Source organism: Amblyraja radiata, chromosome 30 (assembly GCF_010909765.2).
Source record: "Amblyraja radiata isolate CabotCenter1 chromosome 30, sAmbRad1.1.pri, whole genome shotgun sequence".
Classification (NCBI taxonomy): Eukaryota; Metazoa; Chordata; class Chondrichthyes; order Rajiformes; family Rajidae; genus Amblyraja; species Amblyraja radiata.
Genome location: NC_045985.1, coordinates 27,847,166 through 27,970,984, shown reverse-complemented (window position 1 = coordinate 27,970,984; position 123,819 = coordinate 27,847,166). Strand labels below are relative to the sequence as shown.

The window sequence follows — 123,819 nt, the reverse complement described above, 5'->3', positions numbered from 1 at the left end:
ATTTATTGTCATTTGGACCCCTTGAGGTCCAAACGAAATACCGTTTCTGCAGCCATACATTACAAACAAATAGACCCAAGACACAACATAATTTACATAAACATCCATCACATTGCTGTGATGGAAGGCCAAAAAAACTTATCTCTCCACTGCACTCTCCCCCCCCCCCCCCCCCCCCATGTCAGAGTCAAAGTCAAAGCCCCCGGCGGGCGATGGCGAATTGTCCCGTGGCCATTAAAGCCACGCCGGGTGATGCAAGGTCGCACACCGGGTCTTGGTGTTAGAGCCCCCGGCGTGCGCTCGCAAACTCCCGCGGCCATTCCAAGCCGCGCGGGGCGATGATGTAGGCCCCGCTCCAGGAGCTCTTCAACCCCGCAACTCGGGCGGGAGAAGTCGCCGTTGCGGGAGCCCTGAAAAGCGGTCTCCCTCCAGGGACCCGCGGGCTCCCGGTGTCGCCGTCCGCCAAACCCGCAGTTGCAGCCACCGAAACTCCGGAGGTCGGGCCGCACCGCTCCATCCGCTCTGGACTCGGCCAGCTCCGCGACGGTGAGGTGAGTAGTCGGTACCAGAGCCCCCGGTCTTCCTGTTGGAGGCCGCTCCTCGTTGCAGCCCCAACGACAACGGAGACCCGACAAAGAAAAGGTCGGGTCTCCCGTGCAGGGAGAGATTTAAAAGTTACCCCAACCCCCCCCCCCCAACACCACCCCCCCCCCCCACCCCCCCCCCCCCCACCCCCACCACCACCCCCCCCCCCCCACACACACATACCCCAACAAAAAATAACAAAAACTACATAAAAACATAGACATAAAATAATAAAAAACGCAGACGGACTGCAGAGGCCGCTGCTGACGAGAGTCGCGCCGCCCACCGGGGGATACGGGGGATACCCAAGGGGATACGCTAGAGCTCCGCAGAATCAGGCTAAGACTTATTGCAAATTACAATGAGATTCACAAAATCATGCCATCAAATCTCCCGTCATCCCAGAGCACCAACTGCCATGAAACAAGATAAAATAACGGTCCCTACAACATCAACTCCCTAAATTTCAATAAACTTTGCTACCAATATTCCCTTTACCCAAGGACGATAAGGGAATGGAATATGTTACCACCCAACACATGCACTGCTCCCGATGTACAACTGATACTTTTACGTGTATTTTTAACCACTAGATGTAGTCCGAGCCCGTGTATTTTTTCTTTGTTATTGGAAAACGTCAGGGCAACATACCCATTAGACGAACCGTTGCATGAAAGTCGATTGAATTGTCATTTGCACAAGTACAGTGAGGTACAGCTACAACAATAATATTCCTTGCAGCGACATCACAGGCATATGGACTCGAATGACATGCAAAAACATAAATATAACAAAATTAGATATGTTCTACAAGACAAGAAAGCCTGCAAAAACAAGACATGAGGGAAAAATACAATTATAAAATAAAGTCCACGGCAATGCAGTACTGTGCCGTTACTGAGTAGGATTAGGACTGTGCAAGTCTGACTCGAAACGTCACCCATTCCTTCTCTCCAGAGATGCTGCTTGTCCCATTGAGTTATTCCAGCTTTTTGTGACCATCTTCAGTTAAAGGCCTGATGGTTGCAGGAAAACAGCTGTTCCTGAACCTGGTGATGTGGGACTTTAGGCTTCTGTACCTCCTGCCTGACGGTAGCAGCAATAGGAGTTCAGACAGAGACGATGGAGATTGCTGAGAATTCTGTAAATACTCCATCTCCGTGATTTAAGTTACAAAGGACAAATGATCCCATGAATGGGGAGAAGGTGAAGCACATGTTCTAATGTTGAATCAAGGCATTTTCTGTGACTCTCACATGGAATTAGAGCAATGGCTCCACCTGGATAGCATTTGGACATTTCCACCGGATCTCTTCCAACCCGGCTCCTGTGTTCCTCATCCTGTCAGGAAGCTCAGGAAAGAAGACTCCATACCACTAGATCCCGACCCAGATCTGTCAAGGACCGTGGGGTGGCTGTCTGTGCACCAGTCTCCCCACGTTCAACAAAGTCACGCACAGGCATCCTCCATAAAGTGAATAGCACCCTGGAGACACTCATGGAGGTCAGCCATGACCGAAGGGGGCCTAAGAACCCTAGACTGATGAGGGGAGCAGAGTGATTGCAGGTGTAAATCATGATTATATCATGGGAAGAATGTAGAGCGTCTCAATTGTCTGGAGGCACGGCAGGTGTGAAATCCTTTCAAGAGTTAAGATATTTAATTATCAAATGTACCAAAACGGATCAATTAAATTCTACTCGTAGCAGCACAATGGGTTTGCAAGCACAGTACTCAATAGATAATAGAAACAAACAAATAAAATAAGTTAATTCAATTAAAAAAACAATACAGTGCAAAATAAAACAAAACCTCCTTAGCGCTGCAACCAAGACAATTCATAGTTCAGAGCAAAGATCTTAGAGCAGAGATCTTTGGTTCAGAGTTTAGTTGTAGTATGTAATGTTAAATAGCCTTATGGTTGTTGGGAAGAAGCTGTTCCTAAATCTGGATGTTACGTTTTTCAGACTCCGATATCACCTTCCCAATTGCAGGAGTGAAATGAGAGCGTGCCCAGGGTGGTGTTGGGTCTTTGATGTTGTTGGCTGCCTTCATCAGGCAGCGCCTCCTGTAAACCCCTAAGATCAGTAGTACCTGTGATGGACCAGGCAGTTACACCGCTTTGTGTAATCGCCTTTGTTTCTGCACGTTCAAGTTGTCGAACCCGGTCATGATACAACCTGTCATCTCCAGGAAACCAAAGCAATTGGGAGTTGAGTTAAGCTTCGTGCAAAATCCCCTGTGGAAATCAATAAGGACAGTGATGAACCCAGTCATGTCTGGTGAATGTCCCAAGTTGTCTGGTGGATTGAAAGAGCATCTCCTTCACATGAGACACCATGATTTCCCTGCTGATGATGCAACTGACAAATGCAGCAATGCTCGCCACAAAGATGCACATGGATAAGCAGCAAATGGAGGATATGGATCACCTGCAGGCAATGGAGATTACTCTAACCTGGCATCATGTTCAACACACATTGTGGACTGAAGGCTTTCGCCTCTGCTGCACTGTTCATGGCTCTATGTTCTTAAGGGTCTTGTTGCAGCAAGGACAAGTGGAATATTTCCCCACATACCACACATCTGTGAAGTTGGCACTTGCTCCCGAACCCTGAGTCACTGAGTAGGAGCACACAACACATTCCAGACTGCAGGAATACCTGCTGAGAGAGGCACTGAAGTTTGGTGCAGCTGACACCAAGGTTCTGTGGGGGGAGGACCACAGTCTAGGGTCCTTCCAATGCTGCACATTGAGGGGGGAGAGTACAACGTGAACACCCCTCAAACAAGGGAAGGAATAGCAATAAAGGGGGCTATTACTGGTTTGCTGCCAGTGACCAGTGGAGTTACGCAGGGGTCGGTGCTGGGGCCGTTGTATATTAATGATTTGTACGAGGGGATTGAAGGCTTTGTGGCCAAGTCTGTGGATGATATAAAAATAGGTGGAGGGTCAGGAAGTGCAGAGAAAGCAACGACTCTGCAGAAGGATTTAGAACAGTTTGGGAGAGTGGGCAGAGAAGTGGCAGATGGAATAAGGTGTAGCAAAGTGTGGAGTTATTAATTTTGGTAGTAGGAATAAAGGCATTGACTATTATCTAAATGGGGAGAGAATCCAGAAATCGGAGACTTGGGACTTGGGAGTGCTAGTGCAGGATTCCCAAAAAGTTAATCTGCAAGTCTATTTGGTAGTAAAGAAAGCAAACTCAATGCTAGCATTTATTTCAAGAGGGCTTGTATACCAAAACAGGGAAATAATGCTGAGGATCTGTAGGGCGCTGGTCAGGTCGCATATGGAATATTGTGAGCAATTTTGGGCACCATATCTGAGGAAGGTCGTGCTGGCTCTGGAGAGGGTCCAGACGAGGTTTACAAGAATGATCCCAGGAATTAGTAGGTTAACCAATTATGACTTTTGTCAGAACTAGGCCTGTATATGTGGAGTTTAGAAGAATGAGGGGGGGAACCTCATTGAAACATACAGAATAGTGAATTGCTTGGATAGATTGGATGTGATGAGGATGTTTCCACTAGTGGGAGAGTCTAGGACTAGAGGTCACAGAATGCAAGGTCATATTTTTAGGATGATGAGGAGGAATTTCTTTAGTCAGAGAGTGGTGAATCTGTGGATTTCATTGCCTCAGAAGGCTGTGAAGGCCAAGTCAGTGGATATTTTTAAGGCAGAGATAGATAGATTCTTGATTAGTGAGGGAATCGGGGGTTATGGGGAGAAGGCAGGAGAAGGGTTAGGAGGGAGAGATAGATCAGCTATAATTAAATGACAGTACTTAATGAGCCGAAAGGCCTAATTCTGCTCTTATCACTTGAACCTATGATCACAGGGGGCCACATGAGTGGCAAGGTTGTGATGTGCAATGTGAGGTGTGAATACTACTGGATATAATACTAGGGCTGGGTGTATCAGTGCTTTGGTAGAGTAGCATTAATGTATGTGTGGGGTAGGCTGTTGTGTGTGGGGGGGGGGGGAGGGGGTGTGTCTGGGGGAGGGGGTGTGTCTGGGGAGGGGGTGAGTCTGGGGGAGGGTGTGTGTCTGGGGATGGGGTATGTGGAGAGAGTGTGTGTGGGGGGGGGTTTGTGGGGGGAGAGGGTGTATGCGGTCGGGGGGGAGGGGGTGTGCAGAGAGTTTTAGTAATAGGATAGATAGGTGGGTGGATGGATCTGGAATTAAATAATAAACAATGATGACTTGGTCAATGCTTCGTGCAGCGCAGTTTAGTTTAGAGATTTAGTGCAGAAACAGACCCTTTGGCCCACCGAGTCTGTACCAACCAGTGATCATCTCGTACATTAGCACGATCCTACACACTAGGGACAATGTACATGTTTTACCAAAGCCAAATTAACCTACAAACCTGTATGTCTTGGGAGCGTGGGATGAAACCGGAGCGCCAGCTATCCCACGCGGTCACAGGGAGAACAGACAAACACCGTACAGACAACACCCGTGGTCAGGATTGAACCCGGGTTTAAAAAATTCCCATTGATAACTGGCATGGACATCAGACATCAACCAGTTGGTCCTTTGGTCAGAGGGTCACACATCGCACAGCGGCACAGTTGGTAGAGCCGCGGCCACACAGCACCAGAGACCCAGGTTCCATCCTGAACTCTGGTGCTGTCTCTGAGGAGTTTGCACGTTCTCTCTGTGACCGCATGGGGTTCCTCAGGGTGCTCCAGGTTTCTCCCACATCCCAAAAGACATACAGATTTGTGGAGTAATTGACCCTCTATAAATTGCAGCTAGTGTGTAGGGAGTTGATGAGAAAGTGGATAACATAGAACTAGTGTGAACGGGTGATCAATGGTTGATATGGACTTGGTGGGCTGAAGGGTCTTTTTCCTTGCTGTGTCGTTCAATTCAATCAAAAACATGTAGAAAGCTAGCTCATGTGATCTGCACAGGGGCTTATTGCCGAACTTTCTCAGATTGGGTTGGGGGATGAGTGTTGGTCAGAATTCACCTCTTCCTTAAAAATGGGGGGGGGGGGGGGGGGGGGGGGGGGTGGGGATGGTTGAAGTGTTTAACCATTACAGGGATGGAAAGGGTAGGGCCTTGTTAACACATAGAAACATGTTAAATTATTAAGGGATTGGACAGGTTAGATGCAGGAAAAATGTTCTTGATGTTGGGGGAGTCCAGAACCAGAGATCACAGTTTAAGAACAAGGTTCGGCCATTTAGGACTGAGATGAGGAGAAACTATTTCACCCAGAGAGTTGTGAATCTGTGGAATTGATCTGTGGAATTTCGCAAGAGAGAGTTAAATATAGTTCTTGGGGCTAACAGAATCAAGGAATATGGGGAGAAAGCAGGAACGGGGTACTGATTCTAGATGATCAACCGTGAAGCTTGCGTCCTTTTCAGGACAGACGATGACAGCGATGTCAGCATTTGAAACATGGACATGAAAGAAGAAGAAGCCATGATCATATTGAATGACGGTGCTGGCTCGAAGGGCCGAAAGACCTACTCCTGCACCAATTTTTTTCTATGTTTAACACCTCTCACTGAAATGATTACTGTATTCACCCTCATGACTCATTTGCTGGTCTCACAGATACGGTAATTGTGATTCCATCCAGCCTGTCATTTGACCAGTGTTAGAACTTTTTGCCAGAACTGTGTGATCGGTGCTAAAATAGTAAGATTAAACGAGAACTTACCAGTTTGAAGTTTGATCTTTATTTTATGAGGAGGAACGTTGAGGGACTACGTGAAGAACCCCGCCTACGGCGCATGCGTGTCATTCTTCAAAGCAGCGGTGTGAGGTCACAGATAGAAAATAATGACCTAAGATAGTAAGATTATTAAAGAGATACCAGTTTAAGATATGACCATATAAGGGTGGGAGCGGAGGGCACGTAGTCCCTCAACGTTCCTCCTCATAAAATAAAGATCAAACTTCAAACTGGTAAGTTCTCGTTTAATCTTACTATTTTACTTCGGAGTCACGTGAGTGACTTCGTGAAGACTTCAAAGCTCTGTGACCTCATGCCGTGGAACGAGTCCAATTTTCACAACTGCCTTGGTAGTTTGGGAGAAATTGTTACTGGTATTTAAAAAAAAACACAATGATACCAACATTTTTAAGCAAAAATTGTAAATAATATTGATTAAATCAATTTATAAACCTTATAAGCTTCAGGTGTAAATTAAATAGAACTCAAAATTTTTCCCCGAAAACGTTTCTTCTTTCCTAACTGGTTTGTTGTAATATGTGCGAAACGTTTTCTCTGATGACCATCCTGCAGTTCTGAGGATATTGTCCATCGGTACCTCCAGGCGATTAGCTGCTGATGTAGATGCAGCCCTGGTGGAGTGAGATTTGAATACATTAGTGTCCACTCCTGCCTGAACTAAGCAATATCTCAGCCACCGTGAAATGGTCTGAGTCGAGACTTTATGGTATGGCTTCTTATGGCTAATTAAAAGAGCCTTTTCATTGCCTCTGATAGCCTTCGTTCTGTCCATATATAACATGATGTGTTTTACTACACAGAGACGTTCATCCTGTGGATAGGCTATGAACTCTATCACCTGACCCGCTGATCCTGGTCTATTGTGCTTAATAAGGCCCTGGATCATGAAAATCAGCCTTCCTGTCGCCTCCGTCAAGTTATCCAATCTTAACTTCTGTAATGACTGGACCCTTTGCGCTGTGACCAGCGCCATAAGCATAACCATTTTCATAGTTAGATAGTTTAGCGGTAATGCCGTAGCCGGTGACCAATTCCGTAACATTTTTTAGGACTACGCTTACATCCCAGATTTGGCTATATCTAGCCCTTGGTGGGTTAGTGTTAAAGATGCCTCGTAGCAGTTTTATTACTAGAGGATGTGAGCCGACACCCTGTCTTTCTGTGCCTTCCCATAAATAACTGGACAAGGCACTCTCTGTGCTGCTGTGATCATGTCCACAGTTCTATCAGATAAACCCATATGCCGAAATGGTTCCTTCAGAGTCTACAACCCAATAAATTTAGATAATTATGGCAAGGATGGCTGTCCCCAGTCACCGGATGCACCAGCAACTGAGGACTATGTTTTAAAGTAATATATGGTGTAAGCACCAAATCCTGCAGCACCGAGAACCATGGTTGGGTAGGCCAATCAGGTACTATGAGAATCCCAGATGCCGAGTCTAGCTGAATTTTCCGTAGTACCCGATTGATGAGGCAGAAAGGAGGAAATGCATAAATGAACCATTTCCCCCCCAGTGCAAAGAGAATGCATCTGTAGCTTCTGCCTCAGGATCTGGTTCCCATGATATATACCTAGGTAACTGATGATTTAACCTGGATGCAAAAAGATCAATATCCGGCCTTCCGTACTTTGCTGTGATATCAGCAAATATCTTTCTGTCTAACATCCATTCCGTATTTTCATTAAATTTTCGTGACCTGGCGTCTGCCACTGAATTAAGTATCCCTGGTAGATACGTAGCCGATAACCAAATATTCCTTTGGATACACCATTCCCAAATATGGTTTGCCAATTCATCACAGGATATTGATATATTTCCACCCATATGATTTATATATGCCACCACCGTGGTATTGTCTATCTGCAATCTAACATGCTGGTTAATCATTCCCGAGCAATAAGATTTTAAACCATAAAAAGCACTCAACATTTCTAAGTAATTTATACCCTTTGTGGTAAGTAGGTTAGTTTCCTGTATATTCCATCTCCCTCCAGAGCTCGAGATGGTATCCGTTGCTCCCCAACCCAGTGCACTGGCATCTGTTTGTAATACCACAGATGGGTTTGGAATAACTATTGGGTTGGAGCTATATATAACATTTTGTTCCCACCATTGTAGTTCTTTTATAGCTCTAATTGTTAGCTCCCCGTAAATTTTGGTAATGCAATCGTCCAAATTGAATGGTAGGAAACGTGGCTATAATTTTCCCAATAATCCTGGCTACCCGTCTAATGGATGGTTTAACGGTATTAATAAGCTCTGTGCAATCCTTTTGGAACTCAGTGGCTTTCCCTATAGGTAAAGTCACTAACATATCAAGTGTGTTAATAGTGAACCCCAAGTAATCAATATTAGTTGCAGGTGTTAATCTTGACTTAATTGGATGGATAATGAATCCCAGCTGTTCCATCAATTTTCTTGTGGCAACCACTGCTCTACTAGCCAATTCATAAGTTTTCCCCACAATCAAGATATCCATTTTAAAATGAGCATATTGTACAAACTTATTAAGTGTTGATAAATCAATAATTATCCGGCAACCCCCATCTTTCTTATGTCTAATGAATATATTTGAGACAAATTCCTGTTGTTCATGTTTGGTTTTTTCCAATTACTCCTTTCGTGAACAACCTTTGTATTTCAATTTTTGCTTTAGCTCTGTCTAATTTGGTAAGCATATAAGTTCTGTCCGGTGTATGTTGTACTGGAGGTTCTTGTATGTGTATAAACTCTATAAGATATCCCTTAATACTGCTAAGGATATACCTATCCACAGTTAACTTACACCATGCTTCCAAATGAAATTGCAACCTCCCTCCAAGTTCTGTGCTCCTTATTAATTTTTGAGGCACAGACCCACCTACCTCCATGGTTATCGGTGGTGTTACTTTCTTGGTCTTAACCGAGGTTGCGGAGGGCCTTGAGGTTGAAAGTGGGGTAAATGTTGAAGTGGAGGCTTCCGCATTTTCCATTGTGGGCGTCCCGGGCCAACCCCTAAAAAAGGACGCTGTTGCTGGTTTCCTCTGGCCTCTCTCCAATTTTTCGTACTATACATACTAGTACTTGCTTTTTTAGTCGTCCCATAAGGATGATACCGTTTTCCGACATATCCTTTGGTCGCTTTTATTAGGCCCAACGTTTTGGCCTCTTCCTCCAAATCTTTGACCTGTTTTGATAGGTCACCCCCAAACAACAAATTTTGAGGTTTTATGGCTTTCTGTTTGCACAGGATTGCAAATTTTGGGTCTAACGTTGGCTGAATAGCCCCTTTCCTGATGTTGTTCAGTTCAAATTGAACATTGCAAAACAGTGCTAAATCGTCTTTCATGTCATTGGACATATCCACATTTTCCAGCGTACGGGCCAAAGCTGTTATACCCGCCGAGAGTCCTTTACTAGCATTCTGTATTTTTATATCCAGACTCCGAATATCCTGCCCCACGTGTCTCCAAATGCTTCGGTTCACCTTGGGTACATTCAGAGCCGCACAATTTCGCGGAGGTAAATGTCTTGCCCATACCTCAGCTAAGGTATCAGTTTTGAGGTGATGGGTCGTCATATAATCAATGCTGGCCGCCATCCTGGCCTCTAGGTCTTTTCCAGTTTCTTCTTGCTGGAAATATGTGTGCACCATGTCCAGCAACTGTGTTCCCTCATCCTCCATATGGGAACGTGGCTCTGACTCTTGTTCAGAGTCCGAGTCAGGCAGCCCTTGAACACCCTCTTCAGATGAGGATGATATGTCCAGCAGCCTTTTCTGGCCATGCTCTGAGGGACTTACACCTGTATGTGTGCGGCTTTTATCCAATTTCTGGAGCCTGACACTATGGAGATGTTCCTCCCACAACCGCTCCAGCCGACTTTCGTGCTCTCCCGCACTAGTCGCTCGCGGGTGTTTCTTTTTAGCCCACCGCTCCTGCCGACTTTCGTGCCCTCGGGCACTAGTCGCACGCGGTTTAAATCGCAACTCGTCGCCATGCCTACCGGCTCTGGTTGCTCCCGGCCGCTGCAAACGCCGTTTTTCGCCGTCCCGGTACTCCTCGAAACAGATAGATGACGGCCCCACATGCTGCAGCCACTCGTACTGTTTTCCGAGCTCTGCAGATGCGATCGCTGCCGGCTGCTCTATGCCCTGCAGCTGGTCATCATCACTGCTATACAAGTAAGTATTTACCGGCGATTTTTCGGGCTCACTTTCCCAGCGGTTCGTTTTGCGGTTCGCCTTCCCGCCCGGTCTAGAATTAGTTTTTCCCGGCGCGGGGTTTGAATCTGGCACAGCTGGCTCAACGCAAACTGCCTGTGCCGTCGGCTGCTGCTGCGGGTCCCCGGCACCTTTACCGCCGACATCCTGCAGCTTCTTCACAGCCTTTCTGCGTCCTCTATCCATTCCTAAAAAACGGTGAAAATGCAGAATCACTTACCTGCCGTCGACCGGCTTGTTAACTCTCCCGTTCAAGGGGACGTTCTCCCCAGGTCCGACACGTTCAATGCGTGTATGCGATATGACACGCATGCGCCGTAGGCGGGGTTCTTCACGAAGTCACTCACGTGACTCCGAAGTAAAATCAATGGTGGTAATAACACCACTGGCGTTTACTGCGAACCACAGCGGTCGATGGCGGCACAGGGTGTAATGGTCCATCGAGCTGCTGCAGAGGAGCGGACACCCGGTCGATGGAACCATCATCCTGCTGCTTGACGAGCCACAGCTCGTCCGCCCATCCAGCGAGCTGCAGGGGGTAGCGAAGAGCCAAGCTGCGCGATCGCGGCGGCTGAGCCCGAAGGTGCATCGCCTTGAGACCTTCATACTCATTAACGGGGGGCGGATTCTGCAGGTAACGACGTAAATGGGTAGCAGTCTCCTGGCTGAGCCACCACGTAGAAATAGCGGGTAGCATCCGCAACAATCTGGCGGAGCTCGAACTGGACCTCGATGTGGGCGATCTACACCTGAGGCTGAACTGCCCAGACGACGGGCAGTTTAAGTGAAACCGCGTTGTGCTGGGCGGGGTTGGCGTCGAGGTCTTCGGCGGAGTTTGTGCTGAAAATCCGAAAAACGTTCAGATCATCGAGGTCACCACTGAAGGTAGGTTGAGTAAAAACGTTTTTATTAACAGTAAAAACGGGACTAAAACCCGTGAAAACCGCGTGCCTAGCTTCGCTAACAAAACACAGCTTTTGTCATTGGGAGGAGCGCTGAATAACTGGCTAAAAGCCCACGAACGAACCACCGCAGTCAAATGACCGTGCCGACAAATGACGAGGGTTCTGACTTCCCCACCCCATCCCTAGGTGCCGCTACCATAGTAGCATTTAAGAGGATTTTAGATATGTATATATATGCATGGAATGGAGGGATATGGATCACGTTCAGGCAAAGGAGATTAGATTAATATATCCAAAACACAAAATGCTAGATTAATTATTTGGGTCAGGCAGCATCCATGCTGGGAATGGACAGGCAACGTTTAGAGTGAGGACCCTTCTTCAAACTTATTCGAGTAGGGTAGGGAAAGCTTGAAAAAAGAGGTTGGGATGTAGGGCAAAGCCTGGCAAGTGGACACAGGTGAGTGGGGGCATTGATTGGCAGATGGGTGGAGTATGTGACAACAGCTATTGAGATGAAAAGGAGATCAAAGTTGTCAGATAAGGAGTGGAGGAGGAGTAAAAGGCAGAAGGAGGGATACAGGTAGAAGGGGATGAGGGATGATGGGAGGAGGAGGGGAGATGCAAGGAAAATATGAACAAATGACTGTTCAACGAAACCACAAAAAGGCTGGCATAAGTGGCCCATGCAAGGGCGCATGGCTACATATTTGCCTTGAAGAAAATGAGAGGAGTCAAAATAGAAGTCGTTGAGAGTGAGGATGTTGCGCCAGGCGGAGGAGAGTGTTAATTGTGGGAAATTGGTTAGGTCTCTGTTCATTGACATTCCTGGTGGGGGATGGAAGTGTAAAGGGATTGAACGTGCTTGGTGAAGATCAGTGACCGAGGGCCTGGGAATAGAAATTCATTGAAATGTTGAAGGGCATGTGAGATATCACAGATGAAGGTGGGAAGGGACTGGATAAGGGGGAAAGATAACATCAAGGTATTTGGAGAGGAGTTCAGTGGGGCATGGGCAGGTAGAAACAGTGGGTCTCCTGGGGCAGTCCTGGTTGTGGATTCTGGGGAGGAGGTAGAAGCGGGCAGTGCGGGGGCTGGGGAATTTGTTGGAGACTGCAGAGGGGAGATTGCCAGAGGCGATGATATCAGACACGGTCTGGGAGATGATGGCTTGGTGTTCATCTGTGGGGTCATGGTCAAGGGTAGGTATGAGGAGGTGTCCGTGAGCTGCTGCCTGGCCTCAGAACGGTAGAGGTCAACCCGCCAATCTACAATGACACCTCCCTTGACGGCGGGTTTAATAAAAACTAGACAAAGTGGGAACTGTTGGGTCACATGGGATGCCTGGTCCCCCAACGCAACCCATTGAATTCCCTAACGAAATATTCTACCACTCACCCGTTCCCCCAACGCAACCCATTCCCTAATGCAATATTCCACCACTCATCCATTCCCCCAACGCAACCCATTCCCCAACGTAATATTCCACCACTCACCCGTTAGCCCAACGCAACCCATTCCCTAACGCAATATTCCACCACTCACCCGTTCCCCCAACACAACCCGTTCCCCGACGCAATATTCCACCACTCACCCGTTCTCCCAACGCAACCCGTTCCCCAACGTAATATTCCACCACTCACCCGTTCTCCCAACGCAACCCATTCCCCAACGCAATATTCCACCACTCACATATAGCCCGTAACTGCGCAGGCACGGCTCATTTCCCCTCATCCCCGAGCACTCCCTCCCCCTTCTCTTCATGTGTGGAAGGGGAGGAAGGGAGGGGGCGAGGGAAGTGGGGTGTGTGGTGGGGTGGGGGGGGTGAGGGTGGGAGGGGAGGAGGGGGGGGGGACGGTGAGGTGTGTTTAGAGGGTGGTATGGGGGGAGTGGCTTTGGGGTATGGGGTTGTATGGCGGGCAGGGCCGGATTTAGATGAAGAGCTATTTCACTTGTGAGGCCCCCCCCTCCCAATGCCCCACCCCCACGACTAGAGGACCATGACTACCCAACAGTGACAGTGTGGCACTTTTAGATCCTACTGTATGTTGTCATTAAACAGTTGGTTTTAAAATACATATTGGATTCACCGTGGAGCGGGCGATGCCTTACCTGGATCACTGTTTGAAGCTCTGGAGTGTTGGACCAGCTGCTTCACCATCATGGAGCTGTGGTTTGCGGAGCTCCCAACCTCGGGCTGCGCTGACTTCAACATCGCGGAACCCTTTGCCGAGGGCCACCAGCGTGAATCTCCACCCAGCTCAGCCTGTGGACTTCGGGAGCCGCGGTCTCTGGTAGGAAGTGGCCGATTCGGAGGTCCAAGCCGCTGAGAATGTTCTCCCGTTCCGACGTCAGATGGTGACCCCCAAATTTCATTGTACCAATGGCCATGAGGGGGGGGGGTCCAAGAGGAGGGGGTCCGTTGGAGAATGGAAAAGGGATCATCAATGGGGGTGAGGACTCCTTCCCATGGAAGAACAGTGTGAGGCGGAGGCGACAGAAGAAGAGCTCCAAAAACTGGCGGGGGTATGTGGGATGGGGGGGGGGGGGAGTGTGTATGTGTAGGAGGGATGTGTGGGGGGGGGTGTGCAGGCAGAGCGGTTGTGGGGGGAGAGGGGTGTGGGTGGCGGGGTCTATGGGGGAAGGGTGGGGGGGGTGTGGGCAGTGGGGTGTGGAGGGGTGGCTGTGTTTGGGCGGGAGGGTGTGTGGGCAGAGAGGTGGGGGCAGTTGGGGGCGAGGAGTGTGTGGGCAGGGTGAGTTGTGAGTGGTGTGTGTGTGGGGTGGGGAGTTGTAGGGAGAGGGTGTGTGGGCGAGGGGGCATGTGGGGGGAGGAGTGTGTGGGCGGGGGAGTCGTGTGGAGGGTGAGGTGTGTGGGCGGGGGGGTTGTGTGGGGGATGAGGGGTATGTGGGCGGGGGGGTTGTGTGGGGGGGTGAGGTGTGTGTGGGGGGTGAGTTGTGTGGGGGTGAGGGGTGTGTGGGGGGTGAGTTGTGTGGGGGGAGGAGAGTGTGGGCGGGGGGGTTGTGTGGGGGATGAGGGGTATGTGGGCGGGGGGGTTGTGTGGGGTGTGAGGTGTGTGTGGGCGGGTGGGTTGTGTGGGGGATGAGGGGTGTGTGGGGGGGTGAGTTGTGGGGTGTGGGCGAGGGGGGAGTGAGCTCAAAGAAAAGATGGAAGAGCCATGAGGGAGAGGGGGGCATAACGGGTGAGGGGGAGGAGCCAACGAGGGGGACCAGAGGGGTAGTGGCTGGAATTGGCGGTGCCATGGGGACTCACAACGGGCGCTGGTCGTTCCCCTCCGCCGGGATCAGAGTCTCTGCTTTCCATTTGGTGAGATCGGTGACATCACCGACTCCAGGCCTGGCTGGGTCTCCGACTCTGGGCTGGGCTGGGCTGGGTCTCTAACGCTGGGCTGCTACTTGGGGCTGGGCTGCTGCTTGGGGCTGGGCTGCTGCTTGGGGCTGGGCAGCTTCTTTGGGCGGGGCTGCTGCTTGGGGCTGGGCTGGGTCCCTCCAAAAGTCCGGTTGGAAACCTCCGCCGGCATTCCTCAGCCCCAGTAAAGACGCGATGGCGCAGGAAGGGGGCAGATCGTCCCGGGGAGTGACGGGAAGAGAGTAATCCGTGCGGTGCTGACTGACAGGAGAAGCAATCAATCTGCGCACGAGCGGTTTTTAAGATTTTTAAACCTCGATAACTTTTACGACATTCAACCAATCGGAACAAAATTTGATGCACTCGCAGCTCAGGTGAACGGTGAGTGACCTGGAGGGAAATGGTAGCGCTATCGCAAACCGTTTTTGCGCAAATAGAAAGACCACCAAACCAGAAGATAACAAGATCAGTTGTAGTTATGTATAGAAAGATAGATAGATGGAAATAGGAATAGAATACGACAGACCGACAGACATTGAGAATGTTACTGAGTGAGTGGGAAATGTGAGTGGAGAAGTCAAGATGGTTGGTGTCACACCAACAGTGTGAAATAGAAAGGTCCAGAGAGGGTAGAAGGCTGGCATGGGGAGTCCATGGGAAGGGAAATGTTGGAGACGGGAGAAGGGGTCACCACTGGAAGTTGAGGATTGAATCCCAGAGCAATAAGCCTGGAAGCGGAGGCAATAGAAGTGTTAACCTACCATCATGTTTTGTACATACATTGTGGGCCAAAGGGCCTGTTCCTGTGCTGCATAGTTCTATGGGGAGAAGGCAGGAGAATGAGGTTAGGAGCAGGGCCAGCCTTAAGCCGATTGGACCGATTGCTCCCAATTGGGACCCGCGCCTAAGGGGGACCTCGCGCTGGAGTAATCCAAAGCTCCGCTCTAGGATCTTTGGAGCAATCTACTCTCGGCCTGAGTAGATCTACCCCGGGTGGAGGGGGGAGAGATGGGTGGTGAGTGAGTGGAGGGGGAAGAAAGGGGTAAACGGGGAGGAGGGTGCGATGGAGAAGGGGAAGAGGGATCTTCCCCCACGGTCCCGGGACAGCGCTCCCACCCCTCCAGTCGCTGTGCTTCACGCACACAGCCCCGGCTCCACCCCCTCTCCCCGGGGAGATGCGGTGAACAATACAGGGACGGCCGGGCCGGGGGTTGGAGCAACGTTTATAAACCTCGGCCTCAGCTCACACGCGTGTGCCAGGCTGCCAGCCCTCTCCCTCCCTCCTCTCCTTCTCTCCCTCCCTTCTCTCCTTCCCTCCCTACTTCCTCTATCTCTTTTCCCTTCTCTCCTTCCCTCCCTCCCTTCTTTCTCTCTTTCCTCTCTTTTCCCTTCTCTCCTTCCCTCCCCTCCTTCCCTCCCCTCCTTCCATTCCCTCCCTTCCCTTCTTCCCTCTCTCCCTTCCCTTCTTCCCTCTCTCCCTTCTCTCCTTCCCTCCCTTCTCTCCCTCCCTTCTCTCCTTCCCTTCCTCTTCCTCTCTTTTCTCTTCTCTCCTTCCCTCCCTCCCTTCTTCCCTCCTCTCCTTCCCTCCCTTCTCTCCTTCCCTCCCTCCTTCCTCTCTCTCTTTTCCCTTCTCTCCTTCCCTCCCTTCTTTCTCTCCTTCCTCTCTCTTTCTCTTCTCTCCCCTCCCTCCCTTCTTTCTCCTTCCCTCCCTCCCTTCTTTCTCTACATCCCTTCTCTCCTTCCTTCCCTCCCTTCTCTCATTCCCTCCCATGCACAGACAACTAACATACACACACGCACAGACAAATAACATACACACACACACACACAACTAACACACGCACATCACGCACAGACAACTAACATACACACACACACACACACAACTAAGTTAGGATGGGGTAGAAGTCCAAAGGGTAGGATGGGGCTGAAGCCCAAAATTAATGCCTGGACTGGTTTTCTATGATTCTAGAGACCTTGGCTGGGAACCTGGGGCTCACCGAAATTGTTCCCCAATTGGGCCCAGCACCTCCTAAGGCCGGCCCTGGTTAGCAGGGAGACATAGATCAGCCATGATTGAATGGTGGAGTAGACTTGATGGGTCAAATGGACTAATTCTCCGCCTATCACTTAGGACCTTATGATGTTCTATGCCAACATAAAAGCCCATGAGCTGAAGAGGCAGCTAAAAAGCAGGCTTGTGATATTGGTTTGTGAATGGCAGCCGACAGGTGCAGCACTCATCAGTTGACCTTCTCTCAGGGAGCTATCAGAGGAAGTAGATAAGGCACATTGCATGTCCTGCTCTATCTCCCCATCTGCATAACAAAGGTCAATGTCAGCATGAAGAGAAAAGCAGCTCTGCTAAACAGGAGTCAACAAACATCACTGGAGTTGTTTCCATGTGAGTCTCTGTCACTAGTTGCAATGCATCTGACAGCTGCATGGATTACTCAGAGAGCCCGGCCTGTTTCTAGGCAGCAGAAGACAAACTAAGAGTAAACATGAAAGGTTCAGAGCCCAGAGCACACAGCCCTTCAGATACAAGTCACTCACCCTTCTCTGACCTGAAACACCATCTCTGCTTATCTCACCACAGATGCTGCCTGACCTGTGGAGTATTTCCTACACCTGTAGGTTTTCACTTCAATGACTCAGAATGTGAAAAGAGAATACATTGAGTCATAGAGTCAAACAACACTGAAACAGGCCCTTTGTCCCACCATGCCCATGCCAACCTCTTTGCCCATCTACACTAAGCCTGGCTGCATACATTAGCTCTTTACCTTCCCTGTTTGTTTAAATGTAGACAGAATGCTGGAGAAACTCAGCGGGTGAAGCAGCATCTATGGAGTGAAGGAAATAGGCAACGTTTCGGGTCAAGACCCTTCTTCAGACTGAATTTAAGTTTAAAAGTCTCTTAAAAATAATAATTGTGATCCTTCTGGCAGCATGTTCCAGATATCAATCGCTCTCTGTAGAAAAACACTTGCTGCTAAGAATCCCATTACATTTCCTATATACCACCTAAAATGTATATCCACTTGTTCCCCTGCCATGGGAAATGTTTATAATAATCACTCTTGTCTGTACCTTTCATATTTAATGCCCCTCTATCAGTTCTCCCCTCAGCCTCCTCCGCTCCAAACTCTCCAATCTCTTTGTATAACTGAAACAGTCTGTCCCAGGTAACTTCCCGGTGCATCTTCTCTGCAATCTCTCCAGCACTCGCATCCTTTCTGTAGTGTAGTGATCACAACAGCATTCAATACTCCAAACTCCATGTACGTATTGTGGTCTCCAGCTACACACAGTGCATGTCAGAGGAATGGCAGTAGGAGAGCCATCAGCTGAAGTTCCTGGGTGTCCACAACTCTGTAGATCTGTCCTGGGCCCTGCACATTGACGTCATTACGAAGAAAGCCCACTAATGTTATAAGGTCATAAGTCATAAGAGTAGAATTTGGCCCATGAGGTCTACACTGCCATTCAATCATGGCCGATCTATCTTTCCACCCTAACCCCATTCTCCAGCCTTCTCCCCATAACCAGTGACACCCATAATCTATCTACCTTAAAAATATCCACTGACTTGGTCTCTACAGCCTTCTGTGGCAAAGAATTCCACAGATTCACCACCCTCTGACTAAAGACATTTCTCATCATCCTAAAAGAGTATCCTTGAATTCTAAGACTATGACCCTTGGTCCTAGACTTTCCCACGAGTGGAAACATCCTCTCCACATCCACTCTATCCAAGCCTTTCACTATTCTATGCATTTCAATAAGGTCCCTGTTATTCTTCTACAGGCCCAGCTCCATCAAACGCTCATCATATGTTAACCCACTAATTCCTGGGTCATTCTAGTAAACCTCATCTGGACCCTCTCCAGAGCCAGCACATCCTTCCTCAGATATGGTGCCAAAAATTGCTCAGAATATTCCAAATACGGCCTGACCAACGCCTTATAGAGCCTCAACATTACATCCCTGTCTTTGTATTCCAGACCTCTCGAAATAAATACTAGCATTGCATTTGCTTTCTTTACTACTGAATCGACTTGCAGATTAACATTTTGAGAATCCTGCACCAGCACCAAAATCCCTTTGAACCTCCGATTTCTGGATTCTCTACCCATTTAGAAAATATTCTATGCCTTTATTCCTTCCGAAATGTATGACTCCACACTTTGCTACACTATATTCCATCTGCCACTTCTCTGCCCATTCTCCCAACCTGTCAAAGTCCTTCTGCAGAGTCCCTGCTTTCTCTGCACTACCTGCCCCTCCACCTATTTTCGTATCAACTGCAAACATGGCCACAAAGCCTTTAATCCCCTCATCCAAATCATTAACATACAACGGGAAGAGTAACAGCTGCAGCATTGAGCCCTGCAGAACTCCACCTTTCACTGGCAGCCAACCAGAAAAAGCCCCCATTGTTGCCACTCTGCCTTCTGCCATCCAGCCAACCTGCTATCCATGCTAATATCAGCCCTTTGACACCATGGGTTCTCATCTTCCTTAGTGGCCTCACGTGTGGCATATTATCAAAGCCTTTCTGAAAATTTAGGTAAACAACATCTCCTGACTCACCTTTGTCTGTCCTGCTATTTACTTCTTCAAAGAATTCCAGCTGATTTGTCAGGCAAGATCGCCCCTTCACAAAACCATGCTGACCGACCTATTTTATCATGAACGTCTCCCTGCTCTTCTTCCGCTGAAGATTGAGGAGAGTAATTGTACGTTAACCATTACTCTGTTGTACATCTACAGATGTACGATAGAGAGTATACTGACTGGTTGCATCATGGCTTTGCTTGGTAACCCAAATGCCCAGCAGGGAAGCAGGCTGCAGAAAGTGGACAGCACTGCCCAGTCCATCACAGGTACTGGCCTCCCCACCATCAAAGGGATCTACAGGAAGAAAAATGCCTCAAAAAGATAGTCAATATCATCAAAGACCCACACCACCCTGACCGCGCTCTCATCTTGCTACTTCCCGTTGCCTCGGCAAAGCCACCAGCATAATCAAGGAGTCACTTCCTCTTCTCCCCTCTCCCAATGGGCAAGAGGTACAGAAGTTTGTAAACGCACACCTCCAGATTCAGGAGCAGTTTTCCCCTGCTGTTATTAAGCAACGGAACCTTCCTCACCAGCTAGAAAGCAGTCCTGACTTCCCATCTACTCATTGGAGACCTTTAATTTATCTTTAATTGGACATTATTGAACTTTATTTCACACTGAATATTGTACCTTTATACTTTATCTGTAAACTGTGGACAGATTGGTTGAAAGCAAGTAGAGTCTTTTCTTTGACTGGATAGCATGCAACAAAATGTTTTTCATGTTTTCAGGGCATGTCACGGGGCATAGAGGTCTTTAAAATTATGAGAGGGATAGACAAAGTTGACGTGGATAAGCTTTTCCCATTGAGAGTAGGGAAGATTCAAACAAGAGGACATGATTTGAGAATTAATGGACATAAGTTTAGGTGTAACATGAGGGGGAACTTCTTTACTCAGAGAGTGGTGGCTGTGTGGAATGAGCTTCCAGTGGAAGTGGTGGAGGCAGGTTCGATTTTATCATTTAAAAATAAATTGGATAGGTATATGGATGGGAAAGGAATGGAGGGTTATGGTCTGAGTGCAGGTAGATGGGACTAGGTGAGAGTAAGTGTTCGGCACGGACTAGAAGGGCCGAGATGGCCTGTTTCCGTGCTGTAATTGTTATTTGGTTATAAGTGTCAATAATAAACTACACTATACTCCCGTCCCATCCTGAAGAAGGGACTGGAGCCTTTGAACTGCGACCTCCAGGTTCAGGAACAGCTTCTTCCCAGCAAACACCAGGTTCTTAAACCACACTGCACAATCCTAACCACAACTCTACCTCCACACCAGAATAATATGGGCATTGTCTACACAAGGAACTGTACATGCTGGAATCTTATGCAAGGAAAACAAGATGCTGGTGTAACTCAATGGACCGGGCGGCATCTCTAAAGAACATGGTCAGGTGATGTTTCAGGTCAGGTCCCTGGATATTGGACTGGATATTGGACTTTATATAGCTTGTTCTCACAGTTACATTTGCATTAGTATAGTTAGGTTTCCTAGTTTTTTTGGTTTTGATTAATTATTGTCACCTGCAGCGGGTTGCAATGAAACTGTTTTGTTTTGCATGCTGTCCAAACAGATCAGTTATACCGTACATTAATACAATCAAGTCCAACTCAAATACGACAGATAAATGGGAAGATACAGAGTGCAGAATATAGTTCTCAGCATTGTAGTGCACCAGTTCCAGAGACAAAGTCCAATGTCTGCAATGGGGTAGAGGTGAAACGGACTGTACCCTGGCTTATGGAAGGGCCGTTTAGAAGCCTGATAACACAGGGGAAGAAGCTGTTCCTGAGTCTGGTGGTGTCATAGAAACATAGAAAATAGGTGCAGGAGTAGGCCATTCGGCCCTTCGAGCCCGCACCGCCATTCAATACGATCATGGCTGATCATCCAACTCAATATCCCGTACCTGCCTTCTCTCCATACACCCTGATCCATTTAGACTCCCTCTTAAATATAGCCAATGAACTGGCCTCAACTACCTTCCGTGGCAGAGAATTCCAGAGATTCACCACTCCGTGTGAAAAATGTTTTTCTCATCTCGGTCCTAACTGACTTCCCCCTTATCCTTAAACTGTGACCCCTTGTTCTGGACTTCCCCAACATCGGGAACAATCTTCCTGCATTTAGCCTGTCCAACCCCCTTCAAGCTTTCTGTACCTTCTGCCGGATGGGAGCGGGGAGAAGATGAAATGATCGGGTGGGACAGGGCAAGTTTTTGATAATATGATAGATACAAAAAAGCTGGAGTAACTCAGCGGGACAGACAGGCAGCATCTCTGGAGAGAAGGAATGGGCGACGTTTCGGGTCGAGACCCTTCTTCATGACATGTTGGCGGCATTGCCCATGCAGGTGAAGTGTAGATGGGGTCGATGGTGGGGAGTCTGGTGTAGCTGATATTATTATTTAGCTGCAGTAAGCAAGAATGTCATTGTTCTGTTCCCGGTGTGAATGATAATTCAAGACTCGACTGCTTGGAGCCCAGAGTGCCGGCGGCCACAGGTCGGGGACGTACAGAAAGGGGAGGGCAAGTCTGGCAGTCCCAGTGACATCTGAGGCAGCGGGAGAAGGGGAGAGGAGGGATCGAGTTACTGCAACAACGGCCCCCAGTTACCGGACGGGCCGGCTATAAGTGCCGGGCTGTTGCCAGAGCGGGGAGCGCACGATGCCGCGGGCAGCGGGCAGCGAGGAGCAGCCAGCCGGAGCTCAGTGCCCGGAGCACGGCCAGGAGGTAGAGCTGTACTGCACCCAGGACAAGAAGCCCCTGTGCCGACTGTGTGTGGAGGGCGACCGGCACAGGGGCCACTCGATCAGCCCCGTCAATGAGTCCATCCGCGTCTACCAGGTAGGAGGAGCGAGGCATCGCCTCCCGGGACATCCCTCGCCTGACATCCCTCTCCCGGGACATCCCTCTCCCCCGGGACATCCCTCGCCTGTCATCCCTCTCCCGGGACATCCCTCTCCCCCGGGACATCCCTCGCCTGACATCCCTCACCCGGACATCCCTCTCCCCCGGGACATCCCTCGCCTGACATCCCTCACCCGGGACATCCCTCTCCCGGGACATCCCTCACCTGACATCCCTCTCCCGAGACATCCCTCTCCCGGGACATCCTTCACCTGACATCCCTCTCCCGGGACATCCCTCTCACCCGGGACATCCCTCTCCCGGGACATCCCTCTCCCCCGGGACATCCCTCGCCTGACATCCCTCTCCCGAGACATCCCTCTCCCGGGACATCCTTCACCTGACATCCTTCACCTGACATCCCTCTCCCGAGACATCCCTCACCCGGGAGATCCCTCTCCCGGGACATCCCTCACCCGGGACATTCCTCACCCGGACATCCCTCACCCGGACATCTCTTTCCCGGGACATCTCTTTCCCGGGACATCCCTCTCCCGGGACATCCCTCTCCCGGGACATCCCTCACCCGGGACATCCCTCTCCCGGGTCACATACCTCATGGGATCCCCCTCTCCCCGGACATCCACAGGAGTACAGTGTGAAGTTGTCCTACCTTACCCCCTCCCTGATCCTGCCCTTGTGCAGTGCAAGACCTCCTCTCATTCTTCCATGGTCTGGACTAGAGATTACGGTCCCAGTCATACAGCGTGGAAACAGGCCTTTCAGCCCAACTTGCCCACACTGGCTTACAGGTCCCATCTACGCTAGTCCCACTTGCCTATGTTTGGTCCATGTCCCTCTAAACCTGTCCTATCCATGTACTTGTCTAAATGTTTTTTAAACGTTGGGATATTCCCTGCCGCGACTACTTCCTCCAGCAGCTTATTCCATACACCCACCACCCTTTGTGTGATAAAGTTACTCCTCACATTCCTATAAATCTTTCCCCCTTCACCCTGGGCAAGCGACTGTGTGCCTCTCATGATTTAAGACACTGCAGTCAACTCAATCTCTCCCCTTATGGAAAATCAGACGTGTCTGGAACCAGTCCGCTGAATCATTGCTGCAGCCCCTCAAGGGCAGGGGGGTAAGGCACGGTAGATAGAAACAAAACTCAGTAACTCAGCGGGACAGGCAGCATCTCTGGAGAGAAGGAATGGGTGATGTTTCTGGACGAGACCCTTCTTCAGACTCAGACTTTTTGCAACCGTACAGTAGAGGAATAGATCGGGTAGATGCACAGAATCTCTTGCCCAGAGTAGGGGAATCGAGGGCCATAGGTTCAAGGTGAAAGGGAAAAGATTTAATAGGAATTTGAGGGGTAACTTTTTCACACAAAGAGTGGTGGGTGTATGGAACAAGCTGCCAGACGAGGTCGTTGAGGCTGGGTCCATCCCAATGTTTAAGAAATAGTTAGACAGGAACATGGATAGAACAAGTTTGGAGGGATATGGGCCAAGCCCATGCAGATGGGACTAGTGTAGCTGGGACATGTTGGCCGATGTGGGCAAATTGGGGTGAAGAGCCTGTTCCACACTGTATCACTCTATGACAGTGTACACGGTACTCCAAGATGGGTCTCACCAAGGTCCTCCATAATTGCAGCAGCATGAGGTAAGGATAGCACAACTGGACACAGTACTACCTCTCTGTACAGTTGTGCCAGCCTAATCTTTCTGCTGCTGCAATTATGTTGGAGTGAGTCTCAGTGAGTCTCTGAACGAACAGCAAGTTTGGTCCAATCATCAGTCATGGTGACGATTATAAAACACCTTTGGCACAGTGTCGCAGCGGTAGAGTTGCTGCCTCACAGCGCCAGTGACCCAGGTTCGATCCCGACTGCTGTCTGCACGGGTTGTATGTTCCGCTGCGTGGGATTTCTCCAGGATCTCCGGTTTCCTCCCACACTCCAAACACGTACAGGTTTATAGATTAATTGGCTTCTGTAAAAATTATAAATTGTTCCTAGTGTGTAGGATAATGATTGTGTGCGGGGATCGCTGGTTGGCGCAGAATCGGTGGGCCAAAGGGCCTGTTTACGCTCCGTATCTCTAAACTAAACTAATCAAATTGGTTACAACATGTTTATGATCAGGAACTAGAGAACCACTTAAAAGTTACTTTGGAAAATGACAAGCAAAAACAAAGAGCAGTTTGGGAATAAATCCGTTTCCCTGTAACCATCCAGCAACAATCAGACACTGATATATCACAAGAACACAATCTATCAGTTTCACTGCTGGAGGCCATTGAAATTGACAAACGGTTGCTTCTATTGTCACATTGAGTCATAGTCATACTGCACGGAAACAGACCCTTCAGCCCAACTCATCCGTGTTTGGTCCATTTCCCTCTAAACCAGTGGTTCCCAACCTTTTTTTGGCCATGCCCCACCTAATCACCTCTAAAATCCTGATGCCCCCCCCCCCCCCCCATGTGGTGATATATAATTCTTATAATTTAAAAAGTGAACTCCGTTTCAGCTGAAGAAGCTTAAAACGCCAATACCTTGGTTTTTTAACAAGCTTCAAAAGAAATATGATAATAAAAGAGTATTCACAGGTAATAAAGAGAGAGAAAATTTCTATATTAGAATATTGAAATATTTGTGGATTGGCTCAATTGCCCCCCTTAAAAATCAAATTGCCCCCTGTGGGTCGTACGCCCCACGTTGGGAACCACTGCTCTAAACCTTTCCTATCCATGTACCTGCCCAAATGTCTTTTAAATGTTGTTATAGTACCTGCCTCAAATACTTCCTCTGGCAGTTCATTCCATATACCCATCACCTTCTGAGTAAAATAAAATTGCTCCCTGGGCTCTTATTAAATAATTCCCCCTCACTTTAAATCTACATCATCTGGTTCTTCATTCCCCTACCTTGGGAAAATACTCATGCATCTCCCCCCCCCCCCCCTCCTATCTATTCCCCTCATGATTTTTACAGATTACCCCTCAGCCTCCTGCGTTCCAAAAAATAAAGTCCGATGGGCCTGCCCAGGTTCTTTATATAGCTCAGGGCCTCAGTTCTGCAAACATCCTGGTAAAATCTTCTTTGCACTCTTTCCAGCTCAAGGACACCCTTCCCATTGTAGGGTGATCAAAACTGAACACAATACTCCATATGTGGCCTCACCAATATGTTGTCCAATTGTAACATGACATCCCAGTTCCTTTACTCAATACATTGACCATTGAAGACAAATACACCAAATGCCTTCTTGACCACCCTATCAACCATATAACCATATAACAATTACAGCACGGAAACAGGCCATCTCGACCCTTCTAGTCCGTGCCGAACACGTATTCTCCCCTAGTCCCATATACCTGCGCTCAGACCATAACCCTCCATTCCTTTCCCGTCCATATAACTATCCAATTTATTTTTAAATGATAAAAACAAACCTGCCTCCACCACCTTCCCCGGAAGCTCATTCCACACAGCCACCACTCTCTGAGTAAAGAAGTTCCCCCTCATGTTACCCCTAAACTTCTGTCCCTTAATTCTCAAGTCATGTCCCCTTGTTTGAATCTTCCCTACTCTCAGTGGGAAAAGCTTATCCACGTCAACTCTGTCTATCCCTCTCATCATTTTAAAGACCTCTATCAAGTCCCCCCTTAACCTTCTGCGCTCCAAGAATAAAGCCCTAACTTGTTCAACCTTTCTCTGTAACTTAGTTGCTGAAACCCAGGCAACATTCTAGTAAATCTCCTCTGTACTCTCTCTGTTTTGTTGACATCCTTCCTATAATTAGGCGACCAAAATTGTACCCCATACTCCAGAATTGGCCTCACCAAGGCCCTGAACAATTTTAACATTACATCCCAACTTCTATACTCAATGCTCTGATTTATAAAGGCCAGCACACCAAAACCTTTCTTTACCACTCTATCTACATGAGATTCCACTTTCAGGGAACTGTGCACAGTTATTCCCAGATCCCTCTGTTCACCTGCATTCTTCAATTCCCTACCATTTACCATGTACGTCCTATTTTGATTTGTCCTGCCAAGATGTAGCACCTCACACTTATCAGCAATAAACTCCATCTACCATCTTTCAGACCACTCTTCCAACTGGCATAAATCTCTCTGTAGACTTTGAAAATCTACTTCATTATCCACAACCCCACCTATCTTAGTATCATCTGCATACTTACTAATCCAATTTACCACACCATCATCCAGATCATTGATGTACATGACAAACAACAGTGGACCCAACACAGATCCCTGCGGCACCCCACTAGTCACTGGCCTCCAACCTGACAAACAACCATCCACCATTACTCTCTGGCATCTCCCATTCAGCCACTGTTGAATCCATCTTGCTACTCCACCATTAATACCCAACCATTGAACCTTCTTAACCAACCTTCCATGAGGAACCTTGTCAAAGGCCTTACTGAAGTCCATAGGGGTTCCACCAACCCTGGTTGTGTGGCAATAAATTATATCTATCTATCTATCTATATATACAACATCCACTGCTTTACCCTCATCAATTTCCCGAGTAACCTCTTCAAAAAATTCAAGAAGATTAGTCAAACATGACCTTCCAGGCACAAATCCATGTTGACTGTTCCTAATCAGACCCTGTTTATCCAGATGCTTATATATATTATCTCTAAGTATCCTTTCCATTAATTTGCCCGCCACTGACATCAAACTAACAGGTCTATAATTGCTAGGTTTACTCTTAGACCCCTTTTTAAACAATGGAACAACATGCGCAGTACGCCAATCCTCCGGCACTATTCCCGTTTCTAATGACATTTGAAATATTTCTGTCATAGCCCCTGCTATTTCTACACTAACTTCCCTCAATGTCCTAGGGAATATCCTGTCCGGACCTGGAGACTTATCCACTTTTATATTTCTCAAAAGTGTCAGAACTTCCTCTTCTTTGAATCTCATAGTTTCCATAGCTACTCTACTTGTTTCCCTTACCTCACATAATTCAATATCCTTCTCCTTGGTGAATACCGAAGAAAAGAAATTGTTCAATATCTCCCACATCTCTTTTGGCTCTGCAGATAGCTGTCCACTCTGACTCTCTAATGGACCAATTTTATCCCTCGTTATCCTTTTGCTATTAATATAGCTGTAGAAACCCTTTGGGTTTACTTTCACCTTACTTGCCAAATCAACCTCATATCTTCTTTTAGCTTTTCTAATTTATTTCTTAAGATTCTTTTTACATTCTTTATACTCCTCAAGCACCTCATTTACTCCATGCTGCCTATAATTATTGTAGACTTGTGACGCCACTTTCAGGGAACTATGTAACTGTACTCCTAGATCCCTCTGTTCTCCAACACTCCCCAGAGCCCGACCATTCGGGAAGCAAGAGGATTGGGTAGTGTTGAAAGAGCAACAGAAGGTAACTGAAAAGACAATACGGGGAGAAAAGATGAGGTACAAAGGTAAGCTAGCCAAGAAGATAAAGGAGGAGCAGCATCTTGTTTTCCTTGCATAAGCTTCTTTAGGTATGTGAAGAGGAAAAAATTAGTTAAGACCAAAGTTGGACCCTTAAAGACCGAAAAAGGTGAATTTATTATGGGGAACAAGGAAATGCCAGATGAGTTGAACAGGTACTTTGGATCCATCTTCACTAAGGAGGACACAAACAATCTTCCTGATATAGTAGTGGCCAGAGGATCTGAGGTGATGGAGGAACTGAAGGAAATACACATTTAGGCAGGAAATGGTGTTGAGTAGACTGATGGCTCAAGGCTGATAAATCCCCAGGGCCTGATGGTCTGTATCCCAGGGTACTTAAGGAAGTGGGTCTAGAAATCGTGGATGCTTTGGTGATAATTTTCCAATGTTCCCTAGACTCAGGATCAGTTCCTGTGGATTGGAGGGCAGCTAGTGTTATCCCACTTTTTAAGAAAGGCGAGAGAGAGAAAACAGGGAATTATAGACCAGTTAGCCTGACATCGGTGGTGGGAAGATGCTGGAGTCAATTATAAAAGATGAAATAGCAGCACATTTGGATAGCAGTAACAGGATCGGTTTGAGTCAGCATGGATTTATGAAGGGAAAATCATGCTTGACTAATCTTCTGGAATTTTTTGTGGCTGTAACTGGGAAAATGGACAAGGGAGCGTCAGTGGATGTAGTGTACCTGGACTTTCAGAAATCATTTGATAAGGTACCACATAAGAGATTAGTGGGCAAAATTAGGGCACACGGTATTGGGGGTAGAGTGCTGACATGGAGAGAAAATTGGTTGGCAGACAGGAAACAAAGAGTAGGGATTAACGGGTCCCTTTCAGAATGGCAGGCTCGTGCGGTACCAGTGGGGTACCGCAAGGCTCGGTGCTGGGACCGCAGCTATTTACAATATACATCAATGATTTGGATGAAGGGATTCAAAGTAACATTAGCAAATTTGCAGATGACACAAAGCTGGGTGGCAGAGTGAACTGTGAGGAGAATGCTATGAGAATGCAGGGTGACTTGGACAGGTTGTAATGTGGGTAATGTGGATAAATGTGAGGTTACCACTTTGGTATCAAAAACAGGAAGGCAGATTACTATCTAAATGGCATCAAGTTGGGAAAAGGGGAAGTACAACGGGATCTGGGGGTCCTTGTGCATCAGTCTATGAAAGTAAGCATACTGATGTTGAGACAGGTCTGAGGGGCCGAGTGGTCTTCTCTGGTTCCTACTTTAGTTTCAGATACAGAGTAAAAATAGGCCCCTTGGCTCACAAGTCCATGCCGACCATCACCCATTCACACTAGTTTCATGTTATTCCACTTTCCCATCCACATCAGGGGCAATTTACAGCGGGTCATTTAACCTACAAACCTGCACGCTCTGGGATGTGGGAGGAAACCAGAGCACCGAAGGGTCTCGACCCCAAACGTCAGCCATTCCTTCTCTCCAGAGATGCTGCCCGTTCTGCTGAGTTACTCCAGCGTTTTGAGTCTATCTTCGGAACCCAGAGGAAACCCATGCAGCCACAGGGAGAGCGTGCACTCTACACATTCAGACAAGGCCCAAGGTCTGAAAAAGGGTCTCGACTCGAAACGTCACCCATTCCTTCTCTGCAGAGATGTTGCCTGTCCCGCAGAGTCACTCCAGCTTTTTGTGTCTATCTTCGGTTTAAACCAGCATGTGCAGTTCCTTCCTACACAGAATCAAACCCGGGTCTCAGGTGCTGTGAGGCAGCAGCTCTACCCGCTGCACCACTGTGTGTACTTTAAAAAAAAAAAAATTATTTTACTTTTATTATTTTTATTTTTATGTAATATTTGATTTGATTTTCTCAAGCTTGCTTTTATGTAATAACTCCTATCCCTTGGCCCTGCGTTATTCACTGATCTCCCCCAGCCCATCTATTGCAACAACCTCAGCTGTCGTGTTCTTCCAGCCCAAGGCTGGTGCTCATCATTCACTTTCAGCTCACCAGCAGCAGCTGTACTGTCAGCTGCCACTGCCCTCTACTCCTTGAACCACTCTGCTTTCTGCTCTTTAAAGACCCTTCTTAAATCACATCTCGGTGACCTTGCCTTTCTCATTTGTCCCCAGAGCTTCTGTCCCTGTTTCTACTAGTTATCGTTTAGTTTAGTTTAAAACAGGGCCTTCACCCCACCGCGCCAATCCCCGCACACTAGCACTATCCTATACATATTTAGATTCACAGTCATACATCACGGAGACAGGCCCTTCAGCCCAACTTGTCCATACTGACCCAGTTGCTTAACCTGGCCCAGATCCTCTAAACCGTTCCTATCCATGTACCTGTCTAAATATCTTTTAAATGTGGTAGATGTACCCATCTCTACCACTTCCTCTGGCTGCTCGTTTCAGATATTCGGATGTGTGTAAAAGTTATTCCCCAGATTCCCCTTTTGACTTTTAAACCAGACATATGACACGATACGATAGAACTTTATTTATCCCAGGAGGGAAATCTATGTGCCAACAGTCATAAAAAACACAAACGACATGAAACATGATATTAATGTGACAAGTGGAAAGGCTTGGGGGATGTGCAAGGATTGGGGAGGGGAGTCGGTCTCAGTCTGCCCCATGACAGAAGGGGGAGGAGTTGTACAGTTTGATAGCCACAGGGAAGAAGGATCTCCTGTGGCGTTCTGTGCTGCATCTTGGTGGAACCAGTCTGTTGCTGAAGGTGCTCCTCAGGTTGACCAGTGTTTCATGGAGGGGGTGAGATGTATTGTCCAGGATGCTCCACAGTTTGAGGAGCATCCTCCCCTCCAACACCACCTCCCATGTCTCCAACTCCGCCCCCAGGATGGATCCAGCCTTCCTGATGAGTTTGATGAGATACAGTAACTCTTAGACCCTTCAGCCCAACTTGACAATGCCGTCCAAGATGTCCAATCCAAGCTGGTTCCATTTACCCATTTTAGATCCATATCTCTCTTCCCTTTCTCTTTACTTCACAAGTGTCTCGTAGAGGTTGTTTTTGTCCCTGTGTCAATTACTTCCACTGGCAGATCATATATTGACTTTCAGATGCAACTAAAGCTTTTCAATGTATCTTGGTACACGTGACAATAAATAAATTAAACTAACTGATCATTACCATTAGGAACAATGAAACAGGCCCTTCAGCCCACCTTGTCCATGCCTACCTAATTGGCATACTGGGCTAGTCCTTTGCCTGCATGTGGCCCATAGCCTTCCAAACCATTCCTATTCATAGAACTGTCCAAATGGCTTATTTTTCCCAACAGCTTAATGAAATGGTTTCATTGTAATTCCAGAATGAATTGAAGACCACTCTTGACAGCCTGAAGGAGAGGAAGGCAGTGTTTACTGCGATTATGGACAATCAGGAGCGCAAGATCTCGGCACTCAAGGTAAGATTAGTGAACCTGACTTTATTGGTCAGTGCTTAGTCGCATCATGGTGGTGCAGCGGTAGAGTTGCTGCCTTACAGCGCCAAGGAACCGAGTTCAATCCCGACTACGGGTGCTGTCTGTACGGAGTTTGTACGTTCTCCCGTGACTGCACCGGTTTTCTCCGAGATCTTCGGATTCCTCCCACATTCCAAAGACGCACAGTTTTGTAGGTTAATTGGATTGGTATGAATGTAAATTGTCCCTACAGTGTGCAGGATAGTGTTAATGTGCGGGGATCGCTGGTCGGTGCGGACTCGGTGGCCGAAGGGCCTGTTTTCGAGCTGTGTCTCTGAATGAGTGATCAATGGTCGGTGTGGACTCTATGAGCTGAAGGGCCTGTTTCAATGATGCATCTTTCATTCAATCAAAAACCATGAAAGTACAGCTGGTACGTCAAGCTCTTACCTTGCCGGAGATGCGATTGTTTTCCTGATCGTATCTCCGGTCGCTCTGCGGCCTAACATCATGGAGCTGGCGGCCTTGCTCAAGACTGAGGTTGAGCCCCACCGCGGGATGTGGACTTACCATTGGAGCCTGCCATCCCTTGCCTGGGCTCGACGCACCAACCGCAGCCTGTGGATTTCAGGTAGAGACTGATGTCGGGAAGCTCCAAGCCGCAGGAGGTTCGACTAGCCTGACCCGGGGTCCGATCGCCCGGTGCAGGCGAGCTGAGATCCCCCCAATGCGGGAGCTTGACCGACCCAACGCGGAGGCCTCAACCGCTGGCTGCGGGAGCCAAGATCGCCCCGATAACGGAAGGTTCGAGGCCCCCGACGGCAGAACGGAGGAAGATTGAACTTTTTTTGCCTTCCATCACAGTGAGGAATGTGGAGGAGTCGCTGTGGTGGATGTTCATGTTAACAATTTATTTGTCTGTCTCGTTGCTCTGTATTGGTATGACTGTATGGCAAATCAAATTCCTCATATGTTACTAAACTTACTTGGTTAATAAATTACTATTAACTCGGTGCTGGCTCGAAGGGCCGAATGGCCTACTCCTGCAACTATTGTCTATTATGATTATGATTATGGTAGATTTCCAAGGTGGGTGGTATGGGTGCGGAGGGAATCTCGGAGGCGGTGCTGCTCCATGCTGTTATTGGCCTGAGTGGTGGAGAATGCAAGGTTGGGACTTGTTGGTGAACAGGTCTGTGGTGAGTTGATGGGATTCCCAGAGTCGTACAGCACGGAAACAGGCCCTTCAGCCCAACTTGACTATACCAACCAAGATGCTCCATGCTGACCAAGATTTATCTGTGGATGCCACACTTTACAATGGGTTCTTCAATGAAGCAGGTTCAGATTTAAGCTGGTTAATGGTGTCCTGATGAAACAGACAGCATGTCCTTGTGTGACATTGGGCCCAATATTCCATCACATTCCCAGCATTTTGATTAATACGGGTGTTAGGAGTTATGGGGAGAAGGCAAGAGAATGGGGTTAGTAGGGAGAGATAGATCAGCCAGACTTGAATGGTTTAATTCTGCTCCTATCACTTATGAATGTATGAATCCCTTATAGAAACTTACAAAATTCTTAAGTGGTTGGACAGGCTAGATGCAGGAAGATTGTTCCTGATGTTGGGGAAGTCCAGAACAAGGGGTCACAGTTTAAGGATAAGGGGGAAGTCTTTTAGGACCGAGATAAGAAAAACATTTTTCACACAGAGAGTGGTGAATCTCTGGAATTCTCTGCCACAGAAGGTAGTTGAGGCCAGTTCATTGGCTATATTTAAGAGGGAGTTAGATGTGGCCCTTGTGGCTAAGGGGATCAGGGGGTATGGAGAGAAGGCAGGTACGGGGTATTGAGTTGGATGATCAGCCATGATCATATTGAATGGCGGTGCAGGGTCGAAGGGCCGAATGACCTACTCCTGCACCTATTTTCTATGTTTCTAGGTTTCTATGGTAGAGAGACATCCGGGGATGTGGAAAGTTTGTGAATTTCAGTCTCGCTCCTGGGTGAATGAGTTCTGCTGGGTCCATTCTGTTAGGACAGGATCAGCTATGTGTAGACATGAGATGCTATCATTGGGCCCCAGATCCCCAGACGCAGTGGGATGCAGGAACAGTATTGCACCTGTATCATAGTATTGCACCTGGGATACAGGTGTCATACTGCTGCTCTGTGCACCAGTATTTCACCCAGCTTGGTTTCCCTTCGGCCCACAATGTCTGTGCCAAGCATAATGCCAAAACCAACTCTCTCTGCCTGCACATGATCCATATCCCTGCCTTCTCTGCATATCCATGTGTCTATCCAAAAGTCTCTTAAACACCACTATCTTATCTGCCTCCACCGCCACCCCTGGCAGCACGTTCCAGGCACCCACTGTGTAAAGAAACTTGCACCACACATCTAAAAGATGCACAGGTTTGTAGGGTTGATATAAATGTAAAAATTGCCGCTCGTATAAGATAGTGTTAATGTGTGGGATCGCTGATCAGTGCAGACTCAATGGGCCGAAGGGCCTGTTTCCACGCTGAAGCTGTAAACTGAACTAAACATCTCCTTTAAACGTTGCCACTCTCACCTTAAAGCAATAAAGTGTTTAATGTATCTGTATTTGATGTCATTTGTACATTTTGTAATTATGTATTTGAACTTTATTTAATGTGTTTTATGTACCTTAAAGTACTGAATGTTTCCATCCTGGGAATATCGTTTCCATCGTGGGAATATCCATTTATAAAGGCACACCTCTATTTATACATCACATCTGTCAACAATGTCACAAAGTACTTCACTTGCAACAAATTGCTTTTTAAATCGGAGTACATGCTGTAATGTGGGGTAAGGCTGAGCCAAAGGACACGCATAGAAACATAGAAACGTGGAAAATTAGGTTCAGGAGTAGGCCATTCGGCCCTTCGAGCCAGCACCACCATTCAATATGATCATGGCACATCATCCAAAATCAGTACCCCGTTCCTGCTTTTTCCCCATATCCCCAGATCATCAAAGACCCCTCCCACCCCAACCATGGACTGTTTGCCCTCCTCCCATCAGGGAGGCGGTACAGGAGCCTCAGGTCTCGTACTAGTAGGATGAGGAACAGCTTCTACAATAACACCATCACATTGCTGAACTCGGAGTCCCGCCGATAGATTTCTCCAGTCTCTCAGTCTCTCCGTCCACATTGTTTGATTATTCTGTATTTTTATTTCTATATTGCACTATTACTACGGACTGACGCTAAACTGTATTTCGTTGTACCCATACTTGTATTTGTGCAATAACATTAAAGTTGAATTGAATTGAATTGAATTAATTCCTTTAGCCCTAAGAGCTAAATCTAACTCTCACTTGAAAACATCCAGTGAATTGGCCTCCACTGCCTTCTGTGGCAGAGAATTCCACAGATTCACAACTCTCTGGGTAAAGTTTTTCCTCATCTCCGTTCTAAATGGTCTACCCCTTGTTCTTAAACTGGTTCTGGCTTCCCCGAACATTGGGAACATTTTTCCTGCAGTTAGCCTGTCCAATCCTTTAAGAATTTTATGTTTCTATAAGACTTCCTCTCATCCTTCTATATTCCACTGAATACCAGCTCAGTCGACCCATACATTCATCATATGTCAGTCCCACCATCCAGGGAATTAACCTACGTTGCACTCCCTCAATAGCAATAATGTCCTTCCTCAAATTAGGAGACCAAAATTGCACACAATACTTCAGGTGCAGCCTCACCAGGGCCCTGTACAACTGCAGTAGGAAAATTTTCCTTCGCTCCATAGATGCTGCTGCACCCGCTGAGTTTCCCCAGCAATTTTGTGTACCATGCCATTAGCTTTCCTCACTGCCTGCTGGACCTGCATGCCTACTTTCAGTGACTGATGTACAAGCACACCCATGTCTCGTTGCACCTCCCCTTTTCCTAATCTGACACCATTCAGATAATACTCTGCCTTCCTGTTCTTGCCACCAAAGTGGATAACCTCACATTTATCCACATTATACTGCACATGCCATGCATCTGCCCACTCACCCAACCTATCCAAGTCACCCTGCAGCCTCATAGCATCCACATCGCAGCTCACACTGCCACCCAGCTTTGTGTCATTCACAAACTTGGAGATGTCACATTTCATTCCCTCGTCTAAATCGTTAATATATATATTAAATAATAACTGGGGTCCCGGCACCGAGCCTTGCGGCACCCCACTAGTTACTGCTTGCCATTCTGAAAAGGACCCATTAATTCCTACTCTTTGCTTCCTGCCTGCCAACCTGTTCTCTATCCATGTCAATACCCTACCCCCAATACCATGTGCTCTAATTTTGCCCACTAATCCATTGTGTGGGACCTTGTCAAAGGTTTGTTGAAAGTCCAGATACACGACATATACTGGCTTTCCCTTATCTATTTAAATATTCTAAATGTGGCCTCACCAACATCTTGTACAACTGCAACATGACCTCCCACTTGTTACATCCTCAAAAAATTCCAGAAGATTAGTCAAGCATGATTTCCCCTTCGTAAATCCATGCTGACTTTGACTGCTTTCCAAATGACATCTTTACTAATCGACTCCAGCAACTTCCCCACTACCGACGACAGGCTAACTGGTCTATAATTCCCTGTTTTCTCTCTCCCTCCTTTCTTAAAAAGTGGGTTTACATTGGTTACCCTCTAGTCCACAGGAATCAAGAGAACATTGGAAAATGATCACTAATGCAACCAGGATTTCTAAGGCCACCTCCTTGAAGGATCTTTGAAACAGCAATGGCAGGCTTGTGACCTTCCTTAATGACACAAGAGTGTTGTTCTCTTACCCATGAGTCAGAGTATGACATCAAATCCCTCTACAGAGACCTGAACACTCAAGCACTTAAACTGAGCACACATTCCTAGCACAGTACTAAGTGAGTGCTAAACTATTTGAAGTGCTGGTTTTTAGAGTCAGAGAGTCATTGAGTGATACAGCATGGAAACAGGCCCTTCGGCCCAACTTGCTCACACTGTCCCAGTTACACTAGTCCCACCTGCCCACGTTTCACCCATGTCCTATCCATGTACCTCTCTAAATGTTTCTTAAACTTTGGGATAGTCCCTGGCTCTCTGGCAGCGTGTTCCAGATTGCTATTAAATATTTTCCCCGTCATCTTATACCTATGTTCTTTTGTCCTCGATTCACCTACTCTGGGCAAGAGACTCTATGCATCTACCTGATCTATTCCGCTCATGATTTTATACTCCTTTATAAGATCACCCCAGCGCTCCAAGGAATAGAGTCCCAGCCTACTCAACCTCTCCCTATAGCTCAGACCCTCTAGCCCTGGCAACATCCTCGTAAATCTTCTCTGTACCCATTCCAGATTGACAACATCTTTTCTATCACATGGGGCCCAGAACTGAACACAATATTCTAAATGTGGCCTCACCAACATCTTGTACAACTGCAACATGACCTCCCAACTTCTATACTCAATACTCTAACTGATGAAGGCCAATGTGCCACAAGCCTTTTTGTCTACCAGCGACTCCACCATCAAGGAACCATGCACCTGCACTCGTGGATCCCTCTGCTCTACAACACTCCCCAGATGGATGAGAAGCAAAGTCAAGTTTCTCTCAGTTTCTTCAGAAGAGGCGCATGGATGGTATATGGATGGGAAAGGAATGGAGGGTTATGGTCTGAGTGCAGGTAGATGGGATTAGGGGAGATTATGTGTTCGGCACGGACTAGAAGGGCCGAGATGGCCTGTTTCCATGCTGTAATTGTTATATGGTCCTGTGGTCCCATTTTCAAGAATAATAGTGATTTTCACCTTGGAATTCTAAGGTCAGGGTTTACACTCCAAGAAATATTACTATCGCAATGACCAATGATGTTATACTTTTACCTCAGTGTTGTTTGTAGGAGATTGCTTTGCCCAAATTGGCTAAAAAAAAATCAAACTCAGCAGATCAGGCAATATCTGCAGAGGGAAATGGACAGATGACGTTTCGAGTTGAGACCCTTTAATTTAGCAATTCCAATTCAGAAGTTCATGTCATAGGAGCAGAATTAGGCCATTTGGCGCATTGAGTCCACTCCACCATTCAATCACAATCTTTCCTTCTTAATCCTATTCTCCTGCATTCTCCCCGTAACTTTTAACACCCTTACTAATCAAGAATCTGTCATTCTCCGCTTTCAAAGTGCCCAATGCCCTGGCCTCCACCGCCGTCTGTGGCAATGGATTCCACAGATTCACCACCCTCTGGCTAAAGAAATTTAGGAAATTCCTTCCTACTGCAGACCTCTGAAGTCTAGTAACTACCATAGGAAGAAAATTGTTCTAAGATATGCTAAGGCCACTACAGTTCTCGTCTCTTTGGGGAAATGCAATTGAACAAACCTTAAGCAAAACACAAAGTGCTGGAGGAACACAGTGGGTCAGGCAGCATTTTTGGAGGAAATGGACAGACAACGTTTTGGGTTAGTAAGTTTAGCAAGCGATGTAAGGCCAGGTGGCTGGCAGAACCCCCAGTCTTTTTGCCAGGGTAGTGGAGTTCAAAACTAGAGAATATTGGTTTGAAGTTTAGTTTAGTTTAGTTTAGAGATACAGCGTGGGAACAGGCCCTTTGGCCCACTGAGTCCATGTCAACCAGCGATCCCCACACATTTACATTTCTACCAAGCAAATTAACCTACAAATCTGTACAACTTTGGAGTGTGGGAAGAAACTGAAGATCTCGGAGAAAACCCAGAAGAACGTACAAACTCCGTACAGACAGCACTCGTAGTCGGGATCGAACCCAGGTCTCTGGCGTTGCAAGCTCTGCAAGTCAGCAACTGTCCAGCTGCACCACCTGTACGAAGTTGGTACGCTCTCCCCGTGGCCTGCGTGGGTTTTCTCCGAGATCTTCGGTTTCCTCCCACACTCCAAGGACGTACAGGTTTGCAGGTTAATTGGCTTGGTATACATGTAAATTGTCCCTAGTGTGTGTAGCATAGTGTTAATGTGCAGGGATTGCTGGTCGGCAGGGACTCAGTGGGCCGAAGGGCCTGTTTCTGCCCTGTATCTCCAAACTAAACAAAACCAATGAGGACTCTGCCACTTCCTGAGTCTCCCCCTTCACTGCGTAGTTCCACACTTTGTCACTGTGAGGTCTGGAGGTCAGAGTTGGTTCCCTCTGTGGAGTCCGCCTGTGCTGCTCTCAGACAGATGGGGGAAGGCTGTTGATGAAGCCACTCATAGAGTCATAGAGCACGGAAACAGCCCTCTTTGCCCCACTTGTCCAGGTCATCCAAGATGCCCCATCCAAGCTTGTCCTTTTTGGACAAGCTTATGCCTTTGTGCTCCGCTCGCAAGTACAGTACCTACAGTAAAGAATTAAGACATACAGTAAACAATTAAGAATAAAACAAAACATTAAAACATTAAGAATAAAACATTAGGGTTTAAACATGTGAATGAATTAAAATACCAGAGCAAAAGGAGGCTACAGACTTTTAGTAGCTCTACTCAATAATCAAAAGTCTTAATGTTTTAATGTTTCAATGTTTTGTGTGATAAAGGTGCTCCTCAGGTTCTTAGATCTTTCCCGTCTCACCTTAATCCAATGTCACTAGTTCTTGACCCCCAAGCCCAGGTAAAAATACTCTGTGCATTCACCCGATATATTCCCCTTATGATTTTATACGCCTCTATAAGATCACCCCACAACCTCCTGAGCTCCAAGGAATTGAGCCCTGGCATGCCCAACCTCTCCCTTTTGCTCAGATGCTCGAATCCCAGCAACAACCTCGTAAATCTTCTCTGCACTCTTTCCGCCTTAATGACATCCTTCCTATAGCAGGACGTCCAAAAAATGAACACAAACTCCTGCTCTGCTTGATTCCCTGACTGATGAAGGCCAGTTTGTCAAAAGCCACCTTCACTACCCTATCTACGGGCGATGCTAATGAAGGTCACCACAGCATAACCCAACACGAACAGCAGTGGAGGATCTTTGTGTACAAGTCAATGTGTGTCAGGCCACTTACTCCACTTCACCATTCACGAGTGTGTAGGCTGAGGGAGGGAGGAGGTCAGACCTCAATCTCTTGTTGTCCCTCTCAACTAGTGTGAACAGGTAGTCAGCGTGGACTAGGTGGGCCAAATTTCCATGCAATGTCTCTAAACTAAATTACACAAAACTAAGCTAAACACTGTCCCAGCACCTGTTCAGTTTAGTTTAGAGATACAGCATAGAAACAGGCCCTTTGGCCCAGCGAGTCCACGCTGACCATCAATTACCCATTCACACTGGTCTGATGTTATCCTACTTTCGAATCTTCTCTCTACAATAGACAATAGGTGCAGGAGTAGGCCATTTGGCCCTTCGAACCAGCACCGCCATTCAATGTGATCATGGCTGATCATCCCCAATCAGTACCCCATTCCTGCCTTCTCCCCATATCCCCTGACTCTGCTAATTTTAAGAGCCCAATCTAGCTCTCTCTTGAAAGCATCCAGAGAACCTGCCTCCACCGCCCTCTGAGGCAGAGAATTCCACACTCACCACTCTCTGTGAGAAAAAGTGTTTCCTCGTCTCCGTTCTAAATGGCTTACTCCTTATTCTTAAACTGTGGCCCCTGGTTCTGGACTCCCCCAACATCGGGAACATGTTTCCTGCCTCTAGTGTGTCCAAACCCTTAACAATCTTATATGTTTCAATGAGATACCCTCTCATCCTTCTAAACTCCAGAGTGTACAAGCCCAGCTGCTCCATTCTCTCAGCATATGACAGTCCCGCCATCCCGGGAACACACAGGGGGCAATTTACAGCAGGGCAATTAACCAACAAACCCGCACATCTCTGGGATGTGGGAGGAAACCAGAGCACCCAGAGGAAACCCACGTGGTCACAGGGAGAATGTGTGAACTCCGCACACAGACAGCACCCGAGGTCAGGATCGAACCTGGGTCTTTGGAGTTGTAAGGCAGCAACTCCACCGCTAGTCTCTCAGTGTTGGCAAGATTTCTAGCGCCACCTCCTTGGAGGATCTCCCATTTGCTCCATCTGATAGGAGGACCACAGGGTGGATGCAAGGATGGCAGGAAGCCACTTGGCCCATCGGGCCTGCTCCCCCATGCAACCAATGGGTGGTGTGACATTCCTTTGGCCATCATTCCAGCCCTTTCCCGTCATTCCCTGATCCCCGTTCCAGTGAGTCGTAACCTATCCCTGTCAGTCTCTCCTCCATCCAGGACTCAGTGATCGCGGGTACGAGTTCCAAAGAAAGCAGGAGCAGGAGTGGGCCACTCGGCTTACTAGCGTTCTTGAGGACCAGGAAAGAAAGATGTCTGTTTCTTCCCTTCACAGAGGTTACAGAGGGGGGGGGGGGGGGGAAGTAGGGGAGGGGGGTAGTGGAGTGTTCCCTTAACAAGGATGGTGATGTAGTTATTTGAAAATTTAGTGATTGGATAATATGTCGATTTTAGATTATGGTGGTGGATGTGTTACCACCGTTATGTAAATATTTTTTTTTATGACAATTGAATAAATGATTTTTGATTTTTTTAAAGTCTGAGAAAAGTCCCCGATCTGTCACCCTTCACAGACGCTGCCTGACCCACTGGGTTTCGCCAGCACTTGTGCCTTGCTCAGGATTCCAGCAACTGCAGTTCCTTGTGTGTACATTACTCGGGGGATGGAAGCCCCTCACCCGGCCTCACCCCTCACCAGTCCCTCTGCCAGCCCCCACCCCTCCCTACTCTTGCCCCCGATCACCCCTCGCCCACCCTCACCCCTCCCTAACTGTTGCCCCTCGCCCGCTATCACCCCTCACAGCTCTCACCGGCTATCACCCCTCTCCCATCACCCACTTTAACCGCTCGCCAACCCTCATCCTCTGCCCATTCTCACCCCTTACTAGTCTCGTTCCTCAATGTTCGCCCCTGTCCCCCTCTAGCCCCGCACAGCTCTCACCCCCTTTCACCCCCTCACCCAATCTCACCCCTTCTCACTCCCTCGCCCACTCTCATCCCTTCTCACCCACTCTCACCCCTCACCCCCTCTCACCCCCTCTCACCCCTCTCACCCCCTCCCACACCCTCTCACTCCCCCTCTCACCCCTCTCCCCCTCTCACCCCCTCTCACCCCTCACCCACTCTAGCCCCACACGGCTCTCACCCCTCACCTCCTCGCCCGCCCTCCCCCCACCCCCCCGAACTCTGGTGTCCAAGGTTCACTGCAGGGACCGGTTCCCACCTAGACCCGCTCTCACTCCTCACCCCCACTGCCCCTTCACAGGGGCTGGTTCTTTGCCTCGTCTCCCTCCACCCCCTCCCTCCCTCCCACCCTCGCTGACCTCTGCCTTGCCTCCGTAGGGCACGGTGGAGAGCCTGGGCCGCCAGGTGACGGAGGAGTTTGCAGCCATGAGGCGGTTCTTGGACGAGAGGGAGCGTGTGGTACGGAGGGAGCTGGCAGTGCACGCGGGCAGCCTATTGCAGCCGCTGGAGGGGAACCTGCGGGCCATCCAGCGGGCACTCATCACCCTGCAGAAGGACATCATCCAGTGCCAGGCCGTGGTCAACCAGTGGGACAGTCTGCGCTTCCTACAGGTACCTGTCTCTCTGCCTCTGTCACCCTCTGTAGCGCAGTGTGGCTTAGTGCAGAGTCACGGGGAGAACGTACAAACTCCACACAGACAGCACCCGCAGTCAGGATCAAATGCGGATCTCTGGTGCTGCAAGGCAGCAACTCTACTGCTATCCCACCGTGCCGCCCTAGGTTTGAGCTTGTTGACAATAGACAATAGACAATAGGTGCAGGAGTAGGCCATTTGGCCCTTCGAGCCAGCACCGCCATTCAATGTGATCATGGCTGATCATCCACAATCAGTACCCGTTCCTGCCTTCTCCCCATATCTCGGGACTCCGCTATTTTTAAGAGCCCTGTCTAGCTCTCTCTTGAAAGCATCCAGAGAACCTGCCTCCACCGCCCTCTGAGGCAGAGAATTCCACAGACTCATCACTCTCTGTGAGAAAGAGTGTTTCCTCGTCTCCGTTCTAAATGGCTTACTCCTTATTCTTAAACTGTGGCCCCTGGTTCTGGACTCCCCCAACATTGGGAACATGTTTCATGCCTCTAGCGTGTCCAAGCCCTTAACAATCTTATATGTTTCAATGTACGAGTTCATTCAAGAGCTCTCCCGAGTTTAAAAAAAAATCAAACTCGTGGTGAGCACATAGAATGTACGTAGCGCGTACGTCGGAGCTCGGGGACATCGCTTAGCCGCTCGTAACGCTAACGGCAGGTACTCGGGAAACGCAGTATACTCATGAAGACTCGTGAAGATTTTTCAACATGTTGAAAAATGTCCACGAGAGCCCCGAGTACCCAAAGATCCTATAGGTATCCTATACCACTCCTTCTAACTGCAATGGGCTGATGTGTAGTACGCAACGAAGCGGAACATAGGCCTTTTTTTTCATCCATTTCCGTAACCCGACCCGACCCGACTCGCAGTGTAATCAACGTTGCAGGGGAACAGCTTGTGTTAATAAATTTAAATTCTGAAAATGAGGAGAAGATTTTTACCAAATAACTTTTATTTTTATGAGGAAGTTTCCGTAACCGGCTTCCGTCTCCGCACTAGTATCTTTGCTCCGCTGTGGGATCTTTGGTGCGGAGACGGAAGCCGGTTACGGAAATGGGGCCGAAAATTACCCATGATTCTGCCCATGACTGTACTACGTCTTTTTCGTCGAGTGGACTAACTTGCTCCGCTACAGGATCTTTGCGAGTAACTACGAGCGGCCATTATTGTAAATCTCCGAGTTCTAATCAGGGCAAACTCGGGAGAACTCTTGAATTAACTCATACAGTGGGACAGGGGTTTTTTAACTCCTACTTTGAGGAGTGCTGCATGGGTGATCTTTCTGATATTACTAACCTCAGAGTCAGTAAAACTAAGTGAAAGTGTTGATCGTGAGTGAGTTTGATCTCACAGCCAGTCTTTACTGTGTGGAAACAGGCCCTTCGGCCCATCGAGTCCGCGCCCACTAGCGATTGCCCCGCATACTAACGCCATCATGCACACTAGGGACAATTTTATCAAAGCCAATGAACCTACAAACCTGGACATCTTTGGAGTGTGTGGGGAAACTGAAGATCCCGGAGAAAGCCCACGCGGTCACGGGGAGAATGTGCAAACTCCATACAGACAGCACCGTAGTCATGGTCGAAGCGGGATCTCTGGCGCTGTGCGGCAGCACTCACGGGGCGGGATGGGTGGGGGGGGGAGGAATTGAACAGGATAGGGACAGAACAGAGGACAATGAGCTTCCTGACACCCAGCTCTGTGCAACCACTCGGGTGCCCAATGGACAAGTGGTGCAAGAATCTGGATTTACAAGAACCTGCAGATGTTGGAATCTGGAGCTTTATCTGGTGTTTTATCATTAATGCCTTATTATTATTAATGTTTAGTGTTTTCTGAGTCATTCGTAACTGTCACTGTATGTCATGTTGTTACTTGTGGGTGGAGCACCAAGGCCAATTCCTTGTATGTGAATACTTGGCCAATAAACTTACTTACTTACTTAAAAAATTACAAACATAGAACATGGTCGTGGTCGTCTCGGTGATGCAGCGGTAGAGTTGCTGCCTCACAGCGCCAGAGACCCGGGTTCCAACCTGACTATGAGTGCTGTCTGTACGGAGTTTGTACGTTCTCCTCGTGACCTGCGTCAGTTTTCTCTGCGTGCTCCAACTTCCCCCCACACTCCAAAGACGTACAGGTTTGTAGGCTAATTGGCTTGGTAAAGTTGTAAATTCTGAACATGATGCCAAGACCAACTCTTATCTGCCTGCACGTGATACATATCCCTCCATTCCCTGCCTTTCCAAAGTCAGATGCCACGATAGTTTCTGCCTCCACCACCACCCCTGGCTGTGTGTTTAGGCAGTCAGCACTCTCTGTGTAAAAACATATCCCACATATCTGCCTCCTGCCCCTCTACCCTTCTCACCTTAAAAGCTATGCCCTCTACTATGTCATTATTCCACTCTGAGTAAAAGCTTCTGACTGTCTACCCTATCCATGCCACCCGTAGTTTTATATACTTCCATCAGTTCCCCCTCAAGCTCCGGCATTCCAGAGAAAACAATCCAAACCTGTCCAACCTCTTCTTGTTGCTCATTCGCCCCTAATCTAGGCAGCATTCTGGTAAACCCTGCACCCTTTCTAAAGCCTCCATATCCTTTTTGTAAAGGGTCAACCAGAACTGGTCGCGATACTCCAAATCCCAGACTGCGACATAATCACTTCCTGACTTTTATACTCCATGCCCCGACCTATGAAGGCAAACATACCATATGACCTTCGATTTTCCAGCATCTGCAGTTCCTTCTTAAACATATGACCTCTTTATCACTCTTATCCACTTCTTTATTTGACCATTTCTGTAGCTGTAGGAAATTGAGTCAAGCAGCGTATTTGGCTTGGGCAGCTTACACCTCAGTGGTATGAATATTGATTTCTCTAACTTGTAACCCTTGCTTTCCCCATCTCCATCCCCCACCCCCCTTTAGAATTAGTTTTCTATCTGTACGCTGGGTTGTCACCTTCTTCGAGTGAACAATGATCTATTCCACATTTTGACCACTTTGATGTCTCCTTTTCACACCTTACACTTCCTTATCTTTGTGTATCCCTCTCCTCTAACTCCTAGTCTGAAGAAGGGTTTCGACCACAAAAGTCATCCATTCCTTCTCTCCAGAGATGCTGCCCGTCCAGCTGAGTTACTCCAGCATTTTGTGTCTATCTTCGGTGTAAACCAGCATCTGCAGTTCCTTCCTACACTTGCAGCATCTGTGGTGGGAAAGGAATTGTTGATGTTCTGGGTCGAGATCTCTCCTCAGAACAAATATCTGTTTTACATCTCTGCCTTTTCACAAGTTATTGAATATAATTGTCAAATATTTTCTTCTGTTGTTTTTAGGAGTTCAATTGGCTGAGAGAAAGGTACGTGTGTCTGTCTCCTTCATATTCCATTGCCTGTGTTACCTGGAGGCTGTTGGCCACAGCTTCATAGAGGCAGACAGCACTGAAACAGGCCCTTCGGCCCAACTCAGCCATGCCGACCAAGGTACCCCACCTAGTCTAGTCCCATCAGCCTGTGTTTGGCACATATCCCTCGAAACCTTTCCTATCCATGTACCTGTCCAAATGTTTTTTAAATGTTGTTATAGTACCTGCCTCAACTTTAGTAGGTGGTGGGTACATGGAATGAGCTGCCGGAGGAGGTATTTGAACATTAGAAAAGACATTTGGACAGGGGCATGGATAGGAAAGATTTAGCCATTGGCCAAAAGTGGACAAATGTAGATGGGACATATTGGTCGGGATGGATGTTGGGCTGAAGAGCCTGTTTCTGTGCTGCATTACTAACCATATAACATATAACCATATAACAATTACAGCACGGAAACAGGCCATCTCGGCCCTACAAGTCCGCGCCGAACAATTTTTTTTCCCCTTAGTCCCACCTGCCTGCACTCATACCATAACCCTCCATTCCCTTCTCATCCATATGCCTATCCAATTTATTCTTAAATGATACCAACGAACCTGCCGCCACCACTTCCACTGGAAGCTCATTCCACACCGCTACCACTCTCTGAGTAAAGAAGTTCCCCCTCATGTTACCCCTAAACTTCTGTCCCTTAATTCTGAAGTCATGTCCTCTTGTTTGAATCTTCCCTATTCTCAAAGGGAAAAGCTTGTCCACATCAACTCTGTCTATCCCTCTCATCATTTTAAAGACCTCTATCAAGTCCCCCCTTAACCTTCTGCGCTCCAGAGAATAAAGACCTAACTTATTCAACCTTTCTCTGTAACTTAGTTGTTGAAACCCAGGCAACATTCTAGTAAATCTCCTCTGTACTCTCTCTATTTTGTTGACATCCTTCCTATAATTGGGCGACCAAAATTGTACACCATATTCCAGATTTGGTCTCACCAATGCCTTGTACAATTTTAACATTACATCCCAGCTTCTATACTCTATTAACTCCTCTGGCAGCTCGTTCAATACATACACCAACCACCCTCAGTTTGAAAAAAGTTGCTCGTCAGATTCCTGTGAAATCTTTCCAGACACTGCACAAAAGAAGAAACTGTGCACGTGTCCGTATCCCTGATGTAGCTGCCATCTCCATGCTCTGCCTGAGGGGAGGACAGCCTCTGCCACCGTCCCCCCCCACCCCACCACCCAATCCCCACTCCCTGTATTCACACCCCCTCAACACCCCACGCCCCCACCCCCCCCGCCCCCCACTCATTCCCATCCCCTTTCACCCCCCTCTGCTTGCTGCTTCTCAGCTCACCGCTCCTCCTCTGCCCATCGACAGGCCCCGGGAGGAGGTTCACTGCCCGGCTGCCATCTCTGCCCAGCCTTGCCTGGGCCTCTTCAGAGGGCCACTGCAGTACCGTGTGTGGAAGGAGATGAGGAGCTGCATCAGCCCAGGTAACGCACCTGCATGTCCGCATGCTTTAGCTCACGGAGAGGTACGACTGGGGACATGGGCAGGGCACTCACCCATCAGTAGCTCCGCCACCATGGGGTCTGTCATCATGCATCACCCATAGTGGAATCACACCAATGCCTCTACTTCCTTGGAAGGCTTCGGAAGTTTGGCAAGGCCCCTACAGCTCTCACCAACAACTACAGATGCCCCATACAAAGCATCTTACCAGGATGCATCACACCTTGGTTTGGGAACAGCTCCATCCAAGACCGCAAGAAATTGCAGCGAATTGTGGAAGCAGCCCAGACCATCACACAAACCAACCTTCCTTCTATTGACTCAATTTATACCTCACGTTGCTTCGGCAAGGCCAGCAGCATAATCAAGGACAAGTCGACACTAAATGTCATTCCCTGCATCAGTCTGAAGAAGGGTTTCGGCCCGAAACGGTGCCTATTTCCTTCGCTCCATAGATGCTGCCTCTCCCGCTGAGTTTCTCCAGCATTTTTGTCTACATTCCCTTATCATGTGTCTGTACTCTGGCCTTGCCTGGGCCTCTTCAGAGGGCCGCTTCTGTACCGCGTGTGGAAGGAGATGAGGAGTTGGCTCGATTGTAATCATTTACTGTTTTTTTGCTGACTGGTTAGCACGCAACAAAAGCTGTTCACTGTACCTCGGTACACGTGACAATAAACTCAACCATGGGCATGGAATCTAAGCACCAGGCATTGGAGACACAGGCCCCATGACCTACCCCTCCTCTGCCAGTCAAAGACACCAACATAGCACAGCACAGGTTTGTAGATGAATTGGCTTCTGTCAAAATTGTAAATGGTCCCTAGTGTGTGTAGGACAGTGTTGGTGTGCGGGGATCACTGCAGCATGGAATCGGTGGGCCAAAGGGTCTGTTCCCACTCTGTATCTCTAAAATCTGAAGTGGACCTTAATCCATTGAATCAAGGGATATTGAGAGAAGGAAGGAATGGCGATGCTGGCTCGATGGGCCGAATAGAAGAAAAAAAATTCATTCATCTTTCAGGGGAAAGATTAGGCCATTCTGCCTTTCCAGCCAGCACCACCATTCAATATGATCATGGCTTATCATCCAGAATCAGTTCCCCATTCCTGCTTTCTCCCCATATCCCTTGATTCCATTAGCCCTAAGATCTGTACTCTTTCTTGAAAACATCCAGTGAATTGGCCTCCACTGCCTTCAGTGGCAGAGAATTCCACAGATTCACAACTCTCTGGCTGAAAACGTTTTTCCTCATCCCAGTCCTAAATGGCCTGCCCCTTATTCTTAAACTGTGACCCCTGCATGGCCTCCTCCTGCACCTATTTCCTACGTTTCTGCGGACTAGTTGCCGGGTGAATTGTAGCACTCGCAGCCCGTCAGCGGGACCACATGCCCGGGGCAGCCGTGTGACATCTCCCCTTCTCCCCGCCCCAGTGCCCGCGTCGCTGAGCATGGACCCGGACACCGCCAACGCTTGGCTGGAGCTGCGGGCGGATCTGGCGGCCGCCGGACTGGGCGACAATTGCCGCCCTCTGGCCACCAACCCGCGGCGATTCGACCCTTCGCCCTGCGTGCTGGCCAGCGAGGGCATCGAGGGCGGTCGCCACTACTGGGAGGTGGAGGTCGGAGACAAGACGGAGTGGGCGCTGGGGGTGGCGAGGGAGACGGCCGAGAGGAAGGGTCACCTCACTCTCTCCCCCCAGGACGGCTACTGGGCCGTGTGGCTACGCCGGGGGGTGGATTACCGGGCGCTCACCTCGCCCCCAACCCGCCTGCTCGCCGCCCTCCGCCCTGCCCGGCTGGGGGTGTATGTGGACTACGAGGCCGGGCAAGTCTCCTTCTACAATGCCCACGACATGTCCCACCTCTACACCTTCTCCGCCGCCTTCACCGAGAAGATCTACCCCTTCTTCAGCCCGGGGCTCCGGGACGGGGGCGAGAACCGGGCCCCGCTCACCCTGTTCCAACTGCGGCTGTAGACTGTTTCTTCCACCCGGCCCGGGACACCGGTCTACAAGGAGGCCTCATCCCCGGGAGACGGGGGATGCATTGTGATAGCAGTTCTGCAGTTGTACAGAGCCCTAGTGAGACCACACCTGGAGTATTGTGTGCAGTTTTGGTCCCCTAATTTGAGGAAGGACATTCTTGCTATTGAGGGAGTGCACCGTAGGTTTACTAGGTTAATTCCCAGGATGGCGGGACAGTCATATGCTGAGAGAATGGAGCCGCTGGGCTTGTACACTCTGATGTTTAGAAGGATGAGAGGCAATCTCATTGAAACATATAAGATTGTTAAGGGCTTGGACACGCTAGAGGTAGGAAGCATGTTCCTGATGTTGCGGGAGTCCAGAACCAGGGACACAGTTTAAGAATAAGGAGTAAGCCATTTAAAACGGAGACGAGGAAACACTTTTTCTCACAGAGAGTGGTGAGTCTGTGGAATTCAGTCAGAGGGCGGTGGAGGCAGGTGCACTGGATGCTTTCAAGAGAGAGCTAGATACTCTGGCGTGGGGCCCCCTTACTTGCGGGCCCAATTGGGAGCAATCGGTCCAGTCGGCTTAAGGCCGGCCCTGCCGAGGTACAGGGGAAAGCTTTGTTTTGCGTGCTGTCCATACAGATTAAATAATACATGAATACAATTAGTTCAAACACAAGTACAATAGGTAGACCAAAGGGGAAGATACAGAGTGCAGAATATATGTGTATGAAGGAACTGCAGGTGCTGCGTTACACTGCAGATAGCCACAAAATGCTGCAGTAGCTCAGCGGGACAGGCAGCATCTCTGGAGAGAAGGAATGGGTGACATTTTGGATCGACACCCTCTCTCAGAGTCTGTAGTAGGGCCTCGACCCGAAACGTTACCCTGTCCTTCTCTCCAGCGATGCTGCCTGTCCCGCTGAATGCAGTACACAGTTCTCAGCATTGTAGAGCACCAGCTCCAGAGACAAAGTCCAATGTCCGCAGTGGGGTAGAGGTGAATCGGACAGTACCCTAGCTTATGGAAGGGCCGTTCAGAAGCCTGATAACACTGGGGAAGAAGCTGTTCCTGAGTCTGGTGGTGCGCGCTTTCAAGCTTCTGTACATTCTGCTGGACGGGAGCGGGGAGAAGAAGGAATGACCGGGGTGGGACAGGGACAAGTCTTTAATGATGTTGGCTGCTTTCCTGAAGCAGCATGAAGTGTAGATGGAGTCGATGGTGGGGAGTGTGGTCTGTGTGACAGACTGGGCTACATTTACAACTCTCTGCAGCTTCTTGCTGTCTTGGGCCGAGCTGTTCCCAAACCAAGCTGTGATGCATCCCGACAGTGTGTTTTCTGTGGTGGATCTGTAGACTTTTGCAAGATTTACTGGAGAAATGCTGAATTTCTCGGTCTCTCAGTCTCCTTTCTTCAGTTTCCCGACACCCTTTGCCCCCCCTGGTTCACTCTCCCGGGCACTCTAGGGGTTTGGTGCAGTCTGCGAGTGAGAGAGGAAGGCAAGGGTTACTGCTGTCTGATCGGGGGAACATAATCATGAAATAACGACATATCTTACAGTGAGACGTCTTACCGGTTTCCCCCACACGGACCTGAGCTCGACGGAGCAAATCTGCAAAGGACAAGAAAGACATTTTAGTTTAGAGATACAGCGCGGAAACAGGCCCTTCGGCCCACCGAGTCCGCACCGACCAGCGATCCCCGCACATTAACACTATCCAACACACACGGAACACACATCCAGTGCCATCCTCTTCACTGTCGTGTGCTGGAGCAGCAGAGTTGCATTCATGGGACGTGGCCTTGGAGGGGAGGATGCTCTTCAAACAGCGGAGTGCCCTGTACAATACAGCTCACACCCTCCTGAGAAACACCTTCAGCAATTGTGAAGAAGGGTCTCAAACCGAAACATCACCCATTGCTTCTCTCCAGGGATGCTGCCTGTCCTGCTGAGTTACTCCAGCATTTTGTGTTTACCTTCAGCAACAGACTAGTTCCAACAAGATGCAGGATTGAACACCACAGGAGATCCTTCTTCCTGTGGCGATCAAACTGTACATGACCTCCCCATTCTGTCATGGCGTAGACTGAGACTGACTCCTCTCCCCCACCCCACCCCCCCCCCCCCCCCCCCCCCCTCCACCCCAATCTTTGCACATCCCCCAAGCCTTTCCACTCGTCACTTTAATTTCATGTGTTGTGAATTCTGTGTTTTTATGACTATTAGCAGATGAATTTCCCTCCTGGTATAAATAAAGTTCTATCTATCATCATATCGTATTATACAAAGTCAATTAACCTACAAACCTGTATGTCTTTGGAGTGTGGGGGAAACCGGAGCTCCCGGAGAAAACCCACGCGGTTACGGGGAGAACATACAAACTCCGTACAGACAGCATCCGTGGTCAGGATACCACTCTTTGCCTTCTGCCAGCCAGCTCATTTACTATCCATGCTAGAACCTTGCCTCTGATAGATGTTAGATGTGGCCCTTGTAGCTAAAGGGATGAGAGGGTATGGAGAGAAGGCAGATATAGGATACTGAGTTGGATGATCAGCCATGATCATATTGAATGGCGGTGCAGGCTCGAAGGGCCGAATGGCCTACTCCTGCACCTATTTTCTATGTTTCTATGATAACATGGGCTCCTGACTTGTTTCGCAGCCTCACCTGCACCACCTTTTCAAAGGCCTTCTGGAAATCCAGGTTGACAACATCCACTGTTGACTGAATGATGGTCTCGGCGAGAAATGTCACCCATTCCTTCACTCCAGAGATTCTGCTTGTCCCGCTGAGTTACTCCAGCAGTTTGTGTTACTCCAGCATTGTACCTGAGTTGGAACTGCCCGAGAATGACTCTGGATGCCTGGATTGGGAACATTCTAGTTCCTGCTAGGAAGAAGCAGGACATGTGGGGACTGGAGCAGTAATCTAGACATTGGGACTGTTCATAGTTTCAAGGAGCAGAATTAGACCATTCGTCCCATCAACGGATATGAGGGATATGGACCAAATGCTGGCATGTGGGATTAGTGTAGCTGGGACATTATTGGCCGGTGTGGGCAACTTTGGCCGAAGGGCCAGTTTCTACACTGTATCACTCCATGACTGTAAGTCTACTCTGCCATTCAATCATGGATGATCTATTTTTCCCTCTCAACCCCATGCTCCTGCCTTCTCCCCATAACCCTTGACACCCGTGCTAATCAAGAATCTGTTAAACACCACCTTAAAAATATCCATTGACTTGGCCTCCATAGATTCACTGAATTCTATGGCAATGAATTCCACAGATTCACCACCCTCTGACTAAATACATTTCTCCTCATCCCCTTTCTAAAGGTAGATAGACACAAAAAACTGGACTAAATCAGCGGATCAGACATCATCTCTGAAGAAAAGATACAGGTGACGTTTCAGGTCGAGTCAATAGACAATAGACAATAGGTGCAGGAGTAGGCCATTCGGCCCTTCGAGCCAGCACCGCCATTCAATGTGATCATGGCTGATCATCCCCAATCAGTACCCCGTTCCTGCCTTCTCCCCATATCCCCTGACTCCGCTATTTTCAAGAGCCCTATCTAGCTCTCTCTTGAAAGCATCCAGAGAATCTGCCTCCACCGCCCACTGAGGCAGAGAATTCCACAGACTCACCACTCTCGGGGAGAAAAAGTGTTTCCTCGTCTCCATTCTAAATGGCTTACTCCTCATTCTTAAACTGTGGCCCCTGGTTCTGGACTCCCCCAACATCGGGAACATGTTTCCTGCCTCTAGCGTGTCCAAGCCCTTAACAATCTTATATGTTTCATTCAGATACCCTCTCATCCTTCTAACTCCAGAGTGTACAAGCCCAGCTGCCCCATTCTCTCAGCATATGGCAGTCCCGCCATCCCGGGAATTAACCTTGTAGCTGAGTTACTCCAGCTTTTTGTGTCTATCTCTGATCCACTCTATCCACATCTAGCCTTTCACTGTTGTTCACCTGAGGTGCGTGCGGCCGACACCATCTTGACGTTGGTCACCGTGTTGCGGGCGATGCAGATAACAGAGTCCGGCACGTCGTGGTGGGCCCAGTACTGGATCTCCAGGCCATACAGACCCCCCTCGCCCCTGGTCCTGCTCACGTTCGACCGCGGCAACAGGCTGGTCCCGTCACTGCTCTTCCACACCAGGGTGGGCTCAGGGAACCACCCGCCCGATCGACAGCTGTAGAGGAGGGTGGAGTCGCTGAGACACTCGACTGAGATGATGGGCTTCGTCCCAAGAGCTGCAATCCAAGGGGGACATAAGGTCATTAGATCATGAGTGATACGAACAGAATTAGGCCATTCGGCCCATCATGTCTACTCTGCCATTCAATCATGGCTGATCTATCTCACATGTCCCTTGGGCAGCTTACAGCCCAGTGGTATGAATATTGATTATCTCACTTCAGGTAGCCCCAGCATTCCCTCCCTCTCCCTCCACCCCCCCCCCCCCACCCCCACCCAAGTCGCACCAGCTTCTTGTTCTCATCCAACAAACAGCTAACAATGTCCGTTTTCCTTTATCATCATCACTTTTTTGCATAACTTTCATTCATTGTTCTTTATCTCCACATCATCATTGATATCTCACATTTCCCTTATCACTAACCAGTTTGAAGAAGGGTCTCGCCCCGAAACGTTACCCATTCCTTCTCTCCAGAGATGCTCGTTGAATTACTCCAGCTTTTAAGTGTCTATCTTCAGTTTAAACCAGTATCCGCAGTTTCTTCCTACACATGCATTTAGTTTAGTATATCTCTCCCTCCTAACCCCATTCTCCTGCCTTCTCCTCATAACCCCCGATACCCGTACTAATCAAGAATCTGCCAATCTGCAACTTAAAAATATCCATTGACTTGGCCTCCACAACTTTCTGTGGCAATGAATTCCACAGATTCACCACCCTCTGACAAAAGAAATCCCTCCTCATCTCCTTCCTAAAGTAACGTCCTTTATATCTGAGGCTATGAGGAGGGATCAGTGGGAAGGAGCTAGCATGAACTTAACGCTCTCTCCCGAACCTTTGCGACATCCTAAAGCAACTAAGCTCTGCCCAGGACCACATGACATCGCAGAGAGTTGTGGATGTTCCCCGGTCCATCACATCCACCAGACTCCCCACCATCAACCCTATCCACACTTCATGATGCCTCGGGAAAGCAGCCAACATTGGAGACCCTCGGACTATCCTGGGCGTGCATATTTCTGAAGATTTTTCCTGGTCCCAGCACACTGATGCAATTATAAAGAAAGCACATCAGTGCCTCTACTTCCTGAGAAGATTATGGAGAGTCGGTATATCAAGGAGGACTCTCTCTAACTTCTACAGGTGCACAGTAGAGAGCATGCTGACCGGTTGCATCATGGCTTGGTTCCACAACTCGAGCGTCCAGGAGCGGAAAAGTATGCAGAAAGTTGTGACCACTGCCCAGTCCATCATCGACTCTGACCTCCCCACCATCGAAGGGATCTATCGCAGTCGCTGCCTCAAAAAGGCTGCCACAATCATCAAGGACACACACCATCCTGGCCACACACTCATCTCTCCGCTACCATCAGGTAGAAGGTACAGGAGCCTGAAATCTGTTACATCCAGGTTCAGGAACAGCTGCTTCCCCACAGCCATCAGGCTATTAAACTCGCCATCAAACAGACTGTAACAGCCTATTGCACTTTATCTGTTTATTTATGTGTAACTGTACTGTTCTGTATTTATGCCAACAATATTCTGTTGTGCTGCAACAAGCAAGAATTTCATTGTCCTATCTGGGACACATGACAATAAACTCTCTTGACTCGTGACTATCTTTGATCAGACTTTACTGGCTTTACCTTGGGCTAAAGGTTATTCATGTTATTCCATTGATCACATATGTGTACACTGTGAATAGCTCGACGGTAATCATGTATTATCTTTCTGCTGACTGTTTTGTACGCAACAAAAGCTTTTCACTGTAACTCGGTACACCTGACAATAAACTAAACTAAGCTTAACATATTCAAGCTAAACATGTGCTACAATGCTGAGAACTATATTCTGCACTCTTCCCCTTTGATCTATCTGTCATACATGAGTTTGACGATTGTTGTTAGAAACATAGAAAATAGGTGTAGTCCTTCGAGCCAGCAGTCCTTCGAGCCATTCAGTCCTTCGAGCCAGCACCGCCATTCATTGTGATCATGGCTGATCATCCCCTATCAATAACCCGTGCCTGCCTTCTCCTCATATCCTTTGACTCCACTAGCCCCTAGAGCTCTATCTAACTCTCTTAAATCCATCCAGTGATTTGGCCTCCACTGCCCTCTGTGGCAGGGAATTCCACAAATTCACAACTCTCTGGTTGAAATTTTATTTTCTCACCTCAGTCTTAAATGGCCTCCTCTTTATTCTAAGACTGTGGCCCCTGGTTTTGGACTCGCCCGACATTGGGAAAAATTTTCCTGCATCTAGCTTGTCCAGTCCTTTTATAATTTTATAGGTTTCTATAAGATATCCTCTCACCCTTCTAAACTCCAGTGAATACAAGCCTAGCCTTTTCAACCTTTCCTCATATGACAGTCCCACCATCCCAGGGATCAATCTCATGAACCTACGCTGCACTGCCTCAATCACAAGGATGTCCTTCCTCAAATTAGGATACCAAAACTGTACACAATACTCCAGATGTGGTCTCACCAGAGCCCTATACAACTGCAGAAGAACCTCTTTACTCCTATACTGAAATCCTCTTGTTATGAAGGCCAACATTCCATGAGCTTTCTTCACTGCCTGCTGTACCTGCACGCCAACTTTCAGTGACCGGTGTACAAGGACACCCAGGTCTCGCTGCACCTCCCCCTTGCCTAACCTAACCCCATTGAGATAATATGTGCAGTATTATCTGATCTGCATGGATTGCATGCTAAACATGCTCAACTAAACAATATTCCCTTTACCCTGTACCTATACACTGTGGACGGTTTGATGTAATCATGTATTGTCTTTCCGCTGACTGGAGCAACAAAAGCTTTTCACTGTACCTTGGGACACGTGACAATAAAGTAAATTAAAATTCGCCCCCTCCCCCCTTCCTTCCCCCCTCCACGCCCCTGCCCAGGACCCTGCTCTCATGGTTTTCCCGAGTTTAGTTTAGTTTAGTTTAGAGATACAGCAGAGTAACAGGCCCTTCAGCCCACCGAGTAGGTGATAGGATGGTTCATTTGTCTGATAACAGCTGGGAACAGCTGACACCCGTACTAATCAAGTATCTATCTATCTCTGCCTTGCATATATCCATTGCCGTGCCCTTCCCTGCCTTTTGTGCCACGGTGGGAGCTGGTAAAACCGGGGATTGTTGGCGATTGCCTTACCGACCACGCTGAGATCCATCAGTGCGGCGCTGGAGTGCCTGCCGGTGAAGATGGTGCACTGGTACCTGCCAGCATCGGTCACTCTGACTCTGTCCAGCCGCAGGGACAGGTCTCTGGCCTCTCGCTGACTGTCCAGCAGCCAGGCCCCCTCCCGGTAGCCCCGGCACCCTCCCCCATCCTCTCCACACGCCAGGATCACATCTCTTGTCCGCAGGTTCCTCCACTCCAGCCCCAGGCTCCCGGCCTGTGTGTAGGTCACCGCCCGGCATCGCAGCACCACGCTGTCTCCCGGCACGGCCACGGTGGGTCCGTCTGTACCCACTGCCCGCAGCGGCTCTAGGCCAGAGGGACAGGGATACAGGTCAACATGCACACTATGTACTCCACCCCCACTCAAACCCCAGCCCACCCACCCCCCCACTGAACCCCCATCCCACCCACCCATTCAAACCCCCATCCCCCCACCCACTCAAACCCCATCCCACCTGCAGCCCACTGAACCCCCATCCCACCCACCCACTCAAACCCCATCCCACCCACCCTCAAGCCCCATCCCCCCACCCCCCCCACTGAACCCCCATCCCCCCACCCCCCTACTGAACCCCCATCCCCCACCCACCCACTGAACCCCCATCCCACCTACCCACTCAAACCCCATTACACCCACCCACCCTCAACCCCCATCCCCCCACCCCCCCCACTGAACCCCCATCCCCCCACCCCCCTACTGAACCCCCATCCCACCCACCCACTCAAACCCCCATCCCCCCACCCACCCACTGAACCTCCATCTCAGCCACAGCCCATATCCTCATCCCACCCCCAATGAACTCCCATCCCATCCACCCTCTGCAAACTCACCTGGGCAGGAGGAACCCCAGTAGCAGAACAGCATTGTTGGTGCCAGTATCATCACCTGTAGCAGAAGCTCCAGTGCCAGGCTGCCCCTCCCCTCACACCCTGGCCCCTCACACCCTCCTGTCAATGTGCAGAATGACACCGAGTGTTAGTGAAGCCAGTCCTGTATCTCTAAACACAACTAAACTAGGACTAAGGAAATTCTCTTCAGTGACTCAAACTGATTTCTACAGATGCACCACAGAAAACACACAGAGTTGGCACATGCGCCACATATGTACATTGTGCATCACAGCTTGGTTAGACTGCAAGAGAGTTGTGGACGCAGCCCAGCCCGTCACACAGACCACACTCCCCACCATCGACTCCACCTAGACTTCACGCTGCCTCGGGAAAACAGCCGACATCATCAAAGACTTGTCCTTGTCCCATTCCTTCTTCTCCCCGCTCCCGTCCGTACAGGTGGCCCACAGAGCCTGCACGGACATGATGGGCCGAAGGGCCTGTTTCTGGCCTGGATCACTCTGTGACTCCGTGAGAAACAAGTGACTCACTCATATGAAGCAGCCCATCAGTAGGATCGCTCAACACTTTAACGCCTCCTCCCATTCCCACACTGACCCTTCTGTCCTGGGCCTCCTCCATTGTCAGAATGAGGCCTCAATTGGAGGAACAGCATCTCATATTTCACTTGGACAGCTTACACCCCAGTGGTATGAATATTGACTTCTCTAACTTCAAGTAACCCCAGCATTCCCTCTCTCTCCATCCCTCCCCCTTCCCAGTTCTCCGACCACTGACCATCCTCGATTACATTTTATCTCAGTTTGCCTCGTTGTTACCTTCTCCCAGATAACAACGATCTATTCTACATTATCCTTGATCTCCATCTCATGTGATGTCTCCTAGTCATAGCGCGATACAGTGTGGAAACAGGCCCTTCAGCCCAAAGTGCCCACACCGACCAACATGTCCCAGCTACACTAGTCCCACTTCCCTGCGTCTGTCCTATCCGTGTACCTATCTAACTGTTTCTTAAACAATGGGGATAGTCCCAGCCTCAACCACCTCCTCTGGCAGCTTGTTCCATACACCCACCACCCTTTGTGTGAAAAATTTACCCCTCGGATTCCTTTCCAAGTGGTAAAATCTTTTCCCCTTCACCTTGAATCTATGTTCTCTGGTCCTTGATTCCCCTTCTCTGGGTAAAAGACTGTGCATCCACCAGATCTATTCCTCTCATGATTTTATACACCTCTATAAGATTCCCCCTCATCCTCCTGCGCTCCATGGAATAGAGACCCAGCCTACTCAACCCTATAGCTCACACCCTCTAGTCCTGGCAACATTCTTGTAAATATTGTCTCAACCCTTTCAAGCTTGACAATATCTTTCCTATAACATGGTGCCCAGAACTGAACACAATATTCTAAATGCGGTCTCACCAACGTCTTATACAACTGCAACATAACCTCCCAACTTCTATACTCAATACTCTGATTGATGAAGGCCAAAGTGCCAAAAGCCTTTTTGACTACCTTATCTACCTACGACTCGACTTTTAAGGAACCATACACCTGCACCTGATCCCTCTGCTCTACAACACTACCCAGAGGCTACCATTTACAGTGTTGGTCCTGCCCTTGTTAGAGGCCCCAAAATGCAACACCCTCACACTTCTCTGTATTCCATCAACCATTCCTCCGCCCACCTGGCCAATCGATCCAGATCCTGCTGCAATCATTCACAACCATCTTCACTATCTGCAAAACCACTCACTATTGTATCATCAGCAAACTTGCAAATCTTGCCCTGTATGTTCTCATCCAAATCATTGATGTAGATGACAAACAGTAACGGGCCCAGCACCGAACCCTGAGGCACACCACCAGACACAGGCCTCCAGTCTGTGAATAAACCTTCCACCATCACCCTCTGCTTCCTTCCATGGAGCCAATTTGCTATCCATTCAGCTATCTCTCCTTGGATCCCATGCGATCTAACCTTCCAGAGCAGCCTACCATGCGGAACCTTGTCGAACGCCTTACTGAAATCCATGTACACAACATCTACAGCTCTGCCCTCATCGGTCACGTCTTCAAAAAACTGAATCAGATTTGTGAGACACGACCTCCCACGTACAAAACCAAGCTGACTATCCCTAATCAGCCTTTGCCCATCCAAATGCCAGTATAACCTATCCCTCAGAATACTCTCCAGTAACTTACCAAGTACAGATGTTAAGCTCATCGGCCTGTAGTTCCCAGCATTTTCCCTGCAGCCCTTCTTGAAAAGAGGCATAACATTCCCACCCTCAAGTCTTCCGGCACCTCTCCTGTATTTAAGTTTGACTCTTAAATTTCAACCAGGACTCCGCAATTTCCTCTCTAGTTTCCCGCAATGTCCTTGGATATATCTGATCAGGCCCTGGAGATTTGTCTACCTTCATACACGATAGTACCTTCAGTACTTCGACGGAACACTGTCTGCTCTGAAGACACTTCCATTGACTGCCTCAAGTTCCTCTGTCCTACTGTTTTTCTCCTCGGTAAATACAGAGGAGAAATACTCATTGAAGACCTTGCCCATCTCCTGTGGTTCCACATAGAGGTGACCGCTTTGATTCCTAAGAGGTCCCCCTCTCTCTCCAGTTACCCTTTTCTTGTTTTCTAGTTTTCACACCTCAGGGGCCTGTCCTACTGTACGAGGTCATTCACGAGTTCTCCCGAGTTTCCCCAGATTCGAACTCGGAGAATTACGGTAATAGCCGTTCGGAGGTACTCGGGGTTCTCGTGGACATTTTTCACAGTGCAGAAAAAACTTCACGAGTTACCACGTTTCCCGAGTCCCTGCCATTAGCGTTACGAGCCGCTACGAGACGACCACGAGCTCCAACGTAGCCGCTACGTACATTCTACGTATTTACCACAAGTTTGATTTTTTTTAACCTGGGAGATCTCTTGAATGACCTCGTACAGTGGGACAGGCCTTTATTAACACATAATATATTGATATTATTTTGGAGATTGGGGGAAAGAAACGTTTCAGAAATTGGTCTGACAGCCATCTGCTGGTAGCAACTTATAACTACATCAGGATAACCGACCACTCAATGTTAACATCACCTCATATTCCACATGGGTAGTTTACAACAGGGGCGGGAATCCATGTTTTGAGATGTGCGGGTCGATCCCCCCCATTTTTTTTGTAATCCGTATTTTAAAACCCGGTGAAATGTCTGCTTTCCGCGAGGCAGTGGGGGTGGGACTGATGATTCAGCGCGATCATTGGAGGAGGGAGGAGTCGGTCAGAGGCGGAAGTAAGGGGGGGTGGGACTGAGGATAGAGCTCGTTGATTGGAGATGTAGCACAGACCTGCGCCTCATCCACAGCCAGGATCGATCCCGGCACTCCGGCGCTGTCCCGTCCCCACCCGAGTGCCCCCCCCCCCCACGGGTGGCCAGAGACGTTGGGGTCAGATGGGAGCTGTGCCCCCAGGCCCACAGCCAGCGCAGAGAAGCAGCGCTAAACCCAGCTCAACTTTGCCTGTCCCGCCAGGTTAACATACAGCCCCGCCTGGACTTGCAGGAAATATAGTCCAGGTTTACAGCCAGCGCGGAGAAGCAGCGCTGGTGTCCCATCAGTCCATGCAGGGCTGTAGGTTAACCCGACGAGACAGGCAGAGTTGAGCTGCATTTAGTGCTGGATTGAGCCTCCGAAGCCTCGCGCATGTGTGTGATTGTGTGCATTCGCGCGCGGCCGCCAAGAAATTGTGTCCCCCCGTCCCCTCCATATTTTGATAGCGATTTCCGTACCTGGCTACAACCTAACCTTATCAACATTAAAATCTCCAGTTTTAGGTAGTAAACCTACAAACATCAAAGTCTGCTAGGTATGAAGTGTTTTTAAGCAATTTTGGTTTTGGATATATTTCTTATTCTGAATAAAGTTTAATTTTTAATTAATGTTTTTAAACTTTGCGGCGCCCTTTATGTAGCGACTCTTTGCATACCCAGGGTATGCAAAACTAAGGGTTTTACTGTGACTTCATGTGATAGGAGCAAAATTAGACCATTCAGCCCACCAAGTCTACTCCGCCATTCAATCATGGATAATCTATCACTCCCTCCTAACCCCATTCTTCTGCCTTCTCCCATTAACCGCTGACACCCGAACAAATCAACAATCTAACTATCTCTGCCTTAAAAATATTGACTGATTTGGCCTCCTCTGCTTTCCATGGTAGATTCCACAGATTCACCACCATCTGACTAAAGACATTCTTCCTCCTCTCATTCCTAAAGGGACGTCCTTTAATTCTGAGGCTGTGCTCTCTAGTCTTTGACTTTTCCACTAGTGGAAACATCCTCTCCACATCAACTCTGTCCAAGCCTCTGCCTTTCACTATTTGGTTAGTTGCCGGACTCGTCACTTGTGGCAATAAAGTATTCGATGGATCAACTGGGTTTGTATTCACTGGAATTTAGAAGGATGAGAGGGTATCTTATAGAAACATGTAAAATTCTTAAAGGATTGGTTAGGCGAGATGCTTGAAAAAATGTTCCCTAAATGTTGGGGGAGTCCAGAACCAGGGGTTACAGTTTAAGAATAAAGGGTAGGCCATTTAGGACTGAGATGAGGAAAAACTTTTTCACCCAGAGACTTGTGCATCAGTGGAATTCTCTGCTACAGAAAGCAGTGGAGGCCAATTCACTGGATGTTTTCAAGAGAGAGTTAGATATCACTCTTAGGGCTAACGGAATCAAGGGATATGGGGAAAAAGCAGGAACGGGGTACTGATTCTGGATGATCAGCCATGATTATATTGAGTAGCGGTGCTGGCTTGAAGGGCAGAATGCACCTATTTTCTGTGTTTCTATTCTCTCATTCATTCAAAAAACATGCTCTGTCATTTCTTCCGTACTTACTTTTACGAGATATAACCCAGGTCGTCATGCTGACCATGATCACAGCTACTGTCAGGACATCCCAAGTCTGAGCTGACCAGGTTGAGATACCTGTGGGTATCAATCGTCCTGTAAAACACGCAGACCCATAGAGTCAGAGACCTGCTCCGCTGAGAACAGCCACACACAGACAATCGTTCCCGCAGTCCCCACATACCTATAAACATAGAAATATATAACTTTGTGGGGAAAGGTAAGGACTTTTCACATCATTGGGCTCTGGGGTGTGTTGTAGAGCAGATAGTGAAGATGGTTGTGAAAAATTGTAGTAGAATATTGATCGATTGACCAGGTGGGCTGTGGAATGGTTGATGGGATTTAACACAGGGAAATGGGAGGTGTTGCATTTCAGGAAGTCTAACATGGGCAGGACCTACACAGTGAATGGTAGGGCTCGGGGAGTGTTGTAGAGCAGAGGGATCTATGAGTGAAGGTGCATGGTTCCTTGATGGTGGAGTCACAGGTAGACAGGGTGGTCAAAAAGGCTTTTGGCTCATTGGCTCATAGGTTCAAGGTGAAGGGGAAAAGATTCAATGAGAATCTGAGGGCAGTTGTATAGGGCTCTGGTGAGACCACATCTGGAGCATTGTGTACAGTTTTGGTCTCCTAATTTGAGGAAGAACATCCTTGTGATTGTGCAGTGTAGGTTCACGAGATTGATCCCTGGGATGGCGGGACTGTCATATAAGGAAAGACGAGGCTTGTATTCACTGGAGTTTAGAAGGATGAGGGGGTTTCTTATAGAAACATATAAAATTATAAAAGGACTGGACAAGCTAGATGCAGGAAAAATGTTCCCAATGTTGGGCGAGTCCAGAACCAGGGGCCACAGTCTTATAATAAAGAGGAGGTCATTTAAGACTGAGGTGAGAAAAAACCTTTTCACCCAGAGAGTTGTGAATTTATGGAATTCCCTGCCACAGAGGGCAGTGGAGGCCAAATCACTGGATAGATTTAAGAGAGAGTTAGATAGAGCTCTAGGGGCTAGTGGAGTCAAGGGATATGGGGAGAAGGCAGGCACGGGTTATTGATATGGGACGATCAGCCATGATCACAATGAATGGCGGTGCTGGCTCGAAGGGCCGAATGGCCTCCTCCTGCACCTATTTTCTATGTTTCTATGTTTCTATGAGGGGTAACTTTTTCGCACAAAGGGTGGTGAGTGTATGTAACGAGCTGCAACAGGAGGTAGTTGAGGCAGGGACAATCCCAATGTTTAAGAAACAGTTGGACAGGTACATAGATAGGACAGGTTTAGTGGGATATGGGCCAAACGCAGGCAGGTAGATGGGACATGTTGGTCGGCGTGGGCAAGTTGGGCTGAAGGTCGTGCTCCCATGGTGTAGGACTATGACTAAATATAAACATAAAACACTGTGGGGAAAGGTAAGGACTTTTCACATCATCAATAACTTGCTGGTCTCAGATCAGTAAAATGGACACACAAATGATTGGAGGGGAGCTAATATTATCCCACTTTTTAAGAAAGGAGGGAGAGAGAAAGGAGAGAGGAGGGAGAAAGAAAGGAGGGAGAGAGAAAGGAGAGAGGAAAATCCTGGAGTTGATTATCAAACATGTAATAGCAGCACATTTAGATAGCAGTAACAGGATTGGTCCATGTCAGTATGGATTTACGAAGGAGAAATCATGCTTGACAAATCTTCTGGAATTTCTTCAGGATGTAACAAATAAAATGGACAAGGAAGAGCCAGTGGATGTCGTGTACTTGGACTTTCAGAAAGCATTTGATAAGGTCCCACACAAATTAGTGGGCAAAATTAGAGCACATGGTATAGACATGGAGGGTAGGGTATAGACATGGAGACTCACCAGGAACATCGCTGGGGAAACCCACCGCGTTCATCCCGAGACCCGCTGTAGCCCTGACACCGACTGACCGACCCCGTCACCAGCACACGCCCGCCCGCCCACACACTCACGGTTCACAGTGGGGCAGTGACTAACACACACACACTCACACTCGCGCACACGCAGACTCACAAACACACACACGTAACACCCACTCCCTCTCACACACACAGTAACGGGCGTACATACACAAACACTCACTCTTCTCACACACACACACGCACTTTCTCTCACACACTCTTTCTCTCACACACACACAGACCAGTAACTACCGCACACACACACACACACACTCCCTCTCACACACAAACACACACTCACACAATCTCTCTTACACGCAAATGCGCACACACACACATTCACCCACAAACAAATGCACACTCACACACACTCACCCACAACCAAAAACACACACACACACACTCACTGACAGACACAAACACACTCACCTCAGTAACTGGCGCGCATGCACACACACACAGACACTAGTAACTGGCACGCATGCACACACACACAGACATGAACACACACACACACACACACAGACACTAGTAACTGGCACGCATGCACACACACACAGACACACACACACACACACACACACAGAGGCATCAATAACCAGTGCTGACAAAGCAAGCTGCCAGTGTTTCACTGACTCACTATCCCTTTGGGCATGTCTGTGAGTTTACATCACGCCCTGTTCCCACCCAACCCACAGTGAGACGAGTCCTCACAAATAAACCACAAGATTACATTCCACACGCCCAGAAATCAAATGGGAATTAAATAAAATCCCCAAATGGAGACACAGGCAACTGGAGATGCTGAAATCCTAGGCAATACACAAAGTGCTGGAGGAACTTGGCGGGCCAGGCAGCATCTGTGGAGGGAATGGGCAGACAAGTATTTAATTGTCAAATGTACTGGGACTGGATCAATTAGGGCTGGAGGGAGGAGGGCTTATTAAAACAGATGATTTTTCCTGTAATAATAATTCATGTAATTATTGGTATGTACATGATATTGTGACAGGCATTTAATGTTGGTGCCAGAATATAGTTTCAACACCGTTGTGCAATCAGATGGAGGGAGCATCTAGATATGTCTAGACAGTTCAGTGGTGGTGTGATTAATATGCCCTGTATAGGTAGGAACTGCAGATGCTGGTTTAAACCAAACATAGACACACAAAGCTGGATTAACTCAGCGGGACAGGCAGCATCTCTGGAGAGAAGGAATGGGCGACGTTTCGGGTCGAAGCCCTTCTTCAGACTAATTAAGATGCCTTTCTGTTTGTGAAGGAAGTTTTGGAACAGAGGTATGTTGTTTATTCATGGTTAGATATACAAAAGATCCATTTTTGGGACGTCTGTTTTGCTTCAGTGTTTGTATTTCTATATTCACATATAGGGAGAGGGTGAGTAGGCTGGGTCTCTATTCCTTCGAGCGCAGGAGGATGAGGGGTGATCTTATAGAGGTGTATAAAATCATGAATCGGGTATATGCACAGAATCTCTTGCCCACAGTAGGGGAATCGAGGACCAGAGGACATAGGTTCAAGGTGAAGGGAAAAAGATTTAATAGGAATCTGAGGGGTAACATTTTCACACAAAGGGTGGTGGGTGTATGGAACGAGCTGCCAGAGGAGGTAGTTGAGGCTGGGAATATCCCAACATTTAAGAAACAGTTAGACAGGTACATGGATAGGACATGTTTGGAGGGATATGGACCAAACACAGGCAGGTGGGACTTGTGTCGAGACCCTTCTTCAGCCAGAGCCAGGGGAAAGGGAAACGAGAGATATAGATGACAAATAGACCAAATGAATGGAACATATGTGAAAGCAATGATAATCAAGGAAATGTGGAGCCCACAATGGTGCATGATAGGTGATAATGAGTTATACAGACAGTGGAACTCCACAGGATAACAGTGAAACCTGTACGATGACTAGGGTGGGGGAGGGAGGGAGAGTTACTTGAAGTTGGTGAAATCAATATTCATGCCGCTGGGGTGTCAGCTGCCCAAGGGAAATATGAGATGCTAATTCCTCCAATTTGCATTTGGCCTCACTCTGCCAGTGGAGGAGACCCGGAACTGTTGTCTTGCTAGTTTCACTCTTTGTATCTCTTCTATTGTGGGCTCTGCCTTTCCTTGATCAACGTTGCTTTTTGCAAATCTTTCATTCATTTGTCCTATTTACCGTCTCATTTCCCTCTCTCCTGACTCTCAGTCTGAAGAAGGGTCTCGACCTGAAATGTCTCCCATTCCTTTTCACCAGAGATGCTGCCTGACCCGCTGAGTTACTCCAGCTTTTTGTGTCTCTCTAAGATATGAAGGAAAAGCTGCAGACACATGAAACTGCAGGTGCTGTAGTTTTGTGAAGAGCACAGTGTTGGAGGACTCGGTCAAGAACTCAGCGTGTCAGGCAGTATCTGTGGAGAAAAAGATTAAATGACATTTCGGATCGAGACCCTTCTTCAGGCTGAGAGACAGGGGAGAGATAGACACAGAGATAAGGAAGTGTAAGGTGTAAAAACGAGATATCAAAGGGGATTCTATATATTCCTTGACCTCAACTTCCTTTGATGTCTAAATTTCACACCTTATACATCGTAATCTCTGTAGCTTCCTCTCTCCTGACTCCCATTCTGAAGAAGGGTCTCGACCCGAAACATCACCCATTCCTTCTCTCCAGAGTTGCTGCCTGTCCCGCTGAGTTACTCCAGCATTTTGTGTCTATCTTCGTTAAGAGGTGATGGCAGGCTATTGATGCTTTTGGTCCTGAACACCAATAACCCCACTCCATCCCTCTCTCCTCCAACATTGGACAAGGAGTTGGAATGGGCACCAAAGAAATTCACCACAGTGTTACCTGGGCTTGTGGGCTTCACATAGGGAGACGTTCATAAGATGGGACGTTTTTCCTTTGGAGCATAGGAGGCTGAGGGGTGAATGTTGATTAATTGATTGAAAGCTACAGCACAGAAACAGGCCCTTCGGCCCAAAAAACCACACTAACCAGCCATCACCCGTTCACACTAGTTCTCCGCTATCCCACGTTCCCATCCACTCCCTACACACTAGGGCCAATGAACTCACAAACCCGCACGTCTTTGGGATGTGGGAGGAAATCGGAGCACCTGGAAGAGACCCACGTGGTCACAGGTAGAGCGTGCAAACTCCACACACAGAGACAGCACCGAGGTCAGGATGGAACCCCTACCTCTGGCGCCGCCGAGTGGAGTAGGCAGTGGTCACTGTGAGGCAGTGGCTCCATGAATGAATGAATGAATGAATGAATGAATGAATGAATGAATGAATGAATGAATACGTTATCGTCACATGTCAGTCGTCAAGTCACTTTTATTTCTATAACACATTTAAATACAACTCTCGTTGGCCAAAGTGCTTTACATTGGTGGAGGTATTAACGTTATTCAACATTGGTTCATAGATTAAGTACATATTGACACATTAAGTACATGTGACAAGTAACAGTGAAGTTCTTTGCTTGCCGACACAAGATATGTAAATAGTGGCCACATAAACGGTGCCGACAGTCACAAAGTACCTCCGCGCCACATCCACCTTTGTTCTCTCCCCCCCCTCCTCACATTGGTTCCCTCACGCCCAGTCCACTCCCTCTCTACCGCACTGGGACTAGCTTAGATGAGGTATGTTGGACAGCATGGAGGTGTTGGGCCGAAGGGCCTGTCTCGGTGCAGGGTGAGTATGATCCAGAGGGATGATCGGTGCTATTACACATTTCCCGTTGTGTTACAGGCTCCGAGCGGCAGCTGCTGAACCCGACCACTGCCCACTCCACCCGGGGTCACCAGATACCCAGAGATCCACAGAACCAGAACCTTGTCCTGCCTGGATAGTGAAGGTGTGCCCGGGTGGTTGAGAGAGCGGCTCGGCAGGGAGGGGGATATCGCCCCATCTTCTCCCCCACCACCAACGGAGACAACCACACCGTCCCCACCTCCTCACCCCACCAACTCCGTCTGGACCAGTGGAGACACAGTCAGAGAGTTATAGAGTGATACAGCATTGAAACAAGTTGCTATTGAATCTTATCCCCTTCACCTTAAACCTATGTCCTCTGGTCCTCGATTCCCCTGCTCTGGGCAAGACACTTTATGCAACTATTCCTCTCATGATTTAGTATACCTCTTTCAGATCACCCCTCACCCTCCTGCGCTCCAGGGGATAGAGTCCCAGCCAACTCAACCACTCCCTGTATTCCTGGCAAAATCCTCGTAAATCTTCTCCGTGCCTTTTCCAGCTTGACAACATTGCCCAGGGCTACTGGAGCTGAGCTGGGTTGGAGGGGGCTGCTAGAGACCCTCTATGGTGGGATGTCCCATGTCTGTGCCTCCAGTGTTCAGCTTGCCCATGGTCCCCTCCCTCATGCGGACCCTGGGCTGAGGGTGGACCGTCTGCAGCGGCCCCTCAAGGTGGGGACATCTAGAGGTGCTGGAGGAGGTGGCCGGGACGGCCGGCGTTGGGAATGGCTGGGCCTGGCGCTGCTCCTGGTTCTGCCCGCGGCCTCTCCGGGCAGTGCCGAGCTCTACCTGGTCTGCTGTGCCTTGCTGGGATCCGGTGGCCTCTGCTGGTCTCTGCTGGGGCACACCCGCCTGGCCCAGGCCTGCTGGGATTCCTGTGGGGCGCTGGGCTTTGTGGGGCTCTCCTGCCTCCTGCTGGCCTGTGCTGGACCTGCTGGGATGTGTGTGGTCGTTGCCTGTGTGGCCGTGGTGTGGAGAGGTCCAGCCCATCCATTTCTGCTGGCGCTGAGCTGGGGGGCTTTACTCGGCCTGCTGTGGTTGTTGGACACGGACGTGTGGGCCTGGTGGGTGTGCTGTGCTGTGCTGGGAGTCGCCGGCTCCTGCTGCTCTCTGCTGGGCCTCTGCAGGGCTGCGGGGCTGTGGCGATGGTGCTGCGGGGCCCACGGCTACGTCGGCCTGTGCCTCCTCCCCGCTGCCCCATCTGGCCTCCTGTGGGCCGCGCCCGGCACCCTCACCCTCGCCCTGGCTCTCCACCGCCCCTACGCCCAGCCCTGGCCCACAGCTGCCCTGCTGGGATATACCGTCGCCCTGCTGGGATTCACCACCACCTGGTGCTTGCTGCTGGGGAACCCTGAGATCCCAGCGCTGGCTCTCACCACTGCCGCCTGTGCATGGTGGCGTCTGACCCCTCCCCACCATCACTGGTTCCCCACGCAGGAAGATGCAGGACCAGGGGAGTAAATATCACCAGCACATCGACCCGGAACAGACACGTCAAGGGTCAAGTGACAGGAGTCAAGAGTCAATTGTCAAGATTTAAGTGTCAAGGGTTAAGTCAAGAGTCAAGTATCAAGAGTGTTTTATTGTCCTTTGTCCCAGATAGAAACATGAAATCCTTAATTGCAGCAGCACAATTGAATCACAACTGTGAACATTCTCAAACAAGTGGAAGCTATGGCCAAGGCTTGGGAAGTTCGGCATGTCCCCAACACCTCTCATCAACTTCTTCAGATGCATCGTGGAAGCATTTTATCGGGATGCATCACAGCACGGTTTGGGAACAGCTCCATCCAAGACCGCAAGAAATTGTAGAATTGTGGACGCAGCCCAGACTGTCTCACAAACCAACCTCCCTTCCGTTGACTCCGTCTACACATCACGCTGCCTCGGCAAGGCCAGCAGCATTATCAAGGCATTGTCACCCCTCTTCTCCCCTCTCCCATGAGGCAAGAAGTACAGAAGTGTGAATACGCACACCATCAGATCCAGGGACAGTTCCATCCTGGCTGATACCAGGCAACTGAACCATCCATATATATTAATGATTTGGAAGAGGGAATTAGGAGCAACACTAGCAAATTTGCAGATGACACAAAGCTGGGTGGCAATGTGAACTGTGAAGAGGATATTAGGAGGTTGCAGGGTGAACTGGACAGGTTGAATGAGTGGGCAGATGCGTGGCAGATGCAGTAAAATATAGATAAATGTGAGGTTATCCAATTTGGCTTCAAAAACAAGGGGGCAGATTATTATCTCAACGGGGTTAGGTTAGGTAAGGGGGAGGTGCAGCGAGACCTGGGCGTCCTTGTACAGTTGGCGTGCAGGTACAGCAGGCAGTGAAGAAAGCTAATGGAATGTTGGCCTTCATAACAAGAGGATTTCAGTATAGGAGTAAAGAAGTTCTTCTGCAGTTGTATAGGGCTCTGGTGAGACCACATCTGGAGTATTGTGTGCAGTTTTGGTCTCCTAATTTGAGGAAGGACATCGTTGTGATTGAAGCAGTGCAGAGTAGGTTCACGAGATTGATCCCTGGGATGGTGGGACTGTCATATGAGGAAAGATTTAAAAGACTAGGCTTGTATTCACTGGAGGTTAGAAGGATGAGGGGGATCTTATAGAAACATATAAAATTATAAAAGGACTGGATGCAGGAAAAATGTTCCCAAAGTTGAGTGAGTCCAGAACCTAGGGCCACAGTCTTAGAATAAAGGGGAGGTCATTTAAGATTGAGGTGAGAAAACGTTTTCACCCAGAGAGTTGTGAATTTATGGAATTCCCTGCCACAGAGGGCAGTGGAGGCCAAGTCACTGGATGGATTTAAGTGAGAGTTAGATAGAGCTCTCAGGGCTAGTGGAGTCAAGGGATATGGGGAGAAGGCAGGCACGGGTTATTGATAGGGGACGATCAGCCATAATCACAATGAATGGCGGTGCTGGCTCGAAGGGCTGAATGGCCTACTCCTGCACCTATTGTCTATTGAGACAGTGGGTCTCTATTTTCTATGTTTCTATGTTTCTATGCATCCCACCAACAACTAGAGCGTGGTCCTGAACTACTATCTGCCTCAATGGAGATCCTTGGACTATCTTTTTTTCGGGCTTTACTGGCTCTACCTTGCACTAAACGTTATTCCCTTTAACATGGGTCTGTACACTGTGGACGGCTCGATTGTAATCATGTATAATCTTTCCGCTGATTGGATAGAGTGTATAAAACACTTTTCATTGTACCTTGGTACACGTGACAATAAACTAAACTAAACTAATGTCAGTCCATGTCAGCCGGTGCCACCATGGAGCAAAGGTCACAGGGAAGGCATAGATAGAGTGGATGTGGTAAGGATGTTTCTACTAGTGGGAGAGTCTGGGACCAGACGTCACATCCTCAGAATTAAAGGGTTCTCTTTTAGAAAGGTGGTGAGGAGGAACTTCTTTAGTCAGAGGGTGGTGAATCTGTGGAACTAATTGCCCCAGAGGGCTGTGGAGGCCAAGTCAGTGGAAATTTTAAGGCATAGACAAATTCTTGATTAGAACGGGTGTCAGGGGTTATGGGAGAAGGCAGGAAAATGGGATTAGGAGGCAGAGATGATTTTTTGTCTGTAAGGTAATCCTGTTAGTCTTTGTCCAAGATGGCTGTCGTGAAGGGAGAGTGTACGCTGGCGCGCTTTAGCTGCCGCTGCTCTCTCTTCACATAGTGTTTTTGATTTTTTGTTTTTGGACTGAATTCTGTTCTTAATTTGTGTTTCTGTGATGTCTTTATTATTTATTTTATTCTGATTATACGTTTTGATTCCTGTTAATCTCTGTAAGGTGTCCTTGAGATGTCTGAAAGGCGCCCAAAAATAAAATTTATTATTATTATTATTAGAGATCAGTCATGATTAAATGGCAGAGTTGACTCAATGGGCCAAATGGCCTAATTCTACTCCTCGAACGTGAACTTGTGAATTTGCACAGATTATGGTGAATCTGTGGAATTCATTGCCACAGACGGCTGAAGAGACCTAGTCAGTGGATATTTTTAAGGCTGAGATTGACACAGATGTCAGGGGTTAATTCAGGCCTAATTCTGCTCCCATAACATGAACTAATGAGACTTTCACCAAAAGGATTTGCATTTATTTGTTTTTACTGTTAAAAGACAATAAAATAAGTTCTATGCTAGTATTTCTTTAATTTAATAGCACCAATTGTTAGCCACATCTTTTCTCTCTTTGGAAGGCAAAATGACACAGCAGTTGATGCCTCTGGTTCCCAGTGAGCTGGGTTCTATCCTGCCCTCGGGTGCTCTCTGTGTGGAGTTTGCACGTTCTCCTGTATCACATACCCATGTTGGTAATGCACAGAGTCTTTAACCCAAAGGTCTGAAGAAGGGTCACGAGCCGAAATGTCACCCATTGCTTCTCTCCAGAGATGCTGCCCACTCCAGCTTTTTGTGTCTATTTTCAGTTTAAAGCGGCATCTGCAGTTCCTTCCTACACATTCCTACTGTAATGCTTCTGGTTTGTCATTACGTTGGGGAATCAGGAACCTGAGGACGCCAGTTTAAGGTGAGAGGGGAAAGATTTAATAGGAACCGGAGGGGGACATTTTTCACAGAGAGATATGGGGATAGAGTGAGCTGCCGGAGGAAGTAGTTGATGCAGGGACTATAACAACATTGAAAAGAATCGTAGACAGGTACGTGGATAGGAAAGGTCCAGATGGATAAGGGCCAAATGCAGGACTGGAGTAGATGGGACATCTTGCTCATAGAATCATGACCCTCTGTGATAAATATGTTATCGCTGGAGTTTGGGTTAAGGGCAAATGAAAGGACAGCAAATCCATCTGTGTGGGTGGGAATGAGCTGCAGGGCTGTGGGGGTGAATGAGGGAACATTGCCGGTGGGAATGGCTGCTATGGGGGCTGGCACGGACGGAAGCGACGGGCTGAATGGACTCGGAGCTGCAGCTCCTGCACTGCGTGGGGGGGCGGGGCTTTGAAACGGAGCGGGTAGTGGGCGGGGGGCGGGAACCAGGGACGTGTGACGGATGGTGCACAAAATTGCTGGGGAAACTCAGCGGATGCAGCAGCATCTATGGAGCGAAGAGAATAGGTGACGTTTCGGGCCGAAACCCTTCTTCAGACAGCGCGTGTGACGGGTCTGTGGAGAGGCGGGGCCAGTGTGTGGGCGTGACGGGGGCGGGGCCAGTGTGGGGGCGTGACGGGGGCGGGGCCAGTGTGGGGGCGTGACGGGGGCGGGGCCAGTGTGGGGGCGGGGCCAGTGTGTGGGCGTGACGGGGGCGGGGCCAGTGTGGGGGCGGGGCCAGTGTGTGGGCGTGACTGGGGCGGGGCCAGTGTGGGGGCGGGGCCAGTGTGGGGGCGGGGCCAGTGTGGGGGCGGGGCCAGTGTGGGGGCGGGGCCAGTGTGGGGGCGGGGCCAGTGTGGGGGCGGGGCCGGTGTGGGGGCGGGGCCGGTGTGGGGGCGGGGCCGGTGTGGGGGCGGGGCCGGTGTGGGGGCGGGGCCGGTGTGGGGGCGGGGCCGGTGTGGGGGCGGGGCCGGTGTGGGGCGGGGCCGGTGTGGGGGCGGGGCCGGTGTGGGGGCGGGGCCGGTGTGGGGGCGGGGCCGGTGTGGGGGCGGGGCCGGTGTGGGGGCGGGGCCGGTGTGGGGGCGGGGCCGGTGTGGGGGCGGGGCCGGTGTGGGGGCGGGGCCGGTGTGGGGGCGGGGCCGGTGTGGGGGCGGGGCCGGTGTGGGGGCGGGGCCGGTGTGGGGCGGGGCCGGTGTGGGGCGGGGCCGGTGTGGGGGCGGGGCCGGTGTGGGGGCGGGGCCGGTGTGGGGGCGGGGCCGGTGTGGGGGCGGGGCCGGTGTGGGGGCGGGGCCGGTGTGGGGGCGGGGCCGGTGTGTCGGGGCAGCGGCCGGGGAGGGTAATGGCGGCGGCGGCGGGTTCGTTGTCGGGTCCCCGTCTCCGTCTCAGCTCCCGTCTGGCGTTGGTCACAGGTGAGGGTGAGGGAGAGGGAGAGGGTGGGGGTGAGGGAGGGGACGCGTCCGCAGCGCGAGAGGGAGTTGGGGGAGATGAGACTGAGAGTGAGGGAGATAGTGGGGGTGAGGGGACGGTGCACGACTCGTCGACCCGAGTCAAGTGCAAAGAGATATGTATTTCCCACCTGTTTAGTGACAATCCTCCTGCACGATTATAGTGCAGAGAGTGGGTCGGGTTGTGACCCTGGGAGACGGCCCCCCCTCACCCCTCTCCCCCCACCCACCCTCCCCCCCCCACCCCCACCCTCTCCCCCCTCCCCACCTTCCCTACCACCCATCCCCTCTCCCACCCATCCCCTCTCCCCGTCGCCTCTCCCCACCTTCCCTACCACTCTCCCCTCCACAACCCCTCTCCCCCACCCTCTCTCCCCCACCCTCTCTCCCCCAACCCCTCTCCCCCATCCCTTCTCCCCATCACTTCTCCCCCCTTTCTATCTCACCCTGCCTGCCCCTCTCCCCCCCACCCCTCTCCCTTCCTACTCCCCTGCCTCATGTCTACCCCTCTCCCTCTTCCCCTACCACTCTCGTCCCCTCCCTTTCCCTACCCCTCTCCCCTCCCCATTCCCTCTCCCCCTCCCCATCGCCTCTCCCCACCTTCCCTACCACTGTCCCCTCCACAACCCCTCTCCCCCTCCCCCACCCCCACCCCCCCTCTCCCCCACCCCCCCATCCCCTCTCCCCATGCCCTCTCCCCCATCCCTTCTCCCCCCTCCCTATCCCCCCTTCCTATCCCCTCTACCCCCTTCCCTAACCCCTCTCCCTCCCACCCCCTCTCCCCTCCCAGCCCCCTGTCCACCGCTGCCCCCTCTATCCCTGCCCCCCATCCCGCCCTCTTCCTGAGTACCATGCCCCCTCCCCCATCCAGTACCCAGATCTCTCTGTGTTTGCCCCCCTGTTGCTCTATCCGTGGGCACCGTGCCAGTAATGCCCCTGTGGTTTTGGTGCAGGTGGAGGGAGTGGCATTGGGCGAGCCGTGTGCCGGCGGTTTGCCGAGGAGGGATCGGCGGTGGTGGTGGTGGACGTGGACGAATCCTCGGCTGAGGAAACGCTGCGGAGCTTGCCCCACGGTGATCAGCGGCACTCTGTGTTTGTGACGGATGTGTCCTGCCCGCAGAGTGTCCACAGCCTGGTCTCTGCAGTACAGGTGAGGCACTGGCCTCAGGAGTCATAGAGTGATGCACACAGGCCCTTTGGCCCAGCTTGCCATAACCAGCCAACATGTCCCAGCTCCACTAGTCCCACCTGTCTGAGTTTGGTCCACTCCAAATCTGTCCTCTCCATTTACTTGTCTAACTGTTTCTTGAACGTTGGGATAGTCCCTGACTCAACTATCTTCTCTGGCAGCTTGTTCCAGCCACCCACCACCCTTTGTGTGGAAAAAGTTACTATCAGCCTGAAGAAGGGTCTCGACCCGAAACGTCACCCATTCCTTCTATCCAGAGATGCTGCCTGACCCGCTGAGGTACTCCAGCATTTAGTGTTTTGTTCAAGATTCTAGCATCTGCTATGCTTTGTGTCTCTATTCATAATTAATTAATTGTTAGTCATTCATACATCTTCCTCTATCCAGGTACTGTTCAAAAGTTGGGACATGGTGTTGCAGTTGTCCATGTTGTTGGTGAGACCACACTTGGGATGCGGTCTGCTCGACTGCTCACCCAGCTATGGGAAGGATGCCACTGAGTTGGGAAGGGTGCAGAAGATATTGACCAGGATGTTGCTGAGGTTGTGGGCTTGAGTTATAGGGAGAGGCTTTTTATCTCTTTGGAGCGCAGGACAAATGGAGAGATGGCGTTTGGGCCGGGACCCATTTTTAGCCTCCAGTCTAGTCCGAAGAAGGATCCTGACTCGAAATGTTGTGGAGTTGTGGTATGAAGTACAGGCCCTTCAGCCCATTTCCCTCTAAATCGCTCCTATCCATGCACCTGTCTGAATGTTTCATAGAAACATAGAATATAGGTGCAGGAGTAGGGCATTTGGCTCCACCATTCAATATGATCATGGCTGATCATCCCCAATCAGTACCCCGTCCCTGCTTTCTCCCCATATCCCTTAATTCCATTAGCCCGAAGAGCTAAATCTAACTTTCTTGAACACATCCAGTGAATTGACTGATAGTCCCTACGTCGCCTGTCCATTTCCCGGCACAGATGCTGCCTGACCCACTGAGTTCCTCCAGCACGTTGTGCTTTACTTGTGATTCAGGCACTTGCAGTTCCTTGTGTCTGCAGGATGTCAGCAGAGTGTGGATGGGGCATTCTCTGTAACCATGAGGGCCCAATGATGGAGTGCTGATTCAGCTGGTGAGCAGCACAGAGAGAGAGATCTGTGGGTGGTGTTCCCTGCACCCACCGCCCATGGCCTTCCCAATGGTGTTGCATTGGGACTTGGACTGCTATTGCACTATATGAATTTTGTGAATGCCAAGAATCAAGAGCCAAAAATATTTAGTTTCCGCTTAGTTTATTGTCACATGTACCGAGACACAGTGAAAAGCTTTTGTTGCGTGCTAACCAGTCCACGGAAAGACAATACATGATTTACAGTGTACAGATATATGTTAAGGGAATAACGTTTGGTGCAAGGTAAAGTGCGATCAAAGATAGCCCGACGGTCACCAATGAGGTAGATAGTAGTTCAGGACTGCTTTCTAGTTGTGGTAGGATGACTCAGTTGCCTGATAACAGCTGGGAAGAAACTGTCCCTGAATCTGGAGGTGTGCGTTTTCAAATGTCTGTACCTCTTGCCTGATGGGAGAGGGGAGAAGAGGGAGTGGCCGGGATCAGACTTGTCCTTGATTATGCTACTGGCCTTGCAGAGGCAGCGTGAGGTGTAGATGGAGTCCATGGAGTCAATATTTAATTATCTTATTTACCAAAACAGAACAGTGAAATTCTTACCAGCAGCAGCATAGCAGGCTTGTAAACACAGAACACATAGATAATATATAATAAAAATTTGATAAATGATTAACCACAATACTAGTCTGTGCAACCTTTCGCACACCTCGTCCATGCCGACCGAGTCTCCCCATCAACGCTCGTCCCATTTATCCACTTTTGGGCCATATCTCTTCAAACATTTCCAATCCTTGAACTTATAACCATATAACAATTACAGCATGGAAACAGGCCATCTCGGCCCTACAAGTCCGTGCCGAACAACTTTTTTCCCTTAGTCCCACCTGCCTGCACTCATACCATAACCCTCCATTCCCTTCTCATCCATATGCCTATCCAATTTATTTTTAAATGATACCAACGAACCTGCCGCCACCACTTCCACTGGAAGCTCATTCCACACCGCTACCACTCTCTGAGTAAAGAAGTTCCCCCTCATGTTACCCCTAAACTTCTGTCCCTTAATTCTGAAGTCATGTCCTCTTGTTTGAATCTTCCCTATTCTCAAAGGGAAAAGCTTGATCACGTCAACTCTGTCTATCCCTCTCATCATTTTAAAGACCTCTATCAAGTCCCCCCTTAACCTTCTGCGCTCCAGAGAATAAAGACCTAACTTATTCAACCTATCTCTGTAACTTAGTTGTTGAAACCCAGGCAACATTCTAGTAAATCTCCTCTGTACTCTCTATTTTGTTGACATCCTTCCTATAATTGGGCGACCAAAATTGTACACCATACTCAAGATTTGTTCTCACCAATGCCTTGTACAATTTTAACATTACATCCCAGCTTCTATACTCAATGCTCTGATTTATAAAGGCTAGCATCCCAAAAGCTTTCTTTACCACCCTATCTATATGAGATTCCACCTTCAAGGAACTATGCACGGTTATTCCCAGATCCCTCTGTTCAACTGTATTCTTCAATTCCCTACCATTTATCATGTACGTCCTATTTTGATTTGTCCTGCCAAGGTGTAACACCTCACATTTATCAGCATTAAACTCCATCTGCCATCTTTCAGCCCATTTTTCCAAATGGCCTAAATCACTCTGTAGACTTTGGAAATCCTCTTCATTATCCACAACACCCCCTATCTTGGTATCATCTGCATACTTACTAATCCAATTTACCACCCCTTCATCCAGATCATTGATGTACATGACAAACAACAAAGGACCCAACACAGATCCCTGAGGCACCCCACTAGTCACCTGCCTCCAACCCGACAAACAGCCATTCACCATTACCCTCTGGCTTCTCCCATTCAGCCACTGCTGAATCCATCTTGCTATTCCTGCATTTATACCCAACAGTTTAACCTTCTTAACCAACCTTCCATGAGGAACCTTGTCAAAGGCCTTACTAAAGTCCATATAGACAACATCCACTGCTTTACCCTCGTCAATTTCCCTAGTAACCTCTTCAAAGAATTCAAGAAGATTAGTCAAACATGACCTTCCAGGCACAAATCCATGTTGACTGTTCCTAATCAGACCCTGTTTATCCAGATGCTTATATATATTATCTCTAAGTATCTTTTCCATTAATTTGCCCACCACTGAAGTCAAACTAACAGGTCTATAATTGCTAGGTTTACTCTTAGAACCCTTTTTAAACAATGGAACAACATGCGCAGTACGCCAATCCTCGGGGACTATTCCCGTTTCTTGTCCAAGTATATTTTCAACATTGCCATAGTACCTGCCCCAACAACCTTCTCTGACAGCTCATTCCATTACTTATAGACCAGTGTTGATTTGCTGATTTCTGTAGATAATTTTGCTGTATCTTTAATAGGCAAGGGTTTCTATATTTATAAAACAATTTTCTAAACCTAGTGGGGATAAAACAACCTTATCTGCTTTCCCTAAACCTCAGTCCTCTGGTTCTTGATTCCCCTGCAGATGATAGACACAAAACCCGGAGTAACTCAGTGGGACAGGCAGCATCTCTGGCGAGAAGGAATGGGTGACGTTTCGGGACAAGACCCTTCTTCAGACTGACAGATTCCCCTACCTTTGACATACACCACATCTATTCCCCTCATGTTTTTTAAAATCTCTAAAACTAGCCCTCAACCTCCTGTGCTCCAAGGAATAAAGTCCTAACCTGTCCAACCCTATGACCCCATAGCTCCGGCCTTCAAGTTCTGGCCACATCCTCGTAAATCTTTTCTGCATTCTTTCCAGCTTCATTACAGAAAATAGAATAAATCAGGGAAGGTAGTGCATCCGTGGATAACAAGGGAAATCAGGGATAGTATCAAAGCAAAAGATGAAGCGTACAAATTAGCGAGAAAAAGTAGCCTACCAGAGGACTGGGAGAAATTCAAAGACCAGCAGAGGAGGACAAAGGGCTTAAATAGGAAAGGGAAAATAGATTATGAAAGAAAACTGGCAGGGAACATAAAAACTGACTGCAAAAGTTTTTATAGATATGTGAAGAGAAAGAGATTAGTTAAAACAAATGTAGGTCCTTTGCAGTCAGAAACAGGTGAATTGATCATGTAGAACAAGGATATAGCGAACCAATTGAATAACTACTTTGGTTCCGTCTTCACTAAGGAAGACATAAATAATCTGCCGGAAATAGCAGGGGACCGCGGGTCAAAAGAGATGGAGGAACTGAGTGAAATCCAGGTTAGTCGGGAAGTGGTGTTGGGTAAATTGAATAGATTAAAGGCTGATAAATCCCCAGGGCCAGACAGGCTGCATCCCAGAGTACTTAAGGAAGTAGCTCCAGAAATAGTGGATGCATTAGTGATAATTTTTCAAAACTCTTTAGATTCTGGTGTAGTTCCTGAGGATTGGAGGGTAGCTAATGCAACCCCACTTTTTAAGAAGGGATGGAGAGAGAAAACGGGGAATTACAGGCCAGTTAGTCTAACATCAGTAGTGGGGAAACTGCTAGAGTCAGTTATTAAAGATGGGATAGCAGCACATTTGGAAAGTGGTGAAATCATTGGACAAAGTCAGCATGGATTTACGAAAGGTTGGGTCTGTTACCCTAACATGCGGTTGTGGGGGGAGAGGCGGCATGCAGCGTCACACACACTAACTATCCCCCTCCCCCCCCCCCCCGCACTCACGCTAATTACCCCCCTTGATGTTATATTGATATTATTAATTTGCTCCTTTTACCCCATAACCACCCTATCTACTGACGCATAGCCCCCAACTTGCAGTCACATCTAGAGGGGGGGGGGGGGGTAGAGAGTGAGGGCAGAGAGAGAAGAGACAGAGACACAGAGAGAGGGGCAAAATGGAGAGGGGGGTGGAGAGGAGGAGAAGAGGGAGGGTGGGTGAGAGGGGAAAGGTGGGGGAGGAGGGGAGGAGAGAGAGAGAGGGTGAGAGTGAGGAGGAGAGAGAGGGGAGAGAGAGGGGGTGCTGAGAGGGGGATGAGGTGGGGAGCAGGGAGGGGGAGGGAGGGTGGAGGGAAGAGGATAGGGGGTGTGGAGGGGGGAGAGAGGCGGGGGAGAGAGGGTGTGCTGAGGGGGGTGAGGTGAGGGGAGGGGGAGAGCTTGGGAGCAGGGAAGGGGATGGAGGGAAGGGGGTAGGGGTGTGTGGAGGGGGGTTTAGGGGAGGGACGGTGGAGGAGGGGAGGAGGGGGAGAAAAAGAGAGGAGAGAGAGAGATGGGGGGAGAGGGGTTGAGAGGGGGTGTGCTGAGAGGGGGGTGAGGTGAGGGGAGGGGGAGAGGTGGGGAGGGGGTAAGGGTGTGGGGAGGGGGGTTTAGGGGAGGGACGGTGGAGGAGGGGGAGAAAAAGAGGGGGAGAGGAGAGGGGGGGATGGGGAGAGAGAGAGAGGAGGGGAGAGGGATAGGGAGAGATAGTTGAGAGGAGAGAGAGTGCCTTTTTACTTCAACCCAAACCCCCCAAACAGCCATTTGCAGGCAGTGTTTTTTTGCTTCAAACTAACCATATTTTCATTTTCAAACCACATTAAGGGTACTTACTCACAGTTGTGTAGACATTTGTTCAGTCATTCAGAGCTCAGCGTGCCCTCCAGCTTGCAGACTGATTGAGGCACACCACTTCCTGATTTTTCATCGATGGGAAAAATACTCTGGTCCAGGAAGGCAGACGTGGGCTCTGATCGAGATGGCCAAAAATGACGGCCGTAGGTGGCGGCGTTCTCTCGGACATCGCAGCACAGTGGGCCAAAAGCGGTCAAGATCAGACTTTTAGTAATATAAGATAAGATAAGATTAATGATCTGGATGAGGGAATTGAAGGCAACATCTCCAAGTTTGCAGATGACACTAAGCTGGGGGGGCAGTGTTAGCTGTGAGGAGGATGCTAGGAGACTGCAAGGCGACTTGGATAGGCTGGGTGAGTGGGCAAATGTTTGGCAGATGCAGTATAATGTGGATAAATGTGAGGTTATCCACTTTGGTGGCAAAAACAGGAAAGCAGACTATTATCTAAATGGTGGCCGATTAGGAAAAGGGGAGATGCAACGAGACCTGGGTGTCATGGTACACCAGTCATTGAAAGTAGGCATGCAGGTGCAGCAGGCAGTGAAGAAAGCGAATGGTATGTTAGCTTTCATAGCAAAAGGATTTGAGTATAGGAGCAGGGAGGTTCTACTGCAATTGTACAGGGTCTTGGTGAGACCACACCTGGAGTATTGCGTACAGTTTTGGTCTCCAAATCTGAGGAAGGACATTCTTGCCATAGAGGGAGTGCAGAGAAGATTCACCAGACTGATTCCTGGGATGTCAGGACTTTCATATGAAGAAAGAATGGATAGACTCGGCTTATACGCGCTAAAATTTAGGAGATCTAAGTCTTATAGAAACCTACAAAATTCTTAAGGGGTTGGACAGGCTAGATGCAGGAAGATTGTTCCCAATGTTGGGGAAGTCCAGGACAAGGGGTCACAGCTTAAGGATAAGGGGGAAATCCTTTAAGACCGAGATGAGAAAAACATTTTTCACACAGAGCGTGGTGAATCTCTGGAACTCTCTGCCACAGAGGGTAGTTGAGGCCAGTTCATTGGCTATATTTAAGAGGGAGTTAGATGTGGCACTTGTGGCTAAGGGGATCAGAGGCTAAGGGAGAGAAGGCAGGTACAGGATACTGAGTTGGATGATCAGCCATGATCATATTGAATGGCGGTGCAGGCTCGAATGGCCGAATGGCCTACTCCTGCACCTATTTTCTATGTACAGGAGGGTGACCAAAACTGAACACAGTTCTGGTCACAGTAAATGTGACATCACCAATGTCTTGTACCACTGTAATATACTGAACAAACTTTTATAGTCAGACATAAAATGCTGGAGTAACTCAGCGGGCCAGGCAGCATCTCTGGATAGAAGGAATGGTGATGTTTCGTGTCGAGATCCTTCTTCAGACTGAGAGCTTCCTCAGACTACCCTCTGTTCCCTGACTGATGAAGTCCAATGTGCCAAAAGCTTTCTTGACCGCCCTGTCTACCTGTGACGTCTCTTTCAAGGAACTATGTACCTGTACTATGAGGTCCCTCTGCCCTACCATTCACTGTGTAGGTCCTGGCCTGGTCAGACTTCACAAGATCCTAAGTAGAGGATGTTTCCACCAGTGGGTGAGTCTAGGTCCAGAGGGCACAGCCTCAGAATAAAAGGATGTACCCATGGAAAGGAGATGATGAGGACTTTCTTTAGTCAGAGTGTGGTGAATCTGTGGAGTTCTTTGCCACAGACGGCTGTGGAGGCCAAGTCACTGGATATTTTTAAGGCAAACATTGACAGCTTCTTGATTGGTACGGGTGTCGGGTTATGGGGAGAAGGCAGGCGAATGGGGTTAAGATGGAAAGATCGATCAGCCGTGATTAAATGGCGGAGTAGACTTGATGGGCCGAATGACCTAATTTCAGCACCTGCAACTTATGGAGTGCCACACATTGTACTTATCTGGTTTAAACTCCACTTGTCACTCCTTGGCCATCTGATGATGATGAGTGGATGGTGGGAGCAGGTTGTCTTGGGGATAGTGGAGGCACTGGGGAACGGCCTGGGGCCTGCGCTGGGTTAGTTTCCTGGAAGGATGACCCTGTAATTGAGCACATGGATGAGATTGACTCCCTCTTGCTGTTTGTCTTTCAGAAGCAGTTCTCCCGGCCTCCCTGTGTGGCAGTGAACTGTGCTGGCATCACCATGGACGGGCTGCTGCTGAAGATGGAGGCTGAGGCCTTCGAGCGGGTGCTGAAGGTTAACTTAATGGTGCGTCTCCTCGACCCGAGGATGGGAACTGAGTGCTGTTGGGTGGGGAACAGTTGCTGACAGGGGAAGATTACTGGGAGGAGGACGAGTTTGAAGAAGGGTCTCGACCTGAAACGTCACCTATTCCTTCTCTCCACAGATGCTGCCTGTCCCGCTGAGTTACTCCAGCATTTTGTGTCAGTCTCGGTGTAAACCAGCATCTGCAGTTCCTTCCCAGTTTACTTTTTACATTAGATTAGGCGGCACAGAGGCGCAGTGGTAGAGTTGCTGCTGACACCCGGGTTCCATACAGACTACGGGTGCTGTCTCTATGCAGTTTGTACATTCTTCCCGTGATGTTTGTGGGTTTGCTCCGGGTGCTCTGGTTTCCTCCCACACACAAAAGACATGCAGGTTTGTAGGCTAATTGGCTTTGGTATATATTGTAAATTGTCCCTGGTGTGTAGGATAATGCTAGTGTACGGGGAGATGCTAGTCTGCGCGCACTCTGTGGGCCGATGGGCCTGTTTCTGCTCTGTACCTCTAAACATAGAAACATAGAAATTAGGTGCAGGAGTAGGCCATTCGGCCCTTCGAGCCTGCACCGCCATTCAATATGATCATGGCTGATCATCCAACTCAGTATCCTGTACCTGCCTTCTCTCCATAACCTCTGATCCCCTTAGCCACAAGTGCCACATCTAACTCCCTCTTAAATATAGCCAATGAACTGGCCTCGACTACCCTCTGTGGCAGAGAGTTCCAGAGATTCACCACTCTCTGTGTGAAAAAAGTTCTTCTCATCTCGGGTTTAAAGGATTTCCCCCTTATCCTTAAGCTGTGACCCCTTGTCCTGGACTTCCCCAACATCGGGAACAATCTTCCTGCATCTAGCCTGTCCAACCCCTTAAGAATTTTGTAAGTTTCTATAAGATCCCCTCTCAATCTCCTAAATTCTAGAGAGTTTAAACCAAGTCTATCCAGTCTTTCTTCATAAGACAGTCCTGACATCCCAGTAATCAGTCTGGTGAACCTTCTCTGCACTCCCTCTATGGCAATAATGTCCTTCCTCAGATTTGGAGACCAAAACTGTACGCAATACCCCAGGTGTGGTCTCACCAAGACCCTGTACAACTGCAGTAGAACCTCCCTGCTCCTATACTCAAATCCTTTTGCTATGAAAGCTAACATACCATTCACTTTCTTCACTGCCTGCTGCACCTGCATGCCTACTTTCAATGACTGGTGTACCATGACACCCAGGTCTCGCTGCATCTCCCCTTTTCCTAATTGGCCACCATTTAGATAATAGTCTGCTTTCCTGTTTTTGCCACCAAAATGTATAACCTCACATTTATCCACATTATACTGCATCTGCCAAACATTTGCCCACTCACCCAGCCTATCCAAGTCACCTTGCAGTCTCCTAGCATCCTCCTCACAGCTAACACTGCCCCCCAGCTTAGTGTCATCCGCATACTTGGAGATTTGCCTTCAATTCCCTCATCCAGATCATTAATATATATTGTAAATAGCTGGGGTCCCAGCACTGAGCCTTGCGGTACCCCACTAGTCACTGCCTGCCATTGTGAAAAGGACCCGTTTACTCCTACTCTTTGCTTCCTGTTTGCCAGCCAGTTCTCTATCCACATCAATACTGAACCCCCAATGCCGTGTGCTTTAAGTTTGTAAACTAACTTAAGTTTGTAAACTTAAGTTAGTTAAACTAAACTAAAATCTGATATACCGTGTGGAAACAGGCCCTTCGGCCCACCGAGTCTACACCGACCAGCGATCACCTTGCACACTGGTTCCGACACACTAGGGACAATTTAAAAGTCCAATTAACCTACAAAACCGCAGGTCTTTGGGATGTGGGAGGTAACTGGCCACAGGGAGAACGTACAAACTCCACACAGACAGCACCCGAGGTCGGGATGGAACCCGGGTCTCTGGCGCAGTGATGCAGCAACTCTACCCGCTGTGCCACTGGAAGATGGGACAGAAGAGCACGTGAGACAGATTCCTTCTGAATTTTGTAGTCGGCAGGGCAGTACTCTGCATATCGCCAACTTGGACAATTTTACATTTTTATCAAGCCAATTAACCTACAAACCTGTACATCTTTGGAGTGTGGGAGGAAACCGACGTTCTCGGAGAAAACCCACGCAGGTTACGGGGAGAACGTACAAACTCCATACAGACAGCACCTGTAGTCGGGATAGAACACGGGTCTCTGGCGCTGCATTTTGTTGTAAGGCATCAACTCTACCGCTGTGCCACCACGACAGCTGTTGGGTGTAGGGTGGCAGTGCTTCCCGCAGAGTCTCCAGTGGATACCCGCGCCTGGCTTAGCCCAATGGGGGCATCAGACGCGGTGGGGAGGGGGGGGCACCTGCTCATTGTGGAAGTGGTTTCCTGTATTTAATCCCGTGTCTTGTACGTGTCTCTCTAACTCGGGATTCCCGATTTGCCCGTCCGCAGGGAACGTTCCTGGTGATCCAGGCTGTTGCCAGAGCGCTGATTGCCAGCGGTGCCAAGAGGGGCTCCATTGTCAACCTGGGCAGCATCGTGGGCAAGGTAGGGCCAGGGGGGCACGGTGGGCAGCATCGTGGGCAAGGCAGGGTCAGGGGGGCACGGTGGGCAGCATCGTGGGGACAGGGGGCACAGTGGGCAGCATCATGGGCAAGGCAGGGTCAGGGGGGCACGGTGGGCAGCATCGTGGGCAAGGTAGGGACAGGGGGGCACGGTGGGCAGCATCGTGGGGATGGGGGCACAGTGGGCAGCATCGTGGGGATGGGGGCACAGTGGGCAGCATCGTGGGGACAGGGGGCACGGTGGGCAGCATCGTGGGGACAGGGGGCACGGTGGGCAGCATCGTGGGCAAGGTAGGGACAGGGGGCACAGTGGGCAGCATCGTGGGGATGGGGGGCACAGTGGGCAGCATCATAGGGACAGGGGGCGCAGTGGGCAGCATCGTGGGCAAGGTAGGGACGGGGGGCACAGTGGGCAGCATCATGGGGACAGGGGGCACAGTGGGCAGCATCGTGGGCAAGGTAGGGACAGGGGGCACAGTGGGCAGCATCATGGGGACAGGGGGCACAGTGGGCAGCATCATAGGGACAGGGGGCACGGTGGGCAGCATCATAGGGACAGGGGGCGCAGTGGGCAGCATCGTGGGCAAGGTAGGGACAGGGGGCACAGTGGGCAGCATCGTGGGCAAGGTAGGGACAGGGGGCACAGTGGGCAGCATCGTGGGCAAGGTAGGGACGGGGGACACAGAGGGCAGCATCATGGGGACAGGGGGCACAGTGGGCAGCATCATGGGCAAGGTAGGGACGGGGGGCACAGTGGGCAGCATCGTGGGCAAGGTAGGGACAGGGGGCACGGTGGGCAGCATCATGGGGACGGGGGGCACGGTGGGCAGCGATTGGGTTTGGAGTGAGGCAGGGGAGGGGGGCGATTGAAGGGGGGGGCGGAGTGGTTTAGAGTGACGTAGAGGAGGGGGAGGGGGATGTGTGTCTATGAGGGGGGTGGTTTTGAGTGAGGTGGGGGAGGGGAGGTATGTGTGCGTGCGGTTGGAGTGAGGTTGGGGAGTGGGGGGAGGTGTGTGTGAGGGGTTGGAGTAGGTTGGGGGCGAGGGAAGGGTGTTTGGGTGCACATGCGGATCTGTGTGCGTGTGTGTGTGCGCACATGTGTGCGTGTGGTATGTGGTTGGGGGGGGGGGGCTGGAGGAGCTGCTTTATTGGCCTGTGTGGAGATTGCTAATGATGATGCTGTGCTACAACAGGTTGGAAACCTGGGACAGACCAATTACACGGCATCGAAGGCAGGAGTGGTGGCCCTGACAAAGAGCAGCGCGAAGGAGCTGGCCAGGTATTGTGTGTGTGTGTGTCCCTGTGTGTCTATATCTGCGTGTGTGTGTTTGTGTGTCTATATCTGCGTGTGTGTCCCTGTGTGTCTATATCTGCGTGTGTGTCCCTGTGTGTCTATATCTGCGTGTGTGTCCCTGTGTGTCTATATCTGCGTGTGTGTCTATATCTGCGTGTGTGTCCCTCTGTGTCTATGTCTGCGCGTGTGTCCCTGTGTGTCTATATCTGCGTGTGTGTCTATATCTGCGTGTGTGTCCCTCTGTGTCTATGTCTGCGCGTGTGTGTGTGTCTCTATCTGTGTAGGTAGAAACTGCAGGTGCTGGTTATTACTGCAGATATTCACAAAATGCTGGAGTAACTCGGTGGGTCAGGCAGCATCTCTGGAGATAATGAAAAAGAAGAAGAACTTTCAGTCTGAGGAAGGGTCGCGACATCACCCATTCCTTCTCTCCATCTTAACGCGCCCCATCCTGTTCACCCAGTGCCAGTGATCAGTGAGTGACACTGGGTCCCCATCGTACCTTGCCTCGGGTTTAAACATTGTCAGACCTGTGCTCAGCCCCCCCTCCGCCCCCTTCCCCCCCCTTCTCCCCCCTCTCCCCCTCTCCCCCTCTCCCCCTCACCCCCCCTCTCCCCCTCACCACCCTCTCTCTCCCCGCCCTCCCTGCCAGTGTTAGAGCCCATGTCCCCCTCACTCTGGGAGTCTCTACTCATGGACTGTATCTGCAGGTTTGGCATCCGATGTAACGCCATCGTGCCGGGGTTCATCGACACACGGATGGCAGCCAAGGTGCCCCCCAAGGTGCTAGAGAAGGTAAGGCCGGTGGTGAATCCCCACAGTGGTGGCGTGTGGACCACACCGCTCCCTCCGCGAGGCCACAACACAGACTATCGCAACGTGTAGAAACATTTAGACGGGTGCATGTTGGTCGGCGTGGGCAAGTTGGGCTGAAGGGCCTATTTCCACACTGTATGACTATATACCATGAACACAGATTCTTCACACATCAGGACATGCCTGTACTGGGGGGGGGGGGGGGAGGAGGTGTGGTGAAGCTGTGGTATTCTAACCTGCCCCCACCCTAACCCCCATCTTTACAAACACCCTCCCCCCCCCCCCCCCAAGGTTCAAACAGTGGGGTCAAAGTGAGATTACAGAGAACAGTAAACACTGCCCAGTCCATTATGGATACTGACCTCCCCACCATCGAAGGGACCTGGAGGTGCTTTTCCCTTTATCCTGTATGTGTAGGAAGGAACTGCAGATGTTGGTTTAAACCGAAGATAGACACAAAATGCTGGAGCAACTGAGCGAGACAGGCAGCATCTCTGGAGACAAGGAATGGGTGATGTTTCAGGTCGAGGTCTGAAGAAGGGTCTCGAGCTGAAACGTCACCCGTTCCTTTTCTCATACCTGACTCGGTTGTAGCTTGTATTCCTTCCCAAGAAAGCTTTCTCTAGTGGATCGGGGGGGGGGGGGGGGGGCTCTGAAATGTCTTGTCCTGGAAGTACCAACTGATAACATGCCTTTCAAATGTGTCTACTAATTGACAGACAACCAATTGACAGACTAATTGACAAGCTCAGACTTGTCCTGTAGTGATATATATTGGCTGCATCTTGTGACCATGACTACCATCTTTGGAATGTTAACACCGTGCAAATCTTTATTCATTGAAGTGGTGGTGCGGGGAAGCCTGTTGCTTACTTGACTGGTGTATCCCCATCACATCCGCCGGCTGATGATCAGTGAAGCTTGAGTTGGTTTACCTAACGTTTTTGTGAGTTGTCTGGTTTTTAAGTAGTGAACCTTATCAGCCTGTCCTGCTGACTAACTCCAGTATTTCGTGTCCATCGAGACATAGAAACAAGTTCAAGTTCAAGTGAGTTTATTGCTATGTGTCCCTGATAGGACAATGACATTCTTGCTTTGCTTCAGCACACAGAACATAGTAGGCATTTACTACAAAACAGATAAGTATGTCCATATACCATAATATAAATATATACACACATTAATAATTAAACTGATAAAGTGCAAATAACAGAAAATGGTTATTAATAATCAGAGTTTTGTCCGAGCCAGGTTTAATAGCCTGATGGCTGTGGGGAAGTAGCTATTCCTGAACCTGGTTGTTGCAGTCTTCAGGCTCCTCCTGTACCTTCTACCTGAAGGTAGCAGGGAGATGGGTGTGTGGCCAGGATGGTGTGGGTCTTTGATGATACTGCCAGCCTTTTTGAGGCAGCGACTACGATAAATCCCCTCGATGGAAGGGAGGTCAGAGCCGATGGACTGGGCAGTGTTTACTACTTTTTGTAGTCTTTTCCTCTCCAGGGCGCTCAAATTGCCGAACCAAGCCACGATGCAACCGGTCAGCATGCTCTCTACTGTGCACCTGTAGAAGTTAGAGAGAGTCTTCCTTGACAAACCGAATCTCCGTAATCTTCTCAGGAAGTAGAGGCGCTGATGAGCTTTCTTGATAATTGCATTAGTGTTCTCGGACCAGGAAAGATCTTCAGAGATGTTCACGCCCAGGAATTTGAAGCTCTTGACCCTTTCAACCATCGACCCGTTGAAACATAGAAAATAGGTGCAGAGGGAGGCCATTCGGCTCTTCGAGCCAGCACTGCCATTCAATGTAATCATTGCTGATCATCCACAATCAGTACCACATTCCTCCCTTCTCCCCATTTCCCTTGACTCCACTATCTTTAAGAGCTTTATCTAACTCTCTTGAATGCATTGAGAGAATTGGCCTTCACTGTCTTCTGAGGCAGAGAATTCCACAGATTCACAACTCTGGGTGAAAAATGTTTTCTTCATCTCTGTTCTAAATGGCCAACCCCTTATTCTTAAGCTGTGGCCCCTGGTTCTGGACTCCACCAACATTGGGAACATGTTTCCTGCCTCTAGCGTGTCCAATCCCTTAATAATCTTATATAACCATATAACCATTTAACAATTACAGCACGGAAACAGGCCATCTCGGCCCTACAAGTCCGTGCCGAACGATTATTTTCCCTTGGTCCCACCTGCCTGCACTCATACCATAACCCTCCAATCCCTTCTCATCCATATGCCTATCCAATTTATTTTTAAATGATACCAACGAACCTGCCTCCACCACTTCCACTGGAAGCTCATTCCACACCGCTACCACTCTCTGAGTAAAGAAGTTCCCCCTCATGTTACCCCTAAACTTCTGTCCCTTAATTCTGAAGTCATGTCCTCTTGTTTGAATCTTCCCTATTCTCAAAGGGAAAAGCTTGTCCACATCAACTCTGTCTATCCCTCTCATCATTTTAAAGACCTCTATCAAGTCCCCCCTTAACCTTCTGCGCTCCAGAGATGTATCAATAAGATCCCCTCTCATCCTTCTAAATTCCAGTGTATACAAGCCCAGCCACTCCATTCTTTCAACATATGACAGTCCCGCCATCCCGGGAATTAATCTTGTAAACCTACACTGCACTCCCTCGATAGCAGGAATGTCCTTCCTCAAATTTGGAGACAAAAACTGCAAACAATACTCCAGGTGTGGTCTCACTGGGGCCCTGTACAATTGCAGAAGGACCTCTTTGCTCCTATACTCAACTCCTTGTTATGAAGGCCAACATGCCATTAGCTTTCTTCACTGCCTGCATGCTTACTTTCAGTGACTGATGAACAAGGACACCCATATCCTGTTGTACTTCCCCTTTTCCTAACTTGACAACAGATAGTAATCTGCCTTCCTGTTCTTACCACCAAAGTGGATAACCTCACATTTATCCACATTACACTGCATCTGCCATGCATCTGCCCACTCACCCAACCTGTCCAAGTCACCCTGCATTCTCATAGCATCCTCCTCACAGTTCACACTGCCACCCAGCTTTGTGTCATCTGCAAATTTGATAATGTTACTTTTAATCCTTACATCTAAATCATTAATGTATATTGTAAATAGCTGCGGTCCCAGCACCGTGCCTTGAAGTACCCCAGTAGTCACTGCCTGCCATTCTGAAAGGAACCAGTTAATCCCTACTCTTTGTCTCCCATCTGCCAACCAATTTTCTATCCATGTCAGCACTCTACCCCAAATACCATGTGCTCTAATTTTGCCCACTAATCTCCCATGTGGGACCTTATCAAAGGCTTCAGATAGCCCTTGCTTTCCCTCTCTCTCCATCCCCTTCCCCTTCCCAGTTCTCCCACTAGTCTTACTGTCTCAGACCACATTCTATCTGTCCCGCCCCCTCCACTGATATCAGTCGGAAGAAGCAAAGATCCTATAGCAAGCAAGATAGATCACTCGATGAAAAAAATGTAGTACGGTCAAGGGCAGATTCATGGGTAATTTTCGGCCCCATTTCCGTAACCGGCTTCCGTCTCCGCACCAAAGATGCCATAGCAGAGCAAAGATACTAGTGCGGAGATGGAAGCCGGTTACGAAAACATCCTCGTAAAAATAAAAGTTATCTGGGAAAAATCTCCTCATTTTCAGAATTATAATTTATTAACACAAACTGTTCCCCCGCAACGTTGATTACACTGCGGGTCGGGTCGGGTTACGGAAATGGATGGAAAAAAGGCCCATGTTCCTCTCCGTTGCATATTGCACGTCAGCCTCTTGCCAGAGAAGGTTCACCAGACTGATTCCTGGGATGTCAGGACTTTCATATGAAGAAAGACTGGATAGACTCGGCTTGTACATGCTAGAATTTCGAAGATTGAGGGGGGATCTTATAGAAACTTACAAAATTCTTAAAGGGGTTGGACAGGCTAGATGCAGGAAGATTGCTCCCGATGTTGGGGAAGTCCAGAACAAGGGGTCACAGTTTAAGGATAAGGGGGAAATCTTTTAGGACCGAGATGAGAAAAACATTTTTCACACAGAGAGTGATGAATCTCTGGAATTCTCTGCCACAGAAGGTAGTTGAGACCAGTTCATTGGCTATATTTAAGAGGGAGTTAGATGTGGCCCTTGTGGCTAAAGGGATCAGGGGGTATGGAGAGAAGGCAGGTACAGGATACTGAGTTGGATGATCAGCCATGATCATATTGAATGGCGGTGCAGGCTCGAAGGGCCGAATGGACTACTCCTGCACCTATTTTCTAAGTTTCTATATACCTCTAAGCCTTCCCTATCCATGTCCCTGTCCAAATGTCTTGTAAATATTCGAGAACCTGCCTCCTCTGGCAGCTCGTTCCATACACCCAACGCTCTCTGAGTGGCAAAGTTGTTCCTCAGCCTCCCATTAAATCTTTCCCCTCTCAGGGTAAAATTGTCTGGCAGATTACGTTAGCTGTAAGCTGCTGCTTATTGAGTCTCTGAGCTGCCCTCAGTCTCCATGTACCTTGGCCTTGGCGTGTGTGCGTTGGCGTGTGTGCGCTGGCGTGTGTGTGTGCTGGCATGTGTGTGTGCTGCCGTTTGTGTGTGTGTTGGCGTGTGTGTTTCAGCGTGTGTGTCTCGGGGCTGCCAACATTGGGTCAGAGTTGGGTGATAGTGTGAAATTGCGAGAGACCAAGCCCGAAGGAGCGTAGCAACCGAGGGGGGGAGGGTGTGGGAGGGGGGTGTCCCCCCTCCCATTAGTACGCAGCTTATGCATTTTTCAGCTTGAAATTGTGCAATATGGTGCATACTGTAGTGAGTCTTTTAACTTACACTGGAATTCAGATTCAGATTCAGATTCAGAAAACTTTATTGTCTGTCGTAACAGAAAATCTGTTTATGCTTGGGCAATATTTATGCTTTAAATTGGATTAGCTATGAATAAAGTTAGTGTAAATTACATTCCTAATTACATTCCACAGTAGAGCCCAGGCTCTGATCAACAGGTGCAGCACATGAATGATCTTAGTGTATTCATGTATGGAAATCAGATTATAATCAAACACTTGGCCCATGTTGACCAACCTGGGTCTCACTGCACACCTGGTACTACTCCTGGCTGTGACTCCAGTTACATACCTTCTCTCATTCCTGAGCCTGAGTCCAGCCTTACACCTGCTACCTTCCCAGTATTTAACTGAAGGAAATAATGGGTTATCGGGACTGTATGTTGTGACAGACAGCCTGACACCTTGCATGTCATTTAAATATTACACTAATCCCATCCCCCTGGATATTCCGGATTAATAATTTAAGGTTTTGGCAACTAATTACAAATCAGGCTAATTACAAATCAATAACATTGGGCAACTCCGAAATATGAAGCGTTGAGCATTGGGATCCAGACATCATGGACATCTGGCCTCAGTTCCCCGCTCACATCTGGCAGTGCTCTGTCTGAACCAGGGGCCATGGAGCGTCTTTGAAAGTGGGGAGGCTGAGCGATCACTGATCACTGGCCTTGGGGGTACCTGGTGAGGGAGTGGGGCAACTGAGTGGGGGGAGTGTGTGGGAGGGTGGTAGGGACTTTTTCAAATTTGATGTTAAAATCATGTTTTAGTGCATTGTAGAAGTATGATTTCAATGTTTTTGAAGTAATTTTAAGAGGTAACTTTTTAAGGCGTGACTTTTTCGACACAAAGGGTGGTGGGTGTATGGAACAAGCTGCCAGAGAAGGTAGTTGAGGCAGCGACAGGTTTGGAGGGATATGGACCAATAGCAGGTAATGTAGCTGGAACATGTTGGTGGGTTGGGCAAGTTGTGCAAGGGCCTGTTTCACACTGTATCACTCTATGACTACATTATACCTCCACCATTATACCTTCAAAATCAAGTGGCCGAGTTTTATTGCCGTATACTCAAGCATAGAAACATAGAAAATAGGTGCAGGAATAGGCCATCGGCCCTTCGAGCCAGCACTGCCTTCAATATGATCAAAGCTGTTCATCTAAAATCAGTACCTCTTTCCTCATTCCTTTTTTCCCCATATCCCTTGACTTCACTCGCCCCAAGAACTAAATGTAACTTACTCTTGAAAACATCCAGTGAATTGGCCTCCACTGCCTTCTGTGGCAGAGAATTCCACAGATTCACAACTCTCTGCGTGAAGAAAATTTGTCCTCATCTCAGTCCTAACTGGCCTACCCTTTATTATTAAACTGTGACCCCCTTGTTCTGAACTCCCCCAACATCAGGAACATTTTTCCTGCAGTTACAGTAAGTGAAAATCTAGCAGGCAATCAGGATGCTTTCACCAACCAGCCCCATTTGAAGGCCACTATCTTCCACCATTTCTACCCAGTGCTTGGTACGTACTTCCAGCCACCACTGGTTGTCCTCCAGGAGTCACCGAGCAGCAGCCTGATGCATGCCGGTCACCTGGGTGAATTTGGCACAGAGACTCTCATGGCTGCGGCGCAACGCTTCCGACGCCTCCGACGGCCCAGGACTCTTGCACTGAGGCTGCTCCATGAGCTTCAGCGAGCGACTCGCCAGCCCGGAAAACACTCATCAGCCCGGCAAACACTCACCAGCCCTGGCTCCCCGTCCGCATCTGTCCCCGCCGCTTCTTCTGGTTCCATCCCTCCCTCAGCCCCGGCTCTCCAACACCCGCGGTCCATGCCGTTGATATGCGTTTTTAATTTTTCGTTGATCACCGAATTTCTTACGACAGCGTGAGAAATTTGTGATCAGCGTGAGAGCGTGAGAATTTGGCCTAATGCGTGATTATCACGCTCAATGCATGAGAGTTGGCAGCCCTGGTGTGTGTTGGCATGTGTGTGTGTTGGCATGTGTGTGTGTTGGCGTGTGTGTGTGTGTTGGCGTGTGTGTGAGTTGGCGTGTGTGAGTTGACGTGTGTGTGAGTTGATGCGAGTGCGTGTTGGCATGTGTGAGTTGCCGTGTGTGTGTGAGTTGCCGTGTGTGTGTGTGTGTGATGGCCTGTGTGTGTGTTGGCCTGTGTGTGTGTTGGCCTGTGTGTGTGTTGGCCTGTGTGTGTGTTGGCCTGTGTGTGTGTTGGCCTGTGTGTGTGTGTGTGTTGGAGCATGTGTGTGTTGGAGCGTGTGTGTGAGTTGGCGTGTGGAGATCGGTGCGAGTTGGCATGTGTAGGAAGGAACTGCGGATATACAAAGAACGCTGGAATAACCCAGCGGACAGGCAGCATCTCTGGAGAGAAGGAATGGGTGACATTTCAGGTCAAGACCAGCGGAGTGAGACACAGAGATAAGGAAATGTAAGTGTGAAAACGAGACATCAAAGGGGATGCAGTCAAGAAAAATGTAGAATGTATTCTAATTTCAAGTAACCCTGGCTTTCCCTCTCTCTCTCCATCCCTCCCCCTTCCCAGTTCTCCGACCAATCTGACATTCCCCTTGATAAAATGTTACCTCTGTAAGCTTCGTTGTCAACTTCGCATAGACACAATGATCTGTTCTACATTTCCTTTGATTCTCCTCCCCTTTGATGTCTTGTTTTCACACCTTACACTTTCTTATCTATCTCCCTCTTTGTTGGAAGAATGGTCTCCACCCGAAACATCACCCATTCCTTCTATCCAGAGAAAACATAGAAACGTAGAAAATAGGTGCAGGAGGAGGCCATTCGGCCCTTTGAGCCAGCACTGCCATTCATTGTGATCATGGCGGATCATCCCCTATCAATAACCCTTGCCTGCCTTCTCCCCATATCCCTTGATTCCACTAGCCCCTAGAACTCTATCTAACTCTCTCTTAAATCCATCCAGTGATTTGGCCTCCACTACCCTCTGTGGCAGGGAATTCCATAAATTCACAACTCTCTGGGTGAAAACGTTTTTTCTCACCTCAGTCTTAAATGATCTCCCTTTTATTCTAAGACTGTGGCCCCTCGTTCTGGACTCACCCAACATTGGGAACATTTTTCCTGCATCTAGCTTGTCCAGTCCTTTTATAATTTTATAGGTTTCTATAAGAAACCTCATCCTTCTAAACTCCAGTGAATACAAGCCTAGTCTTTTCAATCTTTCCTCCTATGACAGTCCCGCCATCCCAGGGATCAATCTCGTGAACCTACGCTGCACTGCCTCAATCACAAGGATGTCCTTCCTCAAATTAGGAGACCAAAACTGTACACAATACTCTAGATGTGGTCTCACCAGAACCCTATGTAACTGCAGAAGAACCTCTTTACTCCTATACTGAAATCCTCTTGTTATGAAGGCCAACATTCCATTAGCTTTCTTCATTGCCTGCTGTACCTGCACGCCAACCTTCAGTGACCGGTGTACAAGGACACCCAGGTCTCGCTGCACCTCCCCCTTACCTAACCTAACCCCATTGACATAATAATCTGCCCCCTTGTTTTAGCCGCCAAAGTGGATAACCTCACATTTATCTATATTATACTGCAAGTTGTTCGGCACGGACTTATAGGGCCGAGATGGCCTGTTTCCGTGCTGTAATTGTTATATGGTTATATGTTATATGGTTATATCTGCCATGCATCAGCCCACTCATTCAACCTGTCCAGGCACCCTGCAACCTCCGAACATCCTCTTCACAGTTCTCACTGCCACCCAGCTTTGTGTCATCTGCAAACTTGCTAGTGTTGCTCTTAATTTCCTCTTCCAAATCATTAATATATGTGGTAAACAGTTGCGGTCCCAACACCGAGCCTTGCGGCACTCCACTCGCCACTGCCTGCCATTCTGAAAAGGACCCGTTCACTCTTACTCTTTGCTTCCGGTCTGCCAACCAATTTTCTATCCATGTCAACACCCTACCCCCAATACCATGTGCTCTAATTTTAGTCACCAGTCTCCCGTGCGGGACCTTATCAAAGGCTTTCTGAAAGTCTAGATACACTACATCCACTGGCACCCCTTCATCCATTTTACTTGTCACAACCTCAAAACATTCCAGAAGATTAGTCAAGCGTGATTTCCCTTTCATAAATCCATGTTGACTTGGACTAATCCTTTTACTGCTCTCCAAATGCCCCATTATTACCTCTGTAATAATTGACTCCAGCATCTTTCCCACCACCGAAGTCAGGCTAACTGGTCTGTAATTCCCCGTTTTCTCTCTCGCTCCTTTCTTGAAAAGTGGGATAGCATTAGCAATCCTCCAATCCACAGGAACTGATCCTGAATCTATTGAACATTGGAAAATGATCACCAACGCGTCCACTATTTCTAGAGCCACCTCCCTGAGGACCCTGGGATGCAGACCATCAGGCCCAGGGGATTTATCATCCTTCAGTCCCATTAGCCTACCCAATACTAGTTCTCGCCTAAAGAACATTTATTTTAGTTCCTCTACCCCCTTAGATCCTCTGTCCTCCAGTGCATCTGGGAGATTGTCTGTGTCTTCCTTAGTGAAGACAGATCCGAAGTACCTATTCAACTCTTCCGCCATTTCCTTGTTGCCCATAATAATTTCACCCGTGTCTGCCTTCAAGGGACCCACATTTGACTTTGCTACTCTTTTTCCCTTAACATATCTAAAGAAACTTTTACTGTCCTTCTTTATGCCTGTTCCGCTGAGTTACTCCAGCATTTTGTGCCTATCTTCCCTCTAAACATTTCCTGTCCATTCACCTGTCCAAGTGTCTTTAAATCGTTGTAATTGAATCCGCCGCTCCTACTCCCTCTGGCAGCTAGTTCCACATACCCACCCCTCTGTGTGTGAAAAACATTGCCCGTTTAAATCTTTCCCCTCTCACCTTCAGCCTATGCCATCTAGTTTTAGACTCCTCTACCCTGGGTATATGACCGTGACTCTGTCTAATCTGTACCCCTTGTATTTTTATAAACCTCCATAAGGTCATCTTTCAGCCGCCTTCTGCTCCAGGGACAAGTCCAAGCGTATCCACTGTATCTATATAACTAGAACCCTTCAGACCCTTCCTTGTGAATCCTTGGGTGGCACGGTGGCGCGACGGCAGAGTTGCTGCCTCACAGCGCCAGAGACCCGGGCTCATCCTGACTACAGGTGCTGCCTGTACGGAGTTTGTACGTTCTCCCTGTGACCTGCGTGGTTTTTCCCCGGGTGTTCCGTTTTCACTCCAAAGACGTGCAGGGTTGCAGGTTAATTGGCTTCTGTAAATTGTCCCTAGTGTGTGTAGGATAGTGATAGTATACAGGATGATCGATGGTCAGCACGGGCTCGTTGGACCGAAGGGCCTGTCACCACGCTGTATCTCTTAAGTCTAAATCCTTTCAATCCACTCTTGCTGAACTAATTTAGTTTATTATTGTCACGTGCATCGAGGTAAAGTGAAAAGCTTTTTTGTTGCGTGCTGTCCTGTCAAAGAACATGATTACAATCAAGCCGTCCACAGTGTATGGATAGTGATGAAAGGTACACAGTCCAATAAGGGATAGTTCACAGGTCTCCGCTGGGTGACCAGACCTGTACACAATTGTCCAGGGGTGGTCTCACCAATGTCCAGTACAGTTGTAACATGATGTCCCAACTCCTGTATTCAATACCCTGACTGTTGAAGGCTTCTTCTTGTTGTTGCGTATGGCGTGCACAGCCTAAAGTTGTAGGACAACTTGTTCTATTTGATCTTATTTGATTGTGCACGCCAGGTTGATTGCATTCGTCGAAACAGGGCGGACCACGTGAAGGTTGCAATCTTCCACCCCAGCTGGCCTTACACCTTCTCAACCACCCCTGCCTACTAGTGTCACCATGTGCAGGGAACTATGTTCCTGCACCCTCCCTCTTTCTATTCTACACACACTATTCCAGTCCAGGTTAAAATTCCCAAAATGGATCACATAGTCATACAGCATGGAAACTGGCCCTTCGGCCCAACTTGTCCATGCCGACCAAGCCATGCCCCATCTTTGCTGGTCCCATTCACTTGTGTTTGGCCCATATCCCTCTATACCTTTCCTATCCATGTACCTATCCAAGGGTCTTTTAAATGCTGTTATAGTACCTACCTCAACTACCTCCTGTGGTAGCTCGTTCCATTTTCCATATGTGGAAAAGGTTGTCTCTCAGTTTCCTGGACCCTCTGACTTTAACCTTATGCCCTCTTATATACTCATCAATACCACGGAATGGTTAATGCTTAGTGGTTTATTATTGTCATGTGTATCGAGGTTTAGTGACAAGCGCTTGTTTGCATGCTATCCAGTCCAAGAAATGACTCTAGATGAATGCAGGGAATGGTAGAGTCTGGGGAGTATTGTGGAGCAGAGGGATATAGGAGTGTAGGTACACTGTTCCTTGATAGTGGCACCGCAGTTCGATAGGGTGGTCCAATAGGCTTTTGGCACATTGGCCTTCATCAGTCAGAGTATTGAGTATAGAAGTTGGGAGATCATGTTGATTGATTATTGATTGATTATACCTTTAATAATCCTTTACAGGAAATTACAGTGCCACGACAGCTTCAAGACAGACATAACACCACACATTTCCTCAAATAGCTTCCATACTTAACAAGTTAAAATACAAGTTAAAATACAATTAATGAAAAAAAAGTGCAGTTATTTATGCGCATTATATAACCTTATAGCAGCTGGTAAACAAGACTTCCTATGTCTCTCAGTTTTGCACATTGGTGCAATCAGTCTCTAACTGAAGATGCTGCTCTTCATCACCTTCAGGGCATGGAGTGGGTGAGTGGGGTTGGTCATTATTGAACCCAGTTTGTTCAGAGTTCTGGCCTCTGCCACCTGCTGGACCGTTCGTTGCTCAGCCCCGACCACTGAGCCGGCCTTCCTGATCAGCTTGTCCAGTCTGTTTTTGTCCGCTATGCGGGCGCCATTTCCCCAACAGGCCACAGCGCACTGGCCACCACTGAATGGTAGACACTGCACAGTAGGGGTTGGCAGATGTTAAATGACCTCAGCCTCCTTAAAAAATACAGTCGGCTTTGTCCCTTCCTGTACACCGCCTCCATATGACACTTCCAGTTCAGCTCACTGTCAAGCTGCACCCCAAGGTACCTGTGGTTAGCGACCACCTCCACCTCAGTGCCCTTAATGGTGATTGGTGTTGCTTGAGTCCTCCTCCTCCCCCTCCTGAAGTCCACAACTATCTCCTTGGTTTTTGTGGTGTTAAGATGGAGGTTATTGTGTGCACTCCACTCCACAAAGTTACTTATTATGTCTCTATACTCCTCCTCATTGCCCCCTTTAATGAGGCCGACAACAGCTGTGTCATCCGAAAATGTCTGCAAAAAGCAGCTGTTGGTGTTATATTGGAGATCCGCTGTGTAGATGGTAAACAGGAATGGAGCCAGCACAGTTCCTTGTGGAGCCCCTGTGCTGCTCAAGATGGTGCTTGAGACATTGTTCTGTAGGTGCACGTACTGTGGTCTGAGGGAAAGGTAATCCAAACACCACAGTACCAGTGATGGATCCACTTTCATCTTCTCCATCTTCTCCCCTAGCAGTCGGGCTGAATTGTGTTGAAGGCGCTTGAGAAGTCAAAAAATGTAATCCTTACAGATGCATCAGTAGTGTATGTTGCAGTTGTATAAGACATTGGTGAGACCGCATTCAGAGTATTGTGTTCAGATCTAGGCATCATGTTATAGGAAAGATGTTGTCAAGCTGGAAAGGGTGCAGAAAAGATTTACAAGGATGTTGCCAGGACTAGAGGGTCTGAGCTATAGGGAGAGGTTGAGCAGGCTTGGACCCTATTCCTTGGAGTGCAGGAAGATGAGGGGTGATCCTCTAGAGGTGTATAACTCATGAAATAGATTGGGTAGATGCACAGGGTCTCTTGCCCAGAGTAGGTGAATCGAGAACTAGAGGTTTCAGATGAGTGTGGGAAAATAGGAACCTGAGGGGTAACCGTTTCACACAAGAGGTGCTGGGTGTATGGAACGAGTTGCCGGAGGAGGTGGTTGAGGCAGGGATTATCGCAATGTTTAAGCAACATTTAGACAGGACATGGATAGGACAGGTTTAGAGGAATATGGGCCAAAAGCAGGCAAGTGGGACTAGTGTAGCTGGGACATGTTGGTTGGGCCGAAGGGCCTGTTTCCACATTCTATGACTCTTGGTACAATCAAGCTGTCCACTATACAGAGATAAAGGATAAAGTGTACAACGTTTAGTACAAGATATAACATTGAGGTCCAAATAAGCCCGATTAAAGATAGTTTGTAGGTCTCCAATGAGATAGATGGGAGGTCAGGACCACTCTCTAGCTAGTGGGAGGACAGGTCAGTTGCCTGATAACAGCTGGGAAGAAACTGTCCCTGAAACTAGTGATATTCCCTGCCACAGAAGGCAGTGGAGGCCAAGTCACTGGATGGATTTAAGAGAGAGTTAGATACAGCTCTAGGGGCTAATGGAATCAAGGGATATGGGGAGAAGGCAGGCACGGGTCATTGATTGGGGATGATCAGCCACGATCACAATGAATGTCTGCTGGCTCGAAGGGCCGAATGGCCTCCTGCACCTATTTTCTATGTTTCTATGTATGCGTTTTCAAACTTCTGTACCTCTTGCCTCATGTGAGAGGGGAGAAGAGGGAGCGAGCGGGAGAGACTGGTCCCTGATTATGCTGACGATAGACACAAAAGCCTGGAGTAACTCAACGGGTCAGGCAGCATCTCTGGAGAAACGGAATAGGTGACGTTTCTGGTCAAGACCCTTCTTCAGTGAGAGTCAGGGGAAAGAGAAACAAGAAAGTACATAGAACAGAGAAGGTACAGAGAACAATTGAAAAATTAAAGATGTGCAAACAGCAACGATGATCAAGGGAAGGTGGAGCCCACAATGGTCCATTGTTGGCTGTGGGGAAGGTGATCAAGAGTTATACAGACAATGAAACTCAACAGGACAACAGTGAAATTAGTACGATGACTAGGGTGGGAGAGGGATGGAGAGAGAGGGGATGCAGGGGTTACTTGAAATTAGAGTAATCAATATTCATACCGAAGATAGACACAAAATGCTGGAGTAACTCAGCGGGACAGGCAGCATCTCTGGAGCAAAGGAATGGATGACGTTTCAGGTCGAGACCCTTCTGCAGACTGAGAGTCAGGGGAGAGGGCAGAATTTTTGTCGGGGAGAGGAGGAGAACTTCTTCAAAGTAGGCATACCTTGAGATTTAGCAGTGGAACAGACAAAATGTTCATACCAATGAGTCGTAAGTTGCCCAAGCTAAAAATGAGGTGCTGTTCCTCCAGTTTGTGTTTTATGCTGCTGGCCTTGCCGAGGCAGCGTGAAATGTAGATGGAGTCAGTGGAAGGAGGTTGGTTTGTGTGATGGTCTGGGCTGCGTCTGCGATTCTCTGCAATTTCCTGCGTACTTGGATCGAGCTGTTGGCAAACCATGTTGAACGGTTCCCCTCTCCTTCCCCAGGTGTTACAGCTGGTGCCCATGGGACGTCTGGGAGATGCTTCTGGTGAGTGAGGCTGTCCACCGCACAGTGCGATGGAGAAATGATGTGCTGCCCTTCTCACGTTTCGTTTAGAGACACAGTGCGGAAACAGACCCTCCGACCCACCGAGTCCGCACCGACCAGTGATCCCCACATATTAACACTACCCTACACCCTCTAGGGACATGTTTTACATTTTATACCAAGCCAATTAACCTACAAACCTGTACGTCTTTCGAGTGTGGGAGGAAACTGAAGATCTCGATGAAAACCCATGTGGTCACAGGGAGAACGTGCAAACTCAGTACAGTCAGTCGGTACAGATCGTACCCGGGTCTGTGGTGTGTGCGGCAGCAACTCTACCGCTGCCCTGCTCTGTGCACTGCTCTGTGTTCTAAGTGGTGAGAGGTTGTAGAGAGAGGGTGGCTTGGTAAAGTAGGAAGGAACTACAGATGCTGGTTTAAACTGAAGATAAACAAAATGCTGGAGTAACACAGCGAGACAGGCAGACAGGCAGCATCTCTGGGTAGAAGGAATGGGTGACGTTTCGGGTCGATTCTACATTTTCCTTGAACTCATCCCCTTTGTCTCGTTTTCAACCTTACACTTCCTTATCTCTATCTCCCTCTCCACTGACTCAGTCTCTACTTTATTAGGAAGTTCGGCATGTCCCTGCAACCCTCTAAAGATACACCATAGAAAGCATTTTATCAGGATGCATCACAGCTTGGTCTGGTAACAGCCCCATCCAAGTCCGCAAGAAATTGCAGCAAAAATTGGCACAGCCCAGACCATCACACAAACTAACCTCCCTTCTATTGACTCCATCTACACCTCACGCTGCCTCAGCAAGGCCAGCAGCATCATCAAGGATGAGTCGCACCCTGGCCACTCCCTCTTCTCCCCTCTCCCATCAGGCAAGAGGTATAGAAGTGTGAAAACACACAACTCCAGATTCAGGGACAGTTTCTTCCCAACTGTTATCAGGCATCCTTCCACCACCAGAGAGCAGTGCTGAACTACTATCTACCTCATTGGTAATCCTTGGACTATCCTGGCATTACCTTGCATTAAACGTTATTCCCTTATCATGTATCTATACACTGTAAATGACTATTGTAATCATGTATTGTCTTTCCGCTGACTGGATAGCACGCAACAAAAGCTTTTCACTGTACACGTGACAATAAATAAACTAAACTAAACTAAACTTTGCACGCCGTCCAAGATATCTTTTCTAAGCTAGTCCCATCTGCCTGCGTTTGGCACATTTGCCTCTAAACCTTTCCTATCCATGTACCTGCCTCAGCTACCTCCTCTGGCAGCTTGTTCCATATCTGTGGAAAAAGCTGCCCCTCCCGATCCTATTCTCACCTTCTTGCCTTAAATCCAAGTCCTCTGGTTCTTGAATCTCTAAGGAAGGGACTTGTTTGAAAGGAGGAGGTGGTGGTTTGGCTACAGAGAGGTTGTACACAAAAAGCTGGAGTAACTCAGCGGGACAGGCAGCATCTCTGGAGAGAAGGAATGGGTGACGTTTCGGTCGAGACCCTTCGTCAGACTGGTTAGGGATGATGTGGAGAGATAAAGAACAATGAATGAAAGATGCAAAAAAGTAACGATGGTAAAGGGAACAGGCCATTGTTAGTTGTTTGTTGGGTGAAAATGAGAAGCTAGTGCGACTTGGGTGGGGAAGGGATGGAGGGTGAGGGAATGCCGGGGTTAATTGATGTTAGAGAAAGCAATATTCATATCACCTGGGTGTAAGCTGCTCAAGCGAAATATGAGATTCTGTTCCTCCAATTTGCGTTCAGCCTCACTCTGACAGTGGAGGAGACCTAGGACAGAAAGGTCAGTGTGGGAATGGGAAGGAGAATTTAAGTGTCCAGCAGTCAGGAGATCAGGCAGGTTTAGACGGGTTAAGCGAAGGAGTTCCGCGAAACGATCGCCCCTGTTGTGGGAGAACCACGAACCAGAACACTGAATGGAGAGTGGGTTGTCCTGTAGGTTAGGGGAAAGGTGGTCTGAGAAGGAATAAATAACCAGCAGGCAGTGGAAGGGGGGCAGGCAGGAGGCTGAGGAAGTAAAAGCAAGGATGTGATGCTGAGGCTTTTACAAGGTGCTGCTCAGGTCACATTTGGAGTATTATGAGCAGTTTTAGAAACATAGACACATAGAAAATAGGTGCAGGAGTAGGCCATTCGGGCCTTCGAGCCTGCACCGCCATTCGATATGATCATGGCTGATCATCCAACTCAGTATCCCATCCCTGCCTTCTTTCCATACCCTCTGATCCCTTTAGCCACAAGGGCCACATCTAACTCCCTCTTAAATATAGCCAATGAACTGGCCTCAACCACCTTCTGTGGCAGAGAACTCCACAGATGCACCACTCTCTGTGTAAAAAATGATTTTCTCATCTCAGTCCTAAAAGACTTCCCTCTTATCCTTAAACTGTGACCCCTAGTTCTGGACTTCCCCAACATCGGGAATAATCTTCCTGCATCTAGCCTGTCCAACTGTACGCAATACTCCAGGTGTGGTCTCACCAAGACCCTGTACAACTGCAGTAGAACCTCCCTGCTCTTATACTCAAATCCTTTTGCTATGAATGCTAACATACCATTTGCTTTCTTCACTGCCTGCTGCACCTGCATTCCTACTTTCAATGACTGATGTACCATGACACCCAGGTCTCGTTGCATCTCCCCTTTTCCTAATCGGCCACCATTCAGATAATAGTCTACTTTCCTGTTTTTGCCACCAAAGTGGATAACCTCACATTTATTCACATTATACTGCATCTGCCATGCATTTGCCCACTCACCCAACCTATCCAAGTCACCCTGCAGCCTCCTAGCATCCTCCTCACAGCTAACACTGCCCCCCCGCTTCGTGTCATCCGCAAACTTGGAGATGTTGCATTCAATTCCCTCATCCAGATCATTAATATATATTGTAAATAGCACTGAGCCTTGCGGTACCCCACTAGGCACTGCTGCCATTCTGAAAAGGAACCATTTACTCCTACTCTTTGCTTCCTGTCTGCCAGCCAGTTCTCTATCCACATCAATACTGAACCCCCAATACCGTGTGCTTTAAGTTTGCATACTAATCTCTTATGTGGGACCTTGTCGAAAGCCTTCTGAAAGTCCAGATATAACACATCCACTGGTTCTCCCTTTTCCACTCTACTGGTTACATCCTCGAAAAATTCAATAAGATTCGTCCGACATGATTTACCTTTCATAAATCCATGCTGACTTTGTCCAATGAATTCACCACTTTCCAAATGTGCTGCTATCCCATCTTTAATAACTGACTCCAGAATTTTCCCCACCACCAATGCTAGACTAACTGGTCTGTAATTCCCCGTTTTCTCTTTCCCTCCCTTTTTAAAAAGTGGGGTTACATTAGCTACCCTCCAGTCCTCAGGAACTACTCCAGAATCTAAAGAGGTTTGAAAAATTATCACTAATGCATCCACTATTTCTGGGGCTACTTCCTTAAGTACTCTGGGATGCAGCCTATCTGGCCCTGGGGGTTTATCGGCCTTTAATCCATTCAATTTACCTAACACCACTTCCCGGCTAACCTGGATTTCACTCAGTTCCGCCATCTCATTTAACCCCCGGTCCCTTGCTATTTCCGGCAGATTATTTATGTCTTCCTTAGTGAAAACAGAACCAAAGTAGTTATTCAATTGGTCTGCCATGTCCTTGTTCCCCATGATCAATCTGCCTGTTTCTGACTGCAAGGGACCTACATTTGTTTTAACTAATCTTTTCCTCTTCACATATCTATAAAAACGTTTGCAGTCAGTTTTTATGTTCCCTGCCAGTTTTCTTTCATAATCTATTTTCCCTTTCCTAATTAAGCCCTTTGTCCTCCTCTGCTGCATTTCTGAATTTCTCCCAGTCCTCTGGTAGGCTGCTTTATCTGGCCAATTTGTATGCTTCATCTTTTGTTTTGATACTATCCCTGATTTCCCTTGTTATCCACGGATGCACTACCTTCCCTGATTTATTATTTTGCCAAACTGGGATGAACAATTGTTGTAGTTCATCCATGCAGTTTTTAAATGTCTTCCATTGCATAGCCACCGCCAACCCTTTAAGAATCATTTGCCAGTCTATCTTGGCCAATTCAAGTCTCATACCCTCAAAGTCACCTTTCTTTAAGTTCAGAACTCTTGTTTCTGAATTAACAAGGTCACTCTCCATCCTAATGAAGAACTCAACCATATTATGGTCACTCTTGCCCAAGGGGTCACACACAACAAGACTGTTAACTAACCCTTCCTCATTACTCAATACCCAGTCTAGAATAGCCTGCTCTCTCATTGGTTCCTCTACATGTTGGTTTAGAAAACTATCCTGCATACATTCCAAGAAATCCTCTTCCTCAGCACCCCTGCCAATTTGATTCACCCAATCTATATGTAGATTGAAGTCACCCATTATAACTGTTTTACCTATGTTGCACGCATTTCTAATTTCCTGTTTGATGCCAACCCCAACTCCACTACTACTGTTAGGTGGCCTGTACACAACTCCCACTAGCGTTTTCTGCCGCTTAGTGTTTCGCAGCTCTACCCATATCGATTCCACATCCTCCAAGCTAATGTCCTTCCTTTCTATTGCGTTAATCTCCTCTCTAACCAGCAACGCTACCCCACCTCCTGTTCCTTTCTGTCTATCCCTCCTGAATATTGAATATCCCTGGATGTTCAGCTCCCAGCCTTGGTCACCCTGGAGCCATGTCTCCGTGATCCCAACTATATCATAATCATTAATAACTATCTGCACATTCAACTCATCCACCTTATTACGAATGCTCCTTGCATTGAGACACAAAGCCTTCAGGCTTGTTTTTACAACACTCTTACCCCTTATACAATTATGTTGAAAAGTGGCCCTTTTGATTTTTGCCCTGGATTTGTCTGCCTGCCACTATACTTTTCACCTTGCTACCTATTGCTTCTACCCTCCTTTTACACCCCTCTGCCTCTCTGCTCTTGTACCCATCCCCCCCCCGCCACGTTAGTTTAAATCCTCCCCGACAGCACTAGCAAACACTCCCCCAAGGAAGTTTTGGGCCTATATCTGAGGAGCGATATGTGGCTTTGGAGAGGGTCCTGAGAAGGTTTACAAGAATGATCCTAGGGATGACTGGGTTAACATATGATGAGCGTTTGACGTCTCTGGGCCTGTACTCACTGGAGTTTAGAAGGATGAGGGCGGACCTCATTGAAACTTACTGAATAGTGAAAGGCCTGGATAGAGTGGATGTTGAGAGGATGTTTCCACTAGTGGGAGAGTCTGGGACCAGAATAAAAGGATGTACCTTTAGAATGGAGATGAGGAGGTTCTTTAGGCAGAGGGTGGTGAATCTGGGATTCATTGCTGCAGAGGGTTGTGGAGGCCAAGTCAGTAGCTATTTTTAAAGTGGAGATAGAAAGGTTCTCAGTGCCTCTATTTTTCTGCTGAGGTTGCCTCTGCATATACCTCATCTCACAGCCTGTCCCTCTGTCCAGGTCACCACCTGTGCCCCATCTCACTGTCTGTATCCCCCTACAGAGGTTGCCTCCGCCTGTACCGGCTCGCCACCTGTATCCCTCATACAGAGGTTGCCTCTGCCTGTACCCTGTATTGTAGCCTGTATCCTGTCGTGCCACTTGTACCTAGTCTTGCTGCCTGTATTACCCCTACAGAGGTTGCCCCCGCCTGTACCATCTCACCGTCTGTAACTAGTCTCACTGTCTGTATCCCCCTACAGAGGTTGCCTCCGCCTGTACCCAGGTTCACTACCTGTGTCCCTCCTAGAGGTTGCCCCCGCCTGTACCGTCTTGTCGTCTGTAACTAGTATCACTGCCTGTACCACTCCGACAGAGGTTGCCTCCGCCTGTACCCAGTTTTGTTGCCTGTGTCTTGTCGTGCTGCCTGTACCCAGTCTCGCTGTCTGTATCCCCCTACAGAGGTTGCCTCTGCATGTACAGTCTCGTCGTCTGTAACTAGTTTCACTGCCTGTGTCCCTCCTACAGAGGTTGCCCCCGCCTGTACCCAGTCTCACTGCCTCCGTCTGTACCCAGTCTCACTGCCTGTATCCCTCCTACAGAGGTTGCCCCCGCCTGTACCCAGTCTCACTGCCTCCGTCTGTAACTAGTCTCACTGCCTGTGTCTCTCCCACAGAGGTTGCCCCCGCCTGCACCCAGTCTCTCCGTCTGTAACTAGTCTCACTGCCTGTCTCTCCTACAGAGGTTGCCCCCGCCTGTACCCAGTCTCTCCGTCTGTAACTAGTCTCACTGCCTGTGTCCCTCCTACTGAGATTGCCTCTGCCTGTACCCAGTCTCTCCGTCTGTAACTAGTCTCATTGTCTGTGTCTCTCCTACAGAGGTTGCCTCCGTGTGTGCTTTCTTGGCATCTGACGACAGCAGCTACATCACAGGAGCCAGCGTGGAGGTGACAGGTGAGAGATGTGTGGTCATTGCCGAGCTTGTGACACATTGTTCTGTGCAACTACACACACAGGGAAACAGGCACCCGTAGTACTGGAGGCGTGGTTACATCACCATCGTCTCAAGGTACTGGTAGACAGTGATGTTAGACAGGTGCATGGATAGGACACATTTGGAGGGATATGGGCCAAATGCAGGCAGGTGGGACGAGTGTAGACGGGACATGTTGGCTGGTGTGGGCAAGTTGGGATGAAGGGCCTGTTTCCACACTATCACTTGTATAACAGCCACAGATAATACAAGAACATTCCATAAAATCCTTCTTAAAAGCGAGGGGATGTATGAATATTGCCGATGTCTCCCACACAAACCAGAACGTACAGAAACAATCTCCAGCTACCTTTAATACCTGTGTTGACTTCTGAATATTCAATAGTCACGTTCTTACTGATCACATCATCGCATGCAACAAATATCCCCCCCTCACGTAGTTTAGTTTAGAGATACGGTACGGAAACAGGCCCTTCGGCCCACCGAGTCCATGCTGACCAGTGATACCCACACACTAACACTATCCTACACACACTAGGGACAATTTACTATTTTTACCAAAGCCAATTAACCTACGTCTTTGGACTGTGGGAGGAAACTGGAGCACCCGGAGAAAACCCACGCAGTTCACGGGAGAACGTTGGAATTTAGAAGATTGAGGGGGGATCTTATAGAAACTTACAAAATTCTTAAGGGGTTGGACAGGCTAGATGCAGGAAGATTATTCCCGATGTTGGGGAAGTCCAGAACTAGGGGTCACAGTTTAAGGATAAGAGGGAAGACTTTTAGGACCGAGATGAGGAAATCATTTTTTACACAGAGAGTGGTGAATCTGTGGAATTCTCTGCCACAGAGGGTAGTTGAGGCCAGTTCATTGGCTATATTTAAGAGGGAGTTAGATGTGGCCCTTGTGGCTAAAGGGATCAGGGGGTATGGAGAGAAGGCAGGGATGGGATACTGAGTTGCATGATCAGCCATGATCATATCAAATGGCGGTGCAGGCTCGAAGGGCTGAATGGCCTCCTGCACCTATTTTCTATGTTTCTATGTACAGACACCATACAGACAGCACCCGTAGTCAGGATTGAACCCGGGTCTCTGGCGCTGTTAGGCAACAATTCTATCGCTGTGCCACTGTGCCGCCCAAAACATCTTTTGAGTATGGTGTTCCTCAGTTTAAGAATATCTGCTGTGACGACATCAACTCTTGAGCCACTGTCATTGTGTTTTGGCCAGAAAAGCCTGATCTCTGCCCTAGAGCATTTTATCCAGTCCCAGCTATTGGGGGGGGGGGGGGGGGAATCTTCACATTAGGATTTCCTCCCATTTATAGGAAGTTGTCTTACTAACATGAATTAATTTTTTTGAGGTGAGGAAGATGATTGATGAGGGTGGGGTGGTGGATATAGGCCTGAATAGAGTGAATGTGGAGAGGATGTTTCCACTAGTGGGAGAGTCTAGGACCAGAGGCCATGGGGAGTTGGTTAGACACAAAATACTGGCGTAACTCAGCGGGACAGGCAGCATCTCTGGAGCGAAGAAATGGGTGACGTTTTGGGTTGGCACTCTTCTTCAGACAGAGAGGCAGGGGGGAGGGAGTCTAGAGGTATGGAAGGGTAAGGTGTGTGAATGATTGATCAAAGCGGATGATGATGGGGGAATGTAGAATGGTTCACTGTTAGCTGAGGGGAAGGTGACAATGTGGCGTACAATCAGTAATATTTAATGAGGAGGACAGTAGAACTAGTCGGGGAACTAGGATGGGGGAGAGATGGTGAAAGAGGGAGAGCAAGGATTACTTGAAGTTAGAGACGTCAATATTCAGACCGCTGGGGTGTAAACTGCCCAAGTGAAATATGAGGTGTTCCTCCAATTTGCTTTGTATTCCCTGTAGCTCAGACCCTCGAGTCTTGGCAACATCCTTGTAAATCTTCTCTTTCCATCTTATGCCAGAAAGAATACATTGTGTGCTCTCATTATCTTAACAAAATATTTTTATTATGTTACAAATATTTAACAAATAATAGTTTAACAAATCTTAATCTCAGATATTCATGTCGATGTATTCTGAAGTGAGAGTTTGGAACTCTAGAATGCAACCAGAGATTCTACACTGAAAATAACATATAAATATAATTACAGGAAATGCTCCCTTGCAGAAAATTCAGGATGCCCGTGTCATATATTCTTCATTATATAAGGTGTTCATTTCTTAAGTCATGTCCTTTTCAATCCATTCACATTTTGTATCACATATTTGCACCTTGGTTTTGTTATGTACATCACATATTATACATAAGATAGACACAAAAAGCTGAAGTGACTCAGCGGGTTATACAGCATCTCTGGAGAAAAGGAATAGGTGACGTTTTGGGTCGAGACCCTTCTTCAGACTGAGTGTAAACCAGCATCTGCAGTTCCTTCCTACACACTTAGAATTAAGGTCAGTTCATTCATGGTACAACTGCTATCTCACATCATCAGGGTTTGATCCTAACCTCGGGTGCTGTCTATGTGGAGTTTGCACGTTCTCCCCATGAACAAATGGTTTTCCCCCACATCTAGGGGGAGTACAGAGAAGGTTCACCAGACTGATTCCTGGGATGTCAGGACTTTCATATGAAGAAAGACTGGATAGACTCGGCTTGTACTCGCTAGAATTTAGGAGATTGAGGGGGGATCTTATAGAAACTTACAAAATTCTTAAGGGGTTGGACAGGCTAGATGCAGGAAGATTGTTCACGATGTTGGGGAAGTCCAGGACAAGGGGTCACAGTTTGAGGATATGAGGGAAGTATTTTAGGACCGAGATGAGAAAAACATTTTTCACACAGAGAGTGGTGAATCTCTGGAACTCTCTGCCACAGAAGGTAGTTGAGGCCAGTTCATTGGCTATATTTAAGAGGGAGTTAGATGTGGCTAAAGGGATCAGGGGGTATGGAGAGAAGGCAGGTACAGGATACTGAGTTGGATGATCAGCCATGATCATATTGAATGGCGGTGCAGGCTCGAAGGGCCGAATGGCCTACTCCTGCACCTATTTTCTGTTTCTATCCCAAAGACGTGTGGGTTTTTAGGTTAATTGGCCACTGTAAATTGCCCCTATTGTGTAGGGAGTAGATGAGAGTGAGATTACATGAAACATATGTCCATAAGTGCTAGGAGCAGAATTAGGCCATTCAGCCCATCATGTCTAATCCACCATTCAATCATGGCTGAGCTATCTCTCCCTGCCTTCTCCCCCTCACCCCTGACACCTGTATTAATCAGGAGTATCTCTATTTCTGAGGGTGATTGATGGTTGGTGTGGACTCGGTGGGCTGAAGGTCCTGTTTCCATGTTGTATCTATAAACTAAACATAGAACTAGTGTGGTCGGTGGGTCGCTGGTTGGCATGCCAAAGGGTCTGTTTCTCAGCTGTATCTTTCAGTGTGAGCTGGCTTGACAGGGCTATGACTAAGCGGATGTTGTCACAAGTGGGGGAGGGGCTTGGATTCCACATGGTAACTTCTCGGTTATCTTGCGTGGTCCTCACTGATGTTCTTGTGCTATCTGTCTCCACAGGCGGCCTCTTCATGTGAGGCTGAACACTGAGCCACAGGTGTGGGGTGCCAAGGATGTGGAGAATAGACCAGGCAATTCCCAAGGAATGTTTCTTGGGAGAATCTCCCTGCTTTCCTCTCGTTGGGATGGTGTACCTCAGAAGATGGCCGCTCTCTGATCTCTCTCTCACTGGGCGGTGTGCCTTTATTGTTGATGGAGCCTCTCATACCATACTGTACTGCACTGTGTATGATAATGCCTCTGAGACTGGGGCTGTGTACATTAAACCAGGAGGATATCTGATACTGGAGTAAGACAGGAAATGCTGGGAATACTCAGCAGAGATGCTGTTTCAGGCTGATCAGTTTGGACGTGTGATGCAATAAATTTGTGCCTCACGGCCCCAGGGTCCACCCGGACCTCGGGTGCTGTCTGTGTGGAGTTTGCTTGTTCTCCCTTTGACTGTGTAGTTTTCATCCCATATCCCAGGTTAACTGACTGCTACAACTGCCCAGAGTGGGTTAAGAGATGGAACATAGAAAAATAGATGCAGTGGGCCATTCAGCCCTTCGAGCCAGCACCACCATTCAATATGATCATGACTGATCATCTAAAAACAGTAGCCCGTTCCTGCTTTCCCCCCCATATCCTTTAATTCCTTTAGCCCTAAGAGCTACAGTATATCTATCTCTTGAAAACATCCAGTGAATTGGCCTCCACTGCCTTCTGTGGCAGAGAATTCCACAGATTCACAACACTGGGTGAAAACGTTTTTCCTCATCTCAGTCCTAAATGGCCTACTGCGTATTCTTAACTGTAACCCCAGTTCTGGACTGCCCTGACATCGGGACATCTTCTCCTGGATCTGGCCTGTCCAATCCCTTAAGAATTTTAGATGTTTCTATAAAATGTTATATGTTTCTATAAGATCCCCTCACATCCTTCTAAATTCCAGTGAACATAAGCTCAGTCGACCCATTCTTTCATCAGATGACAGTCCAGCCATCCCGGGAATTAACCTGGTGAACCTACGTTGCACTCCCTCAATAGCAATAATGTCCTTCCTCAAATTAGGCACACAATACCCCAGGTGCGATCTCAGCAGGGCCCTGTATAACTGCAGTAGGACCTCCTTGCTCCTAAACTCAAATCTTCTCGCAATGAAAGATAGATCAGCCATCGTAAAATGGCTGAGTGGACTTGATGGGCTGAATGGCCTAATTCTGCTCCTATCACTTATGAACGTGTGTGTGGGGGAGGATAAGAATCTGGGGATGTTCACGGGAATGTGCAGAATAAAACTGCATTAGTGTGTAAAGGTGAGTGTGCGTGTGAATAGGGCATGTCCCACTTTGGCTATTTTTTAGGCGACTAAGCTGTCATCACATGGTTGCCGGGGTGTCGCCTGTATGGTCGCGAGTCGTCTCCTCAGTCGCCCAAAGAGTCGTAGCGTCTTTCTGGTCGCCGCTGGATTTTCAACATGGTGACAGCGGGTGTGATGCCAATGAGCGTAGCTTGACTTCTGACGTAGGTGCTGTCGTAGTTGTCACCAGGTGACGGAGGTTGTCACCAGGTTAATATAGGTTGTCACCAGGTTAATGTAGGTTGTCACCAGGTTAATGTAGGTTGTCACCAGGTTAATGTAGGTTGTCACCAGGTTAATGTAGGTTGTCACCAGGTGACGGAGGTTGTCGCCGATGCTGACTTCTGTTCTTTTTTTCGTTGTTAAAGTAATGATTTTATTTCAAATTTTATGACGAGGGGGGGTCCAGTCGCCAGTTTTTCGGCGACCTGCTTTGACTATGACAGTCGCCGGCAGTCTCCTAAAAGTAGCCTAAGTGGGACAGGCCCTTAAGGGTGAGTGTGGGAGGTGGGTTGAAGGGCCCTTGCACTCTGAAAAACTGGCAACTATCGAAGTAAAGAAGTTAGGAGATCATGTTGCATTTGTTGGTGAGACAACAATTATAGTATTGTGTTCATATTATAGAAATATGTTAAGCTGGAAAGGGTAGAGAAGATTTACCAGGCCTCTAGGGTCTGAGCTATAGGGAGATGTTGAGTAGGCTGAGACTCTATTCCTTGGAGAGCAGGAGGATGAAGAGTGATCTTATCGAGGTGTATAAAATCATGAGGAATATATCGGGTAGATGCAGTTTCTTGCCCAGAGTAGGTGAATGGAAAACCAGAGGACAAAGTGAAAGGGGAAAGATTTAATAGGAATCTGAAGGGTACCTTTTTCACACAATGGGTGGTGGGTGTATGGGACAAGCTGCCAGAGGAGGTAGTTGAGGCAAGGACTATCGCAACGTTTAATAAACAATTAAACAGGTACATGAATAGGACAGGTTTGGTGGGATATGGACCAAATGCAGACGTGGGAGTAGTGTAGCTGGGACATGTTGGTCAGTGTGGGCAAGTTGTTTCCACGCTGTATATCACTCTCTCTCCCCACTGATGCTGCCTGACCTGCTGAGTATTTTGAGACTTCTGTTTTTATTTCAGACTTTCAGTCTTGTGCTGAAATGTGAGTGTGTGCATCTTTGTGTACAGGTTATCTGTCTACACCTTGCTGGTCAATGCTGTCCCTCCCCTCGACAGCACGGGACACCCTGTGGCTCAGCTGCTTCTAAAACCGGCTACTATTTGCCAGCTGTGTGTACAGCCTGTGGAACAATGGTCAGCCAGCGACTAACAGGAGGACCTGGTGAAGTGTGTGTGGGGGGGGGGGGGGGGGGGGGGGGGTGTGCCGTGGGGGGGGTTTGGAGGACAAAGGAGGACCCAGCCCCAGCAGACCACTGTGTGGGGGGGGGGGAGAAGAAGAATAAAGGAGGACCTGGTACGGGATACTTAGTAATCTTGTTGGTTCCCTTTACGTGGTGACTATTGGCATACCTTGCGTATACAAACAAGGAATTTCTCTGTGAATTGTCACATTGTGTGCAGTTTTGCTCCCCTAATTTGATAAGGACATTCTTGCTATTGAGGGAGTGCACCGTAGGTTTAATCCCAGGGATGGCGGGACTGGCATATGCTGAGACAATGGAGCAGCTGGGCTTGTACACTCTGGAGTTTAGAAGGATGAGAGGTGATCTCATTGAAACATATAAGATTGTTAAGGGTTTGGACACACTAGAGGCAGGAAACATGTTCCCGATGTTGGGGGAGTCCAGAACCAGTGGCCACCGTTTAAGAATAATGAGTAAGCCATTTAGAACGGAGACAAGGAAACACTTTTTCTCACAGAGAGTGGTGAGTCTGTGGAATTCTCTGGATGCTTAAAAATAGCGGGGTCAGGGGATATGGGGAGAAGGCAGGAACGGGGTACTGATTGGGGATGATCACAGTGAATGGCGGTGCTGGCTCGAAGGGTCGAATGGCCTACTCATGCACCTATTGCCCCGTATCTATTGTCTATTGACAGCACCTGTGGTCGGGATTGAACGCGGGTCTCTGGCGCTGTGAGGCAGCAAGTCTACCGCTGCGCCACCGTGACCCGGGCCCGGCCGGCCGGCGAGCTGCAGCACCGGGGCTGGGGTTGCGATCAGTGCGAGGTGTGGATGTGGGCCGCTGCCCGGTGTTGGGGCCGGGGTTGGGATCAGTCCAGAGTGTGGGCCGGTGCTGGTGTTGTGGCTGGGGTTGGGTTTGGGATCAGTCCGGGGTGTGGGCCGCTGCCCGGTGTTGGGGCCGGGCTGGGATTGGGATCAGTGCTGGATGTGGGTGTGGGCCGCTGCCCGGTGCTGGGGTTGGGATCAATCCGGGGTGTAGGTGTGGGCCGCTGCCCGGTGTTCGGGCTGGAGCCGGCGGACGGGTAGGGCTCTGTCCACAGCCAGCAGCCGCCGCCCGCACTGCAGCGCGGAAAGCAACAGCAGCCACTTGGCCGCCACCACGTCCAGCGGGCAGCGACCGCCCGGCACCGCTCTCCCCGCCTGTAGCCGGGCCCGCAGCAAGAAGGAGCGGCTGGAGCCGGTGCCAGGACTGGAGCCGCCGTGCAGGTGGCGGGGGATGGTGAGCACGGCCTCGGCCAGCAGCCGGCAGGCGAGCCGGGTGTCGGGGCATCGATGTTGCCGGGACTCCAGCTCCAGATAGTGGTGCAGCAGCAACTCAAATGTCCCTCCCGCGGGGAGCAGGCTGCCGGCCGGGGGCTCCCACTCCCCCCACTGCCAGGGCCCAGCGGCTGCCTCACCGGCCCCCAGCCTGACAGGTCCCGGGCAGCCACTGGACGCCAGGGTCTGCGTGATGAGGCCATTCGTGCCCTCGGTGTCTGCAATCCCCGAGAGTCCTGCTTGCCCACCTTCCCTCCCCTGTTCCCCCTCTTGCCCCGGGATCCCTGGGCCGGCTGTCCCCGTCCCTGCATCCCCTGGGTCGAATCTCTCACTCCCCGCTTGCCCCGGGATCCCAGCGCTGGCTCCCTCCCTCCCTCCCCCCTGTCCCTCCGTGTCCCTGTCTGGGCCCCGTCCCTTCCACTCCGGGACCCCAGCGGTGGTTCTCTCGCTTCCCTTGCCCGGGGCTCCAGGGTCGGGTCTGTCCCATCCCGGGGTCTCGGTGTCGGGCCCCGCTCTCGCCCTCACTGGGGCCATGTGGATGGGTCCCTCCTTCCTCCTCCACCTTGTGGATCTCGGGCCGGGCCCCTCTCTCTCCCACCGACCGAGTCTCCCTCCCTCTCCATCCCCCTCTCTTCCTCCCCCTCCCACACCGGGCCCCTCTTCCACCCTCGGGCCGGTTCCCTCTGCCCCACCCTCTCCTCCCCACACAGCTAGTCTCTCTCCCCATCCCTCCCACGGGTCGGGACCCACTTCCACCCCCAGGCTCGTTCGCTCCCCCTCTCCCTCCCCCTCCCATGGCCCCTCTCCCTTCTCATCTCCCTCCCCCTCTTCCTCTCCCTCCCCCTCCCATGGCCCCTGTTCGTCCCCCTCCCATGGCCCCTGTCCCTCCCCGGGCCCCTGACAGGGCAGCAACATGTTGAGCAGGCGGTAAGCGCTGGCGATGGCGTGTAGGTGCTGTCGGGCGAGGGTGGGCATCGGGGCACAGACGAGCAGGCAATGTGGCCGCAGACGGGCGGGGAGACGGAGACCGAGCAGCAGCCCGGGGCCGGTGGGCAGCGGGCGGAGGAAGCGTACAGACACGACGTGCCGGGGGCTGGCGAGGCGGGGGCAGGAGACGGGCTGGGCCCCGCTCAGGCGGGCGAGCAGCGCCATCTCCCCGTCTCCCAGCCCGTGGACCAGCGAGAATCCGCGGGCGGCAGCTTCCTCCAGCACCGGGCCGGGCTGCAGGGGCCCAGACAGTAGCAGGGTGACCCCCAGCTGCTGCAGGCCGGCCAGGGAGCGCTGCAGGTGGGCGGAGTGGCGGGCCCGGGCCCCGGGGAGGGTGGCGGGGCTGGGGGCAAGTGTGGAGCCGCACTGGGTGAGTGAGGGGAGGAGGAGGCCGCTCAGTAGCAGCGCCCTGGTGCTGGGGCCCCGGGAGGAGCAGCCGCCACCATCGTCCACGGCCACCCCTCTGGATAGTGGCAGCCCCTCCACAACCCGGCTATCCCCCACCGGCAGCCCCTCCACCGCCAGCCCTCTGGATAGTGGCAGCCCCTCCACAACCCGGCTATTCCCCACCGGCAGCCCTCCCACCGCCAGCGCCAGCCCTGCCAACCCACCTGAGCACAGCCGCACTGCCCGCCGCAACCCCCCGGCCCCACCGCCCGACACCAGGCGCAGGTAGCGACAGGCCAGGTGGCTGAGAAAGGCAACCTGCACCGGGCTTATCTTACCGGCCAGGCCGCCCGTCAGTACCCGTGTCGCCACCTCCAGCAGCCCCAGCCCTGGCCCCGGGGCCCTGACACAGTGAGGGCCCAGCCGCTCGGCCAGCAGCCGTGGCAACACCTCCCGCTCCAGCCGGGCCAGACCCCGGCACAGGCCGAGACGCCCGCACCTGCCCCCGGGCAGTGCCGCCCGCAGTAGCCCCGTCACCAGCAGCACCAGCGACTTGCAGCCGTCACCCGTCTGCTCGCAGTGGGACAGCGCAGCTCTCACCAGCAGCCTGTGGAGAGGCAGAGGAAGCCGTCAGACAGGGGCAACACAGCACAACACCAATACACACACACACATCAACTCAGACCCGCACACACACACATCAACACACACACATCAACACACACACATCCACGCACACACACCAACACACACACACACCAACTCACACACACATCAACAGACACACATTCACAACCACACACACCCGTCTCACAACGTACACACTCCAACTCACACATAACGGTAAAGATACCAACACACACACATACCGACAAACACACGGCAACTCACACTAAAATGCACACACACAAACACACCAATATACATGAATCAACACAAACACACACCTATAAACACACACCCACACACACACCCCATCAAACACACACACACACCCCATCAAACACACACACACACCCCATCAAACACACACAACTAACAAGCACCAACACTCATACCAAATAATCGGCAATTCACACACGCCAATATACACGCACACCGACACACACACATACAGACAAACACGGCAACACACAAACATTCCAATACACACACACACCAACTCACACACCCTAGCAAACACACACTCGTGCCAACAAACGTGAAAACTCACACACACTTACCAACTTAGACACAAACTCACACACACACCAACATAAACGCAGCAACTCACACACATACCAACAAACACACGGCAATTCACACACACACACACACACACACACACATGGCAACTCACACACACACACCAACGTACACACGGCAACTCACACACACCAACACCCCAACACGGCAACTCACACATATGCAAACAAACACACCAACTCACAGCACCTCATATTTTGCTCGGGCAGCTTACAACCCAGCGGTATGAACATTGATTTCTCTACCTTCAAGCAACACTTGCTTTGCCTCTCTCTCCATCCCTCCTCCATCCTAGTTCTCCGACTAGTTTGACTGGCCTCCTGATTAAATTTTACTGATTATGTGCCTCGGTGTTACCTTCCCTCATCTGATAATGATCTATTCTACATTTCCTCAAACTTCGTCTCCTTTGATGTCTCGTTTCCACACCGTACCCTTCCATATCTCTGTATTTCCCTCTCCCCTGACTCAGTCTGAAGAAGGGCCCCGAGCCGAAACATCACCCATTCCTTCTCTCCAGAGATGCTGCCTGTCCCGTTGAGTTACTCCAGCAATTTTTTATCTTCGGTAAAAAACAGAATCTGTACCGCACAACTCACACACACACCAACATACACACGGCAATGTACACACACCAACTCACACACACACCATCAAACACGCCAACGTACACACGCCAACTCACATACCCACCAACAAACACATGCCAATGTACACACGCCAACATACATACAATGACACAGAAACAAACATGCTAACTCACACGCATGCCAACAAACACGCCAACTCTCGCATGCCAACAAACATGCTAACTCATACATATGCCAACAAACAAGCCAACTCACACACATGCCACAAACATGCCAACTCACGCATGCCAACTTATACACATGCCAACTTGCACACATTAAGAAACATTCATCAACGTACATGCACGCCAACACACGTGCTTGCCAACTCTCACGCACGGCAACTCACACACACCAATTTACCCAAGTGCCAACACATACACACCAACAAACACGGCAACTCACACACACGCACACCCCCAATACGCCTCATACATTCCACCATCTCATACACACCAAACCCAATACCCACCCAATACAAGTTCTAAACATCCCAACATTCACAAGCCCAGATTAACTGCATTTTACCCCCATCCCAACCCCCCCCCCCCCCCCCGCCCCACACTCGGACACTCCCAAAGACCCCCATACTCACTAAAAAAACCCAGCACACACACCCAATACACCCGACACACTTCACGCTGGGATTAATGGTACAGGGGAGAATTAGCAATTAATGGTACAGGGGGAGCGTTGGTGCTGGGAGTAGCTGGGTACGGGGGGAGTGTTGGAGCTGGGAGTAGCTGGGTACAGGGGGAGTGTTGGAGCTGGGAGTAGCTGGGTACAGGGGGAGTGTTGCGCTGGGGGTGTTGGAGCTGGGAGTAGCGGGTACAGGGGGAGACTGACCTTGCAACGGGGTGCTCCAGCATCAGTGAGTCCAGGATAGTCGCCCCATCCCTGGTGATGAGCATCTCACCGGTGGCACTGGTGAACAGTACCTGGCCACCTTGTGGACCGAAGCACGGGGACAACACACTCTCCAGGGCCTCCGCTACCTGCACCAGCGTCCCCACCTCCAGCTCAGCGCACATCCCTGCACAGAACCACAAACATCACTCACACACGGCAATAACACCTCCCTCACAGTCATACAGCATGGACACAGACACAAAACGCTGCAGCAACTCAGTGGGTCAGGCAGCATCTCTGGAGAAAAGTCATTCCTTACCAACAGAGCTACCACACTCCTTCTACCCATCTTTTTGTCATTCCGATATGACGTTTAACCTTGAAGATTCAGCTCCCAGCTCCGATCCTCTTGCAGCCACGTCTCTGTAATTCCCCCAACATCACACCTACCAATTTCCAACTGTGCCACAAGCTCATCCACTTACTGCACGCATGCAAATACAACACCTTTAATTTGGTATTCACCTCCCCTCTCACACCGGTCCCGATTTTATCCATCCTTACTCTCTTATCCCTTCTTATACTTTCCGTCTCATTAATTCTGGAGACTTCTGTAACATTTCCTGCACTCTCATTCCATTTAACTCCACTCATATACTTCCAATTTGTTGCCCCCACCCCCTATCTATCTATATGTCTGTCTGGCTGCCTGTCACTAAAACTCTCCTCTTGTCTGTCTGTCTGTCTGTCTGTCTGTCTGTCTGTCTGTCTGTCTGTCTGTCTGTCTGTCTGTCTGTCTGTCTGCTCTCATCTTGTCTGTCTGTATGTCTGTCTATCTGTCTCTGAGTGAGTGTGATCCTGAAATTACGCCAAAACACGACAGTGCTACAATTTTTGGCCCACCTTACTCACCATTGTCCTGTGGTGTGGTGTATCAAGTTTCATTCAGATTGATGGTATATTTTACGTTATTGACATTTTAAACTTAAGAAAAATTAAAACTGATCCCCCACTTGCCATCTTTACTTGACTGGCATCACAAAGGACTCCCAACAGGTCCTCAGCCACAGTAGCCTTTGCAGAATTTCAGACAGGCATCTTTTTTTCCTTTGGCCTCTCGTTGCGAGGATGTTTCCTTCCATTTTACACATCACTTATTTTAACTTAATTTCTGCCCTCACGGGCCCTGGCCTGCGGTTGGAGCTGGTGTGGGGTCTGGGGCGGGGAGAGGCCGTGCCGGCGCCCGTGCCTGGATGTTGCGGCTGGGGCAGGATCTGCTGCTTGGTCTGGGGACGGGGAGAGAGGAGATCGGCAAGGGAAAAAAGATGCCCGTCTGAAACTAATCTCTGAACACTAATAAACCATTATCTGTTTATTTGCACTTTATCTGTTTATTTATTGATGTGTGTATATATTTATATAATGGTGTATGGACCCACTGATATGATATGTTCTGTATTCGTGCCTACTATATTCCGTTGTGCTGATGCAAAGCAAGAATTTCATTCATCTGGGACATATGACAATAAACTCTCTTGACTTGACGACTTGACTTCTTCAGTCAGGGGAAAGGGATACAAGAGATATGGACAATGATATAGAGAGATATAGAACAAATGAATGAAAGATGTGCAAAAAAATAACGATGATATAGGCCTTAAAAATATCCACTGACTTGACCTTAGCAGCCCTCTGTGGCAATGAGTTTCACAGATTAATAAACCTCTTACTAAAGAAGTTCCTCCTCACCTCCTTTCTAAATGAGCACCCTTTAATTCTGAGACTATGACCTCTGGTCCTAGACTCTCCCACCAGAGGAAATATCCTTTCCACATCCACATCTAGGAGACTTTAAACTAGAACGGTTGGGGGGCGGGACTCAAATAGAGAAAGCTAGTAGACAGTGTGTGAGGCGGGAGGCAGAGAAGGGAAGCACTCAGACCCAACATGTAGGGGGGAAAGAAGAAAAAAATAATAAACAGAGAATAAGAGGTGGTGGGGTTCTTAAATGTGTGAGCGTAGAGACAGAGGGGTGTAAAATGAGGGTAGAAGCAATAGGTAGCAAGGTGAAAAGTAAAAGTGGCAGGCAGACAAATCCAGGGCAAAAATCAAACAGGGCCACTTTTCAACATAATTGTATAAGGGGTAAGAGCGTTGTAAAAATAAGCCTGAAGGCTTTGTGTCTCAATGCAAGGAGCATTCGTAATAAGGTGGATGAGTTGAATGTGCAGATAGCTATTAATGATTATGATATAGTTGGGATCACGGAGACATGGCTCCAGGGTGACCAAGGCAGGGAGCTGAACATCCAGGGATATTCAATATTCAGGAGGGATAGTCAGAAAGGAAAAGGAGGTGGGGTAGCGTTGCTGGTTAGAGAAGAGATTAACGCAATGGAAAGGAAGGACATTAGCTTGGAGGATGTGGAATCGATATGGGTAGAGCTGCGAAACACTAAGGGGCAGAAAACGCCAGTGGGTGTTGTGTACAGGCCACCTAACAGTAGTAGTGAAGTTGGGGATGGCATCAAACACGAAATTAGAAATGCGTGCAACAAAGGTAAAACAGTTATAATGGGTGACTTCAATCTACATATAGATTGGGTGAATCAAATTGGCAGGGGTGCTGAGGAAGAGGATTTCTTGGAATGTATGCGGGATAGTTTTCTAAACCAACATGTAGAGGAATCAACGAGAGAGCAGGCTATTCTAGACTGGGTATTGAGTAATGAGGAAGGGTTAGTTAGCAGTCTTGTTGTGCGTGGCCCCTTGGGCAAGAGTGACCATAATATGGTTGAGTTCTTCATTAGGATGGATTCATCAGAACCCTTGTTAATTCAGAAACAAGGGTCCTGAACTTAAAGAAAGGTAACTTTGAGGGTATGAGACGTGAATTGGCCAAGATTGACTGGCAATTGAATCTTAAAGGGTTGACGGTGGATATGCAATGGAAGGCATTTAAAGACTGCATGGATGAACTACTACAATTGTTCATCCCAGTTTGGCAAAAGAATAAATCACGGAAGGTAGTGCATCCGTGGATAACAATGGAAATCAGGGATAGTATCAAAACAAAAGATGAAGCATACAAATTAGCCAGAAAAAGCAGCCTACCAGAGGACTAGGAGGTCACCGGGGGTCAAATGAGATGGAGGAACTGGGTGAAATCCAGGTTAGCCGAGAAGTGGTGTTAGGTAAATTGAATGGATTAAAGGCCGATAAATCCCCAGGGCCAGATAGGCTGCATCCCAGAGTACTTAAGGAAGTAGCCCCAGAAATAGTGGATGCATTAGTGTTAATTTTTCAAAACTCTTTAGATTCTGGAGTAGTTCCTGAGGATTGGAGGGCAGCTAATGTAACCCCACTTTTTAAAAGGGAAGGGAGAGAGAAAACGAGGAATTACAGACCAGTTAGTCTAACATCGGTAGTGGGGAAACTGCTAGAGTCAGTTATTAAAGATGGGATAGCAGCACATTTGGAAAGTGGTGAAAATATTGGACAAAGTCAGCATGGAAAGGTAAATCATGTCTGACGAACCTTATAGAATTTTTCGAGGATGTAACTAGTAGAGTGGATAAGGGAGAACCAGTGGATGTGATATATCTGGACTTTCAGAAGGCTTTCGACAAGGTCCCACATAAGTGATTAGTATACAAACTTAAAGCACATGGTATTGGGGGTTCAGTATTGATGTAGATAGAGAACTGGCTGGCAAACAGGAAGCAAAGAGTAGGAGTAAACGGGTCCTTTTCATAATGGCAGGCACTGACTAGTGGGGTACCGCAAGGCTCAGTGCTGGGACCCCAGCTATTTACAATATATATTAATGATTTGGACGAGGGAATTGAATGCAACATCTCCAAGTTTGCGGATGACACAAAGCTGGGGGACAGTGTTAGCTGTGAGGAGGATGCTAGGAGGCTGCAAGGTGACT

General features: G+C 49.0%; 5 protein-coding genes across 7 annotated transcripts; 3 read left to right on the top strand and 2 right to left on the bottom strand.

Moving 5' to 3' along the window:
- Nucleotides 1–22,048: 22,048 nt before the first annotated feature.
- Nucleotides 22,049–46,990, top strand: LOC116990214 (nuclear factor 7, ovary-like). The gene is made up of 5 exons (XM_033047758.1): nt 22,049–22,255; nt 31,069–31,164; nt 41,512–41,745; nt 45,130–45,152; nt 46,541–46,990. The coding sequence occupies exons 1-5, from the start codon at nt 22,076–22,078 to the stop codon at nt 46,776–46,778; spliced, it is 771 nt and encodes a 256-aa protein (XP_032903649.1). The 5' UTR covers nt 22,049–22,075; the 3' UTR covers nt 46,779–46,990.
- Nucleotides 46,991–48,047: 1,057 nt separating this feature from the next.
- On the top strand, nt 48,048–48,697 carry LOC116990215 (nuclear factor 7, brain-like). The gene has a single exon (XM_033047759.1). It carries the CDS (start codon nt 48,125–48,127, stop codon nt 48,650–48,652), a length of 528 nt encoding a protein of 175 aa, XP_032903650.1. The 5' UTR covers nt 48,048–48,124; the 3' UTR covers nt 48,653–48,697.
- A 1,294-nt stretch (nt 48,698–49,991) lies between these two features.
- LOC116990213 (butyrophilin-like protein 2) lies at nt 49,992–63,948 on the bottom strand. The gene is made up of 7 exons (XM_033047757.1): nt 63,682–63,948; nt 61,813–61,920; nt 56,889–57,005; nt 56,028–56,363; nt 52,634–52,918; nt 50,224–50,262; nt 49,992–50,130 (listed from the first exon to the last, which is right to left on the bottom strand). Exons 1-7 carry the CDS (start codon nt 63,713–63,715, stop codon nt 50,096–50,098), a joined length of 954 nt encoding a protein of 317 aa, XP_032903648.1. The 5' UTR covers nt 63,716–63,948; the 3' UTR covers nt 49,992–50,095.
- Nucleotides 63,949–73,391: 9,443 nt separating this feature from the next.
- Nucleotides 73,392–112,049, top strand: hsd17b8 (hydroxysteroid 17-beta dehydrogenase 8). 3 transcript variants are annotated; one of them, XM_033047755.1, is made up of 9 exons: nt 73,392–73,489; nt 74,479–74,675; nt 82,523–82,636; nt 85,100–85,195; nt 86,406–86,491; nt 87,217–87,301; nt 101,680–101,722; nt 108,089–108,163; nt 111,768–112,049. In XM_033047755.1, exons 1-9 carry the CDS (start codon nt 73,420–73,422, stop codon nt 111,782–111,784), a joined length of 783 nt encoding a protein of 260 aa, XP_032903646.1. In that variant the 5' UTR covers nt 73,392–73,419; the 3' UTR covers nt 111,785–112,049. The 3 variants fall into 3 exon arrangements, with proteins under 3 accessions (XP_032903646.1, XP_032903645.1, XP_032903647.1); XM_033047754.1 differs by having other exon boundaries at nt 82,520–82,636; XM_033047756.1 differs by lacking the exon at nt 108,089–108,163 and having other exon boundaries at nt 82,520–82,636.
- Nucleotides 112,050–115,275: 3,226 nt separating this feature from the next.
- bbs10 (Bardet-Biedl syndrome 10) lies at nt 115,276–120,166 on the bottom strand. Its single transcript, XM_033047575.1, has 3 exons — nt 119,884–120,166; nt 116,643–117,770; nt 115,276–116,267 (listed from the first exon to the last, which is right to left on the bottom strand). The coding sequence occupies exons 1-3, from the start codon at nt 120,066–120,068 to the stop codon at nt 115,496–115,498; spliced, it is 2,085 nt and encodes a 694-aa protein (XP_032903466.1). The 5' UTR covers nt 120,069–120,166; the 3' UTR covers nt 115,276–115,495.
- Between the last annotated feature and the right edge of the window lie 3,653 nt (nt 120,167–123,819).

Excerpts from the sequence above, each read along its gene's own strand:
- LOC116990213 (XM_033047757.1), bottom strand. The coding sequence starts at position 63,715 with ATGAACGCGGTGGGTTTCCCCAGCGATGTTCCTG. Across the intron at positions 57,006-61,812 it reads CTGGGTTATATCTCGTAAAA|GAGGGTGTGAGGGGCCAGGG; the intron begins GTAAGTACGGAA and ends GCACATTGACAG. Across the intron at positions 56,364-56,888 it reads CTGGGGTTCCTCCTGCCCAG|AGCCGCTGCGGGCAGTGGGT; the intron begins GTGAGTTTGCAG and ends CCTCTGGCCTAG.
- LOC116990215 (XM_033047759.1), top strand. The coding sequence starts at position 48,125 with ATGGACCCGGACACCGCCAACGCTTGGCTGGAGCTGCGGGCGGATCTG.
- bbs10 (XM_033047575.1), bottom strand. The coding sequence starts at position 120,068 with ATGTGCGCTGAGCTGGAGGTGGGGACGCTGGTGCAGGTAGCGGAGGCC. Across the intron at positions 117,771-119,883 it reads CTGGAGCACCCCGTTGCAAG|GCTGCTGGTGAGAGCTGCGC; the intron begins GTCAGTCTCCCC and ends GCCTCTCCACAG. Across the intron at positions 116,268-116,642 it reads TGGGAGGGGGACGAACAGGG|ACCCGACCCTGGAGCCCCGG; the intron begins GCCATGGGAGGG and ends GGGATGGGACAG.
- hsd17b8 (XM_033047754.1), top strand. The coding sequence starts at position 73,420 with ATGGCGGCGGCGGCGGGTTCGTTGTCGGGTCCCCGTCTCCGTCTCAGC. Across the intron at positions 82,637-85,099 it reads TGCTGAAGGTTAACTTAATG|GGAACGTTCCTGGTGATCCA; the intron begins GTGCGTCTCCTC and ends GCCCGTCCGCAG. Across the intron at positions 87,302-101,679 it reads CCCCCAAGGTGCTAGAGAAG|GTGTTACAGCTGGTGCCCAT; the intron begins GTAAGGCCGGTG and ends CTCCTTCCCCAG.
- LOC116990214 (XM_033047758.1), top strand. The coding sequence starts at position 22,076 with ATGCCGCGGGCAGCGGGCAGCGAGGAGCAGCCAGCCGGAGCTCAGTGC. Across the intron at positions 31,165-41,511 it reads GCAAGATCTCGGCACTCAAG|GGCACGGTGGAGAGCCTGGG; the intron begins GTAAGATTAGTG and ends TTGCCTCCGTAG. Across the intron at positions 45,153-46,540 it reads TTCAATTGGCTGAGAGAAAG|GCCCCGGGAGGAGGTTCACT; the intron begins GTACGTGTGTCT and ends GCCCATCGACAG.